This window comes from Camelina sativa, chromosome 20 (genome assembly GCF_030686135.1).
Source record: "Camelina sativa cultivar CO46 ecotype springtype chromosome 20, ASM3068613v1".
NCBI lineage: Eukaryota > Viridiplantae > Streptophyta > Magnoliopsida > Brassicales > Brassicaceae > Camelina > Camelina sativa.
In genome coordinates, this window is record NC_141899.1 from 35,120,038 (window position 1) to 35,240,150 (window position 120,113).

A 120,113-nucleotide genomic window follows, 5' to 3' on the forward strand; every position below is an offset into this window, starting at 1 on the left:
ATAAAGGGAAGGTTACACGCTGTGACATACCGGAGTGTCGCGGAAGTAGAGAAGAGAGCAGTAAGTGTTGAGGAAACCATTGAGACAGAGAATGAGATTTCGGCCAAGGAGAAAAAGAAGGAACCCGTCCAGCAGACTAAGGTGGTGAACACTAGGAAAGTGAATCAAGTGGTAGGACGAAATTGGGGTGCAGGCCGTGGTAAAGTTAAAATGAATGTCAACCAAGGAGGCCGTAATGTGAACAACATGGATCCGCGAGGATGCTATGTGTGTGGTCAAGTGGGGCATTTTGCTCGAGCTTGCCCAACTGTTGAGGAAACGAAGAGTACCAATCTGTCAACTGTCACATGTTTCTATTGTGGCGAGTTAGGACACTATGCAAACTCATGTCCATCAAGGCCGGCCAAACCGAACGCCCAAACTGTGAACCGTGCCCAGGCAGCGAACCAAGCGAAGGAACCCCCAGCGAAGAAGCAAGCAACCCCAGCAAATGTTTTTGCTTTAGGAGTAGAGCCACCTAAACCTCAGCAGGCCGCGAAGGGCTCTATAACAGGTTTGATTGGGTTTTAACTCTCTTGTGATTGATTGCGTGTTTGTGTGTTTGTGTGATTAGTTTATTGCATTACATTGTGGTATTTGCTTTGCGTTTAGGAACTCTACTTGTTGGTGGTAACCCCACACATGTATTGTTCAATTCGGGAGCGTCCAATAGTTTTGTGACTCCCGAAGTGGCTGACAAGTTTGGAGACTTGTGTGAGGAGGAAGAGGTGAACATTAATGTCTACACTGCTGGTAATCAACCGCCTTTGAAGACAAGAAGATGGATCAAGGAAGTGTCAATAGTCTTGCAAGATACGAACCTCCCGGTAAATCCTCTAGTGATGCCGTTGGATAGATTCGATGTTATTTTGGGAATGGATTGGTTATTGGAACACCAAGCCCATATAGACTGCAGCAGGAGCAGGGTTATATTTGAAAATGGAGGAAGGACACCTCTAGTTTTCAATGGAATCAGCCCGAGTAAAATGGCATACTTCGCATCAGCAGCAAGGATTGGAAGATCAATAGAAGAAGAGGAGGTTTATCTAGTCACTCTTACCGCCATGGGAGGAGATGACAAGGAAGGCATGGAGGTTGAGGATATTACCATAGTCAAGGACTTTGAGGACGTGTTTAGACCGTTGGAAGGATTGCCTCCACCAAGGAGCCATCCTTTTACCATAAACCTTGAGCCCGGAGCTACCCCGATTGCTAAGGCACCGTATCGCATGGCACCAGCCGAGTTGGCTGAACTCAAGACTCAGTTAGAGGACATGTTGGAGAAGGGTTTTATACGACCAAGTTCATCGCCAGGGGGAGCCCCAGTGCTTTTTGTCAAGAAGAAGGACGGAAGCATGCGCTTGTGTATTGATTACTGAGGAATCAATAACATAACCATCAAGGACAAGTATCCTTTGCCAAGGATTGATGAGCTGTTAGATCAACTCAGAGGATCAAGCTGGTTTTCAAAGATTGATTTAGCCTCCGGCTATCATCAAATCTCAATTGTGGAACAAGATGTAATGAAGACGGCGTTTCAAGCAAGATACGGCCAGTATGAGTTCGTAGTAATGCCGTTTGGACTTACCAATGCACCGGCGGCATTCATGCGATTGATGAATGAAGTTTTCCATGACTATTTGGATCGATTCGTGATAATATTCATCGATGACATCCTTATAAACTCGTGGAGTGCGGAGGAGCAGGCGGAGCATTTGAGGAAAGTGTTGGAGAGGTTAAGGGAGGTGAAGCTGTTCGCGAAGTTCAGCAAGTGTATGTAAGTTTTGGCAAAGGGAGATTGGATTTCTTGGGCACCGAGTTTCGGAACAGGGCGTGTCCGCCAACCCAGACAAGATCGCAGCCATACAGAATTGGCTGAAGCCAACCACAGTGTCGGAAGTTCGAAGTTTCTTAGGCCTGGTAGGCTATTATCGGAAGTTCGTGAAGGGGTTCTCAACTATTGCGAAGCCTTTAACACGACTTACTGGGAAAGGAGTACCGTTTTTATGGAGTGAAGACGTGGCGGAAGCGTTCAGGAAGCTGAAGGAAGCGCTAACGACAGCACCAGTGTTAGCCCTACCCGAGCCAAACCAACCGTATTCTGTGTTTACAGACGCGTCAAGAGTGGGCGTTGGATGTGTTTTGATGCAAGGGGATAGAGTGATTGCCTATGCCTCCAGACAGCTAAGGAAGCATGAGGAGAATTACCCCACTCATGACCTAGAAATGGCAGCCGTGGTGTTTGCTTTGAGGATATGGAGATCATACTTGTATGGAGAAGCGGTTCAGATATTTACGGACCATCAAAGTCTTAAATACTTGTTCATGCAACCGGATCTTAATTTGCATCAGAGAAGGTGGATGGAATTCATAGCCGATTATGATTTGAAGATCCAGTACCACCCAGGCAAGGCGAATGTAGTAGCAGATGCGCTAAGCCGAAGAAAAGCACAAGTTGATGCCAAGAAGGACGTGGAGTTTTGGGCCGACGAATTGAAGAAGGTTAGGCTTTTAGCCTTAGAAGGAGAGACTAGTGAGCCGTTAGGTTTACAAGCCGTAACTCAAGCGAGCCTGTTACTCCGAATTCGTGAGGAGCAGCACCAAGACGACAATCTGAAGAAGATTATCGAGGAACTGAAGAGTTCAGAAGGACCAAATGCTAGTGGTTATCATTTAGCCGATGATGACACTCTACTTCTCAATGGGAGAGTAACTGTACCTGATCGGGGTGGATTACGAGAGGAGATATTGAGAGCAGCTCACAGCTCAGCGTTGAGTATACACCCGGGAAGCACCAAGATGTACAAGGACGTTCGCAGATACTATCATTGGCCTGGATTAAAGAGAGCAGTAGCAAAGTGGGTAAGTGAATGCGATTCATGTCAAAGAATCAAGGTAGAGCATCAAGTGCCAGCAGGTTTGCTACGCAACTTGCCCATACCAACATGGAGATGGGACTCTATCTCGATGGATTTCATTATTTGTTTACCTATAAGGAAAGGGAGAATCAATGATGTAGTATGGGTAGTGGTTGATCGTTTAACCAAGGTAGCCCATTTGGTTCCAGTAAGAAGTACAGACTAAGCGCCAGTTTTAGCAGAGAAGTATATTGATGAAATTTTGAAGCTTCATGGAGTGCCAGCAAATATTGTTTCCGATCTTGACCCCAAGTTTGCATCAATATTTTGGCAAGATTTGCACAGGGCGTTGGGAACAGATATTCACATGAGCACCTCATTCCACCCAGAGACAGACGGACAAACGGAAAGGACTATCCGAACCATAGAGGACATGATCCGACTATGTGCTTTGGAATGGTCGTCAGACTGGGAGAAGAACCTACCATTGGTCTAGTTTGCATATAACAATAGTTATCACACAAGTATTGGCATGTCGCCAGTTGAGGCAATGTATGGAAGGCCGTGTCGAACGCCTCTATGTTGGACCGAAGTTGGGAGAGGACAAGTTTCAATCACAAGCTGATTGATGAGACGACGGAGAAGATCAAGTTCATACGGGAGAGTATGAAGAAGGCACAAGACCGCTAGAAGAAGTACGCATATCGTAAAAGGCGGGAAGTGGAGTTTAAAGTTGGAGACATGGTGTATTTGAAGGTCGCACCACAAAAAGGAAAGGATCGATTTGGTAAAGTGGAAAAACTCGTAGTAAGGTTCATCGGGCCATACCCGATTGAGCAAAGAGTTGGAGAAGTAGCTTATCGGTTAGCTATGCCAGATATGATGCGGCTACATAAAGTCTTTCATGTTTCACAACTACAGAAGCATGTACCAGATCCTAACATGATTGTGCCAGAGCCTATCGAGGAGTTGGAGCCAAATCTTACTTATCCCGAAGGACCGTTTGGGATAGGGCAAAGAAGGACTCGGAAGTTGAAGAATAGGAGTATCCCTCAAATCCAAGTGTTTTGGGGAAGTAGAATCATAAGGTCACCACTTGGGAAGACGAGGATAGGATTTGTGCCAAGTATCCTCAACTGTTCACCGAAGAAGATGAGGCAGGACCGTCGGAACCCTATGGAATTTGGGACGAGTTCTATTAAGGGGGGAGAATGTAATGATCCTCACCAAGAGGTAAATTACAAAATGAAATCTCAAGGCCAAAAGATGAGAAAGAGAAGCCAACAAGGAAAGAAGAAAATTTAGTGAAGAGAAGTCCGAGAAATTTTGTACGGGTCGAGAATTGGCCGAGTTACCCGAAGATGACCGAAGGACCGAGAGCGTCCGAGAAAATTGTCCGAGAACTGCCGAGACGGGCCGAGTATTGCCGAGAGTCGACGAAGATCGACCGAGACACTAACCGAATCCACCAAAAATCGCCTAAGTCAAGAAGACTTAGTGGAATGATTATTTTAATCAAGAAAAGAAGAAGTTAGTAGAAGTTAGTGGAATAATTAATTTAATCAAGAGAAGTTAGTGGAGTTAGTGGAAGAATTAAATATTCCAAGGTGGATTAGTGGAGCTTAGTGGTAATTAAAGAATTCAAGCAAGTTGTAGTGGGATTCAAGGTGGCTAATCGACATCCTCACAAGTGTTGCTTCATGCTCTAATACACTTTAATGAAGAGTATGCTCTCCACATGCATTGGTTGCCTCCACCGCCCAACCACTCTATAAATAGCTCTTCATCTCTCTCATTTTTTCACAAGATATCAAAGAGCAAGGAGAGAAAAACTTGGGAGAGAAAAGAAAGAAGTGAGCAAGAGAGAAGAGAGAGAAGAAGATTGTGTTGCCGTGAGTAAAAGAAAGAAGAGAAGAAGAGAAGACGCAAGACGAGACTATCGACCAAGGTTAGATCGATAAGGAAATCGATTCTAACCAAAGAGACGATCCAAGTGTGCCGCGAGAGAAGCTTCACCAAGGGAGACCGATCATCGACGGTTTACAGTGAGTTCAGGCACATATTTCACCGGTTTAGATGGAGAATTAAAGACATCCATCTAGTGCGCGGTTTGCATGAACCATTTAGATGCATTTACTTGAAATTCTTTTACGTTTTTCTTGTTAAGTTGCATGCGAGGTGAGGTTACACCGGTTACTAGATCGAAATGATCTAGCAACAAGGGTGGTAACTAATTAAAATACTTGAAAGCTTATGAGCTTAAAAGTCATATAAACTCAAGTATAATTTTCGGTGAGATTATAATACGTATTAGTCCGCGAGAAATTCCGGCTTTACGTAGTATAACTTGGTATTGTCATCTTTCCCATTCCGTACCACATACAGCCGCGACATGCAACCCATGTCCGTGTGTTTGTAGGGTTGGTTACGAAGAGTTCGGAGGTTACTGGGCTCGCTACCCTGACCGAGGCTGTCTACACGACGGTGTGGCTTTGAGTGAGATCCGATCGCATGCCTTAGTGGTTGCGATTCGGTGATTCGTGAGGGCTTTAGGGAAAGGATGCATACTGGGCCCAATAAACTAGAACTTGTTAAAACTATCGTTTTATTTCAAGTTAAATTGTTGCATGTTTCGTGTTTTGTTTGCATGTTGTTGTATGTTATTACAAGTAGTTGTGAATGCTTGTAGAATAACTTTGCTCAGCTTATCAGCTTCCGCATGTTAACTCTGATTGCTTGTTGTGTTGCGCGCTTGCTTGATAATTGTTTAATTTGCTTGCATGTAGATCTTATGCTCGCATATTGCTTATAATTGCTTGCATGTTGATTGTTTTGTTCGCATGTTAATTATATATGCTTTCATGTTGTTTGTTGATGGGGTTTGGGATTGGGGTTTAATTCTTTGCAGGAACCCTGAGCTCACTAAGTAATCTTAGATTACTTACGATAATATTGTTGTGCTGCAGGTAACCCTAGAGGGAACTAGAAGGCGTGGTGAACGAAAGGACTCCGGAGTAGTTTTATTTTGGTGTCTATTGTAAAATTAAAAGTATGTTTTATTGTGAACAAAACTTTGGCACTAGGCCTTGTTAATCTTTTGTGTAATCGTTTAAAGTAAAACTCTTTTAAATTTTAATACAATCGGATTTATTTTATTTAAGCGAGTCGTACTGATATAGACTTTGTCCGAGTCAGCTCAACACACAGCGTGTCTGTAGGGTTGCAAAGCCTTAAGGACGTGTCGTGTGGTCGGGAACCTCACCGATGGATTGGCCAAAGGTTCTTGATTCGTTCTTGTACTCGGCCGGATCGTCGGTGGATGTTTCCATAGTGACGTCTCGGGGCTGTCTGTTGACCTGTGTGGTCATAGTGCGGTTAGGGGGCGTTACAACGGTGGTATCAGAGCATGGTTATGATGCTGTATAGGACTCGCGTTTTCAAATTATTTATCGAGTCAAATGGTCGCAATAGACACTTAGGATAATCCGGATCGTTCATCACTTAAGGTTAGATGGGATTAAGTAAACCCTTTTGTTGACTGTGGATGCAGATGTCTCGTCAAGGATCCGAGAGGACTAGGTCGACGTATCGTTCGCTGGACACGGGGAGGGGTTCAAGTCAGCAGTTTGGTCCGGAGGAAAGGGGTTCGCATTTTGGAGATGCGCAAGGGGAGGAATCGTTTCCAGGCATATTCGAACCGAATATGTGTATGCCTGAATGGGATGTACCTGGCGCGACGCCGAGATACACACCTACGAGTTCAACTCGATTCAGTACACCAGAGGATATGTACCTGCCAGGGTTTGGACCGTTCGCTACTTATCCAAATCAGAACATGCCAAGGGGAGACCGAGTGCATGGAGAAGGACCAAGTGAGCCGAATGTACCAGAGACCCAGCAGACACTTAAGATGATTCAAGACCTCTTGAGTCACATGATCCAGCAGTAGCAGCAGAACCAAGCAAACCGTTTAGCAGAAGATCCATCCGACCAATTTCTAAAATTAGTAATGTTGTTGAGGAACTTAGGATTTCGCAAGTTCAAACGAGACCCGAACATTGTGTTAGCAGACGCATGGATAAAAGAATTGGAGAATAATTTTGAAATGACAAGGTGTCCGGAGGAGTATAGGAGACCAGTCGCAGTTAACTTCTTAGAAGAAAATGCTCGTGCATGGTGGGATAGCGTAGTTCCTCGCTATCGATATCAGACTATAACGTGGGAAATCTTTAAGAAAGAGTTTGAGCTAAAATACTTTCCACCAGAGTCACGTGATCGACTAGAGAATCAGTTCCTGCAACTGGAACAAGGTGAGATGACTGTTCGAGCTTATGGAAGAGTTTTTACAAGACTTCGAAGGTATTTGTACCAAGGAAACGATGATGAGTTAGCTATGGCCTGGAGATTCTTTAACGGACTCAGGCCAGACATAAAGGGAAGGTTACACGCTGTGACATACCGGAGTGTCGCGGAAGTAGAGAAGAGAGCAGTAAGTGTTGAGGAAACCATTGAGACAGAGAATGAGATTTCGGCCAAGGAGAAAAAGAAGGAACCCGTCCAGCAGACTAAGGTGGTGAACACTAGGAAAGTGAATCAAGTGGTAGGACGAAATTGGGGTGCAGGCCGTGGTAAAGTTAAAATGAATGTCAACCAAGGAGGCCGTAATGTGAACAACATGGATCCGCGAGGATGCTATGTGTGTGGTCAAGTGGGGCATTTTGCTCGAGCTTGCCCAACTGTTGAGGAAACGAAGAGTACCAATCTGTCAACTGTCACATGTTTCTATTGTGGCGAGTTAGGACACTATGCAAACTCATGTCCATCAAGGCCGGCCAAACCGAACGCCCAAACTGTGAACCGTGCCCAGGCAGCGAACCAAGCGAAGGAACCCCCAGCGAAGAAGCAAGCAACCCCAGCAAATGTTTTTGCTTTAGGAGTAGAGCCACCTAAACCTCAGCAGGCCGCGAAGGGCTCTATAACAGGTTTGATTGGGTTTTAACTCTCTTGTGATTGATTGCGTGTTTGTGTGTTTGTGTGATTAGTTTATTGCATTACATTGTGGTATTTGCTTTGCGTTTAGGAACTCTACTTGTTGGTGGTAACCCCACACATGTATTGTTCAATTCGGGAGCGTCCAATAGTTTTGTGACTCCCGAAGTGGCTGACAAGTTTGGAGACTTGTGTGAGGAGGAAGAGGTGAACATTAATGTCTACACTGCTGGTAATCAACCGCCTTTGAAGACAAGAAGATGGATCAAGGAAGTGTCAATAGTCTTGCAAGATACGAACCTCCCGGTAAATCCTCTAGTGATGCCGTTGGATAGATTCGATGTTATTTTGGGAATGGATTGGTTATTGGAACACCAAGCCCATATAGACTGCAGCAGGAGCAGGGTTATATTTGAAAATGGAGGAAGGACACCTCTAGTTTTCAATGGAATCAGCCCGAGTAAAATGGCATACTTCGCATCAGCAGCAAGGATTGGAAGATCAATAGAAGAAGAGGAGGTTTATCTAGTCACTCTTACCGCCATGGGAGGAGATGACAAGGAAGGCATGGAGGTTGAGGATATTACCATAGTCAAGGACTTTGAGGACGTGTTTAGACCGTTGGAAGGATTGCCTCCACCAAGGAGCCATCCTTTTACCATAAACCTTGAGCCCGGAGCTACCCCGATTGCTAAGGCACCGTATCGCATGGCACCAGCCGAGTTGGCTGAACTCAAGACTCAGTTAGAGGACATGTTGGAGAAGGGTTTTATACGACCAAGTTCATCGCCAGGGGGAGCCCCAGTGCTTTTTGTCAAGAAGAAGGACGGAAGCATGCGCTTGTGTATTGATTACTGAGGAATCAATAACATAACCATCAAGGACAAGTATCCTTTGCCAAGGATTGATGAGCTGTTAGATCAACTCAGAGGATCAAGCTGGTTTTCAAAGATTGATTTAGCCTCCGGCTATCATCAAATCTCAATTGTGGAACAAGATGTAATGAAGACGGCGTTTCAAGCAAGATACGGCCAGTATGAGTTCGTAGTAATGCCGTTTGGACTTACCAATGCACCGGCGGCATTCATGCGATTGATGAATGAAGTTTTCCATGACTATTTGGATCGATTCGTGATAATATTCATCGATGACATCCTTATAAACTCGTGGAGTGCGGAGGAGCAGGCGGAGCATTTGAGGAAAGTGTTGGAGAGGTTAAGGGAGGTGAAGCTGTTCGCGAAGTTCAGCAAGTGTATGTAAGTTTTGGCAAAGGGAGATTGGATTTCTTGGGCACCGAGTTTCGGAACAGGGCGTGTCCGCCAACCCAGACAAGATCGCAGCCATACAGAATTGGCTGAAGCCAACCACAGTGTCGGAAGTTCGAAGTTTCTTAGGCCTGGTAGGCTATTATCGGAAGTTCGTGAAGGGGTTCTCAACTATTGCGAAGCCTTTAACACGACTTACTGGGAAAAGAGTACCGTTTTTATGGAGTGAAGACGTGGCGGAAGCGTTCAGGAAGCTGAAGGAAGCGCTAACGACAGCACCAGTGTTAGCCCTACCCGAGCCAAACCAACCGTATTCTGTGTTTACAGACGCGTCAAGAGTGGGCGTTGGATGTGTTTTGATGCAAGGGGATAGAGTGATTGCCTATGCCTCCAGACAGCTAAGGAAGCATGAGGAGAATTACCCCACTCATGACCTAGAAATGGCAGCCGTGGTGTTTGCTTTGAGGATATGGAGATCATACTTGTATGGAGAAGCGGTTCAGATATTTACGGACCATCAAAGTCTTAAATACTTGTTCATGCAACCGGATCTTAATTTGCGTCAGAGAAGGTGGATGGAATTCATAGCCGATTATGATTTGAAGATCCAGTACCACCCAGGCAAGGCGAATGTAGTAGCAGATGCGCTAAGCCGAAGAAAAGCACAAGTTGATGCCAAGAAGGACGTGGAGTTTTGGGCCGACGAATTGAAGAAGGTTAGGCTTTTAGCCTTAGAAGGAGAGACTAGTGAGCCGTTAGGTTTACAAGCCGTAACTCAAGCGAGCCTGTTACTCCGAATTCGTGAGGAGCAGCACCAAGACGACAATCTGAAGAAGATTATCGAGGAACTGAAGAGTTCAGAAGGACCAAATGCTAGTGGTTATCATTTAGCCGATGATGACACTCTACTTCTCAATGGGAGAGTAACTGTACCTGATCGGGGTGGATTACGAGAGGAGATATTGAGAGCAGCTCACAGCTCAGCGTTGAGTATACACCCGGGAAGCACCAAGATGTACAAGGACGTTCGCAGATACTATCATTGGCCTGGATTAAAGAGAGCAGTAGCAAAGTGGGTAAGTGAATGCGATTCATGTCAAAGAATCAAGGTAGAGCATCAAGTGCCAGCAGGTTTGCTACGCAACTTGCCCATACCAACATGGAGATGGGACTCTATCTCGATGGATTTCATTATTTGTTTACCTATAAGGAAAGGGAGAATCAATGATGTAGTATGGGTAGTGGTTGATCGTTTAACCAAGGTAGCCCATTTGGTTCCAGTAAGAAGTACAGACTAAGCGCCAGTTTTAGCAGAGAAGTATATTGATGAAATTTTGAAGCTTCATGGAGTGCCAGCAAATATTGTTTCCGATCTTGACCCCAAGTTTGCATCAATATTTTGGCAAGATTTGCACAGGGCGTTGGGAACAGATATTCACATGAGCACCTCATTCCACCCAGAGACAGACGGACAAACGGAAAGGACTATCCGAACCATAGAGGACATGATCCGACTATGTGCTTTGGAATGGTCGTCAGACTGGGAGAAGAACCTACCATTGGTCTAGTTTGCATATAACAATAGTTATCACACAAGTATTGGCATGTCGCCAGTTGAGGCAATGTATGGAAGGCCGTGTCGAACGCCTCTATGTTGGACCGAAGTTGGGAGAGGACAAGTTTCAATCACAAGCTGATTGATGAGACGACGGAGAAGATCAAGTTCATACGGGAGAGTATGAAGAAGGCACAAGACCGCTAGAAGAAGTACGCATATCGTAAAAGGCGGGAAGTGGAGTTTAAAGTTGGAGACATGGTGTATTTGAAGGTCGCACCACAAAAAGGAAAGGATCGATTTGGTAAAGTGGAAAAACTCGTAGTAAGGTTCATCGGGCCATACCCGATTGAGCAAAGAGTTGGAGAAGTAGCTTATCGGTTAGCTATGCCAGATATGATGCGGCTACATAAAGTCTTTCATGTTTCACAACTACAGAAGCATGTACCAGATCCTAACATGATTGTGCCAGAGCCTATCGAGGAGTTGGAGCCAAATCTTACTTATCCCGAAGGACCGTTTGGGATAGGGCAAAGAAGGACTCGGAAGTTGAAGAATAGGAGTATCCCTCAAATCCAAGTGTTTTGGGGAAGTAGAATCATAAGGTCACCACTTGGGAAGACGAGGATAGGATTTGTGCCAAGTATCCTCAACTGTTCACCGAAGAAGATGAGGCAGGACCGTCGGAACCCTATGGAATTTGGGACGAGTTCTATTAAGGGGGGAGAATGTAATGATCCTCACCAAGAGGTAAATTACAAAATGAAATCTCAAGGCCAAAAGATGAGAAAGAGAAGCCAACAAGGAAAGAAGAAAATTTAGTGAAGAGAAGTCCGAGAAATTTTGTACGGGTCGAGAATTGGCCGAGTTACCCGAAGATGACCGAAGGACCGAGAGCGTCCGAGAAAATTGTCCGAGAACTGCCGAGACGGGCCGAGTATTGCCGAGAGTCGACGAAGATCGACCGAGACACTAACCGAATCCACCAAAAATCGCCTAAGTCAAGAAGACTTAGTGGAATGATTATTTTAATCAAGAAAAGAAGAAGTTAGTGGAAGTTAGTAGAATAATTATTTTAATCAAGAGAAGTTAGTGGAGTTAGTGGAAGAATTAAATATTCTAAGGTGGATTAGTGGAGCTTAGTGGTAATTAAAGAATTCAAGCAAGTTGTTGTGGGATTCAAGGTGGCTAATCGACATCCTCACAAGTGTTGCTTCATGCTCTAATACACTTTAATGAAGAGTATGCTCTCCACATGCATTGGTTGCCTCCACCGCCCAACCACTCTATAAATAGCTCTTCATCTCTCTCATTTTTTCACAAGATATCAAAGAGCAAGGAGAGAAAAACTTGGGAGAGAAAAGAAAGAAGTGAGCAAGAGAGAAGAGAGAGAAGAAGATTGTGTTGCCGTGAGTAAAAGAAAGAAGAGAAGAAGAGAAGACGCAAGACGAGACTATCGACCAAGGTTAGATCGATAAGGAAATCGATTCTAACCAAAGAGACGATCCAAGTGTGCCGCGAGAGAAGCTTCACCAAGGGAGACCGATCATCGACGGTTTACAGTGAGTTCAGGCACATATTTCACCGGTTTAGATGGAGAATTAAAGACATCCATCTAGTGCGCGGTTTGCATGAACCATTTAGATGCATTTACTTGAAATTCTTTTACGTTTTTCTTGTTAAGTTGCATGCGAGGTGAGGTTACACCGGTTACTAGATCGAAATGATCTAGCAACAAGGGTGGTAACTAATTAAAATACTTGAAAGCTTATGAGCTTAAAAGTCATATAAACTCAAGTATAATTTTCGGTGAGATTATAATACGTATTAGTCCGCGAGAAATTCCGGCTTTACGTAGTATAACTTGGTATTGTCATCTTTCCCATTCCGTACCACATACAGCCGCGACATGCAACCCATGTCCGTGTGTTTGTAGGGTTGGTTACGAAGAGTTCGGAGGTTACTGGGCTCGCTACCCTGGCCGAGGCTGTCTACACGACGGTGTGGCTTTGAGTGAGATCCGATCGCATGCCTTAGTGGTTGCGATTCGGTGATTCGTGAGGGCTTTAGGGAAAGGATGCATACTGGGCCCAATAAACTAGAACTTGTTAAAACTATCGTTTTATTTCAAGTTAAATTGTTGCATGTTTCGTGTTTTGTTTGCATGTTGTTGTATGTTATTACAAGTAGTTGTGAATGCTTGTAGAATAACTTTGCTCAGCTTATCAGCTTCCGCATGTTAACTCTGATTGCTTGTTGTGTTGCGCGCTTGCTTGATAATTGTTTAATTTGCTTGCATGTAGATCTTATGCTCGCATATTGCTTATAATTGCTTGCATGTTGATTGTTTTGTTCGCATGTTAATTATATATGCTTTCATGTTGTTTGTTGATGGGGTTTGGGATTGGGGTTTAATTCTTTGCAGGAACCCTGAGCTCACTAAGTAATCTTAGATTACTTACGATAATATTGGTGTGCTGCAGGTAACCTTAGAGGGAACTAGAAGGCGTGGTGAACGAAAGGACTCCGGAGTAGTTTTATTTTGGTGTCTATTGTAAAATTAAAAGTATGTTTTATTTTGAACAAAACTTTGGCACTACGCCTTGTTAATCTTTTGTGTAATCATTTAAAGTAAAACTCTTTTAAATTTTAATGCAATCGGATTTATTTTATTTAAGCGAGTCGTACTGATATAGACTTTGTCGGAGTCGACTCAACATACGACGTGTCTGTAGAGTTGTAAAGCCTTAAGGACGTGTCGTGTGGTCAGGAACCTCACCGATAGATTGACCAAAGGGTCTTGATTCGTTCTTGTACTCGGCCGGATCGTCGGTGGACGTTTCCATAGTGACGTCTCGGGCCGTCTGTTGACCTGTGTAGTCATAGTGCGGTTCGGGGGCGTTACAACCATTGTAGAGAAGCTCCATGATATATCCCAAATGAAGCACAAAACACCCAAAACCAGCAGCCCAACGTTGTAATGTCCACATTATATGTGATGCAGACCAAACATCAAATGTATTGATGTTGCTAATATTCACGAGCCCAACGACATCAAACACGCAAGGCATGTTACGACGAAAACGATCAAGTAACCGCCTAACCGGCGGTGATGTGAATTCAGATCTTCATAAATATCTTGGAAATAAGATGTGGATCTTATTAGGATGTCTTCTGCATAAGAATCATCATAATAATCATGATTTTCCTCATTATTGATATAAGAAAACAGAGTACTACAGAGCTTGTTGCAGAGATCTATAAACTGTTCTTGTAGTTGTAGTAAGGAAAAAACACAAGAACCAAGGCTCCCTTGAATCTTGAACATGTTAATCAATGTAAATGGCGGTGGTCGTAAGTGGAAACCAAGCACCCACACGATTTGCACATCAACAACGGAAAACCCCAGATACAAGACTCCTTCCGCACAGCAAATAACAACGAAAAAATTTTTATTCCTTCCCATGTTCTCGTCTGTAGTGCTTTTGATATGTCAAAAAGGAGACACGCTAAATTGGTGCCCACGTAAGGCACTCCAAAAATCTCACGTGATGATATCACCACAACTGTGTTATTGTGAACAAAAATTTCCACCATACGCCTCTTCTTTGTAATCAAAGCTTCAATGAGAACGAAAATAACAGAGTGACTTATGTTACTTACATCTGCAGTGTAGAAGTCACTTTGATGAGAATATTTTCTCAAACTCCACCAATCCATAATCTCTACCTTTGTATTGCGCATGTAGATTTTTTGTTTTTTTTTCCCTTTTGTCTCTTACAGCTTAGATGAAAATCAGCTCTTGTTATTTCCCATTGACAAAGACTTTTGAGAGATTCTCTGCTTTCAGGCACCGCAACACCACCTATTCCTTTGTTGGATTTATAATTTTCTTCAAAACTTGTATCGGCAACAATAGAGAGCACAAAAGATCTATCAATAAAGATCTTATTAATCGGACAGCCATAGATTTGTGATAGAGATGATCCCAGTCGTGAACAAACAACATCTTGCGGCGACCACGATCTGGCGGTTCCTTATTGACCTGCTGAAGACGATGCTCAAGACATATACATTTTTTGTTGGTTACCGTATCAATATATGTATCGTCGTTCTTCTCGTCAAGGTTTTTGAAGACTAGATCTTGTACATCAATTGGTGAAAGTTTAGTGTATTCCACCGTAGGAATTCCATAGAGAACTTCACGATCACATTTCTTCATAATGACTTCACCGAAATCTTCATCATAGGCATCATAAATCGGATCAACAACATCATAGACCAACTCTATAGTTTTGACATGATCAACCGAGTCGTCAACCTCAATAACATCAAGGCTATCGCTTTTGTCGTGACTCCGATCACGTGACTCACAATCTTCAACATCAGCTGAAATCATTCAGATCGTTGTCTTTATTTGACAAGGTATGGTCGTCACTGTTCACGTCATTGACAAAATCATCGTTGTTTTCTACGCCGTCGTTTACAATAGCACCGTCTTCTTCATCTCTGACATCGTGTTCTAGATCTACATCAGAAACCATAGTCGGAGACAAATCATCATCAGCATCCCCGTAGATACTATATATTTCTCTTGAATGTGCCAATTTGATTTGTGATTCACCGAAAAACGCCTGTCGTTTTAACTGTTGCGAACGATTATGCACCAAGCTATCATAATGACGAGGTAAGAAGTGTGCGCATAGTTTCTGCTTAAGTTTATCCCAAGATTTAATAGGGCTTTTGCTGGCTTGCTTGCGTGTTTGCTTCACATGTTGCCACCATGATGCGGCTTGTCCTCGAAATGTTTTAACCACAAGTGAAACAAATCGATCATCGGAAACGCTTTGAAACTCCAAAATCTCTTCAACCTCCATGAGCCACTCTAGTAAAGAATCACTAAAAATTCCACCATGAAACTCAGAAATATCTAACGCATCCCATGTCATGTTTTGCGGAGACATCGTCGGAAGGAAATCAGACCACCAGGAACGTGATGAATCTGATACCAACTGATAGAGAGCAGAAGCTTAATTAACGGATCTTGCTTAGAACGTCGTAACTTGACGAAAAAGCAATAAGGATTTGGCCGAGATTGGGAACATATCAACGTGGTTATGCAAGTCCTCTTTACAGGGCTTGATCACAAGCTCTTAGGGTTGAGAGTCCTCCTCTCTAGGCTTTAGGCAAAGCTCTCTTAAAACAACTTTTATTCAATAATCAATAATTACACAATAACTATTAATATATTTTGTTAGTAATTTTTTGTAATATGAATTTTTGTAAGGTAGTTTTTTTTTTTACTTATTTCCTTTGTTTATATAGTGTTATGTTGTATATTTGGTGATATAAGGTAAATTGGAAATCCTAATAGAGTAAGTTGTTTAGAGAATGTAACTTTTTACGGAAACAAACACACCACTATATCGGATAATAGTTTTTAAAAATGATTGATTTTAAGTGAGTGAAAGAAAAGGGATGAACCATCATTTTGTTTTATTGATATAGAAATGTAGTCGGGGTATACAAAAATATAGAAAGGGGGTGCTACAGCACGGGATGACACATGTTGTAATTAATTTATGTATTTTTCGAATACATAAAATATTTTGGTTTATATGTTTTTTATAATTTCGAAATTTTAAATAGTGTTAAGTAGTATATTTAGTGTTAACAGATATACAATGATCGTTTGCAGTTTTCAAGCGATAGAGGTATGCTGAAAGATGTTAAATTCATATATCAGATTTTAATGTGGTTTTAGTTTGGACGTATATAACCTATACGTAACTATTTTAGAATGGCAAAGACATCTCGTCTCATCCCGTATTGTCCTGTCCCGTCCTGTTTCATCTCGTCCCTACTCGTAAATTTTTTTATATCCCATAACTCCAAAATTTTTGGATAAGAACATAACTAAATTTGATGATTTTCTCACATTTTTTTACATATAATTTATTTCCTTCTGCAATAGAAGATTTGTTTGTAGTAAATAAATTAAAAAGCTACTTATTAATATTCAATTTTGCATAAATATATAGTAATACAATATAGTCAACCAATTTAGAGTTCTCAATACTTATTTTAGGGTAATTACTATTTAGAAATTCAAACATAAATTGAAATTTCTTTGCTTATTTTCTGTGTTTTAAAATGAATTTTTATAATTCTTCATAAACAAATAATGTAATCCATGAAATAGTTTATTTTCATAAATATATATTAATTTTCTTTATGATTACAAAATATATTAGTTACATAAAATCTTTTTAAAGATATTTCTTGCATATCTTGTGTTTTAGAGAGTATTTACAAATAGGTTGATTTTAGATGTATTTTATATATCCATTAAAATAAATTTGAATTAATTTTTATTAATTTCACATATCTTCTGTATTAATTAACTTTATATTATTAAGGTTATAATGAATACTATACTATTTTAAAATATTTTTTAAAGTAATTTAATTTTTATTTTAAATTGTTTTCCAAAATTAAACTGGATTTATTTATTTGTTCATAAAACTGTGAGGAAAACTATACACAAATATTAATTGTAATTTTTTCATTTTTTCCTAAAATGTTTATAAAGAATCATGAAATTAGATTTGATTTATTATGTATTTAGTCGTTTTACTTATTTAATTCCTTAATTAATTATTTTAACCGATTAAGATTTAGGCAAGATTATGGTTGGATTAATACATAATAAATAGATTTGATGAGAAAATCGGATCAACTAATCGGGTATTAAATGACCCGCACGAGACCTGACTTAATTTGAATGGTTAGAGAATTTTAATGCCATGATATACTAATGTATTAATAATTATTGAGTACTTACCATTTTATTTAAAAACTAGCAAAACAAAGTCATGGTCCAAAAGTTGGTCCATGAGTACTATTGCTTTAATAGTATAGATGAGACTCATCTATATTAACATTTTTTAAGTACATTTTGGTTTACGCCCTTTAAGTTTTGCTTATTTAGTTTGTTTTAATTTACAACAATAACCCCTAACGATTTTTCTAAAATAACATTTTGTAGAAACTCAATTAATGAAACTATTTAAATCGACCTAATTTGATACGTTTATTGCCATAAATAGTTTGACAACATCTATACATTTCGATTTTTCCAAAAACAACTCTACGCATTAAATTTTTAATCCCATAAAAATCTTTAAAACTATTTAATAGATCTTTAGAGATTGTATGATCTCTTAAACTTAAATGACATAGCCGAATTTGAGTAACAAATGATTACAATCATAATAATTATTATAACGTTAATAAAGTTCATAAAAACAGAAACCCAAATTTAGAAACTCAATAATCAGGTATATTTAACTTTAGCATCAAGAAATCCATTTAATATAGTATATTTTGCGTTAAGAAACTAAATATTATTATGCGATAATGTTATCTAGGCCTGGGCATTTGGGTGTTCGGGTCGGGGTCAGGTTCGGGTAATTCGGGTTCAGGTTTTTCGGGTTTACGAATATAGGATCCGCACAGGTGTTTATATAATTTCGGGTCGGGGTCAGGTTCGGTTCTTCTCGGGTTCGGGTTATTTGGGTATTAACTTTAAGAAACATGTAATGTATCCAAAATATATCCAGTTATAGATAGTACCTACTCGAACATATCCAAAGTACCCACAAAAACCTGAAATGTACCCAGAAAACCCGAATAACCCGAAAAACAAATGAAACTGCATAACATGAAATCTTAAACAAATGAAACTGAGCATACCATGTCTCGCAAAATAACCATCCCAACAAAGAAAAGCATGTCTTAAAATCTTAAACATCCCAACAAAGCAAACGAAACTTAAACATCCCAGCAAAGAAAAGCATGTCTCGCAAATGAAAGAACGAAAGAAAGAAGAATCATCCCAGCATGTCAGTCTTTAACACATTATCCATAGATCATGACCTCTTACATCAAACCAAACAGCGGAATTAGGTTTTGGAGATCCCATTTGAGAGTTTTGGTTTATAAAAGCCAAAGATTCTTGAAATCGGACAAAAATTGGCAACTTCGACATGTTTATGCAAAGTAAAGAAGATTCACAAGGATTCAAGGAGAGGAGATTAAGGCAAACGGAAATATGGCAATATATGTGATATCATGTATGTATAAATGTGTTCTCGGGTTCAAACAGATATCGTCGGTTCCTCGGGTTCGGTTCGGGTAATACCCGATACCCGTGGGTATTTGAAAACGAAACCCGAGTGGTTATTTATACAGAAGCGGGTCGGAGTCGGGTCGGGTTATTGCGGGTCAGGGTCGGGTTGGTTCTTCGGGTTCGGTTTATTTGCCCAGGCCTAATGTTATCAACTCAAATAGGAAAACACTAAAATCTCTCTTTTATTGCTATGGAACGTAAACTCCTTGCTCATCAAGCATTTTCCATGTATAAATATCAACTTCACAAACGAAACACAACACCCACAAGTTGTGATCATTAATATGACGGTTTTGAAACACGAGTTAAACCACTAATATGATGGTTTGTTGTTATATGGCAGACATGTTATTAACATGACGGTTTGAATTAACATTAGCATAAATATAAAATATAATTAATTCGGTTTTAAAACACGGGTTAAATCTTCATTTAATTATTTGGTCAATACCACTAACATTAAAATATTAGACATATTAAGTCAGGATAATTTAACTAAAATTTTGTAAAACAATTAAATCATTGGTAAAATTGTGACTTAATCCGAAAATAGATTATAAATTACATATTTATGTATTTATTTCCCCTATTATTGTTCTAATAATTGACAATCCAAAAAAAATTATTATTTAACTAAACAAAACAAACTAAATATAAAAAATAAATAAAATTAAAATGTTATTATATTTTTAAAAAGTTGTCCCGCAATGTACCACGGGTTAAAATCTAGTGTCTCCTTAAATAAGAAAACAAAAACCCTATTCTAATATTTAACGACAAACACTATGGCCCATTAACAAGACTTAAACGATCAACAAAGTTGTTGAGGTGGTGATCAACGACGTGAAGATGCGCTGCATCATGAAGTCGCAAAGTATGTTTTCAAGTGTGACTCCACCATGGTCACAATTGATCTTTCAAGCATTGCTAGCTTCCCAAAGTCTTGCACCTATTTGGAAAAATTATGGAACCAATATCTTTCTATGCTTTTGTATGCTTTGTAATCTTTTAAATTTTCATTTGTATTAATTCTCCTCTTTGAAGATTTAAGTCTTTAATGAAAGCTTGTTTGTCAGAAAAAATAAAAATCTTGCAGCATGTACACATATCTCTTTGTTTGTTGAACTCTTTTAAATTTTAATCCACACTTCTCAAATTTTCTAAATTTGTGTACATATATCTTTATACAAGTACATAAAAAATTGAGAAAAAAAAAGATATATGTACAGACAAAAGTCTTTAATGATGTGTGAGCTGATGGTGGACGAAATTTAGAAAAGGTAAAAAACATATAAAATATTTAAAAATGTCCAACTTATATTTATTCTATCTCCATGAAAGTTGTAATCTATATTTATGACCTTATATTTCATCAATTCATTATTTTATAATTCACTACAAAGAAAAAAAAAAAAAAAAAAAAAAAAAAAAAAAAAAAAAAAAAAAACATTATCACCCTACAATATATGACAGACTGTTCGGCTAGACATGCACTATACTTTGTACGGATTTATATGAGCATTGTAATTAAAAGACTGAGCAATGTTAACAATGTCAAAAAGAACATCGTTCTCTTTCGTCACCGGAGATTTCTGTTTATTATCATCGTTGAATCCCATTTCACACTCTCTCGGGACAACTCTTGCATTACGAAGACTATTGTGGACTTTATCGAAATCCCGCAATGTAATGTACTCTAATGATTTGGTTAACAAGTCATTTCCCTGAGAATAAAGTTTAAGGCACTGGCGCAACATCTTCTCACTTAATTTACTCTTTTTCTTTCTCTCCTTCAAAATCTTCTCCACAATTCCTTTCACATTCGTCATGTTCGAAATAGCATTTTTCACTCCTACCATGGTCAACTCATCGATATTTTTTACTTTTTGACTCTCCGGATTTTCGCTGATAGATGCGATGCAGAAGTTGTAGTAATGTGGTTCCGATTGTTTTGAAGATTTTGAAGATTTCTTGCAAGAATCACGAATCAGAGAATCTGCAACTCTGTTGGCTGTATAACCATTTGAGAGGAATAATAACACAACCAAGTAAATCAAGAACTTCATTTTGCTTTTTTTTTTTTTTGGTAAGCAGAACACTAAAGAGAATAGATTTAAGAACAAAATTAGTAACTTGTGATCCAATTTATAAGCAACCAAAATTTTCCGACATGAAGAAGTGTTATTCAAACATATGCTATTCATAGATGGCCAGCTCACGTCAAGCGTCGCCACTCCCCTTAAAACACTAGGCTATAAGAATAAGTACCGACAATTGCGGTAGACCTAAAGCTTAGCTCAAAAACATCACAACAACAACCGTACGTAGTTAAAACGTTTTGATGATACACCATATTAAAATATACTTTTGATTAATATTGTATTTCGTAATTTTTACGGCATTTTAAGGCTATACGCATTGAAATTGCTATTCAAACTAGTAATTAGCAAATGTTTAAATATTTACGCATGTTTGGTTGTGGTTTTACTAGAATTTTACTGTTTACAATGAAGTTGAATAAAATTTCCATCATTCCTCACAAAAGCTAAAAAGATTAGTTTTTTTTTTCTTTTGTTGACAAAAACCCAACTAGTTTCAAAGCCAACTAATTGCAGTGGAATTGAATGAAATGATACTATTAATTCCATGTTCCATTATTTTCTTTTTTTTTGTGTGTTTCTCTAACTCATTCATTTTCATCCCATTTATTTTCTTGCATTTACTTTTGGAGACTAAATATTAATAATACTAGGCAGTTATCGCCGGTTTTGTTTCTTCACCTCGCTTTGAAAACATCAGCTTGGAGAACACTTTTCAATTCATGTCATTGTTGAACAGAGAGTTCATGAAGTCGTCATCAACCAAATCCTATATAAGAAACAAAATTAATTAACCAAAAAAAAAATTTCTGAGACTCATAAACTTCAAATAATATACAAATAGTTTCTTTTAATTTTTGTCGAAGTTATCTCGTTTACCTGCGGATCCAAAAACGACCAATTGCTAATACAATATCTGGATTAGCACCTTGTTCCTAATAAGTCGAGTCCAGGTTGTAGAATAGATTTAAACAATCAGTTCGTTTATATTAAGCATGATCATAGTTACATGGAAATAGTTTAGAATGATATAATTAGATGTACCTGATTCTGATTAGGGTTCGTGTTGAAACTTGGAGGATTCGTCTCAGGAGCGGAAAGGTGTGATTCGTGTCCGGAGCAGCAAAAGTGTTGGATATTTCTCCATTAGAATGACCCTAATTCACAACGAAGTCATATATAAGTGATCAGTAAGCCATACTATTTGAAAGTATTCACCATATGATTTTCAACAGGTTCAAATTCGATTTCGTGTAATAGCTAACATCTCTTAATATGTGAAATACCTCGTTTACGTTCACAAAGGTCCAGTCACCATCGTCTCCAAGAGATAAAAACTGATTCAGTTCAGCCGAAAAAATTGATGGGAGCTCAAATTTGTTGGAAGCCTCTTCTCCTTGTTGCTGCTGCATGCGCACACCAATTTTCAAACACACAATACCACAACTTGCACTTCATGTATATGTATATAGATCATTGAAAAAATGGGGGTGATGAAGAGATATATATACCTTGTTGTGATCGAATTGAAAGTTGCTGATGTTGTAAGGAAGCTCACTAGTCTTGCCGAGATCACTGTGTACGTTGAGATTCTCCAGTTGAGGAAGTTCAGGATTTGGCTGTGTAGTTGCATTGGCATGTGGGTCAGGGTTATATGTAGTGTTCTCATTGTTTAAGAACGATTGCATCCCATACGAGAAGTGGCCAAGTCCTGGTTGATTTGGAGTAAAACTCCCAAAGCTACTCATCATGTTATTGTTGAAATTATTAATAGCTGACGGTCCAAGTTGTCCAAACCCATGAACTTGAGATGTTTGGCCGATTTTGTTCGCCATCACAGGTGGTTCAAAAAAGCTTCTTCTTTCCTCGTTTTGAGATGGTTGATTGGCCAGACTGAGGTTGCTTTGGATGGGTAGCGTCAAGTTTGATCCAGATCCAACATGGTGCGTCTCGTAAGTAGATGACCGGTTCATGTAGTTGTAAGGCATCTGGTTGAAACGGACGGGTGGCTCATGTGTGGTTGACAAAAGTCTCGACTGTCCAAAGCCTTGTCCGGATTTGGAATAGAATGATCTATTGTTAAGACTTGTATCGTACCAAGAAGTAGAGGGTGTGTATCAGTTGAAGTAGGGCTCCTTGATATGAGTATGTCGAAACATCGAGTCTATGCCTCTAGCTGACATAATGCTCATCAAACCTTATTCTACCACTTTCCTCAAGAATATCCGATATTTCTGCGGTAACGTAGCAAACGATTTTAAGTTAACTAAAAAGTATAGAATGATACACAATCTATAGCTTTAAACCTTCACTAAACTGTGTTAACAGGATCTTACTGTTGACTAAGGATAGGTTCAAATAAACTCAAAACTTGAAGATTTTGTGGTTAACTAGAGAGTTAAAGTTTTTTGTTTGATTCGAGTGAATATAATAGACTTTTCATATTTTGAAGTTTAAAAAATGAATTCCAAAAATATTTTTGAAAAGAGATATGGAGTGAATATAATAGACTTTTCATATTTTAAAGTTTAAAAAATGAATTCCAAAAATATTTTTGAAAAGAGATATCAAACCTGTAAATGGCTGGCAACGTTCTCTCTTGTCAAGTATGATACGTTCATAAACGCTAAGATCTTTTTTGGCACAGCCTCTTTGGAAGATTAATTAGTAAACAAAAATAAAAGATTAGTTAGCATGTTAACTAAGCAAAACTTATTTTTTTAAAAACCATAACATAAGCAAAACTTATTGTTTAAAAAATCATAACATAAGCAAAACTTATTTTTAAAAAAACCATAACATAAGCAAAACTTATTTTTTTAAAAACCATAACATTTCATAAATTCTTGTGATTGAAAGGCTAATTGGGTTGATGCTTACTTATAAAAAAAAAGTGGATTTGAAGAATATTAATTATTTTTAAACTTTCAGAAAAGTAATTCACAACATATATTGTTTGGTATTCTTTATCAACCAAACTATTAGTTTTAAAATCATCAAAACAAGAAACCCTAATTTAAAATTTTAGATGTGTGCATGTAATTTGCATTCCAATCTGGATGATTCGTTTAACAAAAAATAAATAATCATTCTAGTTGTTTCTCCAAAAATATTTATATCATGCTAAAATGTAGTTGAAAGAAATATCTAAATGAAACTACAAACAAAAACTCAATAAACATATCATATATGATATATAATAAGAATCTCACCTCTGTATTTAGAATTTACAAGCATTTGTGAAATAACACCACGGAAAACAGGATCATCGTCCACAACCAGAACGTCGATTCTCAAGACAGAGCTTTTGTTGTAAGAAGATTCAGCAAAAGTCATTCTACTAATCTTTGTATAAAGTTTGTTTTTTTTTTTTTTATCAAGTCTGTATGAACTATTTAGGTTGCACAAAGCTCAATATATACAGGCGTGTAAAGTAGACAGATAAATGTAACATTTGGGAAAAATGTACTGGTGTATATAAAAGTATTGTTTTTAGAAATAAATAATAATAAATAAGATAAATCAGAACTTAATTTTATTTACTATTTTAATAACAATATTGAGAATTTAGAAAAGCTGAGAAAAATTAGAAAAAAATAGATACAACAAAATATTATCATTGCTCAGAAATACTATGTGCTAATTAATGTAAAAAAAAATATAGGCTAAGTAAGTAAAAATTAATGCAATTAACCAATAAATACTTTTGAACTGTTTTCATTTTTTTGTCATCACACAAAATCAACTAAAATTTCAATCTCAACGGTTTATACATTTTTTTTAATTATTTTCTAGCATTCATTCTTTTAAAAGTCAAGTAATTCTTCTAATTCTTAATTTAACAAAAGATTTTTGGAATGATGAATCTAATTTAATTAAACCTTTAGTTCATTTTAAATATAAAATTAAATTAAAATACTTAGAGCTTTTTTCCAAGAGTTAGATGGATTAAATAGTGATTTTTTGGATTTTACTTTTCAATGTGGTAATAAAGATGCTTTCCAGTTTATATGGGTTGCATACAAACTGCTTTGGATAATTTTCATGTAAAGGTATCTGAATAAATGCCACAAAAAGTTATGTTTTTTCAATCATACTTTTTGGATAATTTCCTAAAAAAATCTGTAGAAAATTTTAATTATGTGTTTTAAGTAAAATTGCACTTGTTCATTGTGACGGTTTTTTTTTGTAAAGTTGCAACTGTTCATTGTAGAGTTGTGCTTATTCGAATATTCGTATCTTTTCATCGTGACTTTTCATTAAAAATATTATTATTTTATTAATTTTTGGACCAAAAAATTATACGGTTGTGTCTCTTTAGAAAGTTACGTCTGTTAAATGTAGAGTTGTCTCTTACAAACAGTTGCGACTTTTACAACAATTTTATCTATTCAAATGTTCACATTTTTCGAAATTTTGTCTACTCAAATGTTCACATCCACTAGTAAAAACTTGTCATATAGTTACTAATTATTCTGTAGTTACAAATTTGCGACCAAAAAAGTTAATAACTATTTGGTCGTTGCAAAATTTTCCGTCATCACTAAGTGTCGCAATGTGCTACAAATTAGAGACTACACAATTTGTGGGAAAATGCTACCATTTGCTACGAATTACCGTATTTGTTTGAGACATAATGACTGAAGGATGCGTAACAATTAGTGTCAAATAGCCACGCAATTGTTGTCATTTATTTGCCACCGGAGGCTACAATGTTTGTGATCATAAACTTGTAATAAAGTGCGACGAAAATCTTGTCTCTAATTAGTGACAGTTTGTTTCGTCTTTACTGGAACAGAGTAGCATCTGGTAGTTACGAACATTTGAAACAGAGTCGCTTCAAATTGCTACATTATATTTTGTATTAGATTTACTATAAAATGGGACCGCCTTTTGTAAGTAAATAGCAACAATTAGTGTCCAAAAAAAATCAGTACTAGCGACAAATTGCAACGAAGCTTCGAGGATCATTTGCTACATCTTCCGGTAGCAAATTCAAAAAAATGGAATAGCTTGGGAATCATTTGCCTTGTGGAGGAAGTTTGGAAAAGTAGTGCCAAAATAATTAAATTGCAAATGTTAAGACAGAAGGCTCTGATTAAAGACAGAGATTACAAACTTAGTTTTAAACATTTAGACAAAAGACATAAATTTAAACATTCAAACAGAGAAAAGACAGAGTTGTTAAACTTGCAGTAGCACAAAAAACAGAGTCTTATATGGTAGAGGGGTTACAGGAAGGTGTGAGAACAAGTTGATCAGAAGAGGGCACCGCCGACAAGCTCCTCATCGTCATTGTCTTCTGTGTCATGAGACTCATCAGCCAGATTAGTGGGATGACTGTGATGGACGTCATTAGCAGCTTCTGGAGGGTCAGTCGGAGCTTCAGGGTTTGCATCTCGGTTCTCTATGTTGTTGCCTTGCGTTGGGCTGGTCACCGACGCACCTGTTGCAGAAGTTGGCTCAGTCGAGAGGAAAGTGTTTGCGGAACCTTCTGGCATATATTGCCTCATAAATTCAACCACCCCTGCCAACTGCTCTTGAAGATTTATCACTTGGCGTTCAAGAGAGATTCTTGTAACGGCACCAGTTGAGCTTTCTCCACGCTCACGTATGTAGTTTTGTCCCCCGAGACCGAAGATCCTCCCATTCTGAGCAGGTACCACCTGCATAAAAAGTATTGTTACTATATCTTCTCATAAACACAAATGTAATTGGACAAAGTTTCTAACATCTTCCATGAACTATTAAAAAGCCGATATGTTAAGTTTAACCATCAAGCAATCAAGTAGCTAAACACCAATCAATTACTGCAGACAACAAAAGCAGTTAATTATAATGTGAGATTGATGTTACCTTGTAGAACAGCTCATCCTCATCAAGTCGACTCAGACATGTGTTCTCTGAACCTCCTTGTGGGGCGCCATCTGCGGTTTGAGATATTGCTTCAATCTCTCTCTGAATCTCTTCTTCGATCGACCTCGCCTTATCATCAACATATGTGCCATCAGCTTTGCGGTGGGTCTCTCTGAGAATTCGAAGCATGGAAGGCTCAATCCCTTCTTTGTGTCGCTACAAATTAAAGGATCTGGTTAATATCCAATATGTTCACCTGAGTATAGTTATTGCAGAAACTAAAAAAACATGCGTGAGACTATACTTACAATTAACTCTCAGAGCTGGTCGTACGAACGTGAACCAGAAGTGTGAGCATGTGGACCAAACCCATCACGACAAGATAAACGATTATCAGAAGCTATCTTGCTCCTCTTCTGAGCTGCGTCAGTACCCCAATACTCTACCATTAGCTCTCATATCTCCCCACTAATCCATTCTGGCTTATTGCCAGAAACTTTGGCCTTTGAGATCATGTCTCTAAGGCGGCCAGCAAGAAAATGGTACCACATATGATACACTTCTCTGCCATATGCATCATCCCAGTAAAAACTTTGCTGCAAAAAGGATAAAAACAGTTTAAGTAGTTCATTAAGAGTATTAGGTATAGGTTAAATACTAAAGTGTGAGGTCATGACTTACTATGAAATCACCCTACCATTGCATGATGGCATCATTTGGAACAGAACTTATGTTATATCATGGTCCATCAAAGTGCATGCGGATTGAAGCAATGATTGCTCGCCGTGGAGGGTTATCAAGACCAAACTTGCAACGACCAAAACAAATACTCGGTTGAGATAGTGTGAAAGATCAAACCTGCAACTACCAGAACTTATGTTATAGTGTGAAATATCTTTGTGGAGATATCAAAACAACGTCAGAGCATCACAATGCAGTGTTTCGTTTTACCAAACTTCGTATAACGGATACAATGCATCACTATGTTCCGTACGAAATTGTTGCAGTTACGATGAAGTCAATGATCAATGTGAAACATAATCAAGTATATAACAGAACCAAATGTGTGATATTCTAATGGTTGAAGACAACAGAATGACAGCATTTATGTCCACAACAATCGAGAATCCTAGCCTATATGCAAAACATGTGTATCTTGATTTAAACAGAAAATAAAGGGACATATATACATACCACATAGCTCCGTTTTCCCTCTTTGGATGAAGAACTGGCATTAATATCCTTGCTTCTTGTGCTAGCAGTGCTTCAATGGTCATTTGTGCATTGTTGACCATTGTTGCAGCTCTTCACAATTGAGTATAATATAAGTATGAGCGATGTGGTTATCATCATCAGTTAACCACTCGTAATAAGAACCACCACTTGCACCACCAACATGTTTGAATAATGCTGGCACATCGTATGAGTACGTATATTCCTGAAAAAATCCACTAGCATGTCGTTTCCGTGTACTGTTTAAAACAGTATTTCCAATAGAATCAAAGTGGTGAAAGCTGAAATTTGTGATTTCTTCATTTATAAATTGCTCCACAATTGACCCTTCAACACTTGCTTTGTTGTTTGCTTTCTTCTTGAGGTGAAACATAAATCGCTCAAACGGATACATCCATCGAAACTGCACCGGTCCCCCTAGCTCAGCTTCTGAGAGAAGTGAACAGTCAAATGTTCCATAACATCAAAAACTGAAGGTGGAAATATCTTCTCGAGATTGCACAGAGTCTGGGCGATATTTTTTTCCAGACGATATATGTCACAGGTATTCAAACTTCTTGAACAAAGATCGCGGAAGAAAATACCTACATCTACAATGAAAAAAAAAAAGAAGTAACTAGTTTAGTAAATAGAAAAATATATAGACTATGGAGATATATTTATTTTTACCTGAGATTGCTTCATGGACTTCAGAAGGAAGAAGTTCACAGAAAACAAAGGGAAATAACCGTTGCATAATCACGTGGCAGTCGTGACTTTTCAAACCATTTTTACACCCTTGGTCAATGTGTATGCATCGTCCTATGTTAGATACATATCCATCAAGAAACTTGACAACATCCTTCAACCATTTCAAAAATGCATGCTTTGCGCTTGCGGACAACCTGAATATAGGAATTGGAGCCTTCCAAAAATCCGTGAGATGTAACGGTTTGCAATCACAATACAGAACTAGATATTTCTGTGAATTTATAGAATCTTTTGTCTTCCCTGACACATTTAGCAAAGTGTTAATTAGATTATCAAAAAAAATCTTCTCGATATGCATAACATCAAGGCAATGCCGAAGAAGGTGTGTCCTCCAATATGGCAGCTCCCAAAAAATACTATGCTTATGCCAATGATGTGTTTCGCCATATCCCTCAATCTCAGAGTTTACATGACTGTTGCCTCCACATTCAACTGATTTCTTCAATCCATAGATGTCCTCCAACTGATCAACAAAGATTTCTTCTCCCGAACGATGATATGGTGCTGATTTCATGACAACTTTGTTCTTTCAGAAAGATCTTCTATTTTGACGGAACCCATGATCTCCTGGCAAAAACCTCCGATGACAGTCAAACCAACTTGATTTGCGACCATGCTTTAACTGAAATGCATATGTGTCCTCCATATAATACGGACACGATAATCTTCCATGGGTTGTCCATCCAGATAACATCCCCAATGCCGGAAAATCACTTGTCCACATTAACACTGCTTTGAGATTGAAATTCTGCTTTACAGAAACATCAAATGCTTCAACACCAAATGCCATTAGTTCCTACAATTCTTCAATCAACGGTCGTAAGAATATATCCAAACTTCGTTTTGGATGGTTTCGCCCTGGGACTAAAATACTAAGATATAGATATTCTCTTTTCATGCACATATCTGGCGGGAGATTATATGGAGTTAGAATAATAGGCCACAGCGAATAATTACCACCCGATGATCCAAATGGGTTAAACCCATCTGTACAAAGTCCTAGGTAAATATTCCTACTGTTAGAAGCAAACTCAGGATAAAGCTCTTGGAAATGTTTACACGCCTTATCATCTGAAGGATGTTCCATCTTACCATCCTGAGACGTGTGTTCTGCATGCCAACGCATATGTGTTGCTATTCTCTCGGATAAATACAGTCTTTTTAATCTGTCGGCTAATGGCAGATAAAACATCCTCTTGTATGGAATACGTTTTCTCGTAGAGGAATCCTTTCTAGATGTCTTCTGTGGTTTGTACCTTAGATGCTCACAAAATTTGCATACGATTAGATTTTCATCAGGGCCACCCCAATAAATCATGCAATTATTTTGGCATATATCAATCCTATGGTAAGGCATACTCAATGTACACATCAGCTTCTCTGTTTCATAATAGCTTTGAGAAGCAACATTACCTTTAGGTAAAATCTTGTGAATCAAGTGTGACACATCATCAACACAAGTTTCAGCTAGATTGTGGTTCGTCTTAATGTGCATCACATCAGCAGCTAACAAAAATTTTGACAACCTTTCAACGCAATTATCATAAAGAGGTTCACTTGCCATGTTTAAACGGTTAAAAAAACTTGCAGAGTCCACGTTAGGGAATTCCCAAGCATTATCAGGTAAAAAAATGTTCACCAGAATGTTCACCACTTCCGGTACCATGCCCACCACTAAAACAAATACCACCGAAAAGTATATTATTACTTGATCGTTAACTATTTATACAACAAATATAAATTTATATATAATATATAAATATATATATATATATATATATATATATTTTTTTTTCCGAAAGGAGACCTACCACATAATTGTACGATTTTAATGAACAACCAGGTACCACAACATGTTCAATATCTAATTTTTGTATTATTATTTTTTTATTATATTAGGATGGGATAAAAATATAAATAACTCTTGTGATTTATACAGGTAAGATCAGCTTCTCTTAGATATCTTACTTATCTTTTTTTTTAAAAACTTTCATAATTTAGAAAACGTATTTTTAAAAAATCATTAACTAATTAAAACACTAATTACCTTGTTTGTGGCATAAACATGTCTCCTGTAGAGACAAATTCTCCCATGTATGTTTTAGAATTCCATTCCGCCTCATTGGTTTGATATGAATTGTAATCAATATTTTCATTGCCGGCTTCATATTGGTATTGAGGTTGCAAGCATTTCTCCATGACATGTCCAAACATAGTAGCTTGGTTGAAATCCTCTGTTATATAAATTCATGTGCACAAAGTTCGGGCAAAAAAGCTCTCCATTGTTACAAATCGAGCATGGAAACCACATTCTTCCCTCCTCATCTAAACGCTGACTTGCAAAATTCATGAATTGCTCTAACCCAACTTCATATTCTACATATACTTTTGGCAGATATGGATCCATACGATTATACATCCATCTTTGTTGCACTTCAATATTATTATTGGAGGAAGATATTAGAAGAGGAAGGAAAAAATTATTTTATTGATAATTAAAGAAAAGTTTGGAAGCAAAATTGTAGGGAGAGTTTATATAGCAAAAATGAATATAATGCAGGAGAATATAGAAAGTGTTTGTGAATATGAAAGAGATCATGCATTTGTGAGTTTGAAGAAGAAGAGAAACGTTGTATATATAATAGCGAAATCGATACAACTTGCAAATGATCGGGAAATGGCTCTATTGATTGATAAGACAGCCCACTACAATTGCTCCACTACTCTCTGTTGCAAAACACCAATATATCTTTCCTACTTTTTCTCACAACACAGTGCTTCGCCATATCCCACTACTTATAGCCACAAATTCGTTGTCCTTTCATTGCTACAATAATTTGTAGATATTTTTCCTACAACTTTAGCTACAGCACTTGTAGATTTTGTTACACTCCTTCGTAGGTCCATAATTTTTAATATTTTAAAAATATTATACTACAATTCGCTACAATCGCCCATGTGCTACAAAAGATTATGTCCCAAATCTTGTGACAAATTCGCTTTGACTTTGCCTTGTAGCTTTTTGTCATTACTTTCCGACGAAAAGTAACAAATTACTCACAAAAAATCTTTCCAATAATTTGTCACTATTTAGTCACTTATTGTAGATATTTTTTGTTACAAATTTTTACGTATCAATTTAACGTAACTATATACCAGGATTTTACTAGTGATCTTTATAAATCTATATATTTTGTTCTTCTTTAATAAGTTCAAACTTTTATTTTAGTTTAAAATGTTAACATCATTTTAGTTTCAAACTTTCATCTTAGTTAACTGCATACATTTTAAACTAAAATGAAAGTTTGAAATTATTAAAGAAGAATAAAATATATAGATTTATAAAGATGTTAACATTTGGTGGCATTTATTCGGATAACTTTACGTGAAAATTATCCAAAGCAGTTTGTATGCAACCCATATAAACTGCTTTTAAATAGAAAGCAATTTTATTACCATATTGAAAAGTCAAATCCAAAAAATCACTATTTAATCCATCTAACTCTTGGAAAAAAAAAACTCCAAGTATTTTTATTAAATTTTTATATTTAAAATGAACTAAAGGTTTAAATTAGATTCATCATTCCAAAATTCTTCTGTTAAATCAAGAATTAGAAGAATTTACTGACTTTTAAAAGAATGAATGCTAGAAAATAATTTAGAAAAATATATAAATCGTTGAGATTGAAATTTTAATTGATTTTGTGTCATGACAAAGAAATGAAAACAGTTCAAACAGACAAATATATATACATTTCAAAAGATATAAATATTCGAATAAACACAACTCTACAGTAAACAGTTGTAATTTTTCATAAAAAAAACCGTTACAATGATCCATCATGACTTTTCGAGAAATATCCTAAAGCTACTATTGAAAAAACACAAATGTTGGTCGCATTTATTCGGATTGCTATTATATATAGATTAATCACATGCTTATTTTTTGTCAACCATTGGGCCACAACTGGCCGGCCTATTAGCCAAATTCCTACATTCGTAGGAGCCAGAACTTGATCCCGGGTGTGATGGTGTCTTCTACAGATGGACTTACCTCCTGCCACTGCACTAAGGTCACTTCACAATCACAGGCTTATTATCCTGTGATTTTCTGTCATTGATGTGGATTTTTTTTTTTTTTGCAACAAAAAATTAGTTCAGATCTACAAGCCAATTGGGTGGGAAAATTACTTGGAAAAATTATCAAATATCAACTATAAAATGTATATTTAACTACAATTGTTCGATATATAATATCTTTTATCTATATTTCATGGAAACATCCCATCTTGAATTATTACACGATCTTGCTTATAATACATAGTTATAAACATATATATACCACCAACCAAATCGTTTATTCTCCTCAATTAATTTCTCCTTCCACGCAAATATTTTAAAAAACAAAAATAGTATTAGAATATTGTTATGTGTTTATTTTTCTTCTTATACGTTGAGATTATTGAAGTGGTCGCACCGACGTCTCACTTCTCCTTGTCCATCGCCCTTGACGCCGACCGTGCCTAGTTTCTCCATCGCACGTGCGAAATCCTCAAAGAATACTTTCTCGTTAGTTGCATATAGGTCCACGAATGGCTTCGTGCTATTGTCTTTAATAAGGATGTGGTCGGAAGCTAAAAGCCCTAGCCCTCGCTTTAGGTTCTTGAAGTACATGTTGTCGAATTTTCCCGGAGTCATCACGTCGTTAAACGCCGCGATTGTGTCATCCACGGTGTGGTTTTTGCAGAGATCTTTGAGAGCGGCTGCAAATCGCGGGTTGATTTCTTTATCAGCTCGCGATCCGTAGAGCCTGTCGGAGAACTCTTTGCAGTGAGAGAATCCGATGGTGTGAGCGCCGCTTAACGCTACCATCTCGCGAATACTAAATCCGTTTTTCTTGAACATCCCGTGGATGTCACGAACCGTCTGGTTTGCCATGGGGACGTTTCCTCGGACTTTATGGGCTTTGGATTCGAATCCATCTTTACGACCAAGCTTTACGTCAAAGAAAGGTCCTCCTACCATCGTGACAAGGTCACGTGTGGCCTGTGCTAGGATATCTGCGCAAGACACAACACCAGGACAAGACAGCTCGAGAGCTGTCTTGATGCGAGTGACGATGTCAAAAGCATCTCCAGGGAGGGAATCGTTGAGATCATCATCACGTTCCGCTTTGTTAAACGAGTTGGTCGCAATCAAGACGGATGCATCACAACCTTCAAGGAAACAATCGTGGAAAAAGAGACGGAGTGTCCCGGCCGCAGTTGTTGGTTGTTGAAGTTGTTTGGCTGTAACGGCTTCACGCACGATCTTGTGGAAATCGGGACATGTTTTTTGGTAATAGTCCGTTCTCAGGATAGCGACATCAGCTGATATAGCTGGTGCGGCAAGGACGATGAAGAAGAGGAGAACGAAGGGATTAGGACGACGAGAAAACTGCATATTCGACATCAAATAACAAAAAAATAGGAATTGAATTTGATTTAAGAGAGATGCCTACGAGGTAGACTTCTCTACGATCGATTGTCGTCAAAAAGCAATTAGAAACGAAGAAGAAGAAAGGGCTTTGCAACTATTTCATGGCTTAGGAGGTTACTAAGATGAGGCTACGTAAAGGATGGCTTCCATTTCCTTATATGTACGTGTGGTTGTTTTTCGTTCATTCTTTTCTATTTTTGTAGTTTATCTATTTTTTTGTATGGTTTTGGTTGCTCTGAGTTTTGTTTCTTAATTTTGGCTTGGTATATTATATAAATAAACTGCTCAATAAGGGAACTAAGGAAATTTTTTGGTTTTCATGAACTTAGAATTTGTTAAGTTGGTTCTATAAAATTTCTTATGTTCAACAAATGTGGCAGTTTTATGATAATTGATTAATAGGATGTATAAACAACCTACCACGTAAATACGTATAAAAATATAGGTTGAGTTTTCTAAAATTATTTGAACTTTAATTAGTACATATTCCACATATCGATTTAAACTTCATTGTGCAATACAATTACCTGTATACTACATCATAATAAAATTGAAATTTAGTTCCATTCATTTCATCTCAATAAATAAAAAATCTAATTTTCATATCAAAATTAATATGCGCATTATATCAAATATATACTTTTACTAGAACTCTACCTGTAAAGTTGCGGATATTAATACACAAATCCGCATTATAACTCTGCATGTGGTGTGGAGAGGCTATACTGCATTTGCTCTTCCTCTGTCCGTTTGCAAAGGAGGTGTGGAGTTACGCTCCTATGACACAGGAGCTTCCTTATATTCAAGTGGACAGTGTAAGATCAGGATTATGTATATATAGCCAACAACCTCCTCTGTCTTCCTCCGTCGGGATAAGTGAGGGTCCCTTGGCACCATGGGTTTGCTGGAACCTATGGAAGGCATGACACCAGGGGGTCTTTAACAATCAACTGTTTGGGGCTCAGGAAACCATGATCAAAGCCATTACTGATGCAAAAGAATGGTTTGGGGCACAAGAGCAAAGTCTGAAATGGCCCCAACCTATTGCGCCACCTACCAGGTTTATCCAACCTCAAGGAGGACGGAGTATGATTTGTACTTCAGATGCAGCCTGGCGGTGAGATCTAAGAGTAGCGGGTCTGGGATGGACAAGCTCTATTCTATCTTCTGGGACCCTATCCCGCCACTCAGTGATCTGTGAAAATGTTTCTTCAGCTCTTATGGCAGAAAGCCTTGCCTATAGAGCTGCAATTCAAGATGCAGTCAGACTAGGTGTTGATCACCTCTACCTGGAGTCTGACTGTCTACAATTGGTTGGAGCTATAAACTCTCGATCAATTCTTTTGGAATTTTATGGAGTAATTTCGGATATTCTCTTAGCGCTGGATTCTTTTGCTAGTTTCATCTGTCGTTTTATTCCGAAAGCAGCAAATGTACTAGCTGACTCTATTGCGAAGAACTGTCCAAGTGTGTATGTTCAAAACTTTGGTTGATTAATATATATTTGGTGCATAAAAAAAAATAAAAAAATAAAAAAAAAATAAAAAAAAATATCCGCATGTGGTGGTAGGCTTATGATAGAGATGAGAAAAAAATTAGACTAATATGGCAGACTTAACTTAAATGACATCATACGTAATGAAGTTCGACATATAAACGTTATAGTAGAGTGATTTATTTGAAGCATAGTGGTGACAAATTTATATATACTACAGTAAATCTACCATGAACTCATGAAGACGTAACAACGTAGGAGACTTAACAGTTACCGAAATAACAAAAGGGACAATAGATCTCGAGTAACAGATGTCTGCAAATATCAGTGTCAAAAGTTTTCAAAAACAGATGGATTCTTAATCAGAGTTAAACTCGAGAAGTTATGGGCGTTGCTTTCTGACCAAGCAACTGCATAACCCATCATCAATATTTATAATAGTATTTTTGCATCACTTTTTACAAAGAAATCCTCAAAATTTCAATTACCATTGAATGTTATTGTCTTTAATATTAATTACCAAAATTTTAAAATCAATTATTGGTAAGATTTTCAAAGATAATAAAATCTTTCTACTTAAGTCAAATACATATAATTATATGATTTCCTTTCATATTTATTATCCTTTATATTTAAATTATTTTGAATTATTTTAGAATACATTTATTAAATAAAATTTTGTAATTTTTTTGCATATGATGTAATTCAAATTTTTTAAAATGGACATATATTACTCAATCAATGAATAAAAGAATATGGATACTATATCCCACATTGCTTAAAATATGCAATTGTTCAGGTCATAATATAAAAGAGACCAAAATGATTCAGAATATGAATGAGTAGGAAGATTGATTTATCATGCATTCAAATTTAAAAGTTTTATTTGGTTTATTATCGTTCTTTATTTCAAAGAATTTAAACTTTTAAAAAGTTTCAAAAATAAGAAGTGTCAATCTTATAAAATGTAAAACGGGTTACAATCTGAATAAATATCATATTAACTCAATCTAATATTTATAATACAAAATAATAAATATTAAAAATTAAGATGATATACTACGAGTTAATATATCTCGGGACAGAGTTATATGGTGGGACGGGTTTTGTCATATTGATATAAATTTAAAATATTATTAATTCGGTGCTACATGGCTAAAATGTTATTTTATTATTTTGTTAACACTATCGATATTAGAGAAATATGCATATCTAATTAAGTTGATTAAATTCATATTATGTAAAAAAAATATTTTGCGGTATTATGTGTCTTAAACCATAAAATTAACAATTATTGTACAATTATAATATTAAATAAAGGAAACAAATACAACTTATAATTATAATTTTTTTTGTTACCAATAAATTGCCCGCAGTATATCGGATCCTAATCTAGTGTGTTAATATAAATTAAGAAAAAGTGTGTGTAGTGTGCCTGGAAGTTTTGTGAAACAATTTCCCAATAGAGTAGAAGAAGGTCGACCTTTTTTTTTTAACTCAAAAGGAACTTATATTGATTTAGGAAATGTCATTACAAAGGAGAGTATGTAACCATTCTGATACCATTACAGATTATATATAGGACTCTTGATCATTACATCCAATATATCTTGTCACTCTCTTAATAAATAGCTCCGGGGGGGGTGAGAAGGAAGAACATTATCGAGACCCATTCGAATTGTTTTCCCATCTCCGACAATGTATCTTGTCACTCTCTTAATAAGGTCCAGTCCCACTAAAAGAGAAGACCATCCATAGGATTGGTTTTTTCGTGGTCGAGTTTTATCTACGAGATTTTGTAAAAATATATTTGCAAGGAATTTAGTGCAACTGACTGCTTTGTCAATCGGAGTTAATCTCCATCCGCAAGATATGATGCAATGACTTCAGAGGATCATGGAAGATTTATGTGAAATCTGATCTGGCCAAAACTTAATGGGGAGCTTCATGAATCATGCTGGAGCATCAATGGTGGGATTAAGAATCCAATGGTCAATTGTTGATTTCATGTGTTTCTCAAGACAAATACTGTATAAGGTTCTTTGAGTGTAAGCGATATAAGGTTATATATATATATTTTTTTTTTGAAAAAATATAAGGTTATATATTGATAGAGAAATTAAATGAAAATATTGGCATCGACCAAATAAATACATCGCTATTTCTTGTCTTCAATTCAAACGCATTGTTACAATGATTTATCTATAAAAGTTTCTTTTTTTTTGAAAAAGGTGTATAGTTACATCACGACTTGGAGTCGTCATCCAATTATGATACCAATTATGACTATATAGTATACGAGTGGGTCACTGTTGATCCCATACCTGGCTCTTTTGTCGTCAACGTCGGCTATCATCTCGAGGTATATATATAATTAGCATATTCCTAGATAAAACTCGACCACGAAAAAACCAATCCTATGGATGGTCTTCTCTTTTAGTGGGACTGGACCTTATTAAGAGAGTGACAAGATACATTGTCGGAGATGGGAAAACAATTCGAATGGGTCTCGATAATGTTCTTCCTTCTCACCCCCCCCCCCCCGACAATGTATCTTGTCACTCTCTTAATAAGGTCCAGTCCCACTAAAAGAGAAGACCATCCATAGGATTGGTTTTTTCGTGGTCGAGTTTTATCTACGAGATTTTGTAAAAATATATTTGCAAGGAATTTAGTGCAACTGACTGCTTTGTCAATCGGAGTTAATCTCCATCCGCAAGATATGATGCAATGACTTCAGAGGATCATGGAAGATTTATGTGAAATCTGATCTGGCCAAAACTTAATGGGGAGCTTCATGAATCATGCTGGAGCATCAATGGTGGGATTAAGAATCCAATGGTCAATTGTTGATTTCATGTGTTTCTCAAGACAAATACTGTATAAGGTTCTTTGAGTGTAAGCGATATAAGGTTATATATATATATATTTTTTTTGAAAAAATATAAGGTTATATATTGATAGAGAAATTAAATGAAAATATTGGCATCGACCAAATAAATACATCGCTATTTCTTGTCTTCAATTCAAACGCATTGTTACAATGATTTATCTATAAAAGTTTCTTTTTTTTTGAAAAAGGTGTATAGTTACATCACGACTTGGAGTCGTCATCCAATTATGATACCAATTATGACTATATAGTATACGAGTGGGTCACTGTTGATCCCATACCTGGCTCTTTTGTCGTCAACGTCGGCTATCATCTCGAGGTATATATATAATTAGCATATTCCTAGATAAAACTCGACCACGAAAAAACCAATCCTATGGATGGTCTTCTCTTTTAGTGGGACTGGACCTTATTAAGAGAGTGACAAGATACATTGTCGGAGATGGGAAAACAATTCGAATGGGTCTCGATAATGTTCTTCCTTCTCACCCCCCCCCCCCCCCGACAATGTATCTTGTCACTCTCTTAATAAGGTCCAGTCCCACTAAAAGAGAAGACCATCCATAGGATTGGTTTTTTCGTGGTCGAGTTTTATAAGGTTCTTTGAGTGTAAGCGATATAAGGTTATATATATATATATTTTTTTTTGAAAAAATATAAGGTTATATATTGATAGAGAAATTAAATGAAAATATTGGCATCGACCAAATAAATACATCGCTATTTCTTGTCTTCAATTCAAACGCATTGTTACAATGATTTATCTATAAAAGTTTCTTTTTTTTTGAAAAAGGTGTATAGTTACATCACGACTTGGAGTCGTCATCCAATTATGATACCAATTATGACTATATAGTATACGAGTGGGTCACTGTTGATCCCATACCTGGCTCTTTTGTCGTCAACGTCGGCTATCATCTCGAGGTATATATATAATTAGCATATTCCTTGGATGTTTGCTTCTATCTTTTCCATGTTTACCAAACATGGAGTGTTTTTTTTTTCGTCTGAATAATTTCATTGATAGACCACAACAAGATGAAATACATGAGCTGGCAAGGATATCAATCCTTCCAGAGAAGGAAGCCGGCGAGCACAAAACTCTCCCGGAGATGAAGGGGAAAAAACCCAGACAAACTTAAAACATTACATCCAAATAGATTATAACCGGGATCAAGATCTAGAGGTCCAAAAAAAGACAATAAAAATTTAAACCTTCTTATAAAATTAAAATTAAAACAGATCTAAAATAAGAAAAACCACACAAACAAATTAAAATACCAGAATCTCCTTTACCACAATACTTGACCTGGATTGAAGTGCCGTGCGATCCTCTTTTTGTTGCTCCGGCGTGGAACTACAGAGGCGGTGAGACACCTTCAAGCCCTAAAGACTCTTCAAGAGGAAAGAAAGGGATCTAGATCTACGATGGTGAGATTTCTTCATCTGAGACATTGAACCCTAAAGACTCTTCATGGAGTGTTTTGTTTAATAAATTCAATTATTCCTATTTTCCATGAAGTTTTTTGTTTTTTTATATAACTGTTGTCTAAATAATTTGTATCTTAAACACGACGGAAATGGATAATGAAAAATTCCAACTATATTGTTAAACTTAGAAAAATTGTTTCTTACATAAAAAGCATGTCTCATGAAAAAATATTTCATAAAATAAGATACTCAGGCCAGTAGTTAATTTTTGGTTGTTTAGAGATTGTTATACAAAAATGATTAGGGCATGTTTATCAGGGGGTTGTAAGGGGGGTTTATAGATTTTTGGTGGGTTAAAATTAAATCAAAAGAAAAAAAATTAAGAAGAGACTCTCTTATATTACATACCGAAATCATTCATAAGAGACTGCAACGTGTCCAATTTTCGTTGGCCAACAGAATAATAGAAAAGGGAAAAATTAGTTTCTAATATAAGAAACTCCTTTTTTTTTTTAACTAACAATTTTGGTCACTCTCTTTAATTTGTAAATACTTAGCAGTGGGAGATACAAAAGCGTGCTACATCGGGTAAGCCTAGGATATCAGTGGCGTCGCTGCACAGCTTCCCCTTGACTTCCGTTGTGAAACCATCACCGAAGCTCGTCGATGAACTTAATCCACTGCAATATATGGACACCGATTTTGCCACTTTTCTTCAATATGTTTCGACTCATGAATCTAAGTGGAAGAATTTTCTTGAATCACGCAAGATTCACTGTATAAGATAAATGAAACTACCCTTTTTATTGTTAATAACATATATTGAAGTGAATTAAATTGTGTTATAGATTTACGTCATATATATATATATATATTTTAAGGAGAAATAAGAACAAAATATACAAGCCATTGATGTCCGAAGTTGAAGGATACATTTTTACATCTTCAACTTCGTATGCAATACAAAATGGTTCTCCTGCACATTCCAATTGCCCATTCTTGTCAACCAAAGTACTCATGTGCGTGCGATCTGTTCATAAAGACATGATTTATATCCATATCATCACAAAATAAAATGAAGAAAGCATGAGCAAGTGAGGTCCTGAACAAATGCACATGAGGATTGGAGGAGGTTGCTTCCAGTTGTAACTTGTAAGTAACTCTCTATCAAACTTCTCTCCTTGAAGCTCGTTCGTCTATGTTTTTTCATCAACGCTCTGCACATAGGTGAGTAAGTGACTGGTGTTGTTACTCGTGATTTACAGTTTTTATATTCAGAAAGAAAAACAAATAGACTTGCCTTTGTTGTTTTCTGCAGTCTGAAAAGTGAAAACAGAACCTTTACATTAGGGTGTAGTTTTTTGTGGAAACTGGCTCGATGGTCTCATCTCCATTCATGCAAAAACCAGAGAAGAGTCAGAATACCAAAGAGTTTGGATTGGAGTCTAGAGATATGATTTGCCAAAAAGATAGCCTCAAGGAGATATTTCTAATCAACTGTAAGCCATGTGAACTTCTGATCCGACTGAAAACACTCAATAGAAACAGGTCAGGTGAGTCAATGTACGCAACATTTAAGCAACGATGCCTTATATCTATTGCATGCATCATTTTTCTCTGTTGCATATAAACCAGTTTTTAATCATGATATGTATTGTTTTCCTTACGCATTGCATCATCTTTAACATGACCAAATTGTACTCTCACCTCCATTCTCATGACTGTGATCAGCCTTTTCTTAACGTACTTCTACAACCCGCTTTAGCTTCACCTTGGTGTGATCCTCATTAAGAACTCTAGGAACAGAAACACAAAAAGAAACACCGTCTCTTATGTTTTCGTTGCCCATGACCTCATCGTTCTCATCGTACATGTTGATGTTGTATAACATCATCAATATAACCGAAACTCCCGGAAACAAATCATATCAGACAGCCCCCGGCTCATAACTAGGGCGAGAGGGGCGGTGGCCATGGGACAAACTTTTTTTTTTCCAAAAACCTTTAGCAAATGGGGTCCAAGAAAAAGAAAAAAAAAATTATGCTGAAAAGGGTCTAAGAAAATTATATGCCTAGGGACCAAAATTTTTTGAGACGGATTATCAGAAGAAAACCAAACTGGGAATCAATAAGAAAACAGAACATGGAGCAGAACAGAGAAGCAAGCAAAACTGAGTTTGGCTTTAATGACTTATTGATGACATTGTAATAGACCGCTCATGTAAGTCAGGAGAGAACATACTATAAAAAGGCTAGGGAGCTTCATCATTGAGCATTCATAGAGGGGGAAGTGTTGTACCAGGTGAAGGAGACGGTGCTTCACCTTTCGTAGCGGCAGACATTGCTTGAGGCAAATTTCTGGTTCGCCGAAAGGGAAGCAAACGGTAATATCTTCGATACAGACAACAAAAAAACTCGAGTTGCCATGGCTCTCCCATAAAGTGTTGAAAGCATCTTTCTATTCCCTTTGGATGATTGGGATCTGCGTCTTGACCTACAAGCATTAGGTTAAAAGTTTTAAAAGTTGAATTCATGGGGTTTGGAGAAAAAAAGATTGAATCACTTCTTACATTGGTGGAGTCCGAAAAGAGAGACGATAATGAGAATGATAACCAAACTGTTACTACCCATCTTTATTTGATTTTCTCTACTGATGCAACTTTCCTCTAAGATCAAGCAAAAATAAAAAAACAAATATGTGGTGAAGTTGATGCTTGCAGATACATCTATATATTGAAAATTATTTAAGGACAGAATCCATCATTAATTAACATTGAACCATAATTTTGGTGCATGTATACTAGTTTTTTTGTAGCAACTTTTGACAAAAAAAAAATCATTTTGGAAACAATTAGCATTCAATGCATTAACTTTAATATTAGTTACCAAAAAATTCAAAATTAATTATAGGTAAGATTTAAAAAAAAAAAAAAAATCTTTCTACCTCATTCAAACATAAATATATGATTTCCTTTTATTTTGATTTCCTTTTATGTAAATTATCTTGAATTATTCTATAATACATTTAGTTAATAAAATTTGTGATTTTTTCCTGCATGTGACAGTAATATAAATTTTTTAAAACGGACATATATTACTCAATAGATGAATTAAAACATACGAGTACAATATCCCACATCGTCTAAAAAAATTGGACAATGGTTCAGAGTCATACTATAAAAGAGACCAAAATGATTCCGAATACAAATGAGTATAAAGCTTGATTTATCAGGTATTCAAACTTTAAAAACTTTTATTTGGTTTATTCCGGTTCTTTATTTTAAATATTTTTAAAAGGTTAAATAAGATAAATATTTAAAACTTTTAAAAAGATAAATATGATAAATATTTAAAACTTTTAAAAAGTTAAATATGATAAATATTATACCGTAGATACACAATAAATATTAAAAAATAAGATTATATAGTGTGAGTTAAAATATATCGGGACAGGTTTATATAGCAGGACAAGTTTTATCGATATTTATATAAATTAAAAAAATATCATTAATTCGGTGTTACACGGATAAAACATCATTTCATTATTTTGTTAACACTGTCGGTATCAGATAATAGACATATCTAATTAAATTGATTAAATAAATATTATGTAAAAAATTAACTATATTGCGGTATTATATGGTTTAAACCATAAAACTAACAATTATTATATAATTATAACATATTTAACCAACAAATACAACTTATAATTTAAATATTTTAGTTATAAATAATTTTGCTTTACATTTAATGCATTGACTTTAATATTAGTTACCAAAACTTCAAATTTAATTATAGGTAAGATTTAAAAAAATAAGGAAATCTTTCTACCTCATTCAAACATAAATATATGATTCTCTTTCATTTTTATTTGAATTTATATTTAAATTGTCTTGAATTATTCTATAATACATTTAGTTAATAAAAATTGTGATTTTTTCCTGCAAATGATCTAATACAAAATTTTAAAAACGAACATATATTACTTAATAGATGAATAAAAAATACGGGTACAAAATCCCACATCCTATAAAAAAATTGGACAATGTTTTAGAGTTATACTATAAAAGAGACCAAAATAATTCTGAATACAAATGAGTATAAACCTTGATTTATCAGGCATTTAAACTTTAAAAACTTTTATTTGGCTTATTCCGGTTCTTTATTTTAAAGATTTTTAAAAGGTTATATGAAAAATATTTAAAACTTTTAAAAAGTTAAATATAATAAATATTATACCGTATATATACAATATATATAAAAAATTAAGATGATATAGTGTGAGTTAAAATATCTCGAGACGAGGTTATATAGTGGGACGGGTTTTATCGATATTTATATAAATTAAAAAATATCACTTAATTCGGTGTTATACGGGTAAACATCATTTCATTATTTTGTTAACATTGTCAGTATCAGAGAATATACATATCTAATTAAATTGATTAAATAAATATTATCTAAAAATAAATTATGTTGCGGTATTATATTGTTTATTTAACAATTATTATATAATTATAATATATTTAACCAATAAATACAACTTATAATTTAAATATTTTAGTTATAGATAATTTTGCCCCGCGGTGTACTGCATGTTCTAATCTAGTTTTAATTAGAAAATAAAGAAATAGACAGTACAAGACTACAAGGCTATGGTAATGAATTAGACTTATGTGCGGCCACTTTTGTACAGTCATTGAAGAGCACAAATAGTCACATAAAAATGTTATTACTATTTTCCAAGAAACAAAAAAACCCTAAAATGTTAATTGAGTACATATTTTTTTCTTTTCTATTTCACACTTTTCCCCTTATTGTATCTTTTTTTCTTCTTCTTGTCAACCTTTGCATTGAGTTGAGAAAAACAGCATTACATTTAGATCGTATTATTTGATGATCATTATCTTTTTAGATTAGATCTTCTCCTTAACCAAAAAAAATTATCTTTAGATTAGATCTTGGCCAATAAATAAGCTATGGGCTAACGTTTCTGTTAGGCTTAATTTCATTAAGGCTTATGGTTCTTTCCTTACCTTACACATTCTTTTTTGTCTTTTTCTGTTCAGCAGTTTTCGTCTCTTTCTCCAAGTGGGTAAGTGTTTTTTTTTGCTTAAATTAGAAGAAAAAAAATCTGATGTGGCAAGTTTTTATTGGACAGGTGATTTGTGATTTATAAAATAAAGGATACTATATTTGTGTACACATTGATATATGAACATATAAATAAATATATATATATATATACACATATATCATATATGATGTAAGTGTTAAATATCTAAGAAAATTGCATAAAAAATGCTTAACATATGCTTAAAAACATACTTAAAATATGCAAAAAAAACTCTCTCCCTAACAAAAATATAAACCCAAATATAATATGATTAGACACCAGATCTAAATATGGTTAGAGTGAAAGCCTAACCTATAGATGCCAAGATCAATGAGTATGAGGGTCTTGTTTACACTTGAGGCCAATGCTTGCATCAATGGCATCTTGGATCTTTGTGAACCTTCTACAACCTTGAAGAGATACCTTGAACACCATAGTGTATCCTTTGGTGGGAAACTTTGAGAACTTGTCTCATTTAGGTGAATCCAATTTTGAATTGGAGAGATGATGGATAGAAAGAAAATGAGGAAAAGCATGCTAGACATAGTATATCAAGAAGATGAAATGTAGGAAATTTTTTGAAGAGTTCATAAGCTTTTATTAACTTGGGGAAGATGAAATGAGGAGAAAATTGTTAAGAGGACAAAGCATTTTCATTCTTTTTAAAAAACTTGGGGAAGATGTTGTTGATGATGATGTTGATCAATTAGTATCCCAATTTTCATTTGATATATCTTACTGTCATCACAACTAAAGATTCCCTAAATTTTTCTGATTTGTTTTATTTTAAAAATTTTACCTCTTCAACTTCGTATGCAAGTTTAAAAAGATATAATTTTCAACTTCGCATGCAAGTTTAAAAAGATACATTTTCCATCACATCTATATAATGTAATCATGATTTGGACTTTTACATCGAGGGAAACTGTCAATGATCGTCCCTTAGCCAAAGAAAATATTCCCTGATTTTTGTTTTTCTTTAACCTCTTATGAATATTGCCATTTTGGTTTAGTATAACAAATTATTAAATGGTTTTGTAGTTTGTGCAATTAAGAATTCTTACATGTCTATGAGGGTTGTTATCTCTTTGTACTGAACTCGTGATGCTTTTACACTCCTCTTATGTTTTTATTTATTTACTAAGGACAATACCCCGCTCCGCGCAGGTTTGTTTCACGTTTATTTGCATCAAAACTATAGAGTTGGAATGTAGTTTTGCTTTTATTTGTTGTTGATTGTTTTACATCTGAAGATTTGTTTTCATACATATTGGGGTTGTTTACATGTAATTGGTTTTTTTTTATTGTGAGCTTGGCCTGTGTGTTTTTTGCATACTTATACTTGCTTCATTACATTTTTTTGTTGTTGTTTTTTATTATTATTTTGTGGTAGTTAGTGCATTGTGTATATATGTATATATAATTTTTTAGATTTGTTTAAAATTTATGTAATGTGTTTGATTACATTTTGTTGTAAATCTTGTGAGGCATGGTTTTTTGGTTTTGTATTTTTTTTTGATAAATTTTTTTAATATATTTTAGTTTGTTAATATCTGTTTTATTTTTCCATTCTTTGGATTATTGTAATTAAAGGTGTTTGGTTTTGGAAGGTGTAATAGTTGTATGAGTGAATGCACCCATGTTATTATTTTTTAGCTACTTAAAGGTCACATAGTTTTGTCTTCTCTTTCGAGATAATGATGATGACTGTGAAACTCGGAGCTACACTAGGAAAGACATTTGACAATTGAGTTACTTTATATATTTATGAAATCTAAACTGATTTTTTTTTAATGTAAAAATTATGTTATTTTGTATCTGACACTATAACTACGCATGTATGGTATTATTGGAGGTTAAGAAAACGATTATAAACTTAATATAAAGTAATATTTAATATTTGAATTTGGTATATCTTTGGAACTGAGTTATTGTTGATGGTCAATCGACTATTATCTAAGTTGTCGATGTATGTAATCACTAAACATCAAAACACACGAAATATAAAGAGGAACTCTCATGACACAATTGACTGAGATATGTTCGCATGGAGGTAAGGTAAGGCTACAGCACAATCTGGTAAACAATTTGAGCATTCTTGTTTTTTTCTTGAGTGGTGGCATGTGTGATTATATCTAAATATAAGAATCATTTAGAGTTGTGTTAATTCTCTAAGTGTGTTGAATTGTTGATGTTCCCACTTTTAAGCCTTTATTTCTTTCTCAGAGGTTTTTTTTCTTCTATTTCTCTCTTTGTTACACTCTGTTTTAGTTTCTTTATTGTAGAGAGAAAGAAAATGTTGTACTCATACAAACTACACAAGCCACACTCTAGACCTTACTTCTAGATCTTAGGCTCTTCGCCTCTTACACAAGCCACACTACTCATGCTTAGACTACACCACATCAAAAACTACACTTAGATTTTAGACATTAACTTAAGTCTCAACAATTTCACTTGTCTTCTTGGTTACCCTTGTTTTTTCTTGTCGTTGACTCCTCTCTGCGTCTTCTTCCTCTTTTGTGATGTCTTCTTCTTCTCATTTTTTTTTGCCTCATAGTGATTGTTATTATTCTTTGCAGGATTAATCGTAGACTCAATATTCCACATGAACATGTCCATCTTTTTTCTTTGAAAGATTTAGAAAGAAATGAAAGCACCAATCCACAAGTTATATGAAACGCAATTTCAATATTTGGATTAACTATACATATAACTCAACCACATATTATTTTTTATTGGTATCCAGACTTTGAAGTCCAGAAAAAAAAAGTGAACAGCAATGCATCTTTTCTTTATTTAGATATTTCGTAAACAAAGATATTAGCAGGTCTAACCACTTTCAAAACAGAACAACCGCAGTAAATTGTATATATCGTTTAAGAATTTACTTCTAAATAATTCAATTTACTAAACTGAATGTTTGAATCAGTGTTGTGTTTAGGACCTTATCAATACATAACCTCAAACTCTAAAAAGTATATAAAAAGCCTAATATTTAAACAAATGACTATTAACCTATTAATGTAGATGAAGAAGCATAATGATGTTTGTGGACAATTGCAGACTTTGTTTTACCATGATTTTTGGTGGATCCTTTTCTAGGGTTTCCATCGCCATCTCTCTGGTACAATGAATGACCATAGGGGCTGTCGTTGCATTTCGTTCTCTCAAATCACTTATCGTCTATGCTCGTCAAATTACGTACCATTGATTTGGTTTGCTGTATCCAATAGGTGAGGCTCTTCAGTCTTGTAATCCGAAAATGTTATAATCTATACTAAGAGGGAGAAAGAACACAAAGAAGATGAAACGAAATCATAACGCCTGAGGTTGGAATCGTTTATTTAATGTGTGAATAAAGGGCAAGATGAAGAATCTAAAGTAAGAAACTCTTCAACTGTAAATGTTTAAAGTCATCCTCATGTTCATATCAAAAATGTCCATGAAGCTTTAAGTGGACCTAGAAGCCTAGAAAGACTCTTCGAAAGTGAGTATTTTTTTTTTCTTGGTTTGTTTTTTTATTTTACTTTTTTCTTGGTTTTTCTCTAATATTTGCTGATGCGTGGCCTGCTCTAAGATGACTTTGAACTTTGCTGACGTAGACACTCTTAAAAGGTTCAACTTGTCCCTTTTATTAGTAGTAATAGTGGCAAGAAATAAATATGTGTATGCATAACCAATACCAATTCTAGCATCAAAAGAAAAAGAACTCAATTCCTCATATATATCAACACCTTATAAAAACAAGTGATGAGATCGAAAAGTATGGAGTAAATAGCTCAATTTATCTAAACATCTTCACTCAAAACCACAAGTGATGAGATCTAAAAGTCTGGTTTTCCACCTAGCAACGGAGGTGAACGAGTTTGTCCAACGTGACCACACGGAAGGACCATAAGGTATGAAGAACACTCGAAACAAATCCAAAAAACAAGGAAAATCACGAGCATAGGACAGCTAAATGCAATAGATTCCCATTGCAAAATTGGAATAAGAAACTACAGCCGAAATAAACTATTTACACTCCAAAGAGCAGAGTTTGTGACATGGATCATTAGAAATGTACATTTACGAGGAACACAAATCTTATTCCACTTAGGTGTTGATTCGTTCTCCCGCAAACGCATCCATTTTAAAACACTAAACCAGTCATTCAAAACGCTTAATATATATATATATATTTTTGGAGACATTTAACAAATAAATCTTGAAGTTGAAACTTATTTACAATCATGCAATTAGCATCAAATATTTTTCAATTTATAATTTACTATTTATTAAATTATGATAAAGTTTCAGATTTTTGTAAACAATTATTCCTCCATAATCGCAACTTTCCAAAAAAATCGGAACCACTACTATTTACATTAAATACTATTTATAACAAGATTATATTATATTATAACAAAAACGTAAAGTAAGACTCTATGTAAAGTAATGTACACCAACGTAAACATATAACTAGATGGTTCATTTGTTTTACCAGATCCTATAGTGTATAATTTCATGTTTTAAATGCATTTATTAAACTAAATTGTTTATCATGCAAAAAACAGTCTTACTTTCTCAAATTTAGACTTAGTTAAAGTATTTAAGCAAACAGTCATTATTACTAACTAACCATTCTAACCATAGCTTGCTGAGGATGATTGGGCTGCCTCTACTTAGTTTGTTGTTAAGGGTCACCTACACAACGACAACATTTTATTAACATAGTTACTAGCCATGTCTCCTTAGCTTGGAAATAGGTGGTGCGCCTTATTTTGTTGTGATTTAATGGTCACCTACGAATAAAAATCATTTTATTTACATAGATATGAGTCATTATCATGTTTATTTTATTGACAGATCAGCTCCAATTTTAAAAATGTGTGTTTTTTTTTAAATGCAATCTTTGTTGCCAAAACTCTTCTATTACAGAGTATATGAGACAAACAAAAAATTTGTAATACGACGATACTCATATTTTTGGCAACAAAGATGTCGGAAAAAGGGTTGCTTAGAGTAGAAATCGAGGCTCGCTGGGGTTTCGATGGAGCTTTGTCGGATTCACTGGATTCTCTTTGTTGAGGTCTCGACGTTTTTTACTTTACCAAAACTAACAACTCTTTGTCTAATATTTTTTTTTACTGACATAACATAATTGTCATCGTATTTACTTAAACTAATCAGAAATATGACTTCTTCATTACAATAATGCTCATTTTGCTAATTAAAACTTATTCTGACGTTTAAATCATTTTCAAAATATTAAAATTTCAAAATAATAGGTTACTAATTACTTATATATCAATTTATGGATTAAATCTTTAAAAATACTATAAATTAAATTATTTAACTTTAAAAATAAATCAGGTATTCGTAAAAATGTAACATGTAAAAGTAAAAATTATATGGTGAGTTACTAAAGTAATTTAAGTAAATACTAAATTAAATACTTTTGCCAAAAAAATTGTTTTAGATAAATTTTAGTTTTAAATATCACCTGACGGGTTAATAGCAGGATGGATTTGGGTTGATATAAATATAAATTAAAATATTATTAATTCGGTGTTCATCATGTTATAATATTATTAACACCATCAATATTAGAATATTAAAACTTTTAATTAAATTATGATTATGTACAAAACAAATATCATGCAATATACCACGAATTAACCCTAAAATTAACAATATAAATACAATTATACGATCTCAAATACTAAACAAAATCAACAAACAATTATAACTTTAAATTTAAAAGTTTTAGTTTAAGAAAAAATTACCCTGCAATATACCACAGGTGAAAATCTAGTAACACTTGAAACCGCAACTGTCCGTTTCTGCGGTCTCCCGTAACCGCAACCCTAAAAACCAGTCTGGCCTTTTTTAATTTGGAAGAATGTTTTACTCAAACCACTTTTTATTTGTCTAAATTCTACCACTTTTACTTTTAGCTCGGCCACCGTGTCGACTAAAAGTTAATTGTTAACCTCACGGGAAAGGGCCCAAAACGTAAAGCCCATAACACATAGACCACGGCGCGTGTAAACAACGCACACCCTATTATGTTCTTTTTTCCTTCTTTCCCACGCGCCCCTCTTTCTTCTTCTCTCTAACCTTTTTTTTTCTTTTTGTAAGGGTCCGTTTTCACTTGTGCATAACCCTAGCCCTAACTCTCTCGTTCGTACTTCGTACTGGAGAAAGAAGAAAAGCAATTGAAGAAGAGACGAGTCAAAGAGCGACACGATCGTAACCAGGGAGCTTGATTTCTCCCCAGATTCTTTTCTAATGGATTCTCAACAGAGCGATCTCTTTGACACCGTATCGCAGCCTGACACGGTGGCCGACGCGTACAACTTTTTGGAATTCGATACTCAAGGTGATTCGGAGTTTGATTACCCGGAGTTTGGATCACCGACGGCATGGCCTACCCCGTCTGATTCTATTTCCATCGCTGACGCTTCCGATCGTGGTGGAGGAGGAGCTGCCGCGGATCATCATTCCGAGGCTTCGTCTCCTTCTTCCCTCTCTGCCGGTGCCGGGAATGGTGCAAAAGCGGGACGTGGTGGTGTTAGTAGTAGTAGTCAGGTTGATGCATTGGCCGCTGGTATCGGAAATTTGAACTTGGAGGAGACTGGAGATGATGATGGTTTCGATTATGGTCAGAATGATTTCACGGAGCACGCTTGTAAGTATTGTGGTATCTCGAACCCTGCTTGTGTGGTTAGGTGTAATGTCGCTTCCTGTAGAAAGTGGTTCTGCAATTCAAGGGGGAACACCTCGGGCTCGCATATTGTGAATCATCTGGTTAGTAATCTGTTTTTTTTCTTTCTCGTCCTTCCTTTGTGGAATTCATTTTTATGGACGTTTTGTGGTTAAGGCTGATGATGGTATTATGTATCTAGTTTGGTTTGTTTACTGCACCATTGTTATGAGATATTCTGTAATCGATGAATTTACCCTTCTAAACAATATTTCCTTCTGTTGGTTATTTTTAAGGTTCGAGCTAAACACAAGGAAGTTTGTCTCCATAGAGACAGTCCACTAGGGGAAACAATTCTTGAATGCTACAACTGTGGGTGTCGAAATGTCTTTCTCCTCGGTTTCATCTCAGCAAAGACAGACAGTGTCGTCGTCCTTCTCTGTAGAGATCCTTGTTTAAATGTTAATGCCCTCAAGGATATGAACTGGGACCTAAGTCAGTGGTGTCCCTTGATTGACGATAGGTGTTTCCTCCCCTGGCTTGTTAAGGTTAGTTTCTGTCCTTGCATTTTTCTTCTTTTCAAGACATGCTCATGTGAGAGCTACTATTAACTCTTGTTTTTACAGGTCCCATCAGAGCAGGAACAGCTGCGGGCACGCCAAATTAGCGCACAGCAAATAAACAAGATAGAGGAATTATGGAAGACAAATCCGGATGCTACTCTTGAAGACCTTGAAAAACCTGGTGTAGACGATGAACCTCAGCCTGTTCAACCTAAGTATGAAGATGCATATCAGGTATAGATTTTCTCAGCCTTATATGGAAAAAAAAAAGTAACTCTTTGTTAGAGAAACCGCAAATTCATCATATGCCAAATTACTGTATGTGGTCAGTCTTAGTATTATTCTTTACACTAAGACTGCTTCTAGCACAAACAAGCGCCCACCTGAATATATCTGACTGGAGTCTGGATTCACACTTCGTGATGTCATGAATGCATGCAAGCAAAATCCCTTGGCTACACTAGAAGAAAAACTTCGTGTGGTAGTTGGACCAACTTTAAGGAAATCTAGCCTGTGTTTGAATTGCCAAGGTTACTGATTGGTTCATTGGTTTGTGCAAATATTATACAGACTGCTTTCACTTGTTTCTTTTTGAAAGTTGGTCTTTGTTAGAGAAATCGCAAGTTCATCATGCCAAATTACTGGATGTAGAAAGTCTTAGTATTATTCTTTACACTTATCCTTTCTGGTGGTTTGCAGTATCAAAATGTGTTTGCACCTCTAATCAAGCTTGAAGCAGACTATGACAAGGTGTGTATTTAGTAATTCGTAGGTTTTTTGGGGATTATTTTTCATGTCCCATTTATACTTGTTATGTTGGGGCTTATCATCTTGATTCTGCTGTAGATGATGAAAGAGTCTCAAAGCAAGGAAAACCTCACAGTTCGGTGGGATATTGGTCTTAACAAGAAGCGTGTTGCATACTTCGTCTTCCCGAAGGTGGTTAAAATCTAGTGGTCGCTATTATGATTTGATTAGAACATTTCCCGATTTGAACTTTTGATGCAGGAGGAAAATGAATTACGGTTGGTGCCGGGTGATGAACTACGTCTGCGCTACTCAGGAGATGCTGCTCATCCAGCCTGGCAATCAGTTGGACATGTGGTATACCTCTTTGTCGGTTTTGTTAGGTTTACATAATATTTTGTCGGTTTTGTTAGGTTTACATAATATTTGTTCTGTTAGTAGGGTGGATCCTGTAATTGATATAGTGTTTAGGTCCTTAACGATTTTAAAAAATCCTCCAGATCAAGCTAACGGCACAAGAGGAGGTTGCTCTTGAACTCCGAGCTAATCAGGTTAGTTTAATTCCATTGTTAGTTAGCTTTGCTCTTGACATCAACATGTAGAGATATGTTCAACCTTACTTACTCGTCTGCAGGGAGTTCCGATTGACGTGAACCATGGATTCAGTGTTGATTTTGTTTGGAAAAGTACAAGCTTTGATCGAATGCAGGGAGCAATGAAGAACTTTGCGGTAGATGAAACAAGTGTGAGTGGGTAAGTTAGTCAACGGAAAGCCTATCTCCTTCTTGGTGCATGTCCCTTTGTCACTTTATGCTAATTTAACCACTAAATTACTCTGTTTATATTCTTTGAAGTTATATTTACCATCAGTTGCTCGGACATGAAGTTGAGGCGCAGATGGTTCGTAACACACTACCTAGACGTTTTGGGGTACCTGGTCTTCCAGAACTGAATGCATCTCAGGTAATCAATTGCTTTCAAGTTCACTAAGAATGTTTCTCGTAACTTTCTTCTTGGAACTTTCAGAATCGTTTTGGATCCCATTTGCTTTGGTAACAAAATGAGTAATTAATATCTGTTATCTATAAAACGGATTTATAACAGGTTTTATCGTATCCTTGAGCAGGTTAATGCGGCAAAAAGTGTCCTTCAGAAGCCCATCAGCTTGATCCAAGGTCCACCTGGCACGGGTAAAACTGTGACTTCTGCAGCAATTGTGTATCACATGGCAAAACAGGGCCAGGGACAGGTAAAGCTGATTATTATCGACAGATGCTTTTTGTAAGTTGACTACCAGATATTTATTATTACTGCGTGACAGGTTCTCGTTTGTGCCCCAAGTAATGTTGCTGTAGACCAACTAGCTGGAAAAATTAGTGCTACTGGTTTAAAGGTAAACTCTTGAACCTCCGCGGTCCAGTTTTTCTATAAAAGGTTCTTGGAAGACGCTTGATACTCCTATTTATTTATTCTTTTGAATGTTCCCGCCATCAAATTTTATTTAAGAGTATACTGCTTCTTTTGAATCTTTCTACTACTCCGATGTCAGGTTGTTCGCCTTTGTGCAAAATCAAGGGAAGCTGTAAGTTCTCCTGTAGAGCATTTAACCCTTCACTACCAGGTTAGTAAACGTGGGGACACGCTGTAACTCTCTGATTCATTCTGTCCCCTTTATCGTCTTTCTTTGAAGATAATTAATATAAGTGGTTGCTTTCAGGTACGACATTTGGACACATCTGAGAAGAGCGAGCTGCATAAGCTACAGCAGTTGAAAGATGAACAAGGTCCCGCATTTTCAACTTGTTGACGTCTTCGAATTTTCATATACATTTATATTGCCAGTTTCTTGTAATTGATCTGATGAACTTTCCTGTTGTGCTTGCACCCTGTGACAATTGAAGTGATCATAGCTTTTAAACTATTTGTTTTTTGTATTTTATTATCACTAGGTGAGCTGTCGAGCAGTGATGAAAAGAAATACAAAAACTTGAAAAGAGCAACAGAACGTGAGATAACCCAGAGTGCTGATGTCATATGCTGCACGTGTGTTGGTGCTGCTGATCTTCGGTTGTCAAACTTTAGATTTAAACAGGTTAGCAATATTTACTTAATATTGAGCATCTTTAATTGTATGGAAACTGATATGCCGTTTCTCTTTGATAGGTACTTATTGATGAGTCTACTCAAGCAACAGAACCTGAGTGCCTTATTCCTTTGGTCCTTGGAGTAAAACAGGTATTGGGGTTCCAGTGAACTGACTTGTTATCATTATGTGCTATTGATTGCTAACAGAAGTTTCTGCTCTAGGTTGTTCTTGTTGGTGATCATTGTCAGCTTGGCCCCGTCATTATGTGCAAGAAAGCAGCTCGTGCTGGCTTGGCACAGTCTCTCTTTGAACGACTTGTGCTTCTTGGTATCAAACCTATCAGATTGCAGGTACTATATCAATAACTCTGCTCTAACGTAGCAAATTTCACCACTTAAAATGGAATTTTATATGATAATGTTCTCATTTTAGTTAAAAAAAACTATGTACAATTTTCTGATTATTATTTTCTCGTTCTTGTGATGCTTTACATGGAATAAGGAAGATACTATCTTATGTTTCCCTTTCACTGTGTGTACGACTCCTCACTTAATGTTTTCATATCATATTCTTCATTTCAGGTTCAATATCGTATGCATCCAGCTTTGTCCGAGTTCCCATCTAACAGCTTCTATGAAGGAACTCTACAGAATGGAGTCACAATTATTGAGAGGCAAACAACAGGGATTGATTTCCCATGGCCTATGCCTAACCGGCCCATGTTTTTCTATGTTCAGGTATCAAATCACAGTGGAGTAGTTTAGAACGTTTTATGCTAAATAAGATCCATTGGCCTGGCACCCAACTTCAGGAACTCATTTTAAACAAGCCCATATTAGTCTTCACTTCTCGTCTTTTAATTTGTAGCTGGGACAAGAGGAGATCAGTGCTAGTGGTACATCGTATCTTAATAGAACTGAGGCTGCTAATGTGGAGAAACTTGTGACTGCTTTCTTAAAGAGTGGAGTTGTCCCCAGTCAGGTGAGTGTAATGAGATCCTTAACTAATATCTAGTATAAATTCTTTCGGTATCTGTTGACGTTATCAAATTATGCTCATGTTTATCAGATTGGTGTGATAACTCCATATGAGGGACAAAGGGCATACATTGTTAATTACATGGCAAGAAATGGTTCTCTCCGACAGCAACTTTACAAGGAAATTGAGGTAGTATTATTAAGGTCTGTTAAAAAGGTTTATTTGATCCTATCATTTATTTAACCGGCTCTCGAATCTACAGGTTGCCAGTGTTGATTCTTTTCAAGGAAGGGAAAAAGATTACATCATATTGTCCTGTGTGAGAAGTAACGAGCATCAGGTGTGTATTGTACAATTTCCTTCTATTATACTATACAGTTCGTACTTTGTTTAATGATTTTCCTTTTCCATGTGGTACATTACTTCCAAAAAACATTGTTGGAAATGACATGTAACTACTGGTTATTTGGTTTTCAGGGCAATGGATTCCTTAATGATCCACGGAGGCTCAACGTTGCACTTACGCGTGCTCGTTATGGAATAGTTATTCTTGGAAACCCGAAGGTTCTTAGTAAACAGCCTCTGTGGAATGGATTGTTGACACATTACAAGGTATATAGGGGGAATGAGTTATTTTACTGGATGGTTGTCTTCACCATTTGTTGCCACTCAGCTGTTACAATCTGTTCTTGTGAACTTTTGGGATGTTTCCTTTTGAGTCCAGAATTGATTAGAGAAATATGACTGTATGATACTATATTGAGTACTTTGTTTTCCTTTAATTGGCAGGAACATGAGTGTTTGGTCGAAGGACCTCTTAATAATTTAAAGCAGAGCATGGTACAGTTTCAGAAACCAAGAAAGGTACCAATTGAACCTCTATGTCGGTCAATCTAGATTACAGTGACATGCAATATGAACTTTAATCCTCTTTCGTACTTGTTAGATTTACAATGATCGGAGGCTATTTTATGGTGGTGGCGCTAGCATGATGGGAAATGATAATTTTGGTTCGGGTAATCCTAATGCTGACAGAAGAGGCAGTCGAGGAAGGGGTAAATGTCCAGTATTCCTTTTTGTGTCTCGTGTAGTTTAAATGTGCTTTAGGCATTCATATTGAAATCTTCTTCTATTTATTCAGCTGGTGGTTCCTATCTTCCTTCTGGCCCACCTAATGGTGCTAGACCTGGACTACACCCAGCTGGCTACCCGATGCCTAGGGTTCCACTTTCACCCTTTCCCGGTGGTCCTCCTTCTCAGCCATACGCTATTCCAACTCGTGGACCTGTGGGTGTTGTTCCTCATGCTCCTCAACCTGGAAATCATGGTTTTGGAGCTGGTCGTGGGACTTCAGTTGGAGGCCATCTTCCGCACCAACAAGCTACCCAACATAATGTTGGAACTATTGGCCCTAATCTAAACTTCCCGCTTGATAGTCCAAATAGCCAGCCTTCACCTGTTGGTCCGCTATCCCAACCTGGATATGTAAACACTGCCTGGATCTCTTTCAAAGTTTATTACTTTCATCTAATTTTTGAAGCATTAGACCTCAGTTATTTTGTTTTATTCTGGATCATGACGTGCTAGTTACCTCTCCAGGGTAACCAAGCATTCAGGGATGGATTTTCTATGGGTGGCATATCACAGGTTGTCTTCTTATATAATGTTATTTTGTGATTCAGTCGCAGTGTATTATACCTATTTTTCTGTAATCTAATCTCCTTATTACCAATACCATCAGGATTTCTTGAGTGATGATGTTAAGAGCCAGGGATCTCATGGTCCTTACGACATGGCTGACTTTTCTACACAGGTGCAGTGTCTCTTCGTAGCCATTTGAAATTTCATACTTTGGATATGATAATGGGATAAGCATATGTTCTCTTTTTTAGTGTCGTTCCTAGGATCACTACCTTTTTTGGCGATGGCTGTATTTCTAAATTTCTGGACCATAATTGTTGTTGGTAGGCCTCACAAGGTGGATATCCTGTTGATTACGCCACACAAGGAGCACATGGTGCGTTTCCTGGAAACTTCATGAACCAGAATTCTCAAGGTGGCTATTCTCGTTTCAGCGGAAATAATGATTTCATGTCTCAGGTTTGTTCACGTTACCTTTCCTTCTAAGACAGTTTTTTTTTTATGCTTACACCCTTATCTGAGCCGTATTTTTTGCATATGCAGGAGTACATGGCACATGGAGGTCAAGGTCTTTTCACCCAAGCTGGCTTTATCGACACATCCCAGGATGATGGACAACAGAATCCTTTTGGTGTGAACAATCCTAATCTCCAGTCTCAGGTTTGTCCTTATGATGTGAACAATCCTAATTCTCGATTCTTTGTTCGCGTCTACGTATACAATTAGCAAACAACTGAGGATTTACTTGTCTTCGCTTTCTTTATTTATATTTACACATATTTCTGGTTAAAAGATGCTAACACTCTTGTCTAAAACTCCTGCTCAGGGTCTCCCAAATTCGCTTTACTCGCAGCCTTTCTCACACTACAACACACAGCCACTAAACCTTTCAGGCCCACAGCAATCTCAACCTAACCAGACGTCACAAAACCCAAAACATCCTTACAATGGCTGAGGGTGAGAAAGACAAAACTTGGATGCAACGGGTTTATAAACTCTTTTGCAAATACACCGGCTTGGTTCGATGCTGTCACAGGTCCAAAACAAACATCTGGTGACTTCCGGTTGCTTGCAAGGTATTATGTGCCTTTTTGGCTCGCCTAAACACAGCAACAGGTAAAATGGTTATGCAGAGAAACAGGTACCTAAGTAGTAAGCCTGGGGGAAAAAGTATTTGGTCCGTAAATCCTTTGGGCTTATATGTTTTTGGTTTTTGTTTTTACCGTGTATTATTAAAATACGCTCAGATGCTCTATTATTGTAGTCAGATATCTGAAGCCTACCCATAGTTAAAACTGGTGGTGGTGTTTGGTGATATTGATATGATTACAAGCTTTTTGCTTTATATATGGTTTTTGAATATTTTGATCGTCAAAAAAAATATGGTTTTTGAATATTTTATTGTCGGTTTGTCTGAAATTATTGATTCGGTATATGTGCAAGTTTTGGTTCGGGATCCGTCCATGGCTTTATGAAGTTGTCCATTTTGGATTTCAAAGTTTCTCGTTAACACTGATTAAAACTGATTTCGATCAGTTTAATACGGTCTAGGTTTAGATTTAGATTCGATTTTATATCCTCAAAAATATCCTCAAGTTTAAAGTTAATATATCCGAGGTTGGTCTGGTATGAATTGTATTTGGTGTTGGGTAAGGTTGTTTGGATAAAGAAAATAGCCATGGTTTTTTTGGTCCTTTTTGGCTTTTGATGAAAATGGATTGGGTAGCATAGACTAATAGTCACGAAAACGTTAGATTTTGTTTGGACGGAGTATTCGTGTCTTAGATGGGTTCTACGTGATCATGAACACATGTCATGACGAACATGCGACGGTGATGCTCATTGTTGGGTCCACAAGTTTAAAAATCGTTTTCCCGAACGACACGAAACGCTCTTTGTATTTCTGGTTTAACCTCAAACAGACAAGAAACTAGCCCTGGGGCTTCGGAATTTTCGGTTTGTTCGGAACGGTTTATTCGGTTTTCAGGGTTATTCGGATTTTTCAAATTGGTTTCGAAATAATCCGATTAAAGATTCGGGTCGGTTTAAACGGTTCTCGGGTAATTCGGGTCGGTTTGCTGCCTAAAATTCTTATCCGAATAAAACCGAAATACAATGTAGTTCGGTTTTTCTAAACCGAAATAGCCAAAAAAATGAGACTTTGCTCATCAATGTACCATTACAGACCATATTTGCCATATCAGAAGTAAGAACCAAAAGAAGCCTCAAGAACAGTTTAGAATTGAGACAATACCATCACATTGTTCAAAAGAGAGAGAGAGAGAGGGTATTGAATCAATACAATAAGGCTGTTGGCTGTTGGTCTTGGTCGCAGGCTCCTTATCCTAGTCAAAATGTACTAATGAGGTATGGGGAGTTTCCATTTGCGCCAATAGTTAAGTTAAAGCTGCTAATCCACATCAAAAAGGACAAAAGAGCAGCCTATGATTACCTGTAAACATTGAGAACAAAGAAGCATTAGAACTTATAATCGGTTTGTTCTAACAGTCAATAAGCTATCAAGTAACAAGCAAGAAGACATAAATTGAAATACTCAACTTATATAAAGAACTTCATTGAGTCTGTGCATTCCGTGAATCTACACAATGAAAACAAACAAGTGTGAGAACTTATCAGTAAGATAAAATGAAGAAATGTATATAAACAGAGATGTTATACTTACCAAGGGATTCAAAGAATGCAACATCCTCCATCATTTGGGTTATGTTTGCAACTTCATCATCTGCTTTGAAGTTGCACCTAAGCCATTGCTGTGTGAGAATCAGAACCTCAACCATATAAGGAGCTAAAGAACTCCTATATGAATCCAAGACTCGACCACTTGTGCTAAAAACTGATTCCGAAGCAACAGAGGAGACTTGAATAGCTAGAACATCCTTAGCCATTGCAGATAAGATTGGGAACTTCTGGCTGTTGCACTTCCACCATGAGAGGACATCATAAGGGAAACCCAAAGAACTCTCCACTCTAACCTCTGTCTTCTCAGTTAAGTAGATATCTAACTCACTGCAGCCTTCTACTGGTCCCTTAGATCTAACCAGCTTGTTGTATAAAGAATCAATACCCTCACAGTCATCATCATCGGATAAGTCATCTACAACATGTCTCGGATTTTCAGCTTCTGGTTGATCAACATCCATAGGGTTGCTAAGTCTCAAACTGTATTCCGAGTACAGTTGTTTCATCACAGATGTAAGTCTGGTACTAAGCTTCTTAAACTCTACTGTATTCTTACCATAAAGCTGTTCAAAGCAGAGAGTAGCAAACTGAATCTTATTCCGGGGATCTAAAACACTAGCAACAATGATGATCGAATTCATATTCATCAACCCATCCCAATACTTATCAAACTTATCAAACATAATATGAGCCTGCTTTCTAACCTCTTCATTACTGTTTCCACATCTAGTGATAAGACTTCTCTCAATGCTCACTATGTGCTTATAAGCATCAGTTGAAGTCACTGATGTAGAGGCAGAAAATGTCAAAGTGCAGTTGTAAAAGATTTTCAGGAACCTCACTAACCTTGACACCTCTTCCCAATCAGAAAACATTGGTGGTCCTTCACGTTTAATCTTGGATTTTTCATCAACTTCATTGAAGTAATCCTCATACAGCTTGTCCTCACTCAGCATCTTGTCAAATGCTACTCTCAACTTCAAAGCTTGAGTCAGCATTAGGTAGGTTGAATTCCACCTAGTAATGACATCCAGAGGCAAGCTGCCTCTACACACCTTCCCTGAGTCACACCTAATCAATAAATAGAGAAAACAAAGAAGTTAGACTAAATGCTAAAGTAATAAATAAAAATCAGAAGTTAATGTTTGAAGTTATCACCTGAGTGCGAAAGATTTCAGTCTTGTATATGATGATCTCACATACTTGACTGAATTCCGGATAGCAGAAATACTATGTTTTGCTTTTTTCATTCCATCTGCCACTATCAGATTGAGGATGTGCGCACAGCATCTCATATGCAAGAAATCACCATCTGCGACTAAAGCTTCTCCTCCTCTCAGCCTCAACTCATCTCTAAAAACCTCCAAAGCCTTGTCATTATTCTTAGCATTGTCAACAGTCACTGCAAAGACTTTCTTAATCCCCCATTCATCTAAACAATCCAAAAGCTGTCCTGCAATGGTGTCTCCTTTGTGATCAGTCACTACCTTAAAGCTAAGTATCCTTTTCTGCATTGCCCACTTCTCATCAATCCAGTGAGCAGTCACCACCATGTAGTTGACAGAGGTTGTTTGTGAAACCCATATATCTGTCGTAAGAGAAACTCTTTGCTGCTCAACACTAAACAAGTGTTTCAACTCTTCTTTCTCTTGCAGAAACATTCCAGCTATGTCCTTTGAAGAGGTCCTTCTCGAGAAAGTCTGGTACAAAGGCAAAATGTTTAAACAAAAGCGCTTCCACCCTTCGGTTTCAACAAATGAAAGAGGTAACTCATTCATCACAACCAGCTGATTAGTACACTGCCTAAAAAGCTGAGGATCATACTTAATGACCCTCATATCCCCCCTCTTATCAGCACCTAAAGCAGTCTGAGTTTCCGTCGCATTGAAATCCTTAAACTTTTGGCATCTTTCTATGTGACCCTTCATCGCACTAGTCCCTGATAGCTTCGTATCACACCCAACCTGTTGCTGACAATACTTACAGAAGCTGAATGGATCATCATCATTCCTTTGAGTGAAGTGTTTCCAGACCGGAGCCCTTTTAGGATACTTCTTCTTCGCCTTAGGTTGTACACTAGGGTCTGGTTTTGATCTTTTATTCCCACCCGCAGCAGTCGCAGCCTGAGCAGTCCCAGCCTGAGCAGTTCCTTCTATGATAACAGGTACTTCACCATCCTTTTGGACGTTAGGGTCGTAATCTTCAGCCTCCATCTACAAAGCATAACAGACGCTTAGCATTAGAGAAGTTTAAACAAGTTTACCATCAAGAAAAGTCTACTCAATTCAATCGACTAACAACATCCCTAGGTTGTGGTTAATTTTAGCTTAAAACTTCAAACTAAAAACAACAGTAGTACATTTAACAACCTAGCAGAAGAAATCAAGAAACTATAACAAAATTTCGAAAATAAATCGAATTGAAAAATTTAGGGTTAGGGTTTTTTTGTTATAAATCCGAGATTATGCTACTACAAATTTACAGAAACCCAAGGGGTTTTAAACCATTTCGATTACAAGAACAGAAATTGAAAGGAACCAGAGTCTACCTTTTCGATTTGGGGATTAGGGTTCACCAAATCTGATTTTCCACCGCCGATATACTTGTTAGAAGACGAAGAAGAGTAACAGAAGAAGAGATTACGAGAAAGAGAGAAGAAACAATGAAGAAAAGTCAGTGAGTCGGAGTTTGGTGTTCACAGCGAAAGAATCGCCTTTGAGTCGCACTAGGGTTTGAGAGAGTTGGCTGCGGGTGAATGTGATTAGGTTTAGTGTTAATAAGCTTTTATACCTCGGTTAATGAAAACCGATCGGAAATCAGATTCCGAACCCGATTAATCCGAAACCGAATTCCCAATTTAATTGCATTCGATCGGTTAACTCCCTATTCCTCTCTCGGAACCGAAATCCGACATTTGTGGGTTTATTCGGTTCAATCTGAACAAACCGAACCGAAGACCCAGGGGTACAAGAAACCCTCGAGGCTTCTCTTTAGCTTTGGCTTTAAATTCAAATACAAAACAAAAGAGAGAGAGAGACACAAAACTGAAAGAGACTCTCTCTCACAGACTGGAATATATTTTTTTTTCTTTGAAATGAAAAATAAAAAATATCCCGAAATGTGTAGATAGATGCCGTGAACTTTATACGTGCTTACTCGATTCAGGGTATAGTTGGCCCTTTTGAATCAATATCTTAATTTTCCCCCTAAATATTGGCTTTTGTCACGCCTCATATTTCCTCTTTATAAACTACTGAAACATGCCAAAAAAAGGAAAATAATTTGAAATTTAATCATATAGCTCAAATTTTTTTTCTTACTCTTATGATCTTATCTACCAATTTATATTCGAGTATATTATAAGGATTGATATGAATCGATGGAGTAAACCGTCTCTAATATTTTGAACCAAATTGGATATTTATTTTTTTCTGTCAACAACTAAACTAGAGATATACAAATATTTTTTGCCAACAACTAAATTAGATATTTTTTTGGACTCAATTCTTTAATTTTGGTTTTCCTACTATATTATTATCTTTGACCCGCCTCAAGTATTTTAAGAGCTTGACTGGTTCTCCCGCTAGCTCCCGCAAACGCTGCGTTTGCGTTTGCGGGGGCGGTTGCTAGCGTTTGGGGCCAATCACACAAATCGCTCCCAATCGCTCCCAGTCGCTCCCAATCGCTCCCAACCGTTGAATTCCAAAAGCTGGTTCCCGCAAGCGTTTGCGGTTGCGGGCGTTTGCGTTTCAAATTTTTTTTTTTTTTTTAGAAAAAATTTGAAACAAATCAATGATAATGAAATATATTTTATATATATTTTTTACCTAACTATTTTATTCATTAAGGATGAGAGAAAATGAAGTACGGATAAGATTAAAAATATTAAAAAAATAAATAATTGGAAGAAAATAATATTTCAATTAACAATAACCCAGAAAACTTGATGTAAATTTAATGGCACATCGCACATAAGTTCAAAAAAATCTAAATAAATATAACGTTTCATCAGAAATTTAAGAAAATAAGATTATTTGTGAAAAATAAAAACAAATCACGAGTGACTCTTCTCAACTCATTTGATCATTACTACTGATGCAAAAACTGCCCCACAAAACTTATTGAGTGTGTGAGATTTAAGAAAGAAGATCTACGATCTAAAACATATGTTTTAGTCATTTATCAAATTACTTAATTAAAGTTTTGGTAATAAATCCAAATGCATAAAGTAATAAGTATTTCATTATGAAATTTATTTATTTTTTAATAATTATTTTAGTATTTTTAATGAATTTTAATTATAAATTCAAGTTTAATAAAGTTTTAGATATTTTAAAACATTTATATAATTATATATCACATTTATTATGTTCAACCGCTATTGCACCCGCTGGTCAACCAGTCGTAAACCTCCCGCAAATGCACCAATTTTAAACCGCTTAAACCAGTCGTTCAAAACGCTTAATAACGCTTGAAACCGCAATCGCCCGCTTCCGCAATCTTCCGCAACCGCAACCGCAGCGTTTTGAACCAGTCAGGGCCCTAAGTCTAAGGTATTATAGTACGGACAAAAGAAATTTTGTAACGGTTGCATCACAAACCTGCAGACTCAGAAGGGGTAATCTCGTGATTTGTGGGAAAAAAACAAAGGGCATTATGATTAACTCAAGTCATTAATTTCACCCAAAAAAAACACTCAAGTCATTAAATTTTGTACTAATTTCAATCATACAAAGCAAATCAATTCTTTCCAACTGAATTATGTGATTTTTTATAGATTACACACAATAATCAAATTTACTTAATGTGAAATTAATAATTTACATAAACAACTTTGAATGAAAAAGAAAGTAAAAAATTATTTATTTCTTGGAGCAGAGGACAGCTGTACATTAGATTTAAGCGTAGCTTCAACTCCATAACAGTCCTCTCTCTTCTCTCTTTCTCTCTCTTTCATACGCTGAAGGAAAAGAAAAAAAGAAAGGGAAAGCGAAGTAAAACAGAAAAAGACCATCTCTGACTCTCACCACTTCTCCTTAAGATCCCAAAAGCTTCATACTGATTTTTTTCCTTCGTTTTCTCGCTCGATTTCTGAATCAGGTTTAGCATTTCTCCCACTCTCCTCTCTTTGCTTTCTTCGTTTCTCTGTATGTTGTTGGATGACGTATCTCTGAACTCTCTTCGCGTCGCGTTGTTGCGTACTCATTGTTTTTTCCGCCTTTTTAGGTTTTTTTTTTTCCTTTTTGAAAATTTTCTTATGCGATTGCTTGCTTTACTGTTGCAGAAGAAGAATCTGTTCAGATTTTGTGGAGGTTGTTGGTGAATTCAGAGATTAGTTTAGTCTTTTTGTGGAATCGTTGCGGAATTGAACTCAAGCGACTGAGAATTGCGACTTCTTAGATGTCGTCAGTGTTGTTTTGGTTCTCTGGGACAGTGTGCGACTGATTTTGGATTTCGTTGGTGATGCTTGGATTGGTGTTCTTGTGTGTCTTTTTGGTTTCCACGCCATGTTTCAGCTTATCACAGTATGGGGGGGACACTGAATTTGAGAGCCCTTTGAGATTGTTTTCAGATGTAGATTCTGGGAATTCTAGTGCTCCCAGTAACGTGACTTGTCAGGACCTGGATGGTGTTGGATCGTTGAATACCACTTGTACAGTGAACTCGAATTTGCGTTTCGATTCTGATCTTTATGTTTATGGAACGGGCAGTCTGAACATACTTGCCAATGTCTTAGTTGATTGCCCCATTGAAGGATGTATGATCACCTTCAATGTTTCTGGAAATATTCATGTGGGTCAATCAGCAAGAATCGTTGCTGGTTCTGTGGTTTTCTCTGCTATCAATTTAACAATGGATACCAATTCTTCTATCTACACGACAGCATTGGCTGGACCACCTCCTTCTCAGACTAGTGGAACACCGTATGGTACTGATGGTGCGGGTGGAGGCCATGGTGGGAGAGGTGCTTCGTGTCTCAAGAGCAATAAAACAACCTATTGGGGTGGTGACGTTTATGCTTGGTCGTCTTTGCATGAACCGTGGAGCTATGGGAGCGAGGGAGGTGTTAAGTCCACTACGGAATTCGGAGGCAAAGGTGGAGGTCGTGTCAAACTCCTATTGAATGACACAATACATATGAATGGAACTGTTTCAGCAGATGGTGGTGATGGTGGACAGGAAGGGGGTGGAGGATCTGGAGGAAGTATCTTTATTCATTCAGTAAAGCTGTAAGTTCATGCTTCCCATTTGAGTCCTATCTTAATCACTTGCAAATTTTGGGTATACTTTCAATTTGATTTTACTATCTGTTTAGTGCTGCAAACAAATTTCTGGATATACTTTGAGATTGATCTTACTATCGGATCTTGTCATAGGAATGTGGTATATCAAGGGTTTTGGATGGTCACTTGTTAATTTTGTTTCAGTTCAATCTTTCTCATGTATCATTTGAATATGCAGGAAGGGTTACGGTAAATTATCTGCATCGGGTGGGAGGGGATGGGGTGGAGGTGGTGGAGGAAGGATCTCCCTTGACTGTTACAGCATACAAGAAGATATCAAAGTTCTTGTGCATGGTTTGTTTATCGTTTGCTACCTTTCAGCGCTTATGCAAGTGTTCTGTTTTAATCGTTGCTTTCAAGTAGTTTTTATAAACCATATATTTCCCTTTTCCCTGTTATAAGTAAACTTGATGTCCTTTCTTGTTTCCTGTGGTTATAGTTCTTTATATTAGGCTGTGTTGAATATCAGCAGTTAATCCATACAAAATTATCTGGTTCTATTCACTGTAGGTGGCGCAAGTATCGGGTGCCCCAAAAATGCTGGAGCTGCTGGAACGTATTTCAATGCAGAATTAGTTAGTTTAAGGGTTGGAAACGAAAACATGACTACAGAGACAGAAACTCCGTTGCTCGACTTTCCTACAAGACCTCTGTGGTCAAACATCTATGTAGATAATAATGCAAAAGTTTTAGTCCCGCTGCTATGGACCAGAATGCAGGTCAGTTAATTTTCAGAATTTCTATTTTCTTTTCTTTTGATATAGTCCTGAATTGTCTTCTCTCCCCTAATTCTTTTGTGATCCGTGTAAACCTTTTTTAATCGAAGGTATATACCATAATATGAATGCTCTCTATATTTTTTCTTTTCAACAGTGACCTTGCAATTTTACAGTTCTTGATCTTATTAAAGGATGCTTAAATAGAAGCTCCTTCGTCTCTCTTTCTTTAAATATTTTTACGGTGGCACTACCCCTAAATGTTTTTTATTTATTATTCTGATTGTAAAGGTCAGAGGTCAAATCAGTCTTTATCGGGGAAGCAGCATTGTCTTTGGGTTATCAAAGTATCCAATTTCAGAATTTGAGCTTGTTGCAGAAGAGCTTTTAATGAGTAACTCCGTTATAAAGGCAGGTTCTTGTTCCTAACCATTCAGCAACAATCTTGTTTCTCGTTTACCATCCTGCTCCTCCTATATGCTAAGTTATATTGTCCTTAAATGAAGGTTTTTGGTGCATTACGACTTGTTACGAAGATGCTGCTCATGCTGAATTCTGTGATTCAAATTGATGGTGAAGGAAACCCTGCGGTGCCTTCCTCCGTCCTTGAAGTTCGCAACCTTGCAGTTCTAACGGTAAACTTGTAAATTTAATAATGTCTTACTTCCTCCCGTTGGTTTGATTGGAAGACAGATTTTGAACTTTTGACTTTTTCTTCTTGTAGGAAAATTCCGTCATTACTTCTAATGCGAACTTGGGTGTATATGGTCAAGGAATGTTGACGCTCACTGGTCCTGGGGATGCAATTAAAGGCCAGAGACTTTCCTTATCTCAGTTTTACAACATAACTGTAAGAAACTATTCTTTTAAAATGATTAATGTCCAACTTTTGTTAGCTTATATATCTGTATGTTATTATGAGATCAGGTTTCTGTCTGTCATTTACAAACATTTACATAGGCATAGTCATCGGTGAACTATGAAAACTCTTTTTTAACAGTTCCTCAATTTTGCAGGTTGGACCCGGGTCAGTACTTCAAGCACCACTTGATGATTACGAAAGCAAAAACGCGTGAGTATGACGTCCTATACGCTTACATTATTATTATGAGGGTGGTTAGTGCTAGACTTAATAATTGGAACGCTTGTGCTAATAATCTCTTTCTTTTTGACAGGGTTACTCGGACCCTTTGCGAGAGCAAGACATGCCCAATAGACTTGATTAGTCCGCCGGATGATTGCCATGTCAATTACACACTATCGTTTTCCCTTCAGGTCTGTTTGATAAAGAAGTATTTTGGTGGTTCAAAATTATCTTTCTGGCACGAGTTAAATTTTGTGATGTATATAGACGTTGTACTGCGTATTAGGTAATTACGCAGGTAAGAGTCTAGTATTGGATAATTATTAGGCTGAACGAAACTGTTTGCTAAAATAAACCAAACAATTGGGAGTTTCAATATTCCTGTAATACCTCTAGTTGTGCATAGTAACCTTTTTTGTGGTACCCTCCTGGAGTAAGAAAAATTAGACTTGATTGCTACTTGTTAATGATTTTCTCTTATTTTTAGCTTCGAACTTTTCATAATTCTTCAACTTATTCATTTTCTAGATATGTCGAGTCGAGGACATTCTTGTGAGTGGTCTTGTGAAAGGAAGCATAATTCAAATCCACAGGGCGAGAACGGTTGTAGTTACTAATGATGGCTTGATCACTGCATCTGAATTTGGTATAGAAACTATGAAAATCATTCTTGTGTTCACTTTTCAGCAAAGTTCTATAGCTGTATGCCTTTTCACTGCAGAGAGATTCTCACTAAGTCGTTAAAATTTTGAATAGCTTTCTTTGTATTCAATAAGATAAATGTGGTTTACTGTACAAAAATTTCTATGGCAGGTTGCAGTGGTGGCTTGGGGAAGGGTTTTTATTCAAATGGGGCTGGTAGTGGTGCTGGGCATGGAGGAAGAGGGGGATCAGGCATTTTCAATGGGAGGGTATGCAACGGAGGTCATACTTACGGCGATCCTGATTTTCCCTGTGAGTTGGGGAGCGGAGCAGAAAGTCCAGATAAATCATATGGGGATGTGACTGGTGGAGGGATGATAGGTCAGTACTTATCTATTTTTCTATTATTTTAAGAAAAGCTGGCAGCCAGTGGTACCCATTGATATATCTGTTGACTCATCTGGCACAGTCAAGTGACCTATACATATTTGTTTTCCACCTTTTCAGTTATTGGCTCCATCCAGTTTCCTCTTTTCATACTTAATCTGAGTGGATCTCTGAGCTCTGATGGCCAAAGCCTTGGGAAGCCAATAGTGAATGGTAACAGATCTTTGGTCGGCGGAGCTGGTGGAGGATCTGGTGGGACGATTCTTCTTTTTCTTCAGATGCTTGAGCTCTCAAAGAATTCGTCTCTATCAGTTCGAGGGGGGCGGGGTGGCCCTCTTGGGGGTGGTGGGGGCGGAGGGGGGAGACTTCATTTTCACTGGGACATGTTACACACTGGGGACGAGTATTCTCCTGTTGCAACTGTCAAGGGGTCCATTAGCAGTAGGTATGTACCATTTTCATGATAGTTGTAGCAAACTCTCTTCTGTGCTTGCTACCTTTTGGGTCATTTGTTGTTACCATTGTAAAGCATGCATATACACGTTGATTTAGTACTAGCATCGCCATGAACATGAGGGGATAAAGGCACCTTAGTGTTTGATGCTTGAGACTGTGCCTGTCCTATTTTCTTCATGAGACTGACAAAGAAGTTTTTAATCTGCAAAACGTGTCTTGTCTTCATGAAAGTCATACACAGACCTTGAATCGCTTGCTTTTTTGATATCTTCAGAGGAGGTGCAGGGGACAATGGAGGTCGTTTCGGGGAAGAGGGAACAATGACTGGGAAGAAGTGTCCAAAGGGACTATATGGTACATTTTGCTTGGTAAGTCTTATGGTTTATTATGTCGTAGTTTCTTCGTTCCTAGCCACTTATGTGTCTTAGCTTTTCGCCAATTTGCTTATCCCTTATCCCAGCAAATTAATGGGCATAACAAACCACAAAAAAAGACAGTCCCAGTACTGTTCGTATTTCTTGAATGCAAATCTCTGCCTTGTTGACTTGTGCCTGATACTTGATATCTCTGGATCCATATGTTCTTCCAGGAATGCCCCATTGGCACTTACAAGAATGTTGAAGGCTCTGAAAAACGTCTGTGTACACCTTGCCCACCTGAGCATCTTCCAAGTCGTGCAAAATTTGTATATGTACGAGGTATTTTATCTAACAGTTCTCTTGCTCTTCCATCCCCTGATCTTTTGTTTCTTCTTAATTGGATATCTTTTGACAAGGAGCTTTGAATCTGCAGGAGGAGTTAGCGAACCCGTTTGTCCCTATAAATGTGTATCCGACAAATACAGATTGCCAAACTGCTATACACCTCTGGAAGAGCTTGTCTATGCATTTGGAGGGCCATTGCCCTTTGCTCTTCTTCTATCTTGTGTAGTGGTAGTTTTGGGTCTGTTGCTAAGCACATTAAGTATCAAATTGCTCAGATTGAGTTTCTATGGTGCCAATTCCATCGAACACCAGAGTGCTCATTGTTTACCCCATCTTCTGTCACTCTCTGAGGTATCGAGTTGCGAAAATTCTCTTTTCCCAAGTCTTATCTTTTCGCAGTACGACATACAATATCTGTCAACCAAACTCTAATGCCGGTTTCTCATCGTTCCAGGTTCGAGGCGCAAAGTCTGAGGATACGCAAACCCATGCCTACCGTATGTACTTCATGGGGCCAAACACTTTCAGGGAACCTTGGCATCTGCCCTACTCTCCTCCTGATGCAATCATAGAGATAGTGTAAGGATATAACTTGACTGCGTTGAATTCTGTTCTGATTGTTTTCGTTCAGTGTCTCAATGAAGTGTTGAACTAAAAACTGTTGGCAAGATAAAGAAAGAATATCTATTGTGCTACTTATTCATAACCAGTATTTCTTGAAATAGTGACCATGTATGGCATTAATCCCGAGTCTATTTTCTTCACTTCTACTCTTTGCTCAACAATGTGACATTGGCCATCGGCTCACTTTATCCAAGACATGTCCACTCATCTGTACGTTTCTGTTTCGCAGGTATGAAGATGCTTTTAACAGATTTATTGATGAGATCAACTCTACCGCAGCGTATGATTGGTGGGAAGGCTCTGTCCACAGCATTCTATCAGTTCTTGCAAATCCTTGCGCTTGGTCATGGAAACAATGGCGTCGCAGGAGAAAAATTCACCGTCTTCAAGAATATGTCAAATCTCAATATGACCACTCTTGCCTCCGCTCATGCAGATCTAGAGCTCTCTATAAAGGGATGAAGGTTTGGGTTCTTATCAATTAATATTATCTTTAATTCTTCACCGTCATGTAGCTTTGACTCCTTGTTTTGACCGTCTGTGTCCAACGTCGAAGCAGGTTGGAGCCACTCCAGATCTGATGGTTGCGTACATAGATTTCTTTCTTGGCGGTGACGAGAAGCGTGTAGATATGGTCTCTATTATACAGAAAAGATTCCCAATGTGCATCCTTTTTGGTGGAGATGGAAGTTATATGTCCCCTTATAGTCTCCATAGTGATACACTGTTAACAAATCTTCTTGGCCAGGTTAGCTTATCCCTCTCTGTATTTTTTGTTTTCCCGAAATCTCCACGTTGGAAAATCTCCTAAACGCTCCAAATCACTATTGCAGCACATCCCACCAAGTGTTTGGCACCGGTTTGTTGCCGGTTTAAATGCCCAACTTAGGACTGTGAGGCACGGATCTATTCGTTCAGCATTACTTCCTGTCATTAGGTGGATAAATAGCCATGGAAATCCTCAACTCGAATTCCATGGAGTAAGAATTGAACTTGGATGGTTTCAAGCTACAGCTTCAGGATACTACCAACTCGGTATCTTGGTTTTTGTTGGCGATTTTCCTTTGAACACTGTAAACCAATCAATTTCATTCAGAAGTGACGACGAGTCCCCTCGGTGAGCCATGATAGATTGTACTTCTCTTTGATCGAACCTAATTGTGTCTTGTGTGAGACTTGAAGACTTAACCTGCTTAATCTTGTCTCCATTATCTAGGAACAGCGCTGCATGTCCCAGCAAATCTCTTATCGAATTGCAACAAAACTTGATCCAACCAGGACATGGGTTATCTCGAAAGAGAATCAATGGTGGGATCAATGGAGGCCTCATCAATGAGATTTCACTAGATTCTCTGCAGTACAGAAGGGATTTACTTTTTCCATTTTCTCTCTTATTGAACAATACTCGACCCGTTGGGCGTCAGGTTACAATTTCTTCTCTCCTGAATAACTCTTGTTGTGATTTGTTTTCTTTTGTTGTTTTTGTTAACACAAGCCAAAAAATTATTGTGCCTTATGCAGGATACTCTTCTCCGTTTGATCTCCATCCTTCTCCTTGCTGATCTTTCAGTTACGCTACTTGCATTACTTCAGTTCTATTGGCTTGCCCTTGCAGCCTTTCTTGCTATCCTCCTGATTCTCCCTCTCTCTCTGCTTTGCCCTTTCCCTGCCGGTCTTAACGCGTTACTTAGTAAAGAAATGAGAAGAGCCTCACTTACTCGTATCTACGGCCTTTGGAACGCTACATCTCTAACAAACGTCGTAAGTCAACACAAACGGTGTTCAAAACAAGTGCCATCATTTTTTTCACTACTGTATCTTATTCGCATGTATTCTGCAGATTGTGGCTTTCATTTGCGGTGTCATTCATTCCGGGTTTTTTTCTGACGAGCTACCAAACATCTGGAACGCCATAAGGTAATAAATAGTGTTTTTTGTCCGTCCTAGTGTAAATTTGTGAATTTTAAATTTTGATCTCATGAAACTAATCTTTCGCATCCATACTATAATCAGTCTTAACCTTAAACCCTCACACTTTGGTGGAACTAGAGACATACTCAGAGCTCTTCGCTGTTTGATGATTGCTTTTGTTTATTGAACATCAAACTTCTCTACTTCGTTACCTGTATATCGAGTTCCAAAAAAAAAAAATTGAGAGTATGATGTTAACATTTGTTATGTTATTTGGCAGGGATGATGATAAGTGGTGGATATTACCAACAATCCTCTTGTTACTAAAGTCAATACAAGCTCGGTTCCTTGATTGGCACGTCGCAAATCTCGAAGTACCGGACTTTTCACTTCTTTGTCCTGATCCAGATACCTTCTGGGCATATGAATCAGGTGCTTGACCATCCATAGATTAATCAACATCGTTATAAAGAAAGACAAGCAAAAAGGTATATCTTATTTTTCATGTAAATCATTAAAAAAGTACAAAGTTCTTCTCAGTGAATAGTTGGGTAAAACAGTTCTCTAGAACATCTGGTTATATTTCTGGTGCTGAATTAGTGTTTTGCCAGATATATGGTAGTTTTAGAAACTGAAGAGAGAGAGAGGTTGTAAGTTATATAATCCTATTAGAAGTTTTGCAACAACAAGGAAATTTAGAACACAATGGAGACTAATCCTAAAAGGCTAAAACCTAATAATTTAACTAAAATTTATTTTGTCTTTTATAACATAGAAATTCTAAATCGAACATAAATATAGAAAACTAACAGATCCTATCTATTTTATATTTCTTGAAATGAAATGGATGCATTTTTCATCAAACGTATTTTGTTTAACTTGTGATGACTGATGACACTCAGATTTATTTTGGTGACAATATTCTGTGAACAGAAGAATTAAAATGTGACGACTAGTCTAAAACTAAACCTAAATCTGTATTTGACAAACTTGATCAATAACAAATTCAAGATGGTTCAAAGTTCAGAGAAATCCATGGGCTTTAAGTTTAGGCCTTTTTCCCAGCTTATGTGGGCCGAAACTGAACTCGCACAACGCGCCATGAAGATGCGCGTGAACTTGAGAGTCTGAGAAACACTTGAGCTACAACATTTTTAAAGAGTTTTCGGATTCTCTCAACCTCTCTCTCTCATCTGCGACGTTCCCAATTTCTCAGAGAACTCGAATCACCACCACCAGACAAAATCGCCGCCATGTTCAAACAAGCTTCTCGCCTCCTCTCCCGATCTGTCGCCGCCGCATCGTCCAAATCGGTGACGACTCGTGCCTTTTCATCGGAAGTTCCATCGACAATCGATTCGACTTTTGTCGAGTCATGGAAGAAAGTCGCACCGAACATGGACCCGCCCCAGACTCCCTCCGCCTTCATGAAACCTCGTCCTTCGACTCCTTCTTCTATCCCGACGAAGCTCACCGTCAATTTTGTCCTCCCTTACGCATCTGAGCTTAGCGGCAAAGAGGTTTGGTTCTTTTCCATCTTCTTCGATCTTTTGGTCCCATTTTGTTTTTTTAGGGATTGATCTATGAGTTTGTTCGTCGCGCTTTTGTGTGGATACATCTGGATATTGGATAACACCTCTTTTGGTTTGTTATTGATCTGTGAAAAAAAATCTCGAACAGCATTTCGGATTTGTTCCATAATTTGTTACGCTGGTATATGATTCATCGAAAGGTATGCAAATGTGCTTAATTAGGTCTCAGGACCTTTGATTTTGGTTAGATCTGACAGCGCTCAATTTTAGGGTTTTGATTGCGATACCTGAGACTAGCAATTGTTGATTTTTGCGTTTGTTATTTATTTTACTTCTGGGATGTTTCTCTTTGCATTGAAAACTTGTACCTCTTGGTGACTAAAATTATACAATCATTTTAGAATTCACAGGTTAACCATGTGCTCACTATCTGAAAATGTTGCTTGTTAGCTTCCTTTTCTCAAGTGAGTTTCTTGTTAGATTCATCACTGAAAAGTGTAGCCTAGTGGATTAATTTACTGCTTCTATTTTCTCCTCTGATCCAATCATTGAAATGGGATATTTTGAATTGTGACTCTTAAGAAGAGGGGTCTGTAATTGAAATTCTATTCATAGAAATGATCCCAAATATAGTGTTCTTTCTGGCTTTTTTTGTTTTCAGTTACAGTCTTGGTATATGTGTTGACTGAATGTTGATTACAAGGTCTTAATTTGTATGAGTTAATCTCCACAACCAGTTATCAGATACCTTTATTGTTTTCAGATTCTCGTAGTTCATATGAAGATCAGTATGTTGTAGACTGTGGGTATATCGTCATGTAGAATGCCACAATAACTAATATCTTGCCTGACATATTTGCTGATGCATTTTCCAACTGTCTTGTCGCTGCGCCATCATCTTTGTATTCTAGAGTTTCGTTTCTTATATCTTTAACCATAACTGATTGGTTTCTCTTCATCTACTTGAAGGTCGACATGGTCATCATTCCTGCAACAACAGGACAAATGGGTGTCTTGCCTGGACACGTTCCAACAATTGCAGAGCTAAAACCTGGTATCATGTCCGTCCATGAAGGCACTGACGTGAAGAAATACTTCTTGAGCAGTGGTTTTGCATTACTCCACGCAAATTCCGTCGCTGACATTATCGCGATTGAAGCTGTGCCACTTGAACACATTGACCCTAGCCAAGTCCAAAAGGGTTTAGCTGAGTTCCAACAGAAACTTACTTCTGCTACAACAGATCTTGAGAAAGCAGAGGCACAGATTGGTGTTGAGGTTCACAGCGCCATCAACGCAGCTCTCTCGGGCTAAAAGAAGGGTTTCTCTCTTTCTTTCTTTCTTCCTTCTTTATTTCTTCGAAGAAAAAAAAAATTAAATCATTTGGCTTTCAAGTGATTAGTGAAGTCCCTTTTTACAAGAAAGGATGGAATAAACTAGAAATTGATTGTTCTTGTTTAATCGTGTTGGACTTTTGTTTGAATAAATGATTTTGTTTAAAGGGCACAAACCCGGAAAGTGTTTGTTGTGTTCATATCCTTGCACCTTGATTTTTGGGTATGACTTTTGTTAATGTTGAGATACTACTGCGTTGGAAATTGGGATTTATCTTAAGGTGATGTTTTTAACAAAAGGAATACGTTTCAGTGATGTTTTTAACAAAAGGAATACGTTATAGTATGATAGTACACGTTTGGACCATATTTCAGGAAGGGGTATTTACAAAGCAAAAAATAATACCCCTTCCGTTTCAGTGATGTTTTTAACAAAAGGAATACGTTATAGTATGATAGTACACGTTTGGACCATATTTCAGGATTCTCTACGTAGTTGGATTTGTTCATCGTAAGAACATTTACATATTAGGTGGCTTGAATAAAAGAGCAAACCAAGCTATGATCATGCTAATGTCTGGTGACGAGTCTGCGCTCATTTGACCATTTCTTGGGATGCCGCCACCTCGGCACAAGAGTACGCTCATAAAAGTTCTTGTTATAACCATCTAACGCTTGGATCAAAGTTTTTTAACATGACATAATGTTAGAAGTAATAGTGTTCTAAGCTTGATTAAAACGTGGTTGGAAACCAACATAACGTTTCTTGAGATGAGATGACAAAAGTATATTTTTCTAATGGTAGGATTGAAATTATCTAAAAAGCAATGGGATCAAAGGATGATCAAGATCGAGGAAAGAGGAAGAGACAATTAAACTATATCGAACGGCGCCCAAAATTGTTAGGGCAATGTGTAGGTCATTGAGATGGTCAATTAAAGAAAATTCTAGTCTCTCCAAAATGAATTGACCTCTCTTCTCTACGGAAGAATGACACTCAGTATGGGGGCTCAGGAGCTGGAAACTTAACTTACGAATCATATCGTAGGTGCAAGGACATAAAATCTTTATGATTCCACTTCTCTATGCGAGCTAGCCCAGTTTTTCATAATAGAGTTCGTGAAGAGATGAGTAAATTAAATTAGATGATAAATTTAAGCCAATTACATACACAAACATACAATATAGGAAAGGTGACTGGGAGAAAACCATATAAAGGGTATGCAAATATTCTGAATCCTTACCAAATATGCCAACATGGTTCGACTCTGACTCTGCGGTCTTAAAGACAGAGCTATAGATTTGTCATAATTTAGAGTGGTTGTTCCGCCATGGACAACCTCCTTCGAATGCATTTTCCAGTACGTCCTCCATTCTCTTTGCCAATATCACCTGTTTCCACCATTCATACCAATTTTAGAACTATTCAAAAACATTACAGACCAACCCGATGCAGCTTTGCCAGAGCCCATTTTTAAGGTTTTTGAAAGAAAACAAGACTTATTGCACAATTCTTTTCTTGTATTTGGTGGTCAGCGGACTAGTCAGCAAAACGAAACTAGGGTCAAATCAAAACCAGACCTCATATGGACCGAACACTGGGCCGAATTAGCATAGAGCAAAATTCTTACCTACAATGCAATACCAAGAACAAGACTAAGATTAAAGTTACCAACTTACCTCCAGACTGGAAAGTACAGCGGCGGGTACTTCAACTAAGTCTTTTGAGTTCCTCTGCGGTAGAATCACTCTCTTGATACCATAACGGTGAGCAGCCAATATCTGTTCATCAATTTAACATGGCCCTCTTAAATATGTTTTTCAACTCAAAAATTATTCCAAATGCCATGTAAGATGGTACCCAAATTTGGGCTTTTTACTAGATATGAAGCTTCGGGATGCTAGAAGTAGAAGCAGCTTACCTTATCTTTGATGCCACCAACAGGCAGGACGAGACCTCTAAGTGTCATCTCTCCGGTCATGGCTGTGTCTGCTCTTACTCGTTTCTGACTGAACAACGAAACCAGAGCAGTCACCAAAGTCACTCCAGCTGAAGGTCCATCTTTTGGCACTGCACCAGCAGGAAAGTGAATGTGGATGTCTCGACCATCAAGAACATTCATATCCCCTGCAAGTGCCAGCTTGAAATCCGATGCACGGGCTCTTACCTAAAAGACATCAATACACGATCAGCGAAAGAGTTCTGAAGTATCTTTTTAAGTTCTGAATAGTAGATGCAGTCGAATAGGAAGATTTAAAAATTTAACGAGTGAAGCTTCAAATGAAGATCTTAACCCATGTAAGAGCTAATTGAGCAGATTCTTTGATAACATCTCCAAGTTGACCCGTCAAATGCATTTCGCCCTTGCCTACCATAGATGTAGCCTCCACGAACTGGACCTCTCCACCAAAGGTAGTCCAAACAAGACCCACAGAAACGCCAGCTGAAGCCACTCGATCAGCAGCTTCACTGTCATCAAACCTTGGAGGCTGCATTGCACCCAACAAAACAGCACATGGTAAATTTCCACAAAATATGACGTTTGTATCACAACATAACACAACCACTACAGATTATATTCCGTGATACAAATATTTAATAAGTGAACAGAGTAAAAAAGAGATTTACCCCTAGAATTTTCTCAAGCATAGTCTCATCCACCACCATAGCTGAGGGACTCTGGAAGGTACCTTCAATCTCATGATCATTTACACCCATTGGAATAACTTCCATTTCCACTTCGCCTCCCTCCGCCATTCTACCATTAAGCAGAGGAGAGGTAAGTTTCTGCACATCTTTACTCAACGGAAGAGTTTGTTCATGCTCTGCAACCATCACAGCAGCTGCACGAGCCACAGCAGCCAAGTTTCTCTCTAGACTACGAACACCGGCTTCCCTAGTGTATCTCTGAATTATATTCTTTACCATAGCCTATGACGACCATACAAAGGAACTGCATTAGCGCACCATGCGAGAGACAATTATTGGCAATACATAAAAATAAAATAAATAATAATCTACCTCCGGAATCTTGAGGAACTCGGAACTAAGCCCATGTTGCTCTAGAACTCGAGGAATCAGATGGCGCATAGCTATCTTAAGCTTTTCCTCTTGCGTATAACCTGGCAACTCAATTAGCTCCATCCTATCTAGAAGAGGCGGTGGAATAGGTTGAACCCTATTTGCAGTGGCAACAAAAACCACCTTTGATAAGTCATATGGGACATTCAGATAGCTATTTTTTCAGTTAAGGTAACCATTGAGTTCATAAAAGAGTGGCAAACTAAAGCAAGTATCATCTGTGCATCTACGAGAGAAGATGGTTGTTGCCTAAGAGTAGGCGAAAGTACAATTTCAAGATTTAAAATTCATGCAAAAAACTTTCAACAAGCCTAACACTGTTTGGACGCTGAATCTAATATATTTATTGAAGAAGTAAACATGATAGGATACTGATCATTAAAAGATTTGTTCTGCTCTGGATCCAAAACCTCCAGCAGTGCTGAAGCTGGATCACCCCTAACATCCGAGCCTGTTTTGTCAATCTCATCCAACAACATCACTGGATTGCAAACACCAACCCTCTAAAATCCAAAACATAGAGCGAAACCCTTAGTGATGAAAAGATATCATATCACAAACCATCCATCATGATTGTTATCGAACGGGACATTCACATATTAGAAAAGCATCTACACCACAGTTATGCCAATGCCAATGCCTTTTCGAAAAAGCTAACTAGCAATCATTTTTATGGTCTATAATTCTCTATTTCCCTTATAATCGTCAAGGTTAGAGAGACAGAGATATCGAACTTATATGGTACAGCTTAGTTCCTTGATTTAAACAAATCCCCAAGGTTCTTTCAGATTTCTTCAGCATAAGTTAGATAGAGAACAAACCACTCACCTTTAACCCATCAATAAGGCGCCCTGGCATGCTTCCTATATAAGTCCTTCTGTGTCCTCTAATGTCAGCTTCATCTTTCACACCACCCAAAGATAAGCGAACAAATTTTCTACCTAATGCAGCTGCAATAGATGATGCCAAAGATGTCTTGCCCACACCTGGTGGACCAACGAAGCACAAAACTGGGCCTCTTGCATCTGGTTTTAGCTGCAATAAATAAGATTCAATCAAGATAAAACCAGAAAACTGAAGACGGATCACTGTCAAAGAGAAAAACACAAACAACAACCTTTCGAACAGCCAGATATTCAATGATCCGTTGCTTGACCTTGGCTAAACCATAGTGATCACTGTCAAGACGTTCTTTTGCAGCTTTTAGATCCAACTCATGTTCTTCGCTTGCCTTCTCCCAAGGAAGATCAGCCAACAGCTCCAGGTAAACTCGTGAACTGTTGTAACCGGGTTGCTGAGGTTGCATCTTTTTTAGTCGCCTGCATTAGGAAATGAAAAGGAAACTTACTAGTAATAAATTATGTCCTCAGTTGGTCCACACTCACACAACTATCAGCTATTGTCCTCTAGCACAGTATACCTCAATTCCCTTTGAGCATGCTTCCATATGTTTGATGGCATTCCGGCAGCTTGCATCTTTCTTTCAAGTGCAGCTACATCATCTTCATCATCATCATTGTCGCCAAGCTCCTCTTTAATAGCTCTCATCTGCAGAAACCATTTTCAATTCTCAAGTCATACCTCTGAAGGAGAACACCCTCTCAAATTGACAACAAGAGCCAGAAGAAACCAAACCTGCTGGCGCAAGAGATACTCCTTCTGTGACTTTGACAACTGGCCTTCCACCTTCTGAGTAATCTTCTCTGCCACGCGAATTGACTGCCACAAGTAAACATCAAAATGACTTCAAAATGCCTAAGGGAAAAGTGAGGACAGATATAAGAATATGACAATCAATAGCTAACCTGCAAATGCCGATCAACTAGTTCAGTAGCCTTTGAAAGTCTTACTTTCAGGTCAACTGAATCCAGCATAGATAGTTGCTCTTCGAAACTCATCTCAAAGCTAGCAACAAATATGTCTGCTAATTTATGGATAGGAACTGTATCCAAAAGAACTTTTGTCCTTCCACCAGTTTTTTGTTTCTGAATCAAGAAGTAATGCATAAGTTACTAATTCAATCACGAATCATCCAGATTCCATGAGATGAAGATTATATAACTGCTCCCATGGAAAGAAAAAAAAAAATCCCAAAGAAGAATTTATTTCTTGATAACAGATACCTATAACTTCAGCGTTGTAATCTTGGAAACTCTAATGCTGAAGCACAAACGAAAATTTGAAGGAGGAACCAAAAACAGACAGCCGTTTAGTTTCACTAAAGTTACCTGCTCAAGCACAGAGACAAGCTCCATAGCTGTGGTTTTAAACTGGCGTGACAGTGCTACAAAATCTGAGTCTTGTTGCACTTGGTCCAACTCTGCAGATGGACAGAAAGGAACCAGCTAAAGACATCAAAGGACTACCATGTAGCCAAATGTAATAGAAAAATAAAATCTCATGACCCAAACTAAAATTAGCCAGAAAAAAAAAAACTATCAATACCAAACAAGCTCCAACTCAAAATTATTATCTTAAAGAATCTTTAACCTCAAATAATTCTCATAAGCATAAACTTTTCTATATATTAGGCACAAACAGTACTATCTGCAGAGATCAAAGTGTCAGTGATCACAACAGAGGCAGGAAACTAATTAAGTGGGAAAAGAATATCTCTGTTGCATGTTGAAGCATCGGAATATATAGGTCCTTACCATATGATAAGACACGAAATTAGAGAAAAAATTGAACACCAGTAGACAGTAGTCACATAAAATTAGAGAAAAAGAAATGTTATATCTTACCTGCCTTAGTCATCTCGAGTGATGTAATCCGCGCAACTGAATATGGTCCTCTTTTTCCAAGCTCTTGAACATTAAACCTGCTCAGACCTTCAAGGACAACCACATATGTAACTCTTCCACTTGGTTTCTCCACTCCTCTTGACAGATGCAGAGCCCGAGCTGCTACTCCCCTATATATTCGAAAAGTAGAACATCGCTCAGCACTTCATAAACTCTGGAAACACGGCATTCATATTACATTTACTTATAACATATTATGAAATCAAAGTCTAACATGAGCAAAAATAAACCAAACCTGGTGTGCCATTGAGCTTCATGCTGATCTTTAGCATCAGACTTCTGAGCATCTGTTGTACCAACTAGAAATTTCAAGCTCCTTTCTCCAGAATCACTTCCAGCACCTAGGTGCACAAGAAATCAATTCAACACAAGATACTCCTATCCTATCGAATCAAATTCATCCGGTTATCAAAATCATATCGCCAGTACCTGGATTAATCATCGTCCCAATTGAAGAACCCTCAGCATCATCACGAACTGGCAAAATGCCAATTAAACCCTTCTCTTCTTTCTGCCATAATTCTTGCTCCACCAGTGTGACGCTAAATTAGAGAAACAAGTAACCAAATCGATTAGGGTAATCTAAATGTTGTGTAAGCTATAACGATCAATACCACACAAAATTAACCCTAACTCAACAGATTTTAGCACTATACGATCTTTTGCAACTGATTCGAACAAGTACAAACATGAAATTACCTAAAACAAAACCAAAGTCCAGAGGAAGACGAAGAAGAAGAAGAAGAAGAAGAAGGGAATGATCGAAGCATAAGAGAGTCGTGTGATACCTGCTATGAGAAGTACAACGGATGCGAATAATGGCGCCAGGTAAGAGAACCTTGTTCCTGAAAGGAAGAATCGCTAACCTACTCGGTAGCTGCACGGTTTCCGCCATTAACGTCTTCGAGAGAGAGATGGATTTGATCGTTTCTTCTTTCTTTATATTATAACACCGACTCTTTTCTTCGTCTACATTATATCTTTTTTTCTCTTTTCTTTAAATACATATTTTAATGAAATTTGTATTTACGTCCTTATATTAATATCTTCTTTCAAACAATTACCATGACTATTTATATTCTAAAATTAAGCCATATTCTTGAAATTAGTTTTTACTTTGCTACATTCAATAGTTCAGATTTTATTAGTAAATTGAAAAATGGTGAATTGAATCTTGTAACCAAGAAAAAAAACATAAGACGACTTTTTACAAAACTTTTAATTTAGGTTCAATATTTATATAATATTGTAAAACAAATAATATTTAGACAAATAACCATTTTTCATTTTTAAAATTCAAAATTAGGATTGTCGCGACATTCATAATAAAAATTGGTATATTCAAATTATTTGAACACACATACTCTGGTTATTAGTCCATTATATAAGTCCGACATGAATAAAATAATTTTATTTTCTTTAAAATAATTGATATCTTTTTTGCTAAGATTAAATAGTTGCAGAATATAGAAAACTTTTTATTTTTGTTTTACACTAAATGATATTTTATTACTAAAATCTTACCTCATTTAATTAATAAAATGTGTCTAATGTTATTTCGTAATAGTATAACTTGAACATGATTTTCAGTTTCTATTTTTTATAAATTTTTTATTATTTATCTCATGACTATCTAATCATTTTCATGTTGGGTTTAATCTGTTTGCAATTATGCTTTTTCTATAGTTCATAATTTTATGTCTATTTGTTTTATCTCTTATAAATATATTTTTTTAGCTTTAAAAGATTTGTAACATATCGTTGTGATTTTTTTTTAACATAGTTTTTGGATATAGTACTTTTGTTTTGTGTTAGTTTTATTTTTTATGATCTTATCTTACCCTTATATTTCAGAAATTGTATAATATAACAAAAAGAAAAAGATTTTTGATGAAACAAAAAGCATTTTTCTAAATACATTACACCGATGTTTTGAACTTACTAAGGGGAAAAGAAAGTGTCGATCGAAAAGACGAGGGATGAATTTGATATTTTGAGGAAATACCGATACTTGATTTAAAATATTATCAGTAATGAGTTCGTTCATAGCCGTTGGATCATTCGGATAAGATGGGAGAGACAAAACGAGTGGCATCAGGGGAGCGGGAGTATTGGGTCCCATTCTTGTAATAATGCCACGTGTCAGATAAAGATAAGGTAATAGCTGGGGGAACTCAAAAGTCTACGTGTTATATCCACAGCTACTCGCTACGGTCCATACCGTATTCCAAATACATATACGCGTCCAGGTGTTTATTATTATTATTATACTTCTTCTACAAATACTTGTAAAATATTTTTTGTATTTTATCTTCTTCTTTTTTTTTTGTTCTGTATGTATTGTACGTCACTGATTTATTTTTTACTTTCTTTATTCGGAATAATTTGGATGACACCTTTGGGCTCCAGCTGGAGCTTCCGCCCTGGGTTCAAATTCCCTTGGCCATCCAGAGACGCCTTAAGTGGTAAGAAAACGTAGATTTCTCGTGGGTCTCGTGGGATTAGTCTTTGGGCCTAGAAAGCCTTTAGGATCCCCACGGTTAACAAAAAAAAAATAATAATAATAATAATAATTTGGATGACACGCTTGCATTACGTATGTAGCATGTAAAAACAGAAACAAAAAATGTGGAATTGTGGAAATATACAATATAGTCAAATGTTTTGCAACGAATTTTTTCTTTTATGTTGTTTTCGTGGGCCTCTTGACCACAAGAGAAAATAAAATATAAAAAATATTTGGGCCTCTTTGTAACAAATTAACAATGAGCTACCCGTTCATTGAACAGAGCCTGCATTTTTTAGTTTTACAAAAAGGAAATGCTAAAAATTCATTATCTAGATTAGACAAGTTCTTCATGCAAAAAAAATAGATTAGAAATTCAAAACTTTTGTAATATAAGTGCAACGTTTTTCTAGATTAGACAAGTTAATCTAGAAACAAAACACTAATGAGTACAAAGAAAATATGTCTCTATAGAATTTAAGAGCAATAATGAGACAAATGCATGAGTCATTTCTTTATATTTTCCACGTTGGCCGTCTCGGCTCTGAGCCATCAACCTCGTCTTGACTAAATCCAAATCCAATGGTCCAAAGCATAACGGACATGTGGTTCATTAACTGCCATGGATGTTTTATCATCGATCGCCTTCATGTTTATGATTATCATACTGCTTTCACTTAAATGTTTTATGATTATCACGAACACGATTCTATATATTTTTGCATGGTTCGGCGTCCAAGCGATCACTATTTTCCTTCGTTGCTGATGCACGTGAGGAAGAACACTCACGTGCTGAGGAAGAACACTCACGCGTCCAAGCGATCACGTGATCGGCGTCCAAGCGATCACTCACGTCCAAGCGATCACGTATTGTTTAGGTGCCCTGTGGACTTCAGCCTTTTCCATTATAAACCCTCCGGTCCAGTGATCCATTTTCGAAAATACATATATACTCATATTTTCGTTACATAAGCAATTGTTGTATTTTCTTTATCGTATTTTTGTTACATAAACCATTGTTGTATTTGTAATTTCATTGATAATAATCTTGTATATTCATATCAACAAAGTGTTTTAAATGTTAAAAAAAACTAATAGATATGATCACACAAAAATGAAATAAGGAAATGAAGATTGGGGAAAGAAAAGGATGAAGAGTTCACGTGTTACTTTACCTCTTCGAAACCAAAAATCAAGCATAAAGAAACAACAACCAATAAGAGAATGGTATATTCCACCCTTAAATAACAGTATAACGTGTTATAAACTTATAACCACATTTAGTGGATCTAATGGTCATTGACCTAATATTCTCTCGATTTATAACTACACACCAAATTAATCTTATAGTAGATATCTTCATGTTGCTTTTTCCCCCCCATAAGTTACTAGTAGTTACTAAGTTTGTATGTTTTCTATTTCACGTACAATTGGCACATAAGATTGATTGTCATAAATAAGCTTTTAGATTTGTAGAAAGATGATACCTACATAGCCGATATGAGATGAGCTCTTAAAGAGCAATAACTACTTTAATTGTTTAGATTCACCATTTCGGTTGATTTGAATCCCATATCTTGTCATTCTTAGTCTAGGTAATTTATTAAATTTTGATGTTCATTTTGTTTTTCAGTCTAAGTAAATTACTATATTTCCATGTTTTTAAGATCACCAAAAAATTTTCAGATTTTCGGCCTATATTTATTTCAAACTGTCCATAACAAGTGAAATCAGCCCCTCTTCCCACCGTCGAGATTTAAACTCGTGGTATTGAAGAAGTTTTAATTGAGCTGATCTTCAGTTCAGCTACTTGAGGGGTTATAAGTTACCTTGACGTTGCTTGTTTGATTTAACCCATAATTTGTTGTTAAAGCTTGTTCGATTTAAAATATTTTGGCCATACCCTAAATTATGGTTGGTTCTCGGTCCCCCTCATAAAGGGTTACAAGAATTTAAAGAGAAGTAGTAGAGGATGGATTGATGGTTGAAAGAATCTAACAATAACAACAACAAATAGTATTCTTATTTAATGGTTTTCCTTGTTTGCCTTATCAAACCCCATCTTCAAACTTCTCCTTTTATCTTTCCACCAATATCACCTTTCTTTTTTGTTGAAGATTTGGTATAGATATTTCAAATCTTACATTATACTTTTCATATGGTACATAAGAAAGTATATATGTATTCTAGTGGTTTTATTGGGTCTATTGAGATGGATGAGCAACTTTTAGTGGACATACCAGTTATAGATGCTTTACTTTGTGCCAAATATGATAATACAAAATTATGAGATATTAATTTATTATTTTTTGTTGTTACAAACTTACCATGCGACATTTAAACTAATGACCACGTTTTTCAACCCACAAGAGGAAACCCAATTTTAATGAAACCACTGACAAAAGGAACCACACTAGACCAAAGAAATTGGTTAGTGATATTTATATTTCTATTGTCATAATTTATAATAATAATAATAATAATAATAATAATAAGTAGCAAGACACATACATGTTTGTTCGAGTAGTCAAGCTTGTTATACGTTTACATTTATCCAAAACTAGGATGCTCTAAAACTCGAAATGGATCAAAATGGTTCTTAGATTAGTTCGAATCTTAATTATCTATATATTTTGAACTTGTGATAGTTATGTTCTTGTTTAGGTTTTGGTAATTGGTACTGTATACTTTTATCAAAAAGAAAATTATGAAATATAGCTAGGTGTTAGATTTGATTTTTGATTAGTATCAAACTAATATGAAAATGATATGCAACAACAAAAAAAATAAACAAAGAAGTTAGTATTGTCTTTCAAGTTCCACCAAATGGACGATGTACCTTGTTTGTCTCGGGGAATCATTAATTAGTCTTGGAAATACAAAAAAAAAAAAAAAAGTGGGTCCAAAAATAACATTATCAAATTTAATTGACCTAGCTACTCTTAAGTTTATCTATTCGTGAATCCATATAAAAGAGAAATTAAACATATTGTATAGAGAGACTAGACTACACATAAAGATGATCAAAATTTTCGGATCCATTTGATGATGATGATGATGATGATGATGATGATGATGATGATGATGATGATGATGAAGATGAGAATCCATATTATATAAAAATGAAACACAATTTGAGGAAGAGTATTGATTAACTAGTTTGGTGTTTCTTGAAAGCTACAATTTGGCTAATTCCGAAACCTTTTGATTTTATATACTCCATGAGAAGGCACAAAGTTTATACAAAACGCTAATTTCTTCTTTTTGTTTACAACAAGAAACTAAACTTTATTGTCTTGTTTTTTCTGTATTACAAACATATTGTGATTGATATACACCATGTGTAATGATCTTTATTTTAGCCGAATGAACAAATTGGAATTGGCTTTGTTGATCTAATTTTCATGTAAATAAACTCCGAAGAGAGATTTTATTGGTCATCAATAATAAAGAACCAAATAGCAAATACTAACCTCACCATTCACATGTTACCACTCACATATCACCATTATGGATTAAATTGGACCGTTAATTTACTCTTATTCTTAACTATTGTACTACTTTTGTATATAGTTAGGTTTTTACGTGAGAGTGAGACCATGACCCAAGGCACAAGCCACACCTTTTGGAGAAAGAAGAAACAAACAGCCAAATAAAACTTTTCCTAAAACAATAATACAAAATTGACTCTTCTTTTGTACTACTTCTCAAATTTTCAACAAACAAAGATGGGCTCATTAAACGGTAACAATATAAATGAAAAATAATGAACGATAGGCTCACCATTCGAAGCAACCTTCATGATATGGTGCTTTTAATAAACAATTTTTAAAAACAATCATAATTAGTTTCATTAGTCCATAAGGAAAATTGACTTAGACCAAATCATGTATTGGCTCAAGAGATGCCATTCCTTACATCAACGTTTTTGCCTACCTGTCTAGCTCTTGCCACCACATTTTTCTACTTCTACATCTTTTGTCTATATACACACCAAAAAAAAAGAATATATACACATATATATATTGTGTGTGTGTGTGTGTGTATGGTCCATTCTCATCTTAGTTGTTATTTGTGTAGAGTCTAATATTCGAACATCATACTCACTATAATCCTTTTAAATAATGAGTGTAATTTTCATTCCAAAATACATGTTATTTAATTTTAATCTGATTTTGTATTCTCAAAAAAATCATTTAAACATAAAATTTATAGAAATTTACAATTATATCTCTATGGATTACATTATGTTAGTCCGTATAGAGATATATATTTGAAAAATGTAACAATAGTAAACAATAGAATAAAAAGAACTCTAATTTATGTATGATTCGATGTTTTGATTTTGATGTTAACTCGCATAAAACATGGTATGGAATGTAGCTATGACCATATGATATACACGTATGTATATATGTTTATATATATCCTTCGTTTTGAAGAAGAAGGAAACGACTTTTTTGGTTGAGAATGTGAAATTGCATAGTGTGGAGCATTATTATTGTTACTCATGAGGAAACGTGAAGGTGGCCAAAAGGGATAATTTTTAAAAACCCTAATTAAAGAAAAATAATGATGTCCAATTGTGTATTTTGCATCTAATCAAATCTACACCTTTGAATATTGACTCTTCTTCTTTCCACTTTTTTTTTTTTATTTCTTAATTTCTATTTAACATAAAATAATTTCCATGTTTTATCATCAAATAAGTCACCATTTTCTCATCATGGCCAACACATAAATCCAACTAAGGCTAAAGTTGCACCTGTATAGGTGTGTACGTATGAGATAAACATAAGATAGAGAGTCTTCTAGACTTCTATTAAGTTACTAAAAACATTTCTTACCATCCATAGGATATGTATATTGTTGTTTTACCTTCACTAAATTATCCTCACAAACAACTATATATACATTATATATATTGCGTATATATAATGTATATATAGTTGTTTATATATACACTTATAATTTTGATATATAAACGTCAATGTATAGTAACGAAAGGAAGTATATATGAAAATGAGATTGTTGGGTGGGGTAAGACTGTAAGAGGGATTGAAAAGAGAGGATAACATGTTTTAGGAAGAGAAAAAATGAATGTTCAACAAGTTTTTGCCCAAGAATCACTACAAGAAAAATCATTATTCATAGCACACGATAAACGCCATCATATGTGTTTGATAGCGTTTTCATAAACGCTATGTTCTCCGCAGCTATCTTAGGTACCACCTATATTATAGCGTTTTTATGGTATGCTATTATTGGGTCTATCTACCATAGCAGTTTTGTTATACGGCGCTATAACATATGTAACCCTATTATAGCGTTATTCACATGACATAGTTGTCTTTATCAATTATGCTCTTATTGCTATAATATGCATTGTTATGACTTTTATTTTATGCAATGGTATAAAGCTAATCAATTTGGTGGAACCTGCTTAATTTGCAAAATATCCAATTTATATATACTGTAATAAACATCCACACGATACACATCATTTCATAAAACAAACATTATTCACCCATAACACAAGTCTCAAAAAAATACTTAAAAACTATCATCCTTCAATATAATGATAGATACCAGACTCTTCATTCATGTTAATGTTCTCCTGATCTGAGGTCCTTGGCATGATTCAAACTTTCTCAGAGAGCTTGGAACCCACTACTCCAAAAGCTGGAAGCTTCTTTTTTTGAGGAAATGATTTTGAGTATCACAAACCGATCCATGTTGGAAACTCCAAATAGTCAGACACTGCACAAACAAGAAAGATTATAAGTGTCTATAACCAAGCTCTCACAAAGCAGATAAGTGGAAGTCTAAAAGTAAGGATGAATTGCTAGACATAAAAGTATTTTAAAAACCTGCACATTCAAGTAAATGTCAGACCAAATGCAGCAATACAAATTGGTTGGAAGCGGACTCTCTAGCTAAGAATTTCAAGGTCTTGTTTAGTAAGAGTAACACAACCACACCTGTTTCTTAGTCCAATCGTATTGTCATACACCAGCTGAAGGAGCAAACTGGAGCAGTTGTACAATTAGAGGCTCTTTGATCTTTGGGAGAGAGACTTACGTCTAAAGCCACAAACTCTGGTGCTCTTGGATCTACTATTAACGCAGTTTTCCTATGTATATCGAATGAACAAAAAAAAATCTAGCAGGGGATCCTTCAGCTATCAAAATGAAACAAAGAACACAAGTAAGCACCAACTAATAACGAGTTTCACACACGAGCTCCATGTCTAGATATAAAAAGACTTCTCTTTTTGGATCTTAACAAATTTCTCGTAACTAAGAGTTTTCAAACTTCCAATTTCAAAATTTTAACAAAGCTAAAAACCTAAAGTAACCAAAACCTATAGTAACCAAACCTAAAGTAACCAAAACAGAAATATGCGTAAGACCTCGAGGAAGCGCGAATCTGCAAGATAAAAACCATCAAGAAAAGCGAAAGATCTAACAAACCAAATTGGTTTGATGTGATGGTGTGAAGTTTCATTCACCTGTTTTTTATGTCAGATTCTCTTCTTCCAAGCCTTGGAGTATCAACGGTAAGAGCGATCACTTTAAATCCAGCTTCTTCAGCTCTTTTTACAAGCTGTCTTACCACATTTCTATCCTTATACACCTGCATCATGAGAACAAACAGACGATTCAAAGCCAGATTTTCAAAAGACCAAGTAGAACTATATGAAACTGACATAAAGTTGGAAAAAACGAATCCCTGGTCCTGTGGAAGCAACTTCCTCAACACTACAAGTAGCCCATGAAGATAAAGTCTGAAAACATCAAAGAATACACAAAAAATGAATACATAAAAGAGATATCTAATCAGGTGAAAGAGACAGAGACGACAAAGAATCAAAACCATAATTGTTCCAGCAGCAGAAGTAGCTCTCGTGGTTGCAAGCTCGCCTACAACGATAACAAAACCACTTCCCATAGTGAACTCAAGATCTTTAACAGTATAACAATCTAATCTAAGAACATCTGATAAACTGATAAAGTAACTCTAAATCCTAGAAACTCAGCGAGTCCGGTTCACCGATTAAAAACGAATCCATTAAAGAGAAACAAAATGCTTACCGGAGAAGAAGACCTCCCCATTGTAGAAAACCACCTTGAGCAACAGAATCGACTAGGAAGAAGGACCAGACAAACTCCGGCAGACACTAGCGAAGAAACTCAATGGGAAACCCTAACGAAAGGACGCCACTCTCTGGACCCCGGCTCTGTCGTCTCCGCTTATCCCGTAACAATCGCGTCGCATCCGTCATATTCGCCACCGCCGTTTGCCAGGACGCCACTCTCTGGACCCCGGCTCCGCTTTCTCTCATCGAATTGCCGCTGAATCGCTTTTCCACATCAATCGATATTTCTAACTCTAGACCCGGAGCTTCCTACACGAGAATTTATGGCTAATAGAGGTACCAAGAAACCCAAATCATCCTTTGAAGGTTGTAAAGTGTAATTAGCTTGGAGAAAACTATGAGGAGAACTGGGGAAGAAGAGCTTCAAGAGGAAGATCTGGGTTTCGATTCGGTGGAGAAAGGGGATTTAGGGTTAAAAGTTTTTTTTCCTCGCTCTATAGCTTTTTTTTTTTGGACTCTACTATTTCTATGTAAAATAGGGGGAAAGCATAATTTTTTTAGTCCATTTTTATTAAGTGTGGGTAGAAATAGTGATTTTTATTTCCCGCTTATATATTTTGAGGTATAACGTTTTAAAAACGCTATTATATAAACTCATTTTTAAAATTTTTTCAACGATAGCATTTGTGAAAATTGCGCTATGCTTTTCTGCTATCAATGCCCATATTTCTTGTAGTGAATTCACAATTTGGTGGGGTGGGCTCCTTTAAAGGGCAAAGAACCAAAGTGTGTTATGTCTCCATTACTATTTTCAATATTATTTAGTTTTATAGTAACAATCACTACGATAATTCTGTTTTCGTCAAGTCATAGATAATAGTAGTCCAATAGTCATCGTTCTACATGAATCCATAACATAATATTGATTTTGCATTAACCATTTTGTTTATGATCAGCATCACGAGTTTTATATGGCAGAAGTTAGTTTGAACTTGAAAACAAAACTTCTCCTATCATCATGCATATCTATCTTACATCATATATAGGTTCCTTCCTCGCCTAATGTTCAAAAACTAATTCAAACATTGGAATTGTATTAGGTTAAGCCAAAGAGCAACAACGACCCACCTAATATCTAATATAATAGTATGCACTCATAATTAACTTGCTGGTTATTTTGATAAAACTTGTTGATTATCTTTGTTTAGTTGTTAGATTTCTGTTCCATCATGATCCTTTTACTAAACCGATTAAATATTTCTCTATATATGCGTGTGTACTCGCGCGCAAATATATATATCATGTCTTTATCATGGAAAAAGTCAGTTACCTGCAATACCATACAGTATTATCTAAAATTCAATCAATTTTGATTCAGTAAATTTTATTTGAATCTATCCTAGTTTATGATCATGAATAATATGAAGAGTATACTGACGATGAATTCGCGAATAATAGGAACAGTGAATAAATAAATTTACACAAACGTTCTCACTCGTTTCGGACAATTACATCATTTTTGTTAATTATACCGGATTTAAGCAAATCTTTAACATGGTAATTTTAGAAATATATCATTTTCAAGAAGAAAAAAGAATATATATATATATATATATATATATATATATATATATATATATATATATATTAAAAGACGGTGCCGTTTGATTGCATCAAAGCAGCAATGAGAAAACACGACAGAGAGTCTTCTCGAGAGAAAAAGCAAGAAAACACCAAAAGGATAAGAAAGCTCGAGAGGAGAAGTTTTAATTTTCTTGAAAAAACACATAATACGGTTAATATAGTTAGAAGTCTTAGAAGTACTATTATATTTCCTGATTCCAAGTATAATTATATTGTTTGGTCTACGAATACAAAATTAAGTGTTTCTCTCTATTTTTTTCTTGCTAGTTCTTCTTAAAATAAGATAAAATAACCGTATAGCTCTTAATCACATATATATAATTATATATATATATATATATATGCATGCAAAATCATATATTTCTGGGAATTATATATAACATCAATCAAGGTAGCTTTGATGTGCATTCAATATCAGGGATACGATGAGCGACATACCGGACAAATAAGCTCCATTCAATAGTCGTAGAGAATAGAGAGATGCATCCACGCATTATGACAATATCTTCAAGCCAATTCTATTCCACCTTCAACAAGGCTCCAAGACTATATATGTTTACAAACTACAAAGCTTACCCAACTCTCCCTTCTCTGAGTAGACGACGAAACTATGTACCATTCACTAAAAAAAAAATTAATTTTCATTATTAATGGTTTTTTTTTTTTTTTTTCATTGCAAATTTGAGAACCGTTACCATATGTGGTGGATATTAGATACTTACTTTGCAAGTTTATTTTCATAAAACTGCAAAACTAAAATTAAAGAAAAAAAAACTGCTAATTAATCTTGACTAATGACTGGACTATACGCGTATCTTGAAAAGAAAAGAAAAAAAAAAACGAAATATCCGTTTCCAATTTTTTTTTTTTTTAAAGTAAAGTGAAATAAATCATAGATGCGATTCAAATATTCAACATTTTGAGTTGATATAATAATAAATGAGAATCATGCTTACTATGTGCATATATAATAGAGAGACTTTATATTAAAAACCTCTTTGCCTAAAAAAAATAACACTTGCCAATTCCATTCATCTTCCTCTCTTCACCATTTATTTTCTTTAGAATCCCGAAGCAACCAAAGTTTTCAATCTTTTCATCAACACGGCACCATGTCCGATACAACCGTAGTTGATACATACATGATACTACATATCTTTTGCGTGATTTCATAATAATACATACTCCATTAAAGAGAGGAAAGAAGCTTCCTTCTTTTCATTTCTTGTTTTTGTCTCTGTTCTTGAATCTTGATCATGGCGGTTCAAGCTCCTCATCATCCTTCTACTCTCTTCTTCCTCAACAGGTCCTCTATCTCTCTCTGTATGTATATCTTTCACTGTATCCATGTATGTATGTATGTATTCATGTGTGTGATTGATGTTTTTGATATCTCAGAAACGGACAAGAAGGGAATGATTGTTCGAATCAGCCGGAGCAAAAATCTCAGTTTCATTCAATCAACACCGGTTTGTTTCTCCGAACCGAACGATGACCTTTTCTTTAATATCGGTTTATTTATTCTTACCGTATGTATGAATCTGTTATGTTTGCTTTAAAACAGGGGTTGATTCAAGAAAGCGAGCGAGAGAAGTTTCGTCGTCGGTGATTGATTTAGATGATATTACTACGGCGGCTCCGATGAACCCTCCGCCGCAAACTCCGCCGCAAGTTATCGGACGTCGACATAATCCTAATGTAGTAGTATCAACCGGTCTACGTTTGTCTCGTGAACAGAATCAAGAACAACGGTTTTCTACTTTTCCGATATTTACCGGAGATCTCGCCGGAGAAATCAAAAGCCAAACCGACGAATTAAATAGATTTCTTCAAATCCAGGTGACTACTATATTTTTCTTCAAAATTATCCTTCCACACACGAAAGTTTTAAAATTCACAAAATTATTATCTCCACAAATCTACAAATTCCTAAAAAAAAAAAACCTTCATAAGAAATTAAGTAAAGTTAATTAAATTGTTTAGTTGCATTTTTTGGATTTTTGTTTGATAATTTTGTTGTAAATTAAAACATTAAAATGTGTTAATTTTAAAATAAAATAAAATAACTTTATTTTATTAACTTTTTGGATTATTGTTTGATAATTTTTGTAAACCAATAAAATGTGTTAATTTAAAACTAAGTTTTAAAAATCATTTTTATTTTTGTCTCCATTTAATTTTAATATATATTTTTTTTTGGAAAAGGGAGAGCAGCTGAGGCGCATGTTAGCGGAAAACAATGAGAGGCACTATCGTGAGCTACTGAGAACGACGGAAGAATCAGTTAGGCGGAGATTAAGAGAGAAAGAAGCGGAGGTCGATAAAGCCACGCGTCGTCACGCCGAGCTAGAAGCACGTGCGTCTCAGATAGAAACAGAGTCACGTGCCTGGCAGGTGAGAGCAGCGGCTAGAGAAGCCGAAGCGACGTCGTTACAGGCTCAATTGCAGCAAGTCGTATTTGCAGCAGCTCACCGCGGCGGAGTTATCACGACGGCTGAACAAAATTCGGGAAGCCTAGACGGTGCGGATGAAGCCGAGGACGCTGAATCGGCTTACGTGGATCCCGATCGGTGCGACATGATCGGACCGGGGTGTAGGATTTGCCGGCGGCGATCGGCGACTGTGTTGGCTTTGCCGTGTCGTCATTTGGTTCTGTGTAAAGGATGCGACGGCTCCGTACGAGTTTGTCCGCTTTGCCTTAGCACGAAGAACTCAAGCGTGGAGGTTTTTTATTCTTGATGGCCCATTGTTTAATGGGCATATCAGGCCCAGTAATTTGGCATTTTTATAATAAAAAATAATATCTACATAAATTAAATTTCTCATTTATTTACATGAAAAATACTGTTGAGTCTCATTCTTGAACAGCTTGAGAGGTTTGATGTACATAGCCACATGCAGTGGCCTTTTTTTTTTTTTATAGAAAACCGCAATAAAATTAACCTTGACCGTTTGGTTTATTTATTTTATTTATGTATTATATTTCATTTTATATTTTGTGAATGAACCATATATTTAGTAATTTTTTGTGTTGTTATAGTTTTGGAGTATAATTAGGAATATGGTCTAGGGTTTTAGAATTTATATCTTTGTATAATGTTCAGAAAATAATGTTCAGAAAATATAATCTTACCAAAAAAAATGTTCAGAAAATATATGTGAGAAGAGTTTTCATTAGTTCTTGTTTTTTGGTTGATCTCAACAGTGATTGATGTGTGTTTTTTGGAATTTCAAACGAAACGAATAATTTGCTATTTCTCGAAATTTTTGGATATTTTTTTTTTAATAATCAACGGATCAATAGTCTATCACCATAAACCTTTGCTACGTCAGATCTTTTTCTATGAAGTTTCTATACATAGAAAAAAGGATAATCTGTATATTTATATAAACCCTATGGAGAATAAAAGATAAATAACTCTTTTGAAAAACAATATTTTCTGAATTCCTTTCTCCAAAGCCACTGAGTATATGCTCTTTTAGTCCTTTTCATGAGATGTAAATTCAATTTGGAAGAAAAGGAATATAAAATTTTGTGAGAAACTCGTGACTTCCACATAGTGCCATAGCCCATAGCCAAGTTAGCCATATACGACCTACAAAGTCTATACGCTCATTTCATGCCTTTTTCAAACTAATAATAGTCCATCCATGCCAATTCACTTTTTCATTTGAAAGTGTCATACAAGTTGCTCGTAAAATATTCTAGATAATTTTTCATATCTGTCTGATTATTTTCATTTTTTCGGTAATATATATCTATTTATGCGTGATGACTTGAGATCCGGACTCTTTCTCTCTTCTCTCTCTAGAATTTTTTAGAAAGCGAAAGTTTCATAAACGCCGGATTGTTTTTCCGGTGTCTTTACGTCTAGCTTCACTGGCTTTTTCAGTGGTGGAGGCTGGCTATTTTCCGGCGTTGGTGGCTCTGTAACTATCATCGGCTGGCTATCTTCCGGCGTTGGTGGCTCCGCAAGCACCATCGGCTGGCTATCTTCCGGCGTTGGTGGCTTTGTAAGCATCATCGGCTGGCTTTCTTCCGGTGTTGGTGGCTTTATGAGCATCATCGACCGGCTACTTTCCGACATGTCAGCTTTCCAGTAACTATGGCCGGCTTTTACCTGCTTTCCGTTCATCTCTTCGGCGATTTCGGCAAGCTTTTGTCCCGGAATTTTTCCGTTTTAGTTTTAAAGATCGATTGAGTTTTCATCGATTTTATCTTTGTCTTTTTAGTGGCTGAAGCCTATAGATCTAGATCTAGACCGTTTTGTTTGAAAATCATGTTATCTTTGGTTCTTGAAGATGAAGATTTGAAGCTCTGAAGTTACATATCGTGTCAGTGATGATCTAAAATTCCGGCGATTTAGAGTATTCTGCAGGCGAAAAACAACCGGCGGCGATGATCGGCGGTAGCCCCTGTTTCTTCCTTTTTGTCACACGTGTTTTTGACCTACATCCTTTGTGCAACACGTGTCATGTGCGCGTAATGTTGATCCCTGATTTTTCTTCGTGACGGTTTAGATTTTTAGAATTCATATGGGCTTTCTTTTGTGCTTATGTTTGGGCTTATGTTTAGTTTGGTTTGTTGGCTTATGAAATAAATAAAGAGACAATTGAGAAAAAAAAAATATCTATTTATGCAATTGCAGTAGACAAAAGAATAAAAACAATAACCAATCACCATGTGTAAAAGAGGTATGTAGATATATATGTTTGTTGCTCTTTGGTTCTTGGTAGTGGAATACTTCTTGACACTACAATTTACAATCCGGTGAATCGAGAAATAAATCGACAAACTTGCATGTCCGAAAACTAAAAATTGATATAAAAAATGTGTGTTTTAGATAGACATAGACTTAACGCACAAAAGTAGATTTTGTTCACATTTTAAATTGGTAAAACAAAGGGGTCAATAAGTCAATATTCATTAGACTGCTTTTGTCTTAAATCAAGGAAAGTGGAAAACCAACTCATACCCAGAGAAATAAAATCAAAAGATAATTATATATTCCATTTCATGTCCATTTACCCAAAGTATGCTAATTTCCTAAATTAGTTATATTTGGAATTTAAGTGATGGTTATTGGTTTGAGATTTGAATAGAGTTTTAAATATTTAAAATGTTATATAGAATATGTTGTTATTCCGATAATACCGACTTTTGAAAACCCTTGCAAAGAGCGAATCCGGGACTTCTATGAGCCGCCATAACTACTTAACGCCGAATTGAAATCATCAATGTTCCGAAAGCCCAAACCTCCTAGCTGCTTATTAAGACAGAGCTTCTCCCATGCTAACCAATGCATGCCCCCAGACTGACCATTCGTATTCCACCAAAAGTCCGCTATCGCACTCGTAAGTTTGGACGTAATTGTTTTCGGGATCCGAAAACATGACATCACAAACGTCGGAACAGCAGTGGCCACTGACTTTATCATCACCTCTTTCCCTCCTTTGGAAAGCAATTTCGCCATCCAACCAGTAGTACGCCCCTGTAACTTATCCCGGACAAAAGAGAAAACCTTTGTCTTTGAGCCTCCCAAAATTTCAGGGATTCCCAAGTACGATCCCATCCCACCTAAGTTAGTAATGCCCAGAAGCGTCTGCATTTCCAATCTTGTGTCCTCTAGGACCTTGTGGCCAAATTGGAGTGAGGATTTGTCAAAATTTATCAGTTGACCTGACGCCGCTTCATAATTCCCGAGGACCGCTAAAATAGCCCCACATTCTTCTTTAGTAGCTTTGCAAAAAAACAAGCTATCATCCCACTACAAGAAATTTGACTATTGATAGCATAAAAGGATAGCATTTTTGATGTTTATGCTATCTTTGAGTGAACCGTATATTAAAGATAGTGTTTGGTTATTTGTAAACGTTATCTATGGTTAACAGCGGGAATTAAAATTTGACGCGGGCCAAAATTTGGTTCCTAAAAATTTGTAAACGCTATTGAAATTAAAAGGGGGAAAAAATTCGTCATTTCCCTAAGGCAAAAAAATAGATCTAAGGCAAAAAGGGTTTTCATTTTTCTCTCTTTCTCGATTTTTCCTCTCAATCGACTTCTCAGTCTCTCAAACTCTCAAACTCTCAAACTCTCAAACTCTCAATCGACTTCTCGTCTTTTCCTCTCAATCGATTTCTCTGGCTCTCAATCGATTTCTCAATTTCTATTTCTCTCTTCCTCAACTCGGTTTCTCTTTCTCGATTTCTCTGGCTCTCAATTGATTTCTCAGTCTCTAGCTATTTCTCTCTTCCTGAACTCGGTTTCTCTCTCTCTCGCAACTCGATTTCTCTGTCTCGGAACTCCATCTCTCTCTCTCTCAACTCGATTTCACGGTGGAAACCCTAATCAAGGAGTACACTCGATTCTCACACTCAGATTAGCCGGGTGGGTAATTTTATCTTTGCTTGTTCTCTGATTTGTTGATTTTTTGATAGGGTCTTGTTGGACGATGAGTTCACTCTGATTCTCACACTCGATTCTCTGGTTTTAAATTTGAGTGTATGTGGAGCTGAGTTACGGTCTTGTTGGACGATGGATAAGTCATGGGTTTGGCTACCAAGGTATGACATTATTTCCGGTTTTTTCATTGCACAGAAGTCTTGTTTTCATAGAAAGCTTCAGTATTTCAGAAATACAGTGTTTTAGCTTTTCTATGTATATGTTTGGTCTTGAAATTCGTTTTTAACAGAGATATGCTATTGAACTTTTTAATGTTTGTTGCTTACAGGGCTAGCCTTGAGTATGGGATAGGAGCTAGAAATTTTGTGAATGCAGCAACAACAAGTTTGGGTAATCCTAGTTCTATGCTATGTCCCTGCACACATTGCCGGAATTTGTCTCATCAAGGAATAGAGACTATGTTTGATCATCTAGTGATTAGGGGAATGGATGAGAAATACAAGAGAAATTCGTGTTGGAGCATTCATGGTGATAAGAAAATTGCTCAGCCAGATGAAGATCCAAGCTCTGAGTTTGAAGCTTATGATTTGATTAGAACAGCCTTCTTTGATAGTGATTCAAAGCCCAGTAGCCATAGTGAAGATCAGAATGATGATGTTGATAGTGTAGAAGAATCTGAGTTTAGAAAGAAGCTACAAGATGCGGAAACTCCTTTGTATTCAATCTGTCCCAACTACACCAAGATATCTGCAATCATGGGGCTTTACAGGATTAAAGTGAAGAGCGGTATGTCGGAGAACTTTTTTGATCAGTTGCTCAAAATGGTTCATGAAATGCTTCCTAAGGACAATGTGTTACCAAGATCAACAGATGAGATGAAGAAGTTTCTGAAAATTTTTGGGTTTGGATATGACAAGATACATGCATGCAAGAACGATTGTATCCTATACAGGAAGCAATATGCAGATATTGAAACCTGTCCAAGATGTGGTATCTCCAGATGGGACAGGGATATGAATACCGGTGAAGAGAATAAGGGGATTCCAGCAAAGGTTCTAAGGTATTTTCCAATTAAAGATAGATTTAGGAGGATGTTTAGATCCAAAAGAATGGCTGAAGACTTGAGGTGGCATTTTAATAATGCAAGTACAGATGGTACAATGAAGCATCCAGTTGATTCATTAACTTGGGCCAATGCGAATGATAAATGGCCTGAGTTTGCTGCTGAACCAAGAAACCTCCGCCTAGGCCTTTCCACTGATGGGATGAATCCTTTTGCCATCCAGAATACGAAGTATAGCACATGGCCAGTATTATTAGTGAACTACAACATGCATCCGACATTGTGTATGAAGGCTGAGAACATGATGCTCACTCTTTTGATCCCTGGGCCAACTGCACCGAGCAATAACATTGATGTCTACCTAGCTCCATTGATAGATGATCTGAAGGATTTGTGGCATGAAGGTATTTTAGTTTATGACTCTTTCATGAAGGAGAATTTCACACTTAGAGCAATGTTGATGTGGAGTATAACTGATTATCCAGCATTAGGATCATTGTCAGGATGTAAAGTCAAAGGGATACAGGCATGTATTGTTTGTGGAAAAGATACGCCTTCTAGATGGTTAAAATTTAGCCGTAAGCATGTGTATTTGGGCAACAGAAAGAGGCTCAGACCTGATCATCCGTACAGAAGAAGAAAGAAATGGTTTGATAATACAGTAGAGAAAGGAAGTGCAAGAAGAGTTGAAACTGGAGTAGAAATCTGTGAGATGCTTAAGGATTTCAGAAATGATTTTGGTAAATGTATAGAGAAAAAAGGGAAAAGGAAAAGAAAAGGTATAAGTGAAGATGCGGAACCATCGAATGATGAATCTGATGAAGACGATGGTAGATGGAGGTGGAAGAAAAGGTCCATCCTGTTTGAGTTACCTTACTGGAAGGTATATAGATTCAAATTTCAATATAAAGTTGCATATCATATATATATTGAACTAATTCTTCTTCTTTTGTGGTAGGATATGCCGGTTCGTCACAATATTGATGTAATGCATGTGGAGAAGAATGTTTCTGATGCTATGTTGGCTATGTTGATGCAATCTGTTAAGTCAAAAGATGGGGTGAAAGCAAGGAAAGATCTCGCAGACATGGGAATTAGACAGAAGTTACACACACAGGAAAAAGGGAAGAGGACTTATTTGCCTCCAACTGCTTATTGGCTGTCCAAGTCTGAAAAAACTGAATTTTGCAAGCGGTTAAGTTCATTCAGAGGGCCTGATGGTTATTCTGCAAATATATCCAACTGTGTTTCAGTGGATCCTCCTATGATTGGTGGATTGAAGTCACATGATCATCATGTGCTTCTTCAGAATCTCTTACCAGTAGCTTTGAGAGGATTACTACCAAAGGGTCCTAGAATTGCAGTGATTAGACTATGTAATTTCTTTAAGAGGTTGTGTCAGCGAGTTCTTGATCCAGAAAAGCTAATATCACTGGAGGCTGAGTGTGTAGAGACCTTTTGCCAACTAGAAAGATATTTTCCTCCATCCCTTTTCGATATAATATACCATCTTCCAATACATCTAGCAAGGGAGGCACGTTTGGGTGGACCTGTTCATTTCAGATGGATGTACCCCTTTGAAAGGTAATCATCTTTGAACTTTGAAAATTTACAGGTTGTATTTCAATAGTTTACTAACATAGTATATCTGTATTTGGTTGAGATATAGGTACATGAAAACACTAAAAGCATATGTCAAAAACTATGCAAGGCCAGAAGCTTGTATGGCTGAAGGTTATTTAGCTGAGGAGTGTATTGCATTCTGCATGGAGTTCCTACAAAATTCTGTACCGGTGGAAGAAACAATCAACCGTAATGAAGATGTTGGATCCCCTGGGGGAATACTTGAAGGACGCCCATTCCAGAAGGCTGCTCAAGTGGTATTAAGTGATAAAGAGAGAGACATTGCCCATAGATATGTTCTAATGAACATGGCAGTGATGAGTCCATATGTAGAGTAAGTTTGTCTTTTGTCTCATCTTATTTCTTATAGTTTAACAACTAAGTTTGAAAGTTTAATGTTTACAACTAACTATCTGATGTTCTGTAACAGTATGCACCTTGAGGAATTGCAATCAATGGATGTGAGATGTCGTAAAAGTGAAACACTTTTATGGAAATTACACGCAGATAGGTTCTCACAGTGGGTAAAAGATAAGGTTAGATCTTGTATATTTACACAGTATTATTTTCTTATTACTATGTATATATAGTAAATAACTTTAAATACTTTGTGTGGATATGTAGATCCCTGGTAACTCAGAACATCATTCAGAGAAATTGAGATGGTTAGCTTATGGACCAAGGAATATAGCTCAAACCTATAAGGGATTTGTCATTAATGGGCATAGATTTCACACTGAGGACGTAATGCGCAAGACTCAGAATAGTGGAGTAACTTATGAAGCTTTTAGCATGTGTAGAGCTAGTGCTAGAGATAATAGACAGATGGCGGACATGGTTGTGTTCTATGGAGTTATACAACAGATAATTATGCTAGATTACCATATGTTTCAGATACCACTATTCAAGTGTAAGTGGGCCAACAAAGGAAATGGTGTAAAAGAAGAAGAAGGATTTACACTTGTGAATCTCAATGTCAACCAATCTGCCTACCTCCAAGATCCATATATTTTGGCCTCCCAAGCTAAACAAGTTTTCTATTCTAGAGATGACTCCTCAAGTTGGTCTGTAGTGATGAGGGCGCCACCAAGAGGGTATCATGAGCTAGAGACAGAAGAAGAGTTTGTAGTTGCACCATCCGTTCCGCAAAATGAAGATTTTGGAAACGAATCTTCTGATGATGAGAGTTTCTTTGATAGAGAAGATTGTGAAGGGGTCTTAGTAGTGAATTAATTGGATTAGGATTACTTGTACTAAAATTTATTACAGTTCTGTTTCAGGTATATGAAAATGTCGAAGAAAATGGATACAATCATTCCTAGACGCAGTAACCGTCAGCTAGGCATCCCTCCAGTCCCTGAAAAGCCCATCCGAAAACGCAGTAAGGCTGTGGAAGAAATTGGATTAGAAAGAGAAGAAGACAGGCAGGTCAATGATGTTGATAGTGATGAGCATCACAATGAAGGCCAAGAAGATAGGCAAGTCAATGGAGATTTAGAAGAGCAGCAGGCTGATCTAGAAGAAAATGTGCAATCAACAGCTGGAGAAGCTCAGGAAACCAAGAAAAGGAGAACAAGAGGGCCAACTAAAATGCGTGGAGTTGCTAAACACCATGAAGAGAAAATTGAAGTTGAATGGAATTCTCTTGGTGCACATGTGGGTCGAGGATCAGTCTTGCTTTCATCCTTCATGGGTATTTTGGTAAGAGAGCATGTGCCAGTTCTTCTTGATGACTGGAGATATTTGGATCCTAAAATAAAAGACATGATGTGGGAGCAAATTCAGGTATTTCCTAATTACTTTTGCTAATTTACCTCTTATATGAGTCTGTGTACTAATCATCAAGTTGTTTAAACTGTTTCACAAATATTGTAGGCAAGGTTCAATGTAACTGAAGAGTGGCAAAAAGAGTTTCTTTTGGGGCAGATGAATAATACTTGGCAGTCTTCTAAGTCTAAGCTTGTCTCTAAAGTACGAAAACTAAATAATAAAGAGGTTCTGGAGTTGAAACCAAGTAACATCCAATCTGTTGCAGCTTGGAAAAAGTGGGTGAAGTCTAAGACTAGTGCAGAATTTCAGGTTGTGTATTTCAAAATCTGTAATGCTTGAATATGTTTTGTTTGAATCTTTATTGATTATGGGCTTGTTTATAGGTTGTAAGTGAAAAATTCAGGGAACTGAGAAAGGGGCAGATTCCACACACCTCAAGTCGTAAAGGAATGACTCGACTAGCTGATGATATGGTATGTGGATGTTAATATTTGCTGTTATTTTTCACGCAAAGCTGATGTGGTGTTGTTAACTGCAGAAGAAAAAAAGTTCAGATCCAAGCAAAGTGTCAAGGAGCAAAGTATGGATAGCAGGACACACTCATTCAGATGGGAGACCTGTGAGAGAGAAATTTGTCGATACTGTTGTAAGTGACATGGGATTGTTTTGTTTGAATCTTTATTGATTATGGACTAGTTTTATAGAACTCACATGAATTCTGTTTTCACTATTTGTGTCAGGAAAAAATAAAATCTCTTGATAGTGAAATGGCATCTACAGCTAGCACTAGCATTAGAGAGGATGCTGTGAGCCAGGTGTTAGGAAGAGACAAACCTTGAAGGCTTAGAGGGATGGGCAAAGGGATCACTGCAACAAAGCTAGGATTCCTTCAGGCTCGAGATGCACATGTGTATGAGCTTGAGAAAACGCAGAAGGAATTGGTCAACAAGGTTGAAAATCTTGAAAATAAACTTCAGTTCTTGTCTAAAGGGAATAAGGTTAGTTAATCTTTATCTCACATTGGTCAACAATGCTTGATGATTCCAATGTATGCTTTTAAAATTCAACTTCTTCTGTGAACAGCCTGATGATGTTTCTACCTCGGACCTGGGTAGTAGTTGTAGACATGATGTTCGTATGTGTCAACTACTGGATTGGTACTCAAAAGAGGATGTTGTTGTCGGTGAAGGAGAGTACTGCTCGTCTGAACCAATGTACAAGGTTGCTGATATTCCAATTGGTCATAATGTCTCAGTTGTCACTGTTAGGTCTGTACTAGTAGAAAATGCTTCTCTCTGGAGGCCAACTAAAACTGTTGGATCACTTACCCAAGCTGTGGGAGTCAAAATAGCATGGCCAGCTAATAAAATCAAGATGGTTGATTACCAAACTTCTGATTCATCGGTAAAATTTTGATTTTGGTTGATTTTTATGAAACTGTATTATTATCATTCCTTGTTCTGATATATATTTGTTTATGACTGACTTAGGTACATGACATGGTCATCATCTACGATTGTAATGTGGAGGAGGATGAGATAGTTGCTGAGGGTCATATATGGTCTACTGATCCAAACGAAGTGATCAATGATATTCGTATTGGTTCAAATGCTGCAGTGGTGAAGGTTGATAAGGTGGTTAAGAAAGATGCTTATCTGTGGAGACCAACTACTGAAAATTACTTGATGGAGCATGTACTTCAAGATTATATTGCCTGGCCAATTAACAAGATCAATACTCAACCTTCAAGAGAAGCATCACCAAAAGCATCATCACCTAAGGTATAATTTCCAGTGACTGAATTTTAAGTTAGTCAAATGTTATATAATGATCTTGAGTTGATCTTTAATTTTGTTCTGAGTGGTAGAGTATAAGCTGCAGCGTCGCTAACAGCTCAACAAATGGAAAGAAGACTTGCATGTTGTTGGACTGTGAAAACTCAGGAGAGATCGTTGCAGAAGGTATAGTCATGTCAGCCAATCCGGAAGACACCGTCCACTGTAAACCCTTAGGACCTAATGCTAGCAAGGTATGGGTTAAAATTATAAAGATTGGAACAGCCAAAGTATGGAGACCAAGTGCGGAAGTGGAATGTGTTGCTGATGCTTTAGGTACAATAGTGGCATGGCCTACTGATAAGATTGTAGGGTCTTGAGTTCAACACAGTTGTGTTAGAAACAAACTAGGGCCTTAGCTTGGAACTTGAACAATTGTGTGGTGTTTATGTTTGGCTAACTAGTTTATAAGTTTATTGAACTATTGTGTGGATTATGTTGGTTAGTTGGATTGAAAACCTAATGTTATTTTATAAAAGTTTTCTTCTTCATTTCATTTTGTCGTAAATCAGGAATCCAAACAAATAGCATAAAATGAATGCTACAAAAAGTAATATAAAAATGTAAATAGTCTAAAAATAACGAAATATGATCGCTATTGTATACACTTAAATATGGCGGTTATAAAAACGTTATAGTTTTTGTCAACATTCAATAGCTCGCTAAAAACGTTATTGTTTATCAACATTCAATAGCGCGCTGAAAACGTTATTGTATATCAAAATTCAATAGCATGATAAAAACGTTATCTAAAGTGTCAGACTTTTTATCGCGGGCGATGACATAGCGTTTACCAAACCGCTATCGTATGATACGGTAGCGTTTTTCAGGCGCTATCAATAGTCAAATTTCTTGTAGTGTCCGCAAAGAGAAGATGAGTGATAGGAGGACATCGATTTGCCACTTTAATTCCTGTTATCAATTTGTCCATATCTGCCTTCCTAATATTAGCAATAAGCACTTCCGTACATAAAATAAACAAGTACGGTGATAAAGGATCCCCCTGCCTTAAACCCCGTGCTGGTAGATATTATCGGAACTCAAATCCAATGGATCCTATTAAATCTTACTCTCCTTCTTATGGTTGGAGAAGTATTGTCTCCGCTAGATCTCTGGTAAGTAAAGGGCTTATTAAACAGGTTGGCTCTGGTAATTCTGTTTCTATCTGGACAGATCCCTGGGTTCCAGCTCAATTCCCGAGACCAGTGTTAAGTAAGGATTCCTTTAAGGATCCCTTACTCCATTTGGATGATCTTATTGATCGTAGTTCTAATACATGGAAGATGGATCGGCTTGCTGATCATTTCGACCATAATGATGTGGCTTTAATCGGGGCAATACCCCTGAGTCTTACCCTGCAGAGTGATTCTCTAGGATGGCATTTTACTAAATCGGGGAAGTATACGGTCAAATCTGGGTATCACACGGCTCGAATGAGGATTCCTACTGAAGTTGTGCCGGTGGTGTGTGGTCCGGATTTTGCTTCTTTAAAAGCAAGTGTTTGGAAAGTCAAGTGTCCCCCAAAAATTCAGCATTTCATGTGGCAAGTGCTTTCTGGTTGTATTCCGGTCATGGCGAATTTAAGTTGTCGGGGAATTTCTTGTGATCCTGAATGTGCACGGTGTGGCTTTCCCCTTGAAACGGTCAATCATGCCCTTTTCGAGTGCCCACCAGCACGACAGGCCTGGGCCCTTTCCAATGTCCCGACGGGCATGGTTGGCTTTCCCACAACTTCGGTGTTTGCAAATGTAGATCATTTTTTAGGTGCACAAAACCCAGGGGCTCCGGTTGCTGCGTTTCCTTGGCTCATGTGGTATATTTGGAAAGCACGGAATGCAAAGGTTTTCGAAAATGTGGTGGAAAAACCGGATGAAATAGCTCGGTTAGCGGAAAGTGAGTCAACGGCATGGCATGCGGCTCAGGTGGAAGAGGAGGAGGTGTCAGCGGATCAAATAAGGTCCGAACGAAGATTGGTGCGGGCAGGTGTTCCTCTTTCTAATGTGTACACAGGTTTCCGTTGTTTTGTGGATGGTTCTTGGAAGGACACAGACTAGTTTGCTGGTGCAGGCTGGGTGTGTATGTCGTCCCAAGAGTCTGCTCGACTCATGGGTGCTTCCAATTTCCGGCGCAGCCTCTCGCCACTTCATGCTGAGGTTGAAGCTTTTGTGTGGGCTTTGCGATGTATGATCGGACATGACTTCAGAGATGTAGCTTTCCTCACAGACTGTTCGGACTTGGTGAAGATGGTGTCCTCACCGACTGAATGGCCGGCCTTCTCTGCCTATCTCGACGACATCAAGGAGGATATGAAGGAGTTCTCAAGCTTCTCGCTAACCTTGATACCTAGGACTGCAAATGTGCTTGCGGACAGACTAGCACGACAAGTTCGTACTCAACCGCATGTGGTGACATATGTTAACTGCTCTTCTCCCAATTGGCTTGTTTGAGTCAATTCTTTTGTTGATTAAAAAAAAAAAAGAATATGTTGTTATTAGATCAAAATTTTGTTAAACTCTGTTAAAGTTTAGTGTTATTAGTTTGTGATTTGTAAAAAGTCATTTAAAATCTTAACAAATTTGGGTTATTGGATTCAGACTTTTATAAAGTCAGTAAAAGTTCTGTGTTATTCAATTAAAACAAAAGAATTTAGGAGATTGTTAATAAATTCAATTATTATGTTATTGGTTCATGATTTTAGACACTTTCTTTACAAAATAAAGTCATCGAAAGTATCACAAAAATACATGGATTGTTTGGAGTACTTTACAAGTTTTAGAAAATTAATCAACAAAACTCTCTAGCAATCTTTAACAATTTTTCACTTATTCACTTTTAATGATTTTGTTGAACTCTCCAAAAGTTTTTATAAAGTATAATCCAATAACACTCCCTAAATATGATCAAATATATACACTTTTTGTATGACAAAAAATGATTTTTTTAGGATTTTTTCTTCCTAAATTAGTTATATTTGGAGTTTAAATATGATCCTAAATATATACATTTTTTGTATGACAAAAAAATATTTTTTAGGATATTTTTATTTTATCAAATTTTTTTTTTTTTTTTTTGGATTTTTGGAGTTTAAATATGATCCTTAAATAAAGGATGTTTTTTTTTAAAGTTTGTCCATCTATACTTTATTTAGATAAGTTTGGTGAAATAAGTTTTTGAAAAAGAAAAAAAAAACCAATTATACCCTTAATTAAAATATAAAATTACACTTCATTAAAGAAAATATATTTTCTGTTTCTACACCCAAACAGAGGTTTCACTTGCAAACACCAGTTATAATTTTTTATGTCCAAATCGTAATCTGAAAGATATATATATTTCTTCTGTTTACATTTTCTTGGGTTATTTATCATTTTGCTTATACTTTTCTGGGATTGTCTTTGTCAAAGATTTATATGTTTTCATCTATTTGTATATTTGACTTTGTATTTTTGTTGAAATTGTGTAGTTTTCACTTTGATTCCAAGTACTGAATTTATGTAACGTTTTGTTGAACTTGAGTTATTTTGTTAGTAGTGAATTTTGAGCAAATTGACAAAAATTTTAACATACAAAATAATTATTTGAGTCTTTGTTGATTAACATAATTCGAATTTGATTTAATTGAATTGTGGTTAATACATAATCTAAACCATATATTCAAATCTTAAAAAATATATTTACTTTCCTTATTTTCGATTTTATTTATATTTTATGAAATTCTAATTTTGCTAGAATATATATTCTCAAATATTGTAGGATTTATATTCTATTTTTTTAAAAATCATATACTAAACTGTATGATACATATTCTGAATTTTGTAGAATATAGAGTAAATGTAGAATATATTCTGAATTTGTAGAACATACAAAAATTTGAATTTTGAAATTTTTAGAACATATTTCAATTTTAAAATTCGTAAAACATGTACAAATTGTAGAATGCATCATCTAAATTTTTCAGAACATGTGAAAATAGTATAATGCATAATCTAAATATTTTAGAACTCATAAAAAATTAGAAAACATATTATAAACTTTTCAGAACAAAAATCATCAGTATAAAAAACTATTTTTTCAACAAAATCACAAAGCCTCTTCTTCAAATGTTATTCATAATTGTTTATTAACATAATTTTCAATTTTTTTATCTTCTTAAATTGCTTAAAACTTGATTTATATATTAGTAGTAGTTTTGCATCAAAAAAACTTCACTACTTTGGCATCAATTGTTGCTGCTAATTCTTCTACTTTAAGTTGGCATGATAAAATCCAATTATAGTAAATATGCAGAGTTTGCGACAAATGACTCAAGTTGAAATTGTATTAACCTTTTTCTTTCAGACTCGTAACAATATCCTCATTCATTTGGAACAAAAAAAATAACGAACAAGAATAACTTGTTTATATAGTTCTTCATTCTCTTTAATAGAAGACTCTCATGTAAACCTGAAATTAGAGAATTGATTCAAAAGATGTTTGCATTAAAATGATAAAATGAAAATATAAAATGAACAAATTATACACACGGACCTAAGCACTAGAGACCAGTAACCAAATTAAACCTCCAAAATGGAATCATGTAGATTTTCTTACCAATAGTGCTACAATTTCATTTCATTTCTTTGTTTTATGTAATAATTGTTTTGTTCTCTCTATATGATGCACTTCACAATTAACATTAATGATTTCGAGCACCGTTTCTTCGCTAGTATGCTAGGGTGAGCTGTTTTCGAATCAAATCCCTGGTTTCACTTTACAAAAACTTTGATAAATTGTCATGCTTAATTCTTAATTCAAACTTCTTTTCTGTTCAAAATTATTGTTCTGATCCAAAAAAAATCATTCTTCAGTCGTATATGCACAAAGTTGCCCATTTATCCAAACATTTAGCCATTTATCTTAAGTTTTCTATCCGAATTTGAAATCATTTTGTCATATGGTCTGTAGAAGACGTCGTGGGTGATGAAAAAAATATATATATATATTAAAATAGTAAATCAAAGAAGTCATTAAGTTAATAAATATGAGACTGCTTTTGACTTAAATGATCAAGTCTTTGATGTATCGATTGATAATATAGTTCATGATATTAAGACGTGGTCATACAAATTTAGGGATGTTAAATTTGTCTTTGCTCCTAGGGAGTGTAATAACTCTGCACATTGTTTAGCAAAGTATGGTTGTAATGTCGGTATTTTCTATTCAGCTTGTTTTTCGCCATCTGTTTGGCTTTCAGATCAGTTGTGTTTGGCTTTCAGATCAGTTGTATAACGATTATTATCATTCAATAATATAAATCATTTTTACTGAAAAAAAAAAAAAGGAAAACCAACTCATACTTCCCGAAATAAAATTAAAAGAAAACTACACAATTATATTCCATGCATGCTCATGCTCTACCCCAAGTATGCTAATTCTTTCAAATTAGTTATATTAGACCTTGCTATAATTTTTGTAATAAACATGTACCCATATACACTCTGCGAGATCTTTTTTTTTTTTTTTTTTTTTTATGTGATGTCTTTGTTTGTTTTTTACGTTAGGAATATTAACATTCACACCAATTTGATTCGTTCGTTAATATAGTAATATTTGTAATCGATCCACGAACATAAATGATAAGTTACTAGACACGATATCAGAACTAAAAGTATTGAAAAATTGAAATAGCCCATCTTTAAATACCGTAGTTGTAAAACTTAGAGAATACTAGAAATTCTGAATGTTTGTATTAATGATCTCAAAACCTTACATCACGTATATCTATACTAGTATTTTTGCAGCAATTTTTGCTCAAAAATATGTTTATGGAAACATTTATCATTAAATGTCATTTAATGTTTATATTCATATCCAAACAAGTTTAGTTAATTCTCTCTACTATCCTTATAACCAAACAGAATTAAAATATTTTAAATATCTATATATATAATATTCTATAATTAATATAGATACTTAGAAGATTTATTCCATATTAAAACAAATTATTCTCCTATCATTTTGTTATTATTTTAAAATGTAAATGTAGTGAATCATCATATAAGAAATAAAGTTAATAAAATGTGTATTTTTCCTGCATATATTATGATTTAAATTTTTTAAAACAAACATATATAACCCAATGAATATAAAAGTGTGTGTTCAACAGACATACATAGTAAATTTACCGTATATAGTAAGTTATAAAATTTTAAGAAGTTTATAATTTATAACTGATATATTTAAACTTAATAAAAGTTTAAAGTTATGAATATTTAAACATATTAAATTTTCAAAATAACATAAACGAGTTATATTACATGACGGGTTATATAACATTACATGATTGAATTGATAATATTAAAAAATAAAATATCATTAATATGATACTTCGATACGGGTTAAATCCTTATTTTACTATTTTAACAACACCAATATAAAATATATCGAATCAAATTGATTTAATTAAGATTGTATTAAACAAAAATTGTTGTGCGGTATACCATAAATTATATACTAAATCACTTAAATTAACAAAAGAGTACATAGCAAAATTAGTATTACAATAGTATATTAACAAAAATAATCAAAAAAAAACTTGGGGCATTCTCAAAAATGCCCCTTTTTCCATACTCTTTTTTAAAAATACCCCTTCATGTTGACCATTTTTAAAACTACCCCTCTTTATATACAAAATGACCAAATTACCCTTTTTAAGTGACAGCAAGAATATACACTCATCAAAATCGAAAAAATTTTCCCGCCAAAAAAATTTCCCGCCAAAATCGAAAATTTTTCCCGAAAAAAATATTTTTTTCCTGCCAGGAAAAAATTTTCCCGCCAAAATCGATAATTTTTCCGGCCAAAAATATTGAAATTTATACCTTTTAAAAACATTGTAAATGCTTTAAAAAAACTTTTAAAAGCGTTTACAAGATTTTTAAAAGGTTTTTAAACACATTGTAAACGCTTTTAAAAACCTTGTAAATGCTTTTAAAAAGCTTTTAAAAACCTTGTAAATGCTTTTAAAAAGCTTTTAAAAGCGTTTACAAGTTGTTTAAAAACCTTTTAAAACCCTTTTAAAAATCTTATAAAAACTTTTACAAGGTTTTTAAAAACATTGTAAAAGCGTTTACAAGGTGTTTAAAAACCTTTTAAAAATCTTTATAAAAACCATTTGAAAACTTTTTAAAAACCTTTTAAAAACCTTGTAAAAATGTTTACAAGTTGTTTAAAAAACCTTTTAAAACTCTTTAAAAAATCTTGTAAAAGACTTTACAAGGTGTTTAAAAGCTTTTATAAGGTAGAAACCTTATAAAACCTTTTAAAAACCTTGTAAAATTTTTTTGGCGGGAAATTTTTTTTGTCAAAAATTTTTATCAAACTTTTTTTGACAAAAAAATTTTTGGCGGGAAAACTTTTTCGAAAAATTTTTGGCGGGAAAATATGTCGGAAATTTTTTGGCGGGAAAATTTTGTTTTTCTTTTTATTGAATAAAATAATTTTCATCTAAGGGTAAAATGGTCATTAAAAATTAAAGGAGGGCAAAAATAAAAATGGCCAGAAAAGAGGGTATTTTTGAAAAGGGGTATATCAAAAGGGGTATTTTTAACAAATTCTTGCCCCGCGGTATACCGCGGGTCATAATCTAGTATACAAGAGAGAAACAGAGGGGGGGTGTATTCAACTTGACATTTTAAGTGATTTGTGTGAAACTTACAAATCCTATGTTATTCAATCATGTATTTTAAAAAGTCTATTAAAATCCACTGTTATTGAACTGATGATTTAAAAATCTACTTTAAAATCCACTGTTATTCAAAATAGTTTGTGGATTTGGATTTTAATGATTTTTGAGATTCTGGAGGATTTAGGTGGGATTTGTTTAGTTAAAAATAGAGAAATCCAAATCTCATGGTTTTATGTGGGATTTGAAAGAATTTTACAATAAATCATATCAATTTCCCTAAAATCTTTCAGAATTCCAAATTTTCTAAATCCCATCAAATTTTCTAAAATCATGGTTTCAATACACCCCCCAGAATATACTAAACTTGGAGTGAAAGATGTATAACTTCCTAATATATCATAATAGCAACTATATCTTCCAATACTCCCCCTCAAGTTGGAGCATGTAGATCACAAATGTCCAACTTGGATGATAGTTTTTCAAACGGAACACGTCCCAACGCCTTGGTAAAAATATCTGCAATCTGATCATGTGTACCAACATGTACCATTGTGAGCGTCCCATCTTGTACCGCATCCCTAACAGCATGACAATCAGATTCAACATGCTTAGTACGCTCATGGAACACCGGATTAGACGATATATGAATAGCAGCTTCACTGTCACAGAACAAACAAACTGGCTTAGTTGGAGAACAGCCCAAATCAACAAACAATTTCTGAAGACATAACACCTCCGTCAATGCATTTCGCATAGAGCGATACTCAGCTTCAACAGAAGAGTGAGACACCTTATCTTGCTTCTTAGTCTTCCAAAAGATAGGAGATCCACCGAGGAACATAACATAACCGCTCAACGAGCAACGTGTAAGCGGACACGAGTTATAGTCCGAGTCACAATACGCAGTGAGAGTTAAATCAGAATTGGAGCTCAAAAGAATGCCTTGACCCGGATACCCTTTAAATATTTCACAACCCGCAATGCAGCTTCCATATGATCAACTCTTGGTGTTTTCATAAACTGAGACAAATGTTGAACAGAATATGACAATTCAGAATGGGTAGTAAGAAGATAAATCAAACGACCAACCAAACGCCTATACACTTCCGGATTGGGAAGGAAATCACTCTTGCTCAGACCTAACTTGAGATTTTGTTCCATCGGTATGGGAGATGGTTCACACCCTAGCAGGCCGACCTCGGACACAATATCAAGAACATACTTCCGTTGAGACATATCTATACCTTCAGGGCTGCGAGCAATCTCAATGCCAAGAAAATATTTCGCCTTACCCAAATCTTTCATGTGAAAACAATGTCCCAAATACTCCTTAAACCGCTTAATCATATATGAATGATTTCCACAGATCAACAGATCATCAACATAAATAAGAACACGAAGCTCAATGTCACCCTTCGAGTACGAGAAAAGAGAATAATCTTCGTATGACTGAACAAAACCAAACTTCGTCAATGCATGAGTAAGCTTAGAAAACCAGCAACGCGGGGCTTGCTTAAGACCATACAATGACTTGTGAAGACGACAAACCTTGTTGGGAGCAGAAGAACGAAACCCAACAAGCAATTTCATATAAACTTCTTCTTCCAAATCACCATGCAGAAATGCATTGTGTACATCCATCTGATAAGCCTCCCAATTTTTAGCAGCAACAATACGCAGTAAACTTTGAACGGTAGTCATTTTAACAACTGGAGCAAACGTCTCATTGTAATCCTCACCCTCGACTTGGCAATTTCCACAAGCAACTAACCTTTCTTTGTAACGTTCTAAGGATCCATCAACATTATACTTTATTTTGAAAACCCATTTATTATCAATAGCTTCTTCGCCAGGAGGTAAATCAACAACACTCCAAGTATGATTTGCTTCCATAGCTGTAATCTCGGTACCACAAGCATTAGTCCAAAGAGGATCTTTCATGGCTTGTTTAAACGAGGTTGGCTCAACATCACTGATTACTGCCGTTAAAAATGCTCTATGAGCAGGGGAGAAATTATCATCACATATATAATTTGTCAAAGGATAAGGAGTGTGTGTACCTTGGACCATAGACGAAGAACCTGAAGTGCAGTCGGGTGAATCATGATGGGGTTCTTCAGTGCAACGTGTAGAATAGGTTACATAACCTTGCAAGCGAACTGATGGAAGTTTTTGGCGTTTTCCTTTACCCAACTAATCACTAATAACCGGTAACTGACCATCATGATCAGCATAAGGAGATACATCCTTTATAACCACAGGAGACTCATTTGTTTCAGCCGAAAGAGGCAAGGCAGAATCTGGTTCAGGAGACGCATCATCAACACGTGAAGGAGACGTCGCAGAGACCAGTGGCGAGGAATCAGGAATGACAATATCAGCATCAATAGCACTAGTACTCCCCCTGTCATCACGCGTGGGGAAACAGGAATCATCCAATCATCATCAACTATACTACTGGGAGAGAGCATTGTGGTTGTGCTAGAGTTATCTTGCCTTGTAGCCCAAGGAAACTCATCTTCTTGAAAAATCACATCACGAGAGACCACAAACTCTTCGGTGTTGAGATCAAAAACCTTCCAACCCTTCTTCCCAAATGGGTATCCTACAAAAATACAATGGCGACTTCTCTCTCCAAACTTATCCTTATCCCGATCACGTTTGTGAGTATAACACGATGAACCAAACACTTTGATGTGATCGAGCGAAGGCTTCTCTCCGTAAAGAAGTTCATATGTAGTACGGTTGTTAAGAACCTTAGTAGGAGTGCGGTTAATGAGATATGTGGCCGTGAGAATAGCCTCTCCCCAAAACGAAACTGGTAAGCTAGCTTGAAAAAGAAGAGAGCGAGCAACATTTAAAATATGACGATGCTTCCTTTCAACACGCCCATTTTGTTGTGGAGTGGCAACACACAATGTTTGGTGGACAATCCCTTTGCTCCGAAAAAAATTTGTAAGACACATAAATTCAGTACTGTTATCACTATGCACCGTACGCACTGGCTTGTCAAACTGTCTTTCGGCATATGCGCAAAAAATTTGAAGCACTTGACAAACTTCCGATTTCTCTAATAACAGATGTGTCCATACTGCCCTAGAGAAATCATCTACAATTGTTAAAAAATATACAGCCCCACACGAAGCCGAAACACGGTACGGTCCCCAAACATCAACATGAATCAATGAAAAACAATCCTTTGCTTTAATAGAACTATCATAAAAAAACTTCTCTTGTCTGCTTAGCCCTAAAACAAATGTCACAAGGACTAGGACTAGCTAAATCAGAAACACCATAGCTTATAGGTAAAGTAGAAAGAACTGAAAACGACGGATGTCCTAGCCGTCTATGCCACAACGTCGAGTCACACTTCACTCCAACCTTGTTAACTTGCACATCAGCAACATCCGTCACAAAATATACCCCATCACGTTCTGCCCCGGCTCTAATCAGAGTCTTCGAAAAACGGTCCTGTAAAACACAAAGTGAATCAGTGAACAAGGCAATACCACCGGTTTGTTTGAGCAACTTAGAAACAGATATAAGTGAACAATTGAGATTTGGAACATATAAAACGTTATAGAGAGTAATATGATCTGAAACATGAAGCACGCCCATGCTTTTCGAGATCGTGTTATTGCCATTAGCAAACCCGACTGAGCAAAGCGGAGTTGATACAACATCGACTAATAACTCAATTTTCCGGTCATGTGATGAGAGACACCAGTGTCGAGAATCAATTCCTCATGTATCTTACCAGAAAACATCTTACCAGAGAGTTTGTCCTGATTTGCACTTGTTTTCTCTAAGGCCATCTTACTTATGGCTTGCCACTGTTCTGGAGTAAAACTAGGATATGTCGAGGCATGAGGGCTTGTAGCATGTGTTGTCGTTGCATAACCACGCCCACGACCCGCAAAGTTAGACCGACCAGCTCCTCCACGACCACCACGACTGGACCCACGTCCTCCTCTGTTTCGATCAGTCCACCACTCGGGATATCCAACGATCTCCCAACAGAACTCTTTTTCGTGGCCAGACCTTCCACAATTAGAACAGAGTAAGTTACGGTCTCTGTTCTTGTTATTGTTGTTATGTAAAAACCCGGAGCGAGTCGCAAACCCAGAAACTTCACCCGCCTTGTTTCCAACCATTGAAGAAACAGATTCTAGTTACAGAGAATCTCGTCGAGTAGTAAACCCAACTGCATCATATTGTTGTTCCTTCTTCTTTGCAGCAAGACGTTGCTCTTCTCGAATAGCATTGGCATAAGCTTGTGCTAAATCAGGTAGGGGATCAGCATCAACAATCTGACAAATTACGTTCCCAAAACGAGACTCATCGAGTCCCATAGCAAACTGGTGAACCTTCTCCTCCTCTCAATCTTGTGCGATTTTGGCAGCTGCTCCGCAAGTACACACCGGAAGTTGACGATATCGTTGAAGTTCGTCTCATAGGTTCACAAGGATACCGTAGTAGTCCATGACGGACTGCCCTTCTTGTTTACACGACCCCAGCTGACACACGATCTGGTGAATTCGAACCTTGTTTCCAACAGAGAAATGGCTCTTCAAACTCTCCCACAACTCAGCAGCATCATCAATCAACGACACATTCGACCTAACACGAGGTGAAATTGAAGTGCGCAACCATCCGATAACCATCAAGTTCACGCTTGTCCAAGACTCTATCTCCGAACTGTCTTCTTTAGGTTTGCGAATTGACCCATCGACAAACCCTATCTTACGCTTGGCACATAGGGCATTGAACATCTCGGTTGCCCACTCTGCATAATTCTCTCCCGTCAACACTACAGAAGAAATCATAGAACCATGATTGTCTGACGAGGACAAGGTGTACGGCGTGACATTGTTTGAGTCAGAGGCCTTAACAAGAGCTTTATCTTCAGCCATCGTAACAAACGAAACAGAGAAACCAAAAAAACAAGAAACGAAGGAAAAAACAGAGAGAACAACGAAAACAAAGCTTTCAAGTTTTGAGCTCTGATACCATGTAAAACTTAGAGAATACTAGAAATTCTGAATGTTTGTGTTATTGATCTCAAACCCTTACATCAAGTATATATACAAGAGAGAAACAGAATATACTAAACTTGGAAAGAAAGATGTATAACTTCCTAAACTCTAGCTACAGAATATTCACAATATATCATAATAGCAACTATATCTTCCAATAGTAGTTGAGCTAAACGCGTTTAGGTAAAGTGAAGGATTACAAATTTACATCCCTGATTTTTACGTAAATTTATTTACAGAACTTATTCAATGTAAGAACAAATCATCTGAAATTTTTCGTTTGTACACGTAACACGTTAAGACAAATTTCTTGTAAGAAAATTAGTTAACGAACATGCTATCTTATTATTAATTCAGATTTCTGTTGAAATTTGGTAAGCAATTTTATCGATTTTTTTTTATCATCAAATGTGTGATCATACTTTAGTTATCATGTTTTTCATTTTAGTGTCAATAATGACAGCATAGAACATAATTGACCAAAACAAAAGAAAAATATAATTAAATTAAAACATAAAAGAATATTGTGATATGGAACAGTATAATTTGGAATAGAGGGTCCATGAGATAGACAATGATGCAAGGACGTAAAGGAACGGTTCCATCTAAAATTTCATAATTTAGTTATTAAATTACATAAACTAGATAAAAATCTGTGATCTAAAAAAAACCTAAGAAATTGTACGGATTTCTCTCCCAAACACAATTCCCGAGAAGCCTCTTTTAACCAAGCTTTCTGATGCTGGTGGGGCTGCTGCTCGCCGGCGTCGGATCTCTCTGCCATATTTCATTCTTGCCTCCGATCTGCTTTTTTTAATGCTTTCTATTGCAAAAAAATTTCCCAAATTTTTTCTTTGTTTAATCTTTCTCAAACTCTTTTGTCTGTTACCTCCGTACCAAACCCCAACCTTTGTCCGCTCCTGCTGACCTTCTATTCACCGAAGATGTTCTTTGCTCGACAAAATTCTCTGCAAAATTTGGGCAGCCGCTACAACCATCCGTCAATTTGGCGATTGATGGCAAAACTAGGGTTTTCCCCAGTGGACTTAATTTCCAAAATTGATTCAGTTTATGGCCAATGTCTGTTTCTGCTAATTCTACAAATACCGGCCGAGATGATATTTGCACCGCAAATCTTTCCTTTAAGTCTAGACAGACTTCTCACTCAGCCCTCAATTCGGCAAGCATTTGCGACTCTAGGGTTTTCCCCAGTGGACCTAGTCTCCAACCTCGAATCAAGACATAACCACCGGGC

General features: G+C 36.3%; 12 protein-coding genes, 3 long non-coding RNA genes and 2 pseudogenes across 25 annotated transcripts; 9 read left to right on the forward strand and 8 right to left on the reverse strand.

Moving 5' to 3' along the window:
- The first annotated feature begins 12,027 nt into the window (after positions 1-12,027).
- LOC147919881 (uncharacterized) lies at positions 12,028-13,378 on the forward strand. Its single transcript, XR_015592218.1, has 2 exons — positions 12,028-12,268; positions 13,190-13,378. It is a non-coding gene; the product is annotated as an uncharacterized LOC147919881 (long non-coding RNA).
- A 6,854-nt stretch (positions 13,379-20,232) lies between these two features.
- On the reverse strand, positions 20,233-20,990 carry LOC104771967 (pectinesterase inhibitor 12-like). The gene has a single exon (XM_010496602.3). The coding sequence runs from the start codon at positions 20,961-20,963 to the stop codon at positions 20,391-20,393; it is 573 nt and encodes a 190-aa protein (XP_010494904.1). The 5' UTR covers positions 20,964-20,990; the 3' UTR covers positions 20,233-20,390.
- Positions 20,991-21,479: 489 nt separating this feature from the next.
- Positions 21,480-24,336, reverse strand: LOC104772935 (putative two-component response regulator ARR21; annotated as a pseudogene).
- A 1,701-nt stretch (positions 24,337-26,037) lies between these two features.
- Positions 26,038-31,589, reverse strand: LOC104771968 (uncharacterized). 3 transcript variants are annotated; one of them, XM_087504361.1, is made up of 8 exons: positions 30,883-31,443; positions 29,928-30,509; positions 28,755-29,834; positions 28,047-28,675; positions 27,550-27,710; positions 27,161-27,448; positions 26,853-27,068; positions 26,038-26,662 (listed from the first exon to the last, which is right to left on the reverse strand). In XM_087504361.1, exons 7-8 carry the CDS (start codon positions 27,039-27,041, stop codon positions 26,255-26,257), a joined length of 597 nt encoding a protein of 198 aa, XP_087360487.1. In that variant the 5' UTR covers positions 27,042-27,068; positions 27,161-27,448; positions 27,550-27,710; positions 28,047-28,675; positions 28,755-29,834; positions 29,928-30,509; positions 30,883-31,443; the 3' UTR covers positions 26,038-26,254. The 3 variants fall into 2 exon arrangements, 2 of the variants coding, with proteins under 2 accessions (XP_087360487.1, XP_087360486.1); XR_015592481.1 differs by having other exon boundaries at positions 27,534-27,710; positions 28,755-30,509; positions 30,883-31,589.
- A 1,437-nt stretch (positions 31,590-33,026) lies between these two features.
- On the reverse strand, positions 33,027-34,476 carry LOC104771970 (peroxidase 65). Its single transcript, XM_010496606.3, has one exon. It carries the CDS (start codon positions 34,284-34,286, stop codon positions 33,282-33,284), a length of 1,005 nt encoding a protein of 334 aa, XP_010494908.1. The 5' UTR covers positions 34,287-34,476; the 3' UTR covers positions 33,027-33,281.
- A 616-nt stretch (positions 34,477-35,092) lies between these two features.
- LOC147919882 (uncharacterized) lies at positions 35,093-35,806 on the forward strand (annotated as a pseudogene).
- Positions 35,807-40,954: 5,148 nt separating this feature from the next.
- Positions 40,955-42,852, reverse strand: LOC147919883 (uncharacterized). Of its 5 annotated transcripts, XR_015594046.1 has the most exons (4): positions 42,702-42,852; positions 41,840-42,625; positions 41,433-41,520; positions 40,955-41,349 (listed from the first exon to the last, which is right to left on the reverse strand). It is a non-coding gene; the product is annotated as an uncharacterized LOC147919883 (long non-coding RNA). The 5 variants fall into 5 exon arrangements; XR_015594047.1 differs by having other exon boundaries at positions 40,955-41,520; positions 42,374-42,625; XR_015594045.1 differs by having other exon boundaries at positions 40,955-41,520.
- An 8,433-nt stretch (positions 42,853-51,285) lies between these two features.
- On the forward strand, positions 51,286-59,451 carry LOC104771972 (regulator of nonsense transcripts 1 homolog). The gene is made up of 29 exons (XM_087505276.1): positions 51,286-52,042; positions 52,235-52,486; positions 52,565-52,735; positions 53,201-53,251; positions 53,348-53,440; positions 53,510-53,605; positions 53,749-53,799; positions 53,883-54,001; positions 54,103-54,211; positions 54,375-54,497; positions 54,570-54,641; positions 54,798-54,869; positions 54,966-55,032; positions 55,198-55,340; positions 55,412-55,483; positions 55,556-55,684; positions 55,916-56,071; positions 56,202-56,315; positions 56,403-56,501; positions 56,575-56,652; positions 56,790-56,924; positions 57,102-57,176; positions 57,259-57,367; positions 57,454-57,797; positions 57,912-57,959; positions 58,054-58,125; positions 58,281-58,412; positions 58,497-58,613; positions 58,780-59,451. The coding sequence occupies exons 1-29, from the start codon at positions 51,524-51,526 to the stop codon at positions 58,906-58,908; spliced, it is 3,747 nt and encodes a 1,248-aa protein (XP_087361402.1). The 5' UTR covers positions 51,286-51,523; the 3' UTR covers positions 58,909-59,451.
- A 1,056-nt stretch (positions 59,452-60,507) lies between these two features.
- Positions 60,508-61,718, reverse strand: LOC147919884 (zinc finger BED domain-containing protein RICESLEEPER 2-like). The gene is made up of 2 exons (XM_087503376.1): positions 60,637-61,718; positions 60,508-60,552 (listed from the first exon to the last, which is right to left on the reverse strand). Exons 1-2 carry the CDS (start codon positions 61,649-61,651, stop codon positions 60,527-60,529), a joined length of 1,041 nt encoding a protein of 346 aa, XP_087359502.1. The 5' UTR covers positions 61,652-61,718; the 3' UTR covers positions 60,508-60,526.
- Positions 61,719-65,459: 3,741 nt separating this feature from the next.
- Positions 65,460-74,164, forward strand: LOC104771973 (uncharacterized). Of its 4 annotated transcripts, none has more exons than XM_087505277.1 (23): positions 65,460-65,753; positions 65,938-66,883; positions 67,116-67,231; positions 67,448-67,656; positions 67,945-68,064; positions 68,160-68,288; positions 68,378-68,503; positions 68,670-68,725; positions 68,829-68,928; positions 69,266-69,383; positions 69,551-69,760; positions 69,887-70,211; positions 70,497-70,590; positions 70,812-70,920; positions 71,015-71,277; positions 71,381-71,505; positions 71,780-72,014; positions 72,110-72,298; positions 72,384-72,667; positions 72,767-72,974; positions 73,072-73,311; positions 73,391-73,467; positions 73,742-74,164. In XM_087505277.1, the coding sequence occupies exons 2-23, from the start codon at positions 66,117-66,119 to the stop codon at positions 73,899-73,901; spliced, it is 4,260 nt and encodes a 1,419-aa protein (XP_087361403.1). In that variant the 5' UTR covers positions 65,460-65,753; positions 65,938-66,116; the 3' UTR covers positions 73,902-74,164. The 4 variants fall into 4 exon arrangements, with proteins under 4 accessions (XP_087361403.1, XP_087361404.1, XP_087361405.1 ...); XM_087505278.1 differs by having other exon boundaries at positions 65,548-65,753; positions 72,773-72,974; XM_087505279.1 differs by having other exon boundaries at positions 65,577-65,753; positions 67,945-68,068.
- A 369-nt stretch (positions 74,165-74,533) lies between these two features.
- Positions 74,534-76,626, forward strand: LOC104771974 (ATP synthase subunit delta', mitochondrial). The gene is made up of 2 exons (XM_010496610.3): positions 74,534-74,981; positions 75,963-76,626. The coding sequence occupies exons 1-2, from the start codon at positions 74,715-74,717 to the stop codon at positions 76,305-76,307; spliced, it is 612 nt and encodes a 203-aa protein (XP_010494912.1). The 5' UTR covers positions 74,534-74,714; the 3' UTR covers positions 76,308-76,626.
- An 817-nt stretch (positions 76,627-77,443) lies between these two features.
- Positions 77,444-83,257, reverse strand: LOC104772936 (lon protease homolog 2, peroxisomal). The gene is made up of 17 exons (XM_087505281.1): positions 83,002-83,257; positions 82,643-82,755; positions 82,449-82,554; positions 82,154-82,323; positions 81,638-81,729; positions 81,215-81,394; positions 81,045-81,128; positions 80,830-80,957; positions 80,527-80,728; positions 80,238-80,444; positions 79,782-79,912; positions 79,350-79,563; positions 78,957-79,259; positions 78,623-78,817; positions 78,250-78,495; positions 78,008-78,109; positions 77,444-77,719 (listed from the first exon to the last, which is right to left on the reverse strand). Exons 1-17 carry the CDS (start codon positions 83,106-83,108, stop codon positions 77,633-77,635), a joined length of 2,667 nt encoding a protein of 888 aa, XP_087361407.1. The 5' UTR covers positions 83,109-83,257; the 3' UTR covers positions 77,444-77,632.
- A 6,905-nt stretch (positions 83,258-90,162) lies between these two features.
- On the reverse strand, positions 90,163-91,589 carry LOC147919885 (uncharacterized). Its single transcript, XR_015593033.1, has 4 exons — positions 91,429-91,589; positions 91,231-91,355; positions 90,701-90,900; positions 90,163-90,479 (listed from the first exon to the last, which is right to left on the reverse strand). It is a non-coding gene; the product is annotated as an uncharacterized LOC147919885 (long non-coding RNA).
- A 2,686-nt stretch (positions 91,590-94,275) lies between these two features.
- On the forward strand, positions 94,276-96,422 carry LOC104771975 (BOI-related E3 ubiquitin-protein ligase 1-like). Of its 2 annotated transcripts, none has more exons than XM_010496611.3 (4): positions 94,276-94,768; positions 94,861-94,931; positions 95,027-95,301; positions 95,668-96,422. In XM_010496611.3, exons 1-4 carry the CDS (start codon positions 94,719-94,721, stop codon positions 96,199-96,201), a joined length of 930 nt encoding a protein of 309 aa, XP_010494913.2. In that variant the 5' UTR covers positions 94,276-94,718; the 3' UTR covers positions 96,202-96,422. The 2 variants fall into 2 exon arrangements, with proteins under 2 accessions (XP_010494913.2, XP_087361409.1); XM_087505283.1 differs by having other exon boundaries at positions 94,379-94,768; positions 95,677-96,422.
- Positions 96,423-99,997: 3,575 nt separating this feature from the next.
- LOC104772937 (uncharacterized) lies at positions 99,998-103,784 on the forward strand. The gene is made up of 6 exons (XM_010497493.2): positions 99,998-100,026; positions 100,194-101,811; positions 101,887-102,512; positions 102,598-102,885; positions 102,982-103,087; positions 103,176-103,784. Exons 1-6 carry the CDS (start codon positions 99,998-100,000, stop codon positions 103,782-103,784), a joined length of 3,276 nt encoding a protein of 1,091 aa, XP_010495795.2.
- Positions 103,785-103,841: 57 nt separating this feature from the next.
- Positions 103,842-106,476, forward strand: LOC147919886 (uncharacterized). The gene is made up of 8 exons (XM_087504151.1): positions 103,842-104,336; positions 104,427-104,630; positions 104,705-104,794; positions 104,860-104,967; positions 105,062-105,136; positions 105,405-105,725; positions 105,812-106,102; positions 106,189-106,476. Exons 1-8 carry the CDS (start codon positions 103,842-103,844, stop codon positions 106,474-106,476), a joined length of 1,872 nt encoding a protein of 623 aa, XP_087360277.1.
- A 1,758-nt stretch (positions 106,477-108,234) lies between these two features.
- Positions 108,235-108,603, forward strand: LOC147919887 (uncharacterized). The gene has a single exon (XM_087504152.1). It carries the CDS (start codon positions 108,235-108,237, stop codon positions 108,601-108,603), a length of 369 nt encoding a protein of 122 aa, XP_087360278.1.
- The last annotated feature ends 11,510 nt before the right edge of the window (positions 108,604-120,113 follow it).

What these genes read in the sequence shown, in the direction of transcription:
- LOC104771967 (XM_010496602.3), bottom strand. Translation starts at nt 20,963, where the DNA reads ATGAAGTTCTTGATTTACTTGGTTGTGTTATTATTCCTCTCAAATGGT.
- LOC104771968 (XM_087504360.1), bottom strand. Translation starts at nt 27,041, where the DNA reads ATGCTTCGAATTCTCAGAGAGACCCACCGCAAAGCTGATGGCACATAT. An exon ending in AGGATGAGCTGTTCTACAAG is followed by an intron (nt 26,663 to 26,852) that starts GTAACATCAATC and finishes CTTTTTATGCAG; the next exon opens with GTGGTACCTGCTCAGAATGG.
- LOC104771970 (XM_010496606.3), bottom strand. Translation starts at nt 34,286, where the DNA reads ATGTCGAATATGCAGTTTTCTCGTCGTCCTAATCCCTTCGTTCTCCTC.
- LOC104771972 (XM_087505276.1), top strand. Translation starts at nt 51,524, where the DNA reads ATGGATTCTCAACAGAGCGATCTCTTTGACACCGTATCGCAGCCTGAC. An exon ending in AACTTTACAAGGAAATTGAG is followed by an intron (nt 56,502 to 56,574) that starts GTAGTATTATTA and finishes TCGAATCTACAG; the next exon opens with GTTGCCAGTGTTGATTCTTT. An exon ending in AGTTTCAGAAACCAAGAAAG is followed by an intron (nt 57,177 to 57,258) that starts GTACCAATTGAA and finishes CGTACTTGTTAG; the next exon opens with ATTTACAATGATCGGAGGCT.
- LOC147919884 (XM_087503376.1), bottom strand. Translation starts at nt 61,651, where the DNA reads ATGCTGACTCAAGCTTTGAAGTTGAGAGTAGCATTTGACAAGATGCTG. An exon ending in TGCATTCTTTGAATCCCTTG is followed by an intron (nt 60,553 to 60,636) that starts GTAAGTATAACA and finishes TTCATTGTGTAG; the next exon opens with ATTCACGGAATGCACAGACT.
- LOC104771973 (XM_087505277.1), top strand. Translation starts at nt 66,117, where the DNA reads ATGCTTGGATTGGTGTTCTTGTGTGTCTTTTTGGTTTCCACGCCATGT. An exon ending in AAAATTTGTATATGTACGAG is followed by an intron (nt 70,921 to 71,014) that starts GTATTTTATCTA and finishes TTGAATCTGCAG; the next exon opens with GAGGAGTTAGCGAACCCGTT. An exon ending in AACATCTGGAACGCCATAAG is followed by an intron (nt 73,468 to 73,741) that starts GTAATAAATAGT and finishes GTTATTTGGCAG; the next exon opens with GGATGATGATAAGTGGTGGA.
- LOC104771974 (XM_010496610.3), top strand. Translation starts at nt 74,715, where the DNA reads ATGTTCAAACAAGCTTCTCGCCTCCTCTCCCGATCTGTCGCCGCCGCA. An exon ending in CTGAGCTTAGCGGCAAAGAG is followed by an intron (nt 74,982 to 75,962) that starts GTTTGGTTCTTT and finishes ATCTACTTGAAG; the next exon opens with GTCGACATGGTCATCATTCC.
- LOC104772936 (XM_087505281.1), bottom strand. Translation starts at nt 83,108, where the DNA reads ATGGCGGAAACCGTGCAGCTACCGAGTAGGTTAGCGATTCTTCCTTTC. An exon ending in TGGGACGATGATTAATCCAG is followed by an intron (nt 82,555 to 82,642) that starts GTACTGGCGATA and finishes TTGTGCACCTAG; the next exon opens with GTGCTGGAAGTGATTCTGGA. An exon ending in TTGTCTCTGTGCTTGAGCAG is followed by an intron (nt 81,395 to 81,637) that starts GTAACTTTAGTG and finishes TTCTTGATTCAG; the next exon opens with AAACAAAAAACTGGTGGAAG.
- LOC104771975 (XM_010496611.3), top strand. Translation starts at nt 94,719, where the DNA reads ATGGCGGTTCAAGCTCCTCATCATCCTTCTACTCTCTTCTTCCTCAAC. An exon ending in ACTCTCTTCTTCCTCAACAG is followed by an intron (nt 94,769 to 94,860) that starts GTCCTCTATCTC and finishes TTGATATCTCAG; the next exon opens with AAACGGACAAGAAGGGAATG. An exon ending in ATAGATTTCTTCAAATCCAG is followed by an intron (nt 95,302 to 95,667) that starts GTGACTACTATA and finishes TTTTTGGAAAAG; the next exon opens with GGAGAGCAGCTGAGGCGCAT.
- LOC104772937 (XM_010497493.2), top strand. Translation starts at nt 99,998, where the DNA reads ATGGATAAGTCATGGGTTTGGCTACCAAG. An exon ending in TCATGGGTTTGGCTACCAAG is followed by an intron (nt 100,027 to 100,193) that starts GTATGACATTAT and finishes TGTTGCTTACAG; the next exon opens with GGCTAGCCTTGAGTATGGGA. An exon ending in TTGAGTTACCTTACTGGAAG is followed by an intron (nt 101,812 to 101,886) that starts GTATATAGATTC and finishes CTTTTGTGGTAG; the next exon opens with GATATGCCGGTTCGTCACAA.
- LOC147919886 (XM_087504151.1), top strand. Translation starts at nt 103,842, where the DNA reads ATGTCGAAGAAAATGGATACAATCATTCCTAGACGCAGTAACCGTCAG. An exon ending in ACCAAACTTCTGATTCATCG is followed by an intron (nt 105,726 to 105,811) that starts GTAAAATTTTGA and finishes TGACTGACTTAG; the next exon opens with GTACATGACATGGTCATCAT. An exon ending in CAAAAGCATCATCACCTAAG is followed by an intron (nt 106,103 to 106,188) that starts GTATAATTTCCA and finishes TCTGAGTGGTAG; the next exon opens with AGTATAAGCTGCAGCGTCGC.
- LOC147919887 (XM_087504152.1), top strand. Translation starts at nt 108,235, where the DNA reads ATGTCGTCCCAAGAGTCTGCTCGACTCATGGGTGCTTCCAATTTCCGG.